This window comes from Eumetopias jubatus, unplaced genomic scaffold (assembly GCF_037043125.1).
Source record: "Eumetopias jubatus isolate StellerSeaLion01/CBP00866 unplaced genomic scaffold, mEumJub1_p1.0 scaffold_10, whole genome shotgun sequence".
NCBI classification, from domain to species: Eukaryota; Metazoa; Chordata; class Mammalia; order Carnivora; family Otariidae; genus Eumetopias; species Eumetopias jubatus.
In genome coordinates this window covers 82,105,295-82,243,487 of record NW_028274816.1, presented here as the reverse complement: position 1 = coordinate 82,243,487, position 138,193 = coordinate 82,105,295, and the positions used below count along the sequence as shown (strand labels likewise).

The following is a 138,193-nucleotide window of genomic DNA, read 5'->3' as shown; positions in this document are numbered from 1 at the left end:
TCATCTGATAGGTGACACTAGTGTCCTGGTGGATTTTTCTTTTCTTTTGTTTATTTTAATCATTATTAATATATGACTTAAATGCAGTAAAATGCACCCATTTTAAGTGTACAGCTCGATGACTTTGGACAATGTCTACAGGCATGTAACGGGCACCACAATCAAGACAGAACGTTCCGGCGTCCCAGGAAAGCTCTTCAAGCCCCTTTTCAATCGGTCTCACATAAATAAATAAAATATTTTTTAAAAGATCTTATTTATTTATTTGTCAGAGAACGAGAGAGGGAACACAAGCAGGTGGAGTGGCAGGCGGTGGGGGAGGGAGGAGCAGACCCCACTGAGCAGGGAGCCCAACGTGGGGCTCCATCCCAGGACCCCAGGATCATGACCTGAGCTGAAGGCAGACACTCCACCGACTCAGCTACCCAGGCACCCCTTAATAAAATATTTTTAACAAATGGAATTATGCAGAACGCACCGGCTCCCAAGGCTCAGCACGATGTTTCTGAGACTCGCTGGGGCTGTTGGTGGCATGTATCCTCGCATTGCGGGGTGGCAACCATGGCCAGGGTGGACCACGTCTGCGGTGGGTCCCTGTGGTTGGATGTCTGGGTTATTCCAGGGGGGGCTATTGAGGAACATTCCAGTGGAAGGCTGCACATGAACATATGTTTTCACCCGGATGGATGCCACAGAAGGGAGCGGCTGGGCCGCGGGGGACTTCCCTGGCGCCGCCACACCGCGTTCCCCGCAGGGCTGTGCCCTCCTGCCTTCCCACCAGCTGCCCCCGGTTCCCAGCTCCGCGGCTCTCTGCTGGGAGCCGTGCGGCCCTCACTGGGGTTCCGATCTGCGTTTGCCTGATTAGTCTGTTGCCTTTTGACATTTGTTAATAACGGTGCTTTCATCATGCAGAAATTTCAAGCAGTTTGTGTAATACGTTTCTCTTTCTGTTGGTGGTTTTGGGTTGTATCAGTTTCCCTTTAGACCCCAGTCGTGATGGCTTCAGGCCCCAGAAATGGGCCCCTCAGGCTGAGCCCCTCTTACTCGTAGGCGTTTCCCAAGTGCCGGAACCAGCCCCCCCCCCGGGCTCACACCCCCCCATCACTCTCCTCTCCAGCCACACCAGGGGGCCCCCCAAGGGGAAGCACTCTAGAGATGGAGGTCAGTGCCCTCCCCCTCCCCCGGGGACACCAACACCCACGCCAAGGGTCCTGCCCGCCATCTGCATAGCTCGGCCGTTTCTGTCACTCCTCTGACCTCAGGCCCCAGCCCCAGGTGGGGGCGGCTGGAAGTTACAGTTGTAAGCCGCAGGCCCCCACAGACCAAGCCCGCAGGCGGTGGCTGGGGTCGGGAGAGAGGGAGCCGGGTGCAGGCAGGTGCTCAACGGGGACACGGAGTGAGGTCCAGACCACGTCAGGCCTGACGCGTGCGTCAGGGCTGCCTGTTCCACCAGGGCTCAGGGGGCCCCACATCTGTCCCCTCTTCTTCCTGGCGACAGGTGCAGCCACGGTCACCATGGGCCCTGCCGGGTCAGGGGTCTGGACTCTGTTCCATGGCCTGCTCCCCCTTCCCAGCCAGCCCCCCAAGAAGGAGCCCCTCTCCTCTCGTTCCCTTCTTTTGTCCCCTCTGCCTTGCTGAGCCTTTCCCCCCGGCGCCGGCTCTCTCCTCCCTGACTGTGACCACAGTGTTTCCAGGGTCACTCACTGCAGTGGGTTGAATGGCGTGTCCACAGGGCGCCTGGGTGGCTCAGTCGTTAGGCGTCTGCCTTCGGCTCAGGTCACAATCCCAGGGTCCTGGGATCGAGCCCCGCATCGGGCTCCCTGCTCGGCTGGAAGCCTGCTTCTCCCTCTGCCACTCCCCCTGCTGGTGTTCCCTCTCTTCTCTGTGTCTCTCTCTGTCAAATAAATAAATAAAATATTAAAAAAAAAAAATGAATGGCGTGTCCACCCAGAGCCTCAGGACGTGGCCTGGTGCAGAGTGAGGGCCTTTGCGGATGTAACTAAGGTAAGGATCCTGAGAAGAGATTCTCCTGGAATGGGCGAGCCCTGAACCAATGACAGGCGTCCTCGCAAGGGGAGGACAGGACACGCCTCAAGCAGGGAAGAGGAGAGGCCTGCGAAGTCACAGCCACAAGCCTGCGGGGGGGGGGGGGGGGGTGCCAGGAACAGCCCAGAGCCCCAGGAACTGGGACAGAGGAGAGGCAGGGCTCTCTCTCAGAGCCACGGACGGACTAGCCCTGTGGCCTCCAGAGCTGGGAGAGAATCAGTGTCTGCTCTTCAGAGCCGCCGACTCCACGGTCCTGTGGGACGGCAGCCCCAGGAGACTAGCACCCGTGCTGGGGGGTTCCCTGTGCACCCCCCAAAGCAGGTCCCAAGACAAGAGCTCTGTGGCCCCCTGGAGGTGACCCCAGAATGTAGGCGTGAGAAGGGGACGAAGGAAAGCCCGATGCAGGTGCGCCGAGAGTGGCCGGCACGTGGGAACCTGGGGCTGCATTCCCCCCCAAACACGTGCATCAGAAATGTCCCATGAATGCTCACACCTGGGGACAATGGTGGCACGGGTGTCCCGGGAGCCCTGCTGGCCCCCAGCCCAGAGAGGACATGTGTTCAAGAAGTCCATGCTTGGCGTGCTGGGACGGTCCCGTGGACTCGGTGGGCGGGAAGGACGGGTGTCAGCAGCCTCTGCCCCTCCAGGAACCTAGCTCCTGCTCTGGGACCCCAGGGTGGCCCCCCACAGGGAGCACCCCAGTTGTCATGCTGGAGCACCCACCCGGCAGACAAAGGCAAAACCGGGGCCGCCAAAACTTCTTGGAAATAATCTGATATTCGATGCTTCCAAAGGGCATTCAAGTGTTCCACGGGGGCCCGGCTGAGACCCGTTCTGAGGGGGGTGGCTCCTGACCTTCCCAGGGCCCCAGTGCCTTGCCCAGCGCCCCTGCTGGGACTGCTCCCGATGGCCTTTCCCTGGGGGGCCCACCCCTCCCGCCTCCACATCTGCCCACCGTCCTTGGGACACCCTTGCCCTTTGTTCTCACGGTCCCTCCCACGCTGGCTCCCACGGGCGCTCCCCTCGGAAGCTCCCCCACATCCACACTCCTCCTGAGGACGCCACCTCCTAACACATCCCAGCTCAGAGGGAGGGTCGGTCCAGCCTGAAGTGTGACCAGTTTACAGGCAGGGGCGAGTCCACCCAAGTTGGGGGCTTCCACTGTGAGTGCCAGAGTCTGACTTTAGGCTTTACCAGAAGTAACCAGTGTCCACAGCCCCCACGGTGAGCCGTGCTGGGGGGGGGGGCGGTGAGGCTGCCCCCCACCCCGTGTGGGCCGTGGGCATGGGAGGTGGTTCACGTGCTGGGGGGGGGCGGTGAGGCTGCCCCCCACCCCGTGTGGGCCGTGGGCATGGGAGGTGGTTCACGTGCTGGGGGGGGCGGTGAGGCTGCCCCCCACCCCGTGTGGGCCGTGGGCATGGGAGGTGGTTCACGTGGTGGGGGCCGCACTGGGCGTCAGGAAATGGTGTCTGCCCCGCTCCCTACTCCACCCAAGCACAACCCCTGCCCAAGTCTCCCCATCCCTCCCCCCACCCCAAACAGCCCCAAGCTGGCAGGGGCGGGGTGCCAGCCCTGGGAGACCGGCCGCTATCGCGTGGAACGGGCAGGTAGAGAGCACCTTCCCAGCAAAGAAGAGCCTCCAGGACGAAGCTGGGTGAGGACAGCAAGAGGGACGTAGGTCAGGCCCTGGGAGTGAGCGAGGTGTTGGCAAAGGACACTGCCTTCTCTTCTGGCTTCAGGAGGTCCTGCTGGCCGCGCCACGCAGTGGTCCTCACCCCTCCATCCACCCCGAGCAAGCGCCAGACCCACGGCCCACCCGGCAATTCCATTTCGCAGGTCTGTGCCCCAGGGTCTGCATTTCTAATTCCAGGCGCTGCTTCTGGTCCTGGGCCCACACTGAGAAGGCAAACGTCCCCTGATTGTGGCCAGCGTGTGTGGCCGGGAGCTCTGCCTGCCGCCCAGACCCACCCCACCGCACCCTGGGGCCGAGCAGGCTGCGGGACCCCACACGTGATCCACGTGCGGCCTGCCCTGATTGGCCAGCCTGCGCCAGGCACCTGCCCCAACTCCACGAGGTCCTGTGGTTGACAGGTTGACCCGCTGACGGGAGGGGTCCCCGGGGCCTCACTTTTTCATCAGAAGGATGTGTGTGCCTCGGCCCTTTCAACCCCGACAGGCGAGCCCTGCGCTCTCTGAGAGCTACCCCTCCACCCTGCATGTGGCGGACAGAGGACCGGTGAGGGGCTGCGTGCCCCATGGAGCACGGACCTGAGCCTGTGGCCTGGGGCCCGTCCTGGGCGTGCTCTCCTTGCCCACACAGCTAGGGTTGGAGGGAAAGCCTCCACTCCCAGGCAAGGCCACTGGCTGCGAGTCCAACGTCCCGGGGTGGAGGGGACTGGGTTCCCAGGGAACCCCTGCTTGCAGCTGAAGCTGGTTGCACCACCTTTCCTGCTTCCTGTCCCACACCGGTTCGTGTGGGGTCACCCTGGGGGCCCCCAAGGTCTGTACACGCCCACATTGTGAGGACCATACAGTGACACCTACTCGAGCCAGGCCCCCAAGATGCTGAGAATGCCCTCGCAGACCCTGCCCCGGGGCCAGAGGTGGGAGGTTCCAGACACCCTGGGATGCCTAATGAGGCCTGATGCCAGGGTGAGGGCGCCAGCCAGCATCAGCCCAGAGCCACGGGGATGCGGTTGCTGCCGCCCGTGACCACGGAGGCCTGGGGACCCCCGGGATCCAGGCGGAGAGGAGACCACTGACCCGGCTGACACGGCCTGAGTCCAGTCCCCGTCCCAGCACCACGTGTCTGGTGACAAGGTGTGTCTCAGCTCCTCCTGCTTCGGGGCTGGGAGCCTGGGCTGCTTCCCCTCAGCCCAGAGGGGTGCTTCCTGCGTACTTCCCACCCCAACTCCGTGAGGCCTTCTCAAGGCCACAACCGGGGAGCAGGTGTCTCTCTGCCCTTCGGAAATTCTGCGAATGTGCTCTCCCTGCTGGGCCCTGAGGCTGCAGAGGGCCTTGGAGATCTACTCCGGGGAGACCCAGAAAGGAGGAGGCCTGGGCCAGCCTCAGGACCTTCTGGAAGGCTCTGAGAGGCTCCTGCCCACCTGGGACGGGGCCATTCCCTGGCCCTCACACCCCCTGTCCCCTCTGCCTTCCTGGGCCGGGCCAGGGGCTCTGGTAGGACACAGACACAGAGACAGAACAGTGACACAGGATAGTGTCACTCTGGAGACAGTCATGGGGCCAAAGGCCCAGAGAGCACAGTGGCCCCCATAGCGCCGAGCCTCAAGCCCCAGAGGGAGGCTAGGCCTCCCAGGATGGAGCCATGGGGACGCCGAGAAGGGACAGAAGAGTGGGGTTGGAGGGGAGAGCTGGCTGTCCCCTCTGTGTGCGGGGACCGGCCAGGTGGCCTCCCTGATGTCAGACCCGCCTGAGGTTTCGGGCCCTAGATCTGTCTGGTCCCTGGAACTGGCCCGTGGCCCAGCCCAAGCTAGAGTGGAAGGCTGGTCAGAGAGAGCCGAGGTCCCAGGGAAGGAACAGCAGGGGCTAAAATGGGCAAGGGAGCAGAACTCCAGGAAAATCCCATTCGGAAAAATTACTCTTAAGTGCTCAGGAAGCATTAGAAACACAGACTGCTAACGAGCCTCATGGAGATTAAATTGGAAGCCCGATAAACACCGTCATCTGGTTGCAAAACGCAAATTCTCTCCTTACCGCGGTTGTACCGGTGTCGCGGGTGCCCCACCCCCTCCCAACTCTGCGGGGGCCCTGGGGGCCTGCAGGTGCCTGGGCCAGGGGTCTGGCAGGCAGGAGCGGAAGGCGGTATGACCCCTGGGGGGGCATAACGCCCCACGCCCAGCAGGCTGAAAGATCCTGTCCCCAGAAGCACCCCGGCCTGAGGGGCCCCCTCACACCCCACCCCCACTGCAGGGTCCCAGCCTTGCCCCCACCCCAGAGGCTATCCCAGAATGCTTTGGGCCAGGGCTCTTGCCTGAAGCGTGACCCCTGAGCTTCTCTAGAAGGGAAGGAGGGGTCTGAGCCCCCTGATGCTGCCCCAGGAGGTACCACGCCTCCACCCCCATCACCTCCTGTCCTGCACAGGTCCCCAGACTCAAAGCGGACTTGGTTTGTCTGGGTGTAAAATCCCCACTGCTGCCCAGCCCCGACCAGGGGTGTTGCTGGCTGTTCCTGGGTGGGGGGCAGGCCTTGGGTCCCACTCTGCCCACACTGCGCTCGGACCTCATCAACTACCCCCTTCCCGAGCCTGAGCCTGGCTTTAAGGGTCCCCTTGCAGGATGGACCCTGCTCCCTCAGCCTTTTCCAAGGGCCTGCAGGGGGAGCTCAGACCCCTACCGCCTGCCGTTCTGCCCACAGCATGGGACTGGGGTGGGGGCAAAACAGAGGACCCCCCCCCAGCAGCTGGGCTGACCTGGCCTTGGCTGTGCCCCCCTCCTCTAGGGACGTCTCTCCTAGAGTGTGCGATCTAGGGGTGCAGTTGGTGGGAACGGAGAGCAGGAGGCTTCCCTGGGGACACAGGGACTGCTCCCTGGGCAGGGGCAGGGGTGTGCGGAGAAGACTTTGGGGGGAGGGGGTGGCCGCCCAGCTTGGCAATCCCACGCAGGGCCCCCCAGGTCCACCACCCGCCCTGGAAGTCTCCTAGCAGTTGCTTCCTGGAGCAACTGGAGGCTGAGGTCAGCTGGAGGCCAGTGGCAAGGGCTGGATGGGGGTGCGGATGGGAGGCCCCGGGGCCCCCAGAGGGTTGGGGGTGGCCTGGCCAGCCCAGGAGCCGCAAAGGGCACAGAGAGTGCAGTGCTGTGGCGAGCTCCCAGCAGGCCTCCAACAATGTGGTTTCAATCTAATTGTCCCAAAATATTGTTACAACACGAACCACGTGCCATCCACTCACCTGCAACTAATCAGCAGCAAAGCTACCGAATAAATCGGTTCCACACCCGTGGGGCTGGGCAGCCCGGCGCGCGAACCCAGGCACCCAGGCTAAGGCCACTGCCACCGGGGCCTGTTTCCTGTGGGGAGCGAGAACGGTCAGGACAAGTGGGGGGCACCTGCAGGCGCTCCTCCTCTCTCTGGGACCCCCACCCTACTCTGGAGGGCAGAGCCGGAGGGGCCAGCCCCTCAGGTCACTGCCCGTCCAGGCCTCAGAGGGTTGGCCAAGGAGCTGGGGTCACGCTGGGGCTGAAGCCAGGCCAGCCGAGGTCTTCCTGGGCCCAGGGAGTCGTCACTGTGCTCTCTGCACCCTGAACATCGCGTCCCGAGACCATGGCATCCTGAGACCGTGGCATCCTGAGACCGTGGCATCCTGAGAGCGTGGTCGTGGGGCCTTCCCCTCAGGGGGACAGCTGTAAGCTCTCTGCGGTGATAACACATCCACCTCCAAAGCCACCAAGGCCTTTGGGTAAACACGACTTGGGGGATTCCTCCAACGCTCAAATGAGCTAAGGATGCCCCCGTTCAGCCAACGAGGAGACAGTCAGGCCGAACACAGGCCCTCTTGGAAGGGAGCCCGAAGCCCAGGCCTTGAGCTCCAGCGGAGGCAACAAAGCAGAACACTGGAGGAGTGGGCCCTAGGGCTCCTTCCCAAGAGCCTGGACGGTCCCCATGGGGGCCTTAGGGCTCAGCCTTGACTCTGAACAGCGTGTCCCAGGCAGGAACCATGGTGTAACACTGGGTTCCACGTATGTGCCCTCAGGGGGTTGTTTGAGGGTGGTCTGACAAAGACGCTTTTTCCAAGTAAGCTCACACTCACAGGTTCCGGGTGGACATATCTTTTGGGGGGGAGGGGGCAGTGGGGTTACCGCTGAACCCACTGCATAGAGACAGCCTCCCTTAGAACCCACCTTTGAGAGGTCATATTCTGTATTAGGTATCATACAAATAAGTGTTTCTCCTACAGGAATGTTCACATCTCTGGGATGCAGATACTTTAGAGGGAGATGAGGCTCAGAGATGTTAGGCATCTGCCCTGAGGTAGCACAGCTTGAAAACAGTGGAGCTGCCTCCAGAAGGCCTGTGTTCCTCCTGCAGGACTCGGTAAGGCCTGAGAGGTGACCCTGCGGCTTTGTTCGGGCAGGTGCTCAATCCCGGACATCCAAACGCCCCGCGAGGAGGCGCACCATCCTGGAGCGCCACCAGGAGCCTGCGGCTCAGGCGCGCACGCCGAGACCGTTGCTCCCGGCACAGACCCTGTGGGGCGATTCCGTGCAGACCCAATGGCCCAGGAAGGTGGCGGTGTGCCCAACACCACCTGGCTGGCAGTGGTGGGACGGGGTTCCGAGTCAGGCTCGCATTCGCAGGCCCAGCGCAGCCCCTGACGAGTTCCCGGGTGGCGGCAGGATGACAGAGCGCCCCGAAACCGGGGCACAGGAGGGTGCAGATGCGGGGACCCTGCAGATGATGCCCAGCCCATATCTGTGCCGATGGTGTCACCCTTCCCCATCCGTCTCTGAAGAAGAACAGTGTGGACAGAATTGCTTTTTGTCCCCAGTAAGTGGGGCTGGCCTGGCAGCCCAAGAGGCGCGCTCAGGATGCTGACCCTCCGAGGGATGGGGCCAGGGGTGGGAGGTGCAAGGAGCCCTGTGTGCCTCCCACAGGGCCCTTTCCTTTAGAAATCATTGTTTTCATGTGCTAAAACATATATAACATATAATTGGCCATTTTAACCTTTTTTTTTTTTAAGTAGGCTCCATACCCAGCGTGGAGCCCAATGCAGGGTTTGTTTGGTTTTTTTGTTTGTTTGTTTGCAGCAAGAGAGGGAACACAAGCAGAGGGAGCGGGAGCGGGGGAAGCAGGCTTCCCGCAGAGCAGGGAGCCCGAGGCGGGGCTCGATCCCAGGACCCCGGGACCATGACCTGAGCCGAAGGCAGACGCCCAACGACTGAGCCCCCCAGGCGCCCCTCAATGCAGGGTTTGAACCCACAACCCTGAGATCAAGACCCGGGTGCTCCACCAAGGGAGCCACCCAGGCGCCCTCTGTATTTGACTTTTTAAGGAACTACCAAACCTCCTTCATTTTTAATCTTTGAAAAAAAAAGAGATTTTGTCTCCATTCCCTCTCCTGGGCCGGAGGGGGAGCCCGGGAAGGTGGGAAATGCCGGGAAGCTGCTGCAGGTGGGTAAGGTGACCTTAAAGGCCACACATCCACAGCCCAGGCTGGCAGTGGCCCTGAGCCGCCAGGAGTCCTGCAGGCAGCGGTGTGGGGGCCCTGTGACCCGCCGGCTGCCTGGAGTCCGGACCAGCCTGCATCCCGGTCCCAGCCCTGACACCCTCCCCTCCACCCCTGCCCAGCCTGGCCCAGGAGTGACTCCATCATGCCGTTCCTCGGTTTCCCCATCTGTCAAAAGTGGATAGAACAGGTTGCACTCTCTGGAGGTTCCTGAGTGTGGAGGCTGGGGCTCCGCGTTGGTAACGTTGGCCTCAGGACACACAGTCCCCCTCTGGGGAAGATGGTCCTAGCCCCTCCAGCACCCAACCCAGGTGTCTCAGGGACACTGTGCACACCGTGTCTGGCTCATCTCCCGCTAAGCTGCTCCCAGGGCCTCAGGGCAGGGCCGGGCTCACAGCCGGGGGGGGGGGGGGGGGGTAGTGGCCCTGGCAGCCTTGGGAGAGGGGCTCGGGGCAAGGCGGAGGCTCCTCCCTTCCTCGCTGCCTCCCCCGCCCTGGGGGAGAAGCGCGCAGGCTTTGAGGGGCTGACCCGCGGCCCAGGGGAGGCGGCTGTGCGCGGCCTGCGGTTCTGTCCAGCAGGGGGCGCCTCTGCGTCCTGCCATCACCCTCGCCTTTCCCCAGGGGCTGGGGGCTCTTTCTTGGTCCAGCATAAACCGCTGGCTCTGGGCCTGGGGCGCGCCCAGTGTGTGCGTCTTCCTTGACTTGCAGAGCCCAGTACGCACGTCTCTCCCCACCGTGGGCCCCAGGAGCGGAGGTCACAGGGGGCCAGTGCCTCACCCTGCAAAGGCCGAGGAGGAGTTTGGAAGGGGGGGGGCTTGAAGATGAGGGGAGCATCCCAAACAGGTGATCGCAGGGGAGGTGTGGGTGCATGTGGGGCCCGTGGGGAGCCTGCTTGGGATGCCCTGGCCTTGCACACTGTTCCCAGGCTGGACGGGACCCCAGCCGCCTAGAGAGGCTGCTTCTGGGGAGTCTGGCCTGTCAAAGGTGAGGCAGGGGGCTCCAGACTGGACTCAAGGCCCGGCCGCCCTGCTCTGGGGCTGCTCAGATCACCCCGACCGCTGCCCGGACCCCCTCTGGGCCCGGCATTTCCAAAGGAGGGGTTGGCCTTCCCCCAGGCCCGGCTGCCTGACAGGATCCACAGATGGCCCTGCAAAGTTTCTTTAAATGCATAACTTCTTTTAGCATGTGTTAGAAAAAACAAAACCAACACATCACGCCTCCGACTTCACAGATATTAACGCTTGGGACAAGATCAGGTAAAAAAGAAACCTGTGAAATGACAGGAGGCGCGTGGACGGAATAGTGGTTCGGGGTCCGGGGACACTCAGATTCAGGACGTGGCCCCCCTTTCCCACCGTACAGGGGCCTGGGTGAGGAGCGGGGAGGGGCCTGAGGGGAGCCCTCCAGACTCCCCCCCCCGCAGGTGTAGTGATGCTCCCAGCCAGGGCTCCCCCCCCCCCCCCCCCGCCTCCGCCCTGCCCCCCGCAGGTTTTTCCTGTCTGTCAGGAGCCCTGGCAGGCAGGCCACGGGCTGGGCGGTGACCCCCGGCTGGCCAGGGCCCATTTGCTCCGCACCCTGCCCCGGGGTGAGGTGAGAAACCTGACCGGGCTCCAGCACAGATGGGAAACCCCACCCCAGGGCCCGGGGCGGGACAGGTGTGGCTGAGCTCCCTCCCACACACACACAGGCCTCGGGCCAGGGCTGCCCTGGCTGAGCCCAGCCCCGCAGCGTCTCCACTCAGATGCTACAGCTGCTCCTCCCGCACCCAGGACACAGGACCCAGGCCGGAGTGTCCAAGGCCCTCAGTTGGGGGGTGGAGAAGGCGCTCTACCCTAGGTGGGGAGTTTGATGGCAGGGCTGGAAACGTCCAGCTCTAGTTAGTAGTGCGGCTTCAAGCAAGCTGCTTGGCGCTCTGGGCCTCTGCATCTGGTTGTGGGGGGCCCGCTGCTCAACAAGCATCACAGGTGACCCCGAGTCCCCCCCACATACATGCAGCTGGCCCTCCCGTGGATCAGAGGGGCTAGGACCAGGCCCTGGGGGCAGGGGCAGGATCAGGCAGAGCTTTCCCACATCCTCCCGGTGGAGGGGGCTGGGACCACCCAGGAGTGGGGGGTGTCCCTCCCAGGGGACCCCTCCTGTGGGGGCTGCCTTGAGCACCCATCAGCCTCACCCAGGCATAGTGGCCCTGACTCCTCCTTTGCCCCCTTCCTCATTCGTCCCAGGCCCCAGGCCGGCATTGGGCCTAGCTGGGGAGAGGCGGGCCGGGGTCCAGGCAGCAGCAGGAGAGGCCTGTCCTGCCGGGCCCAGTGGCACAAGGGCCCCAGCCTCTCCGGAGCTGGCTGAGTCCCCACAAAGGAGATGTGACCGGGAACCGGGAACAAATTCCTGGCAGAGCAAAGAGCAGAGGCTCCTGGGCAGGGCCATGCAGACACGGTCTGGGGGACTAAGAGATAGGACTTGGGACCGTTGTGGGGAACAGGGGGTGGGAGATGGCCAGTGCCTGCTGGCACTGGGGTGCAGAGGGCTGTGTCCCATGCCAAGCCTCCCTGCCGGCCTCCCTCTCTGGCCGGGGGACCCTGCTCCCATACTCCGGCCTCACGGTGACATGGTGACTTGGTGCTAGCAGTCCTGAGGGGGAGGCAGGACCCAGATGGTGGGCATGGGCTGAGTCTCCCACCACCCCCAGTCCGGGTGCTGCTGTCACACGGGGGTCTGAACGTAGAGCCAGAGTCCTGGATTCCAGGCCCAGCCCTCACCACAGAAACATGGGTTCTTGTCTTGAGCCGGCTGACCACTGCCCAGGGATGGACACACGGATGCAGGGATGCCTGCTGGCTCGAGGGGACCAAGGGGAGCCTGGTGCCATGGGTGAGGTGTGCCCAAGAGTGGAGAGGGCAGAGGGGATGTCCTGACCAGGAAGACGCCTGCGGAGGGGAAGCCAGCACAGTCAACCCAGGCCGTACGTCCTCGGCTGGGCCTGGAGGGGCCAGGGGCTGCCATGTGAGCTCGGAGGAGCAGGCTGTCTGTCCCTCCCCCTGCCTGGAGCTCCCAGGCCTCAGGGACAGCTGAGGCTGCAAAGGGTGAATGGGCCGGGGCCCAGAGCCCCATCCCAGCCCAGACCCACCCGCAGCCTCACGAGGCCTACCGTCTCCTTGCAGGATCGCACTCAAGCACAGGAAAAGCAAATTAAAACATAACAATAAAAAAAAAAATTAAAAATTAAAAAAAAAAAAAGCAAATTAAAGGAGAAAAGGCAAACTCGATGAGCTGGGCCTGTGGGTCTTGTGCAGCCCGGGAGGAGGCTGAGGGGGGCTCTGCAGGCCGATCAGGGTCTCAAGGAGTAGAGGAGAGGCTGCAGCTAGACCGAGCACCGGCCACCAGGGACCTGCCTCGTGAAAATGCAGAAGGCCAGGGCGGGGTGGGGGAGCTCAGTGGGCTGATTGCACCCTCCCCCCAGGGACAGCGACGCTTGTCTTCAGCGGCACAGGGGAGCTTTCCCAGGGCCCTGGAGCGCGCGCACACGCGTGCGTGCGTGCGTGCGTGCGTGTGTGTGTGTGTGTGTGTGTGTGTGTGTGTGTGTGTTCCCAGGGGATCCACATCAACCAGACAAGCCACAGACCCTCTCTGAGCCCCGTTTTCTCTTCTGTGGTTTGCACTTGGCCGGCATGAGACCCGCTGGTGGCAGTAACACGCTCAGGCCCGTGTAGGGCGGAGGGTAAGCCCTCTGCACGGGCGGGCACAGCCTCCACACCCCTGCAAGTGTGTAGAGCCGGGCCTGGGGCATTGATGTGGGGAGTCTATTTCTGTGTAGCCAGGGGCCTGGAGCTGGAGGCTGGGTGGGGACCTCACCCTCCTCCCTCCCCAGGGGCTGCTGCAGGGGAGAAGCAGGTGGGCTTAGGGCCCAGCTCCCAGCTCCCGGACTGGGGGCCTTCGGCTCAGTGTTTACATTCCCTGCACCTCCACCGTCTCATTGGTGGAATGGGGAGCAGGATAATGCCTTTCTCCGGGCGTTGCTGTGAGGCGGAGGCGGTGCGCCCTGTGCGTAGTGAAGCGTGGGTCAGCTTGAGCCACTATGTCACTGGCCTCTCCTGAGCTTTAGTCTTTCTTGGCCTCAGTTTCCTATTTAAAAATGAGTTAAGGGGCTCCTGGGTTGCTCAGTGGGTTAAGCGTGCAACTCTTGGTTTTGGCTCAGGTCCTGATCTCAGGGTGGTGAGATCGAGCCCCACGTCATTGGGCTCTGCGCTTAGCGGGGAGTCCGCTTGAGACTCTCTCTCCCTCTCCCTCTGCCTCCTCCCCCCCTTGCATGCTCCCTCTCTCAAAAAAATAAAAATAAAAATAGGGGCACCTGGGTGACTCAGTTGGTTAAGCGTCTGCCTCTGGCTCAAGTCATGATCTCAGGGCCTGGGGTGGAGCCCCGCATCGGGCTCCCTGCTCCGCGGGAAGTCTGCTTCTCCCTCCCCCCACCTCCTGCTTGTGTTCCCTCTCTGTCTCTCTCTCTCTCAAATAAATAAATAAAATCTTTCAAAATAATAAAATAAATTAATTAAAAATAAAATAAAATAAAAATGAGTTAATAGCAGCAAACTCCTGGTGTCCATATTTGAGACAGGACTTTGTAACTACCGTGGTTTCCCCTTCAAGTGCCTTCTGGGGAGCGTCGAGGCTGTTCTGTCCCTCAGGTGTGAGGGGGCTGTGAGTACTCCTTTCAGGTGCATTTGAGCAACAGAACCCCCCCGCCCATGAACACTGCAGACGCCAAAGCAGTAGCTGTTCGTGCCACAGAGACCAGAACACACGCTAGGATCCGCGAAGGCCATGTTTGCCGGCTGGGCCCCAGGGCCCCAGGGCCCCAGGACACATTTTTTGGTAAGTACATACAAATAAAATGTATTTGTGTATATTGACTCTGTATCCAACAGCTTTTTTTTTTTAAGTTTATTTATTTAAGTAACCTCCACACCCAATATGGGGCTTGAACCCACAACCCCAAGATCAAGAGGCACCCCCCCCAGCAGCTCTTTTTAAAAAGATGCGGTGGCATCTGCTCCTTCTCCTCCCTTTAAAGCAAATCGCTGAGCCACTTGGGAGTCAGCTGCAGACGCTGTGACATTGTCCTAAACACCTGGCCGTCCCTCGGGCTGGCGTGGAACAGTTGGGCAGCTGATGTGCAGGGAGGGCTTTCATGCATCTTGCCACCCAGGGGACGCACCGTCTACCGGGTCCCACCCTGCTCCTGCACAAAAGCCCTGGTTCTGTCCATAGTCCCAGACAGCAGACCCCCTCAACCCTGGGGGTCCAGGACCCCGCCCAGGCCTCGCACTGCAGTCACTGGTCCCATCTCTTCAACCGCTTTCCTGTAGAATAGACACCCCCCCTTTCATCTTTTTCTCCACTGACCTTGGAAAGCCTCCAGAGTGGTTGTTCTTCAGAACGTCCTTGGATTGGGGTTTCCCTTTTTCCCTGTGGCTCGATTCAGGGTAGGCATCCTGGACGAGAGCAACACACCGGTGACGCTGTGGGCCACTGGGTGGGAGCTGAGGCTCTGAGGGGCGGGGTGCGACGGTCACCACCGCTGGGCCTGGCCGGGGCCCATCTCCCCAGTGCCGCTGGCCGCCCACCTGCCGCTGCGGGGGCCCCCACGGGCGCCGTCTGCCGCACCCAGACCCCGACAGCAGGGCTCCTTGACCTGGCACCTGTTGTGTCTCTTCTGAGCTGCCCGGGGGCCAGCAGGGAGCAAACGGGACGCAGGAGGGCTAGAGGTGAAGGGTGGAGTGCCTGAGGTGTGAGGCTCAGGGCTCCTTGGAGGGCTGGGTACAGAGCAGCACCAGGAGAAATCTAGACAGGAATTGGCACACCCTTTCCCTCGGCAGAGTCTCAAGGAAGATCCGAAAGGTGTGGGCCAAGGGCCCCCGGGGCGCAGGGTGGGACCGCAGTCCGGCTATATGTAGGGGAGGAAAGCCGGACCAGCCTGATTTCTCTCTGCAGTTGCCAGGGCCCAGAAAGGAGGCTGGGGCTGGGGAGCTGGGGGAGGGACGCGTCACTGACTTCCCAAGCTCTTCTCTGACAGAATCCCAAAGGTGGTGAGCCTGGAGGAGAGGGGAGCCCCTGCCAGTTCGGTGTGGGGGCTCTGAGGGCCTCTGGGAAGGCCTTTCCGTTGCCGTCTCTGGCTCTCCAAGTACGTGGAGGTCAGCGTGTGGTTTGCATCGGCCAGGGCCCCGCAGGCCCACCCAAAGAGAGCCCTGGGGACACCTGCTGCAGGACGGAGGGCACCCTCCTGGGGAGGAAGGGCCGGGATAGAGGCACTCCTGGAGCCCAGAGAGAGCCGAGGCTTGAGAGCTGGGTGAGGGGCGCACACAGCCCTCTTCCACCCCCTGCTGTCCTCACCAGCCTGGGCCTCCCCCTGGCCCCGCCCACCCAGGGGAGGTGGCCCTGATGTGCCGGCCCCCGGCGCAGCAACATCCCCTGAGGGTTGGAGCAACACACAGCAGGGCGGGGGGGGGGGGGGGGGGGGCGGGGCAGGGCATGCAAGCCACTCCCATCGGGCCCCAGGAACTCGAATCGATAAACAAGCATAGAACAAATTCCATTTCGATGAAAGCATCACCAAACCGCAGATTCCCAAGCCCCCGGATGGGGGTCCGAGAGCCCACAGCCCCAGCCTGGCCCACTCACCCACCAGTCAGGGTCCGCCCCAGTGGGAAGGGGAGCGCATTCCGCTGTCCAGCCTGGTGCCCGGGTCTCCGCAGTGGACCAGCAGCACCCTTCTGAATGTCCAGTGTGTTGCAACGTGGGGCCAGCCATCCTGGGGCTGGGATGGGGTTGGGGAGGACAGAGGCCCACTAGGCCTGGAGCTTGGGGACAGTTTGTGGCTTAGCAAGGTCCCTGGTTACGTGTGGGCCGAGGAGAGATGAGGACGAGTTAGGAGAAAGACTGGATCAGGGAGGCCAGGGGTGGGGCAGCGACACACAAGGGACGAGGCTGAGAAGGGGACTTTGAGTGAGAGACGAGACGCCAGGGGGGAGAGCGCCGAATCCTAACCCCTAGACCACCGGGGACGGTAAGACGAGACACCAGGGGCAGGATGGGCAGGACTTGGTGTAGCCAGAGGTTAGGGGTGGGGAGAAGGGGCCCTTACAGCCCCGGGGGGAGCCGGCAACCCTGGGCTTCCATGCCCCTGCAGTACCGCCACCCCAGGGTGCCTGGGGATGTCCTCAGGTGGAGGGCTTTACCAGGACGGCTGTATATGCAAAATGCCCCGAAGCCCACAGAGACTTCTCACCAGCTTTCCTGAGGCCAGAACACTGTCACCCGCAGCGACCGGGACGGGCGCAGCCTGGGTGCATGGAGGCCCCCAGTCCTGGTAGGGGTGGGGTCAGCGCTAGAGCGGTGTGCCCTGTGCTGATCTGATCTCTGCCGGACAGAGAGTGGTCCGCGTGAGCAGTGAGATGTGCTCCTGGAGGGGTGGCAGCCCCTTTCCTAGTGCTTCCCCCCACCCCTGCACCCCCAGCCCACTCCAGGCCCCCGAGCTGGGCAGGGAGGCATGAGCCTCTCGCCCTCAGAAGCAGCCTGCCCAGCCGGCCTAGCCCAGGAAGCCAGGTCAGCTGTGTGGCTCAGGGCCATGGACACAGCCCCAGGTGGGAGGAGGGACCCATCGGGTGTCCTGCTGGGTTGACCAGTTTAATTAATCTGCAGTATGTCACGTCTTGGACAAAGGCAGGCTTCCCGGTCAGACAGACCTGGTGCAAATCCTGCTGTGTGGCCTTGGGCAAGCGACTGAACCTCTCTGTGCCCTTGTCTTCAAGTTTAACGTCATTTCCATGGCAGCACAGCCGTGGAGACCCACAGTGCCAATGCCATAAATGCAGCAAGTACAGGTGGGAGCCAGAGCCGGTCCTCTTCCCCGCCCCCCGCCCACCCCTCCCCCCCCCCCACGGCGGGGGGCCTGCAGACAGAGCAGTTTGCCAGTCCTCTGGGGGGGGGGGGCCTGGGGCTGGGAGTGTGGCGGCCCAGCAGAAGACCACCAAGACCGAGGAGGGGTCAGCTCTGCTCGGGGTAAACAGAGCGCGGCTGAGGGGGCCACGGGGGCCTCTGACCCTGCCGGGTGAGTGGGAAGCCCTGTCCGGCCGGGGCAGGCAGCTGGGAGCCTACTAGTCCATGGGGCCAAGCTGGGTTCACTCTGTTCTCACTGCCCTCCCCCCATCTCCGCCCCTCCCCCTCAATCTTAGCCCGGCTCCTCGGGCTTCATGTTGGTCCCATTTCAGCAGCTCGGAGGTGCTGGGGTGGGCTGGCCTGTGGGCTGGGTGGCCTCCCAGGCCCCCGCCCCCCGGTACTGACCCTGCAGCCCATCCACTCCTGGGTGGTGGTTGGACTGGCCGCGTCAGAGCCACCACAGAGCTTGCTGGTCACCCCAGGCTTCCCAGGCCTCTCTCCGGGGTAGGGCCTGGGTGTCTGGGTTTGCACCAGGGACCCCAGAGGGCCCCTGCACTGCCACATCCTTCGGAAGGCGCTGAAGGCCGGGCCCAGGAATGGGCAGGGCCGCAGGCTGTGCAGAGGTCCTGCCGGGGACCCAACCACTGGCGCTGTGCCCGCCGCCCTCCCGGGGCTTCGGAGACCTGAGCGGAGGCCTGCTCTGCAGGAGCCTTAACTCCCTTCATGACCCCAAAAAGGACAAGGCCTGTCCAGCCCGGAGATGAGAGAGAAGTAGACGGGCCTCTTTATAGGATGGGGGAGCCCTGCACAAGGTCTTCAGGCACCAGGTACCCTCTGCTTGAGGGGACAAGTGAGACCACGGTCACTTGCTCCCCCACCTCGGCCCCTGGCCACCCTCTGCTGTCTCTCCTCTTGGGCTCCCAAGGGCCTCTCCGCCCCCAGCCCGGAGGTCTCTGGGCACTCAGTCAGGGCGCCCCCCTTCCCGTACCTCTCTTGTGAAGGTTGTCCTTGGTGTCCTCGGCTGGAAGCACCCCAGAAGACCCCATTAGGCCCAGGTCACACAGCAAGAGAGCCAGGTTGGGAGGGGCACAGGGGTGGCTCGAACCCTTGCAAAGCGCCCTCACACCTGCTGAGGCTCCGCCTGGCCATCGGGGCCACACAGCCCCTAAATTGCGCGAGGGATTCCCAGCCCCCCAGAAGGCCTTCTTCGTGCTAATGGCTTTTCAGGGGTCCTTGTGCACCCAGGCCCCCAACTCCCAGCCGGCATGATTAGCAGTGAGTTCAACGCCAGGAAAATTATTAATTTCCATCCTCAAGTTTACTGCTGGGGAAGTTTGCCAATTAACTCTGCAAACCAAGGCGCCCAGAGTAAGAGGCAGGCAGAGACCCAGGACAGTCCTGGTGAGGGGTGTGGGGGGAAGTGGGTGTAGACTCCATCATCCTTGGGAGCTTGCAGGGCCGCAGACAGAGGAGTTAGGGGCCGCCCCCAGGCCCTACCCAGATAACCCATGGCCACTACCAAGTGGCAGGAGGGGCAAGGCTGCCGTAGTCCAGGTCTTCTGGGCCATTGCTGCAAAAGTGTGTGTGTGTGTGTGTGTGTGTGCGCGCGCGCGCGCCCACGCATGTGCATGGGCACTAGGGATGGAGTCTGGCACAAGGGGGGCACGCGTGTGCGCGTTGGGGGGGTTGGGCTGGGAACCCCAGCTCTCACAGTCTAACACGTGTGAACAACAACGCTGACAGTTTAGCACCAGGTCTGAAGGGCAGCGGCTGGTAGCCTTGGATCCTGTGACCTCCAGGGCCACAGTGTTTCAGGTTTTCCGATGTCCTGTTGGACGGTCCCCCGTCCTGGTCCTTCACGTACTTTCTTTCTCCCTTTTGTGCAAAGCCAGGCCCCTCCACTTCAATGCCGGGTCCCACCCTGGCAGGCTTGGCTCCCCCACCCCTCATGGGTCCCCTGTGCTGGCGCTTGCCTTGCCCTGCAGTCCGGGCATGGGGTGGGGAGGGGGCACAGGGGTGCAGAAGGAACCAAGGAGACACACCTGCGGGGGTTGTCTGGGCCCCCAGGCCTCGGCCTTGCAGAGAGTGTCAGCAGGAGTCAGCTGGACCCGCAGAGGCTTCGGAAACAGGAATGCGATCCACACACAGGGCCAGGAAAGGGGGCAGAGCCAAGGGAGGGCTCCTGACAATGGGGGGCAGGAGGGTTCTAAAGGCACCTGGCAGGCTCCCTCTGGACCTGAGGAACCAGCCCTGCTTCTCATGGGATGAGCAGGGGACCACTGTGCCCACGACCTAAGGGCCCTGGGGGACAGTCCTGCCCAGCAAGCTTCCAGATGTCTGGCTTAGGAATGCCTCCCCAAGCCCTCTCTGCAGCGTCCAGGAACAGAAGGGCAAGGCCTCGGAGTGACTTTTCACCGCTTTTTAAAAGGCAGCCCAGAACATTCTACTCCTGCCAGCTGAAGGCTACGGCCAGCAGCTGCAGCTTCCTCTCCATCTCCTGCTGCTCTCGGCCGATTCCAGCCAGGTCAGTACTGTCCCTCCGGTGGAGGGACTACAGCCCTCTGCTGATGCCCTAGCTGCCCCCATCAAGCTGCAGAAGTACTTAAAAATGTAAATTAAAATAAATTGCATTTTGAAATCATAAGTGGGGGCCATTTTATCGCCTTTATTGCGTAACAACCACTAATGAAGTCCAGTCCCCGTGGCCTTAATCACCTGGAGACTAAAGTTCAATTCCTGTTGTCCACGCAGGCTGGGGGGTACTGGGGTCCCATCCACGCACCTGGTGTAACGCGAGCGTAAATACATTTATGGGCAGAACCAGAGGCTCCGGGAAGGTCCTCGAGGCTACAGGTGGAGTCTCCCTCCTGAGGGATGGGTCAGGGGGTCCTGGGAAGGGAGGCCTCTGGGTCTGGGGCAGGAGGGAATGGGGGCCGAGACCTCCCCACTCTCTTTCCTGACCAAGGAGGGCGAATGCAGAGACAGCAGCCCCTCCACACTCACTCCTCACCCCCGGGGCAGGGGAGCAGAATGGGACTGGCTGGGCAAGTCTCATGCTAGAGGCCAGGACTAGCCGCACTCCACAAGAACAGGGGCTAGCCTGGCTTCCCCGGCCCCTCCTGGACATGGCCACTTTCCTGGCCTTCTTGCACCACTATGGGCAGGGGCCAGGAGGGCGAGAGTCCCCTCCTCTTTCTACACTCTGCACTAGGAGCCTGCAGGGGTGAAGCTGAAAGCCGAGTAATGGCTGCCGTTGGCACCTGAGCTCCCCAGTCTCCTCCCTGGCAGGACAGGTGAACACGCAACTGTGGTCCTCGTAAACCTTCTGTTCAGCCTTGCGGTTTGAACAAGACTATGTGCGCAAAAGAGAGAGACCAAAAGCCATCCGGTGCCACTTGTGCCAGACTCCATCCCCAGCGCCCACCAGCCCAGCCCCCAGGGCCCCCCAGCTCATGAATCTTTAACTGCCTCTGGGCTAGCGCTGACCGCCCCCCCCAAAGCAAACAGGAACACGATTCCTGGGGAAGGGACACTCCGGTTAGGGGCCACCCGAAGTAGGCTTGGGGTAGGGGTGGGCTTCAGGGGGGAAAGCTCATCCCCCGCCCAGCAACCCGCCCCACCGATGTTGGAGAAGGTTACTGTCTCCCCAGTTCTGAGCGCTGGGGGCCCCCAAAGCGGAGGTGGAGGTAAGATTTGGGAGCCAGAGCTGAAAGCCCAGCAGGGGATTTGGGGCAGGGGCAGGGGCGGAGGTACCCACTCTTTGCTGAGGTCCCCGCAGCAGCCTGAGGGCAAAGGCGTCCCAGCAGAAAACAGGGGAGGGGGCGCTTCCTCCAGAAATCCGCTGGCCTATTGTTACACTTTCCGAGGCCAGGGCATTTTTCCAGGAGGTTGTGACAACCAAAAAATAATAATAATAACACCCCTCCCCCAGCAGCAGGAATTCTGGAAAAAACAGCTGCTGCGGTGATCGGGCCCAGAAAAAACCAGGTCAGGCGCCGCGAAGATCTAATTTAAGGCGCGCACCGGCATCCGCAGCGGCCAGCCGCGCACCAGCACCACCGCCCTCGCGGCCGGGGTGCGGGGTTCGCGGCCCGGCGGCTCCAGCCCCGCAGGACCAGGGCGCGGGCCGGGCTTGCCGCGTCGTGGCCCGAGTCTCGGGCCAGATCCTGCCCTGCGGGGCTTGTCGCAGCGGCCTGGAGGCCGACCCCGGAAGGGGGGACTGCGCTCCGGGAGGCTCGGGGGCTAACTCGGTGTTCAACAAAGCACCCACTCGGTGGGGGAGGGGAAGGATGCCGCCGCCGCCGCCGCCGCCGCCGTCGGGAAAACAGAGCCCGACCTCAATCAGAAGTGACAGCGGAATGGGCCGCGGGCGCTGGCGGGCCAGCCCCGGGCTGGGCCACCAAGCCCCCATCCGCACCTCTGTCTTCCGCGGGCCACGCGGGACGCGCCTTTCTCCGCGGGGCGCAGAGACCGTGGGCTCCGGGGTGGGCTCAGAGGCGGGGGCCGGCTGGGCCTGGAAAGTTCTTCGAGGTGAAGCCCATTCCCCACCGGCCGCACTGGGTCCGGGGTGGAGGGCGCAGTGGATTCCGTGAGCCCTGGTCGTCGGGGAGGGCGCGGAGCAGGCCCTGTGGGAGCGCAGGCGTTTCGCGCGCAGTAGCCAGGCCGAGCCAGCTCGGTCCCCACTGTCCCGCCGAGGGTCCTGCGCGGGGGCCGCCGTCCCGGCAGACGCTCCGGCCCCCATGGATATGCTCCGAGGGCCCGAGACTCCGGAGCCAGTGCCGGGAATTTCGACGTTTCGAAGGACCCCGAGGAGCGGCCCCAAGCCTGCTCGGGAAAAGGGCACCGAGGGCGCGGTACGGGGAGGGCGAGCGGGCGGCGCCGAGCGGGAGAGGCCGCAGGGGACGTGAGGCCAGCAGCTCCAGGCGCCCCCCCCCCCGCCCCCGGGTGTGAGTTCCTGTCTCTGGGGCAGAAATCAACAAACAAATAATTCTCGGTATTTCCCAAACTGGGGAACCGGGGGTGAGACGGAAGGATGGAGAGAGGAGGGGACAGGGTCGAACCCGCTGTTTTTTTTACTTTAAAAATTATATATTTTATGTCACAATCGCTTTTCGTTAAGACCACAAACATCCAATTTGGCTTGGCGTAATAAAATCAGCCGGAGCTCCCTTAAACGGAGCCATTCCGGTGAATTAAGTTGTGAAATCTAATCTATTATATCCATAAAGGAGAATGCTTTCATTGTAAATTCAGGCTATCAGGCAACTATACCTGGGGCCAGCCTCCCTTTTGGATTTGCTACTTGAAGGCTTATCAAATTACTTCAAAATGTGGGGCTACCCTCTCCATATCTCATGGCAACAAAAATTAAATGTGGCAACATTTCTTTTCATAGTAGGAAAAGGTCAGGTACAACTACCACAACAGGGGGTATAATTAAAAAAATACTTTCCCCCTCAACTTCTTCTCCGTGTTGGGAAGCACGGTTACTATTTTACCAATTAATTCGAGTTTTTAAAACAATCTAAACGGGCCAAGACTTCCTTCAAGTTCTCTTCTCCGTGGCTGGAAGTCTCTAGGGCACAGCTGCCGGGTGGATGGCACGTGGTCCCGGAAGACCTCGGACGCCCGGGCACCCGGACCTCCGGTCCCGCTGCTGGGACCTCGTGGCTCAGCCCCAACGGCCGGCCCGCGTCCCCGCCCGCAGTCTGCACACCTGGGCCGGAGAAGGGCCTCGGAGCCCCGCTGGCTCCTTCCTGCGCTTGTGCGGGGCCCTGAGGCCTAGCGCGCCGTTGCCCGGGCCAGACAAAGGAGTCGCCCACGGAGGGGTTAATGTGCCCCCGACCCTTCTCTGTCCCCACCCCACACCCTCCTGGGGTTGGCGTGGGGCAGGTGACGTGCAGCACCCTGATAATATTTATCTGGTTGGCAAACGGGATGGGGGTCTGTACTGCTCCTCCTTGCACCGGGCTCCTGAGCCCCAGGCCCTCGCCGGCCAGACCACACCCTCCCCCTGCAACACCTTCGTCCATTTCTGAGAATTAACTGACTCCAGGCTTGGGCCGGGGGCATTGTGCGCTGGCCAGAAACCCGGGTCCCCAAGGATCCTCCACCCACGCTCCCGAAAAGGGGTGTTGGAGGGACGGCAAGGAGGAGGTCGAGAAGCTCGAAACTCCCAGATAACCGGAGGACGCGGCTCTGTCAGGCCCGCGGAGATTTATGAGGCGCCGGCGGAGTGTCGGCCAGGCCTCGCCGAGGCGGCCAGAGCACCCCGCCTAATCTTTGACTTCCATCTAATTATTTTGTTCCTGCCACTTTCAACTCAGTGTCCAGAGAAGCAAACAAAGGGAGGATGGGGGATGGGGCCACTAGGCAGTGGCGAGGGATCTGCGGGGGTCCCCCCCAGCACAGTGGGGGCCCCTCGACGCCCCAGGCTCATACCCTGCGTGGGTCTCCGGGGAAGGCGAAGGACGAAGGGTGACCATACCAGGATCGTGGGGGACTCACTCGCCCGTCTGGCTCACCCTCCGCCACTGTTAGGGTGGGGGCCGCGAACCCCGAGCGGATTTCAGAGCCTCGAGCAGTCCGCAGGGCATCCAACGCGTCTCGAGGCAGGGCTCCTTGGGAGGAATCCCTGTGAATGCCCTTGGGCGGCGGGAGAAAGAAAAAGAAATACTTTCCCCTAAATTGCAATGGAGGGGGTTCGGTCTGGTGCACCCAACCGGAGGTGGTAGAGAAGGCAGAGGGAGGCCGGATTTTTCTTCCCACAAGATAAAAGATCCGCCCAAGCGGGTAAGAAAGGAGTGAAACTTGCATTTTTCATGTTAAAAAAAAAATTCTAAAATGGAAAATGACTTTAGTGGTCACCACCCATAAGTCAACTAAAAACAGGGATAATTAGAGTGTGGGGAATTCGGGGACCATAAATCTTCGGCGCCTTTTCTACTGGAATCGGGAGACTTTACGATTTGTTGAGTTTTATTCCGGGGCTCTTTGGTGGATGCGGGTCTGCGCCAGGGCGAGCGGGGACGCGCGCAGCCAGGGCGCCGTGAACCCCTGGTCTCCGGCCCCGGAAGGTGGAAACCGAAACTGCGCACTTTGCCCAGAGGAGGGGCCTTTCCTGACGTCGGGGCCCCCCTCTCCCCAGCCCGGTAACCACGACTTGGGACGACCTGAAGGGAGGGTCTCGGGAGCTAGGTATTGGTACAGAACCTGACTCCGGGGAGGGCCTCCTTTTCTTTCCAGCCCAAACTCGGAGAAAAATATTCGGTGTCCACGGGGAATGGGAGGTGAGGCATTTTTTATAGCGTTCCCCATCCGAACCCCCACCCCTTTCGCCTAGGCCCTTTGTTCTCATTGATGGGGGGGGGCGGGAGAAAAGGACACAAAATCATCCCCTCCGCTTTACTCAGCAAATCTCTTAATTCTCAGTCTTCCCCTAAACGGCAAGGAATACATTTCACTCCATGGGGGATTTTCCCCCACCGGGTAGAGGCCAAATTTCCAATTTCCCACGTAGGACTCTTCCTTTTGTGAAACAGTCTCCAAACAAAAACACCCCAAATCCAAACATCGCCTAAAGCCCCATCAATCAGGTGGCAAAGTGGGCAGAAGGAGAAGGTGCATTCTCCTCCTTAAAGGGTCCCCAAATAAAAGCGCGCCCTTTCCTTCTATTCTCTCCAACCCTCCCCTTTGTTGAAAAGACTGTCCCATCCTAAGAACAGGGGCGGGGTGAGGGGGGCTACAGGTTCACAATCAGAAGAGTTCTCCCCCCAAAACGATTTTCGGAGGACTTCTTTTGTTTGACGTCGGCATGGGGGAGGGGAAGGAGCCCGCCCCAGGCCGGCTACGGGGCCTCCCCTATCAACCCCCCCAAAAAACAAAGCCCACCGCCTCCCCTAACTGGCAAGTCCGGGGCTCCTGGGGCTAGGAGGGGCTCACTACACAACTAGGGGAGCTGCCCTCCCAGCATGGGGCCAAGGTGGGGTCTCCCCATTCCGAGTTTCCTCCGACCCTCCCCCAAACTGAGCATCACAACTCTAAAAAGAATCCGGGTTTTCCAGGGGATAAGGGCGAGAGACTGCAGGGAACAAAGCGCCGTCGCCCCAGCTCTGGGGCCGAGGCAGGGCTCGTGGTCTCTTTGGCGAATTAAACGGAACCTGGAGAAAACAGGCTTTTCCAAAGGGGCACCAGCTCCCAGCCCCGAGGTGCGGAGGACGGTCCTCCCGCAGGGACTGCAGGCTCAACCCGGGACGGCGTCCACCCCGCGTTTAGCGGCCCTCCCAGAGCCCTGCAGAAAGACACGCTTGCAGCGAAAGGCTCTTACACACCAACCGGGTTTTTATTCGTTCCCTACCCGGGTGCGCTCTGGGCGCGCGGGAAACAAGGAAACGCACGTACCTGGCGGCGCTCCGAGGGCGGCCTCGCGGGCCCTCCGCTGGCTAGGGGGCCCCCAGAAGCCACTCCCCGCCCGGCCGGTCGCCCCACGGCCCGTCCCTCCCTCCCCGGCGACGCACCCCGCCGAGTCAACTCTTCAGAAGCGCGAGGAGCTTCCTGTCCGGGCGCTGCATCCAGCTGCCAGGGCCCGCGCCTCCTCCCAGGCGCCGTCCCCGTAGAAGATCCCCGCGGCCCTGTGGGCCGGGAACGCGGCGCGGAGGCCGGGGAGCGGCGCGTTCCGCCGCTGGGCAGGGGCTCTCGCCGCAGGTCCCACCCCCGGCCCGCGCGCATCCTTCTCGGCCTGGGCTCGGCCTGGGCTTCCCCGCCGAGCTGCGGAGACGGCCGCGGAACCCGCGGGGAAGACGAGGAGGCGGCAGCGGCCGCGGTCCGGGCAGGAGCCCCGGGGCGGGAGGGGTGCTGGGCGGAGGGGCCGGCGGAGGGGCGGGCGGGCTCCCCGCGCCCCGCGGCCGCCGCCCTCCAGGGCGCCCCGCCCCGCCCCCGCCCCGCCTCCGCGCGGGAGTGCTCCCCCCCGCGCGCCTCGCCCCCGCGCTCCGCCTCCTCCGCGCTGCACCCCCTCCCCCCGGCCCTCCGGCCGCCGCGCCTCGCCCCCCCTCCGCCCCGGCCCAATCACCGCCCGCCGCCGCCGCTCCCTTTGTCTGGGCCGCAGGCTCGGGCCAATGGCGTTGCGCGGACACGCGGGCTGCGCGCGTCTAGGCCAATGGGCTGGCCGGACGGGCCGCGTGGGGCGGTGCCGGGGCCCCGGGTGTCCGTGAGCTGCCGGGCGGCGTCTGGCAGGCCCGCGCCCGGGGCCGGGATGGCGGCTCGGAGGCCCGTGGTTCGTCGGCCGCAGCTCGCAGCGTTCTCGCCCCTCTTGGAGTCGCCTCCGCTATGCGGAGGGGCGGATGACACTGCGGAACGGGACGACGGCGCGCCCTGGAGCCCGAGGCCCTAGGGGATTTGGGCCAGAGCCGCTGCTGGCCTGCGGGCGGGTCCGCCCCGCGCGCCCTGTGCCGTGCGTCTCTCTGAGGACTCGCAGAGAAATGCAGCACTCCGGGAGGGAGCGAGGGTGCCCTGAGAGCCGGAGCCCCCGAGGGAGGTGCCACTTAGAGTCGTCTCCTCCGCGAACTGGGTCCCCTAGGGTGGGAGTGGAGCCCAGGGGCCAGTCCTGGCCGCACTCCCCGCCTGGCGGCTCTCAGGGTCGCCCCGGATAAGGAGTGGCCTTCTGTCCCCCTGAGCGGGGTCATAGTGAGGGGAAATGTCAGAACGCCAAGAGCCGGCACCCAGAGCCTCTCAGATCTGGAGTCCCCGGCCAGGGCTGTGCACCTGCTGCTCTTTGTCTCCTCCCGGCGGGTGCGCTTCTTCCAGGTCGAGGGAAGGGTCTCTGCCTGTGCCCTCATCCAAGCCCTGTGGGAGGGAGAAAGATTCTGAACCCTGTACCATTGTTGCCTTCTCACGGAGGAGAAGGGGAAAACCGTCTCGAGGGTACCAGATTGCTCGGTCTGGGCTCCTTTTCCCCAGCGAAACACACAAAAGCACGTTAGCTTGCTTCTACACCGAGGACTTCTGCCCACGCCACGGCTCCCGTACCTAATTTGAAAGTAGAAGACACGGTCTTAATTCCATGAGGAGAAACATTTACAACACGGCCCAGGCCTCAGAGAGGGTAGTTTCCAAATCTGGGCTCAAAGTAAAATCACAAATAAACCCAAGTAGGAGCCTGAGCACAACAATCTGTGAAAGCACTGGACGGTCGTAGAGATTGGGGATGTCCCACTCTGGGGGGTGCGGACCTGCCAGGGGTGAGTTGCACACGGGATTGAGGTGCTGCCTGCCAGAGGGACCTGCTACGTCACACCCGTCCCAGGACTTGTCGAGTTTGGCTGAGGTTTCTCAGTCCCCACATCACTGGAGCTGTTGTCACCAAAGTCACCATGCAACTCCTCATCTCTAAGGCCACAAGACAGTGACCTGTAAGGCTCTACTCGGGGGTTCCCCACTCCAGGCCCAGGGGATCGTGAGGCAGGCCCAGGAGGCCAGCCCGGGTCCAGCTGCAGCCCACAGACCCCACCAGCTTGTCCTTGGAAATTCTGCTCCCAGGGATGAAGCGGCCAAGTCCTGCGAACTGACCAGGTTTGGATGCCTCAAGGAGATTGAGTAAAGTTGGTGGTCTAGACCCTTCCTGGCAGTCTCTGTACTCCCACCCTCGAAACTGGAAAATGACAGAAAAATTTAAAATCCATTCTAACCAGGAGCACAAGAAGGGTGCCCCCAGTGGACCAGAGATCCCAAGGGGCCCCGGGGAGATGGGTGGTGGTGGGACCTGTTGCTCAGGCCCGAGGGAAGAGACCAAGCTAAAAGCAGAGGCTGGTGGGTGACAGTGGCTCAGGGGATGCAGCTGTGGGGCCACAGGGGCAACCGTCAGGACACTATCTGGGGGGGGTTCTTGTGGGTGCAGCTGTGCCCCTGGCTGTGCCGAGCAGCAGACCGTGGACAAAGAGGAGACCCTCTGGGTGACCGATACCTGGAAGGAACAGAGAGTCCCCTGAGCAGTGACCGATGCCCTCAGCAGCCTGCTGGACCCTCTGCACAGTGGCTGGAGGCCACCGGCAGCTTGCTGATGGACAAATAGGACCCTTGGCACCTGAAGACAAGCACAGACCTGGAGTCGGCGACCCGCCGGGAAGCTCCGGCCGGCACAAGTGAGCAAACACCCAAAGCACTGCAGAGGCTGCAGCTGTCCGCCGAGATCGGGTTCCCCTGCCGCCCCCCCCCCCACCCCGAGCGTGGGCTAGACTCCATTTCCCCAATTCCTTAGCGAGTAGGTGTGGCCAGGAGACCAACCCCTGTCCGGTGGAACTTGAGCGGATGTGACAGGTGCCACGTCTATGACAGGCCAACACCCCCCTCCGGTGGGCCCAAACAGTGACGACCCCGGTGACGGTGACGGGAAGCTTCAGAGACTGCGAGTCGCCATCAGCCCGGGGCTCTGAACAAAGGCCGGGGTTCAGGCCACCGCCAAGTCGGAGCCCTTCTGCGGCTTCGCCGGAGAGAAAGCAGCTTCTCTTCGTTTGTGCAGGTCACGCCAGGGGCTGTGCGGCAGAGGGGTTTGACTTGGCCCGTTCTTCCCTCCCCTGCGCTAGAATCTCCATCTGCCCGCAGGCCGTGGCCTCCGGGGGAGTGGGACACACGCCTCTCTGTGACTTGGGACTGGCCAGCGTGACCCCTTTGGCCAACAGGTGGTCGGCAGGCGTGGAGGGAGCAGGGTGAGCCTCGGGCAGCGGAAGGCTGCCCCCCGAAGAGCAGAGGGCAGGGTGCCGTGTGCTAACGGGGGGGGGGGGCGCGCCCGAGGGGCAGGCCTGGAGCAGCGACCGTCAGAGCTGCGAGCCTGAGCACCAGCGACCGTGGCTTGTTAGGCAGCATTGCTGTGGCAACAGCAGCCTGATACGCCCACCCTGAGACAGAAATGGGTGCCCAGGGAGCTGGGGTGACAAAGCCCGAAAACATGTGGAGTTGGCTTCGTGGTCAGCTCGTGGATGACAGGGAAACGGATATGGAGAGCTGGAAATAATAACACACTTGTTATGTCGTGGCAACACGTTCAGGAAAACCGGGGCGGTGACCGAGCGGGGCCCGCGTGCGAGCTCGCGTTGGCAGGCCTCTGCTGCTTCACGGTGGCATGACCGGAAAGTGAGGGCCGGCTGGCGGTGTGGCGTGGGGGCCTGGGACCCGCAGGTTGCAAGAGCCCAGTGCTTAGACCTCCAACAGTGGGAGAACGGATCGCTGCTGCTCAGGGGGCTTCAGTGAAGGGGTCTGCAGCGAAGGTCGGATGAAGGACCAGACGGGAGGGGGCAGGGGACAGGTCACTGGACAGCCAGTACGTCCGGGGCACCCGGTGGGAGGGTGCACGTGCTCGAGAGAGACAGGCTTGGGGCTGGGCCATCTTCCTGGAGATGAGGTGCTTTTTCTCCCCCGGCGGAAGCCTGGGTGCTCACGGACCTCCGGAGGCCAAAGGGCAGATGTTGTAACTGTCCACCCCTGGGCCCCTGGCTGCACTACCTTTCCCGGTTCCCTTGCAATCGGTGTGACCAGGTAACTAGTTCTGTCCAACAGCATGTGCGAGAAGCAATGCGTGTCAGCTTCAGACTAGCACGGAGACCGCCCCTGAGCTTTCTTCCATGATTCCCCTTCCCGCAGCCAGAGCGGGGACAATCGGAGCGACGGAGGAAGCCACGTGCTGAAGATAGGACCTCCTACCCCCATCTGGATCACTTGCCTGGGCCGGTGAGAGAAACAGAAGCTTCTAATGTGAACAGTTACATTCGGGGTCTACGTGTTACCTGAGTTTAGCAGTGCTAGCACATGAAGAAGCAAGACTTTCCAGAACACACTGAATGTTTAAAACGGCATCAGTAATACCTTAGAGAGAACAGAAAAGAGATTTTATCCTTTAAAAACAGCCTCTGGGGAAGCGAACTCTCAGATGAATTTTGTTTTCTTTTTTCTTTTTAATAAGTTCACGTATCATACAAATTTTTACAAGAATATATTATTTATATGTTCCGAGGAAGAAAAATACAACAAAACCATGTTTGTTGTGAAAAACATAAGAGTTTAAAAAGATACCTTCCAGAAGTCAACTATCTTGGGACATAAAAAGTTTGGACGTTGGGGCGCCTGGGTGGCTCAGTCGTTAAGCGTCTGCCTTTGGCTCAGGTCGTGGTCCCAGTGTCCTGGGATTGAGCCCCGCATCGGGCTCCCTGCTCGGTGGGAAGCCTGCTTCTCCCTCTGCCACTCCCCCTGCTTGTGTTCCCTCCCTCCCTGTGCCTCTGTCAAAGGGAGACAGAGAGAGTCTGTCTTATTTATTTATTTGACAGAGAGAGACACAGCGAGAGAGGGAACACAAGCAGGGGGAGTGGCAGAGGGAGAAGCAGGTTTCCCACCGAGCAGGGAGCCCGATGCGGGGCTCGATCCCAGGACACTGGGACCATGACCTGAGCCGAAGGCAGACAGACGCTTAACGACTGAGCCACCCAGGCACCCCCGAAATAAAAAATACTTAAAAAAAAAATACTCAGGGGCACCTACCTGGCTGGCTCAGTCAGGGAGTGTGTGACTCTTGCTCTCGGAGTGGTGAGTTCGAGCCCCACATTTGGTGTAGAGATTACTTTAAAAAAACGAGAAAAAATGGGGGGCTAAGGAGTAGAATAGAAACAGCTGAGCCACGAACTAGTGAGCTGGAGAATTCTCTAGAACACAGAGTAAAAGGTAAAAAGTTATAATGTAGGAAGAAAATTTAAGAAGCATGAAAACTAACTCCACTTTTTCCTACACTCTGTTATTTAGAAGGAATTCCAAAGGATGGAGACTGGAAGGGAAGCTATCTACTTCAACAAAGAGTCCAGGAAAACGCCCCGTCCTGAAGAAGACACATGACAACACTTGGGAACACAGACAAAGTGGACAAATAAAAGCTCCCAGTGGGGGTGGGGGTGGGGGAAGAACAAAAAATGAAAGGAGAAGCCTGATGTCAGACATCAGCAGCTTTGGATTCCAAACAGTCCAGGGGTACCTTCACAGTTTGGAGGGAAAATTATTTGAGCCTATGGTTCTCTGCCAGGCCTAACAGCCATTCAGCTGGGAGGAAAAACAAACAGTTTTTTGGGTCATGCCAAGTGTTCGGAGAGTTTATTTCCAACAAATACTATCTGACATAATTACTAGATTATATGCTCTAGCAAAACGAAAGATGAATCCAAGAGGAAGACATGGCCTACAGGAGTCAGTGAAACTATTTTTATCGGAGAACTGGTGCTGGAAAATACTCTCAACAGTCTGGGAGGAAAATCCAGATGATCTCATCCTGAGCAGGGTGGGGAGAGGAGGAGGGAAATAAAGCTGGAAAGTGCGTCTTATTCATGGGGACGATCTGGATACTGATTAATTCTTGACACAGGCAGGGAAAGGTAAGTTCGAACATGCATGCCGAAAATTTTAAGCAACCAGTAGGTGCACAGAAATATGATAAAAGCCTTCCAAACCATTAGAAGACAAAGTTGGAACAAAGACAACTTTCAAATCTAACAGAAACAGGAAATGAGGGCGGGAGGGGTATGGGGGGGGCAGGATCACAGGGCTGGATTTCAGTACACTGGTGATCACAATAAACGCGAAGAAGTTAAAGTCACGCATTCAAAGGCAGAGACACTTGGGATAAATAAATTTCAAAATCCAGACCTGGGCTGTCAGGGAGGCTGACCCCCGACACCCATCCTGGGCCCATGGAAAGAGACAGGCGGGAAGTTCCTGGAGGGAGTCCCAGGGCCCATGAGGCTGGCTGGGACAGAGTCATCACACTTCTTTTCTGTCATTTCCAACTGCAACTTGGCGTTTTGTGCAGGCATCTTGAAATACTGTTTCTGTCCATTAATACTTCCAAATTTTGGTAGCTATGTAATGTGTTGATGAAGAAGCTCAAATATCACACATCGATTTTTATGATATATTAATATACATGTGTACAAAACATGCAAAAATCATATAGACTTTGATGATTGTATTTGAATACCAATCGATTTATTTTATAATCCTATGTGTTTTCTGTATTTAAAAACCTTATTCTGGGGCGCCTGGGTGGCTCAGTCAGTTAAGCGGCTGCCTTCAGCTCAGGTCATGATCCCAGGGTCCTGGGATCGAGTCCCACGTCGGGCTCCCTACTCAGTGGAGAGTCTGCTTCTCCCTCTCCCTCTGCCTGCCTCTCTGCCTACTTGTGTGCTCTCTCTCTATCTCTCTGTCAAATAAATAAAAAATAAAATCTTTATACAAAAATAAAAATAAAAAATAAAAACCTTATTCTGAGAAGGGATCCACAGACCCCCAGATGCCAAGAAGAGCCCAGGCCGATCTCGGTGACTCTGCTGCTGAAGCCAGATCCGGGCGGGGTGGGCATGAACGCATGCAAAGAGACACATGCTCAGGATTCCAGGGCAAGCCCATTATTTCTGTAAGCGCTCCCACAGGAGATGCTCTGGTCTTCCCCTGAATCCTGTTGGGTTTGGGTGGGAAGCCTGCAACCATCAGCCACCTCGCCCAGCCTGAGGGGAGAACCGGCCCTTCCCCATGTCTCTGAGTCACAGCCCGGGAGCCCAGGTCTGGGAGACACTGCTGCACCTCGGTTGTCAACTCTGGTGCTAGTGCCCCTCTGTCGTGTGAAACGTTAAACTTCATTACCGTTGATGCCAGGGTGAGATGGAGTTTCTGCTACCTGCACACCCACCCGGAAGAAAACACTGCGCAAGCAGAGAGGATGAAGGGAGGCCAAGGGTGACAGCAGACTAATGTGCTGCTTCTCCATTGTGTGTTGGCTGCACTGAGAATTTGTGGGGCTGCACATGTACTTTTTTAAAGCTTTATTTATTTCAGACAGAGAGAGAAAGTGCAGGGGGTAGGGGGAGAGGGAGAGGGTCTTAAGCAGACTCCAAGCAACACAGAGCCCTATGCAGAGCTCAGTCTCAAGACTCTGAGAGCATGACCTGAGTTGAAACCAAGAGTTGGTCACTCAACCGACTGCGCCACCCAGGCGCCCCGGAAGGGCTGCACATTTAATATAGGTGCACGTCTGTATATGTAGATATGTACATGGTCTTCATGTATCAGTTTTTAAAATACATGGCAGTTTTAAAATGCCACACCAGTGGTGATGGTTGCACAACATGGTGAATGGTCTTCATGTCACTGAATCGTATATAAAAATGGTTAAAATGATGAATTTTGTATGTATGTTTTACCACAACAAAAAGAAAGAAAAATTCAGAGGATTAGAGAAAACATGCTAAATCAAATGCTAACAAAAAGGAACATATGTACTAATATTGGTAAGAGAAATGGAATTCAAGGCTAAAGGCATGTAAAGAGATCCCCAAAAGCCCACTGCATTTCACTTCCAGCCACCACAGAGCCGTCCGTGCCAATTGCATCAGCTGTTCCATAGCCGTTTAGTTGGAAATAACAGAAAACTTAACAAATAGTGACCTGCACAGAGTTCGTCTCATGCGGAAAGAAGTGAAGGAGTTGGAAGTCCAAGATTAACAGAGCTACCTGAGGAAATTGTCAGAGGCACAGATTCTGTCTTTTGGCAGCATGTGGTCACAAGATGGCTGCTGTGCCTCTGGTTACATCCTGTTTCCAAAAATGAGGAAGGGGGAAGGGCCAAGGTGTAAAGTTTTATCTCCACAAAACTTCTCTTTATTTTTAGGTGGAGAAGTCCTCAGAGGGTTTCTGCCCACATCTTGGTCAGGACTAGGTCACATGGACACCCCTATCTTTAAGGGAGACAGAGTCTGTCACACCAATTGTGAACTGCTATAAACCAACGAATATATCTTCAAAACACAGCGAGCAAAAATTACAGGGGGCACCTGGCTGGCTCAGTTGGTGGAGCACACGATTCTTGATCTCAGGGTTGTGAGTTTGGGCCCCACATTGGGTGGAGGGATTACTTAAAGATAAAATCTTATAAAAAAATTATAGTGTACACAAATCTGCACATAGATCTTAACACATCAGTCTCAGAAGTGGAGAGACCCAGCGGACAAAAAACAATGAAGTATTGGACAGCTTTAAAAAGCACAATTAACAAATGTGATCCAACAGATCTCTATAATAGAACTTTGTGATGGATGAACAGAGGCTCTATTATTTTACACATATGGACCAGTCACAGAGTTGTCCATTTATTGGGCCACAAAAGAAATCTAATAGATTGGGGCACCTGGCTGGCTCAGTCGGTGAAGCCTCCGACTCTTGATTTTGGCTCAGGTGATGATCTCAGTGTCATGAGATCGACCCCAGCATCAGGCTCCACACTGGGCATGGAGCCTGCTTAAGATTCTCTCTCTTGGTCTCCCTTTCCCCCCATCTAAACTAACTAACTAAATATTAAAAAAAAAAAAAAAGAATTCTAATAGATTTTTGGCACCTGGCTGGCTTAGTTAGTGGAACACTTGACCCTTGATCTCAGGGTTGTGAGTTCGAGCCTACTTAATTGAAAAAAAAAAAAAAACCTAATAGATTAACAGAGCAGAAATCATGCAGTTCACATTTCTTGACTACAATGAAATCATTTAGAAATTAAGAGGAAGAAGGTTACATAAAAATTAGTCACTTGGGTGTTTAAGGACACCCTTCTAAATAACTCTTGGCTAAAGGAAGAAATCAAAATAGCAATTGTAAACTATTTATACATGAAGAAGCAAGGAGAATACTATAAATTTATGTGCTCTCCCCAAGGAATAATTGAAAATGTATACCCTAGGTACATTATTGGAAGGCAAGAAAGACTGAAAAGGAAAAAATTCAGCTTTCAACTGGAGAAGTTTATAAAAAGCAACAAAGAAAACCCAACATTTTAGTTAAGGTTTTTGCCTTTGTGTTCATAAAAGAACACAGGATGTTGAAACAGATTTCTGTTGGTTTTTCCATTTTGGGTTGGTAGAAGAGTCAGGAAGAGTCCTATCTTCTACGCTTTGGAGGGGTCTCCAGATCTGCTCCTTATCTGTCCCGTGAAAATGTGCTCGAACCCACCTTAAGACCATTTGGGTCTGGTGACATTTTCATGGATAGATTCTTGACCATCTTGCCAATTCCCGGTGGTTATTTCTACTTCTTCTTGAGTCAATTTTAGGCTTTTTTTTTTCCTAGAGAATAATCTAGATTTCTTTTTTTATTTTGTTGGTGCTGAGGTATACCCTACATTCTCATAATCAAATAAACAAACCCACAGCTCTGCCTTTGCATTTTTGGTCCCTTTTCCTCTTCTGTGTGTGCGTGTGCGTGTGTGTGTGCGTGTGTGTGCGTGTGTGTGTGTGTGTGTGTGTGTGTCTGCACTCCCGAGGTGTCTTCCTGCAGCTCCAGAGGGGCCCTCACTCTGACAGTGACATCTCTGCTGTGTCCTGTCACCCTTCTTTCCCCACTGGCTTTTCTCTGTGTATAAATGCACGCAAGTTTCTCTTACCCTGAAAGTAAACCGCATAATGAACAACAAACCAACCCCAGCCTCTCCCTCTCCCTCTCCCCAAACACCTCCTGGTAGAGGGATTTCCCTGTAGCCCACGCTCTACCCCATTCTATCCCACTTCCTCTCTCCTCAGTAAAACATCCGGAAAGAGTAGTCCACTCCAAGGCTTCTGTCTTGTTTTGGTGTTTCTCCAAGCCTTTGGAACCAGTACCTCTGTAAAATAGAATAAAATAAGTGGCTAGAAAAATGAAATAAAGGGTCGCCTGGGTGGCTCAGTCGGTTAAGCGACTGCCTTCGGCTCAGGTCATGACCCTGGAGTTCCGGGATCGAGTCCCGCGTCGGGCTCCCTGCTCGGCGGGGAGTCTGCTTCTCCCTCTGACCCTCTCCCCTCTCATGCTGTCTCTCTATCTCATTCTCTCTCTCAAATAAATAAATAAAATCTTTTTAAAAAAATGAAATAAAAACCCCAAAGGCACCCACAGTGCGGGCCCTGATTTGTGTTGCTGGATTCCATAGACATCAATGACCCTGTCAGCTTGCTGTGGACGTTGCTAAATGCTCACTCTGGTCTCCGTGCCCCTCAGCTGGGCCTGGTGTGCTGCCCGCCGGGCAAGTACCCGGCGCACTCTCGAATCCACCACCATGGGCCCTGCTGGGACCCTTCCTCGCTGGGGCAGCGGCCTCCAGAGGCCCCCCGAAGGCTTCCCGACCCTCCCCTCCCTGGGCAGCTCCCTGGAGACCACCTCTGGGCCTTTTCTTCACTGAGAATGCTCTCCTGTCTCCCCTCCTTCGTCTGTTTCCTCGCCCTCCTCTCTTGGCTCTCAGCACGCTTTCTCTGGAGGACCACACTGTGGGCTGGATCTTCCACGCTTGCGTGCTGAGAACATCCAGATTCGCACTCCAGCCTCCTCCCTGCCTCCCAGATCCTTGGCCACCTCCTCCTTGATGTCCATAGCACCTCCTGGTCAGCACCCCTGCATTGGTAAGGGTTCTTGGAGTTAACTTGGCTCACAGATTGGAGGGAAGAGCTGCATATCCAGGTGCTCCCCAGGACAGAAGCAGGGGTCCCCTGGAATCTAGGGGGCTGAAACCCCCTGGGGGGTTCTGCTTAGGCTTTTCCATGGGATTTAGACCAGGCGAAGGAGGTCCTGGTCTCTGCTCCACAAGGTCTGAGATTTTGGCTGGGAAGACAGCTGGGGGTGACTTGAATGGCCTGGGGCCTGGAATCATCTGGAAACACCTGCATTCCTATTTCTGGCGGTCGATACCAGCTGTGCATCTCTCCCGTGGCCTCTCCTTGTGGTTTGGGCTTCCTCACGCCCCAGCAGCCTGGAGCGCCAAGCTGCTTACAGCCCAGCTTGGGCCTCTGAAGGGAGAGAATTAGGTAGAATCTGCAGGTCTTTTCCATCTGAGCCAAGCCAGTCAGCAAGACCAGCCCTGATTCGACGGGGCTGGGGGGATGCAGATCTACCCACTAATGTAAGAAGTATCAAATAATTTGTGAGCACTTTTGTTTTCAGACTACTGCAAGAAGGAAATGTCGTATAAGCCTCTGTCACTCCGCCCGAGTGGAAATTCCAGGCTGGGAGAATCTCACTGCTGAGAGTCCTGTTCACATGCAGACGGATCCCCAGGAGAGCCTGCTTCAAATTCAGATTGCTGGCCAGGAAATTTGGTCTCTTAATTCAGGGTGGGGCCTGGGAAGCTCACAGAATAGCTCTCTTAGTGATTCTGATGCAGGGTCCCCAGGGGAAACTCACTTTGAAAGACATCAGAGTGATTTTCTCCGGGTTTTTCCAAACTATGGAAAGTGTGAGTGTGAGTGGTCAAGCTCACCACACCCAGGGGCGCCTGGGTGGCTCAGTTGGTTAAGCGACTGCCTTCGGCTCAGGTCATGATCCTGGAGTCCCGGGATCGAGTCCCGCATCGGGCTCCCTGCTCGTTGGGGAGTCTGCTTCTCCCTCTGACCCTCCCCCCCTCATGCTCTCTCTCTCTCAAATAAATAAATAAAATATTAAAAAAAAAAGATCACCACACCCAGCCCCAGCCAGAGCTGGGTGGATACGGGATGGAGGGGTGGGCCCCGGGCCTGGCTGGGGGCGTGAACGAGGGGTCCCTGACAGGTGTGAGATGCACGCGAGATGGCAGATGCTCCCCGGCCTTGCTGGCTGCTTCTACGTTAGCCTCACCTCTGTCCCCTCGCAGCCTGTGAGCTGCACACAGGCAGGGCCCCCTCCTTGTTTCCTGTCCCCCAGCACTAGCCCAGCGTCTGCTCACAGCACCTTCACAAATCCTGGGAATGGACTAGATCGGGGTCTACGGCTTAGCGGAGGTTGTGGGCTTGAGAAGACTTCTGTCCCCGGAGAGCCGATGGCTCTCCGTCTGAGTGCACGTCAGAGCCAGCGTGGGATCCTGCCCACCGGCCGTCAGGGACTCCAATTTACAGGCTGTGGAGGAGACCCAGGACCGGCATATCTTCCTAAACACTTAAGATTTTATTTGCATATGCAAATGTATATAATAAATAGCATACCACAATATATATATCTAGCAACTATACAAAATCACATTAGACACACACACATATCATTCAGGTTCTGTTGTTGTTATGCATTTTATTTTATTTTATAATTATGGATTCATGTGCAGTTGTCAGAAATAACACAGAGATCCCACCTACACTTCACCCAGGTTCCGCCGGTGGTAACATCTTGCAAAACGACCCCGCCGCCTCACAACCTGGATATTGGCCCGGATACAGTGAAGATAGAGAACACCCCGGTCACCACCAGCGTCCCTCGTGCGGCCTTCTTCGGGCATCCCCACCGTACCCCCCGCAACCACCCGCCTGGCCTCTGTTTCTATAATTTTGTCATTTCACGAGTGGCACGTAAGGGGGTCACACAGTAGGTGAACTCTGGGCCTGGCTTTCCTCACTCAGCGTCATTCCCGGGAGCCCCCGAGCGCTGCTGAGCAGGGTCCCCAGTGTCGCGGCCCCACCGGTCCGAGGTCACGTGCGTTGTTTCTGGTCTTGGCCGTTACCAATAAAGCCACGGCGTCCGCTCGAGGTCAGGGTTTTGTGTGAACACAAGTCTCCACTTCTCTGAAATAATGCCCACGAACGCAACGGCCCTCAAGGTAGTTGTGGGTTCAGTTTTAAGAGACACGGCCAAGCCGCTTTCCAGAGAGGCCGCGCCAAGGCAGCCCCAGCGCTCTCCAGCCCTGGCTTCCGTGGCTGTAGGAGCCCTTCTGAGAGGTGCGTGTTGGTGACTCGCTGGGGTTTTGGCTTGCATTTCCCTGACAAATGATGGCGTTGAACCTTTTCTCATGTGCTTACTTGCCACCTGTATGGCCTCCTCAGGGAGATGCCTGTTCATGCCTTTTGCTCATTTTCCAATCCAGTTGTTGCCTGAGCTGGGGGAACCATGGGCATCCACCAGACAGGAGCCCTTGGATGGGTTTGGGGTTTGTGTGTCTTCCTCCAGCCTGCAACGTGGACAGGCCAGGCTGCTTTTTTTAACTTTGTACTCTTGAAGGATTTTGAACTTCCAGAAAAGTTGCTGGAATAGTATAGAGTCCCTATGTACTGTTCACCCAGATTGCTCAAGTATTAACGTTTTACCACATTGTCTTGTTCTAGCATTTTACAGTTTTTTTGAACCACTGAGAGTAAGTTGCAGACACGATGCCCATTATCCCTTCACACTCAGCGCGTATTTCCTGAAACAAGGACAGGCTCCCATATAGCCATGGCATAGCAATCAAAATCAGGACATTACTATTGATACGACACTACTCTTCAACCACAAACCCCGGGAGATTTCACGGATTGCCCCAAACGTGTCTTAGAGAGCTCCAGAATCCAGCCCGGGGCCACAGGTTGGTCTGTTGACCTGTTTCCTCAGTCTCCTTGATCTGGAATTCCAGTCTTTCTTTGTGGCTTCGTCCCGTAGACTTGGGAAAGCTCGCGTGCCACACTTTGGTCTGATGGTCAGGGTCAGTGCCTTGGCATTCAGGGAGGAAGGCAGGCCAAGAAAAGCATGTCGAGCAGATGGGTAAACCGAGGCTAGAAAAATGCAGGTGCTTGCTCGGTGTGGTACAGCTAGTGGACAGCGGGGTTCCAGAGCTCGCCAGCCCCTTGCCTAAGGCCGCACACACCCTGGGACTCTGGATGTTGCTGTCAGCCGATAAGACGACCCAGAAGGTCAGAGGACAAAAGGGTCACTGTTTCAAAATCTAATTTAAAAAGTGATAACTGGGGGGGACCCCACTGGCTCCCTCGGTGGAGCGTGTGACTCTTGATTGGGGCTCATGAGTTCGAGGCCCATGTTGGGCATAGCGTTTACTTAAAAAAAAAAAAATTAAAATTTAAGAAAATGTTTAAAAATACTTTTCGGAAAAGTGATACCGTGGACCACTTTTTTACACCATACCCCAAAATAAACTCAAAATGGATTCAAGACTTAAATATAAGAGTTGAAACCACAAGCCTCCTAGAAGAAAGCCTAGTAATTTCTCTGACATCGGCCTTAGTGGTATTTTTTGGATCTGTCTCCTCAGGCAAGGACAAGGAAAGCAAAAATAAGCAAGTGGGACTACACAAAAATAACAAGTTTCTGCACACTGCGGCGCCCGGCTGACTCAGCCGGAGGATCGTGCGACTCTCGATCTCGGGGTCATGGGTTCGAGTCCCAGGTTGGATGTAGAGATGACTTAGAAAAAACAAAAAACCTTCTGCACAGCAAAGGAAACCATTAGCAAAACGAAAAGGTAACTTACTGAGCAACAGAGGATATTTGCAAATGACATACCTGACAAGCAGTTAACATGCAAAATGCATAAAGAACTCATGTAACTCAACATGAAAAAAATCCAAAAAATTCAATTAAAAAATGGGCAGAGGACCTGAATGGACACTTTTCCAAAGAAGACATCCAGATGGCCAACGGGCACATGAAAAGACGCCCTTCATCCCTCATCCTCAGGGAAATGCAAATCAAAACCACAATGAGATCTCACCTCACCCCTGTCAGAGTGGCTAGAAGCGCCTGGGTGGCTCAGATGGTGAAGCGTCTGCCTTCGGCTCAGGTCATGATCCCAGGGTCCTGGGATCGAGTCCCGCATCGGGCTCCCGGCTCCTTGGGAGCCTGCTTCTCCCTCTGCTTCTCTCTCTCTCTCTCTCTCTCTCCCTCTCTTTCTCCCTCTGTCTCTCATGAATAAATAACTAAAATCTTTAAAAAAAAAAAAAAAGAACGGCTAGATGCACAAGTGTTGGTGAGGGTGCAGGGAAAAGGCCACTCGTGCACCGATGGTGGGGACGTGCACTGGTGCAGCCACTGTGGAGGACAGTATGGAGGGTCCTGAGAAAACTAAAAATAGAAGTACCGTATGATTCAGCAAGTCCACGTCCAGGGATTCATCCAAAGTAAACAAAAACACGAATCTGAAAAGACTAGTGCATTCCTTTCTTTGTTGCAGCATTATTTACAATAGCCAAGACATGGAAACACCCCAAAGATCCATGGACAGATGAATGGATAAAGAAGTGGTGCGCGCACACACACAATGCAATATTACTCAGCCACAAAAAAAGAATGAAATCCTGCCGTTTGCAACAATGTGGATGGGGCTAGAGGGCATTATGCTGAGTGAAAGAAGTCGCAGAAAGACAAATACCATATGATTTCACTTATAAGGCGGAAATCTAAAAAACAAAACAAACACACAAAACAAAACAAAACAGAAACAGACTCACAGATACAGAGCACAAACTGGTGGTTACCAGAAGGGGTGTGGACAAAACGGGTGAAAGGGACTGAGAGGGATGATCTTGCAGAGTCACAGAGAACGTGAGACGCAGGGATGTGATGTACAGGGTGAGGAACGTGGTGTTGGTACTGTAACAACGTCGCGCGCTGACCATTTCATAATGTATATACTGTGGCATCACTATGTCCTGCACCTGAAACTATTGTCTGTCAGCTATACTTCAATAAAAATTTTTTAAAATGTGATACATAGGGGGCGCCTGGGTGGCTCAGATGGTTGGGCGTCTGCCTTCGGCTCGGGTCGTGATCCCGGAGTCCTGGGATCGCGTCCCGCGTCGGGCTCCCAGCTCCTCGGGAGCCTGCTTCTCCCTCTGCCTCTCTCTCTCCTGCCCCCCCACCCCGGCCTCGCTTGTGCTTTCTCTCTCTCTCTGACAGGTGGATAAATCAAATCTTAAAAACAAAAAAACAAAAAAACTTTAACTTCAGAATTGGTCTTAATATTTCGTGACCGTGATATTTTTGAAATGCATAGGCCATTGACTTGGTAAAATATCCCTCCGTTTGGGTTTGTCTGATGTTTCCTCCTCACTGGGTCCCGCTTCTGCAGTTTTGGTGGAATATCCCAGAAAGAATGTCTTTTTCTTCCTGGTACGTCATGTTGGGAGGCACATGACGTCTGTTTGTCCCAACGCAGGTGGTATTAATGTTTGCCACCCGGTTAAGATCACGTCTGCCAGGTTTTTCCGCCATAAGGTTAATTAATTCGTATTTTGACCTCACAAAATTAATAAGCAATAATCAGTAAAAACTTTGTGAGGAGATAGGCTGAGTCTGTGTCAACATCCTGTTTCCCCCAGCCTCTCACTGACCGGCAGCAGAGACTTCACTGTGGATTCTTCCCTAGACCAGTGATTAATGTGCTGGCTGCCGAACTCATGTTCGCTAATTGTGGTATTCCTTCCGCATTTCAGGGTCTGCTTTCCGTCCCATTTCTGTATTCGTTCATTTATTTCCATCATGAACTACCTCTACCATAAATAAAGATAGCAGTGCATTACGATCTTTACTCTGTTGCTCTATTTGTCCCAGGTTTGGCCAGTGGGAACCCCTTCAAGCTTCTTCCTGCCTTCCACGCCTTTACCTCGCTTCCTCTGAACACTCCTTCCTTTGTGGCCCCACAAGCCATTCCAGGCACATCTGGAGCCTTCCTTCCCCGCCCCAGCCCTGGAACCCATCATTTCTCCAAAAGCCCTCGTTCCTTTTAGAAGAGAATGGAATTTGGAAGCCAAGGTCTGGGCACCAGGTGTGCTCACTGCTACTGGGACTTCAGTTTCTGGGCCCTTTGGGCAGAAGGAGCTAAGAAACAACCCCCCCCCCAACACACACACACCGACATCTATTTCTATATTAAAAAACAAGTTCATGCCACGATGAGGGGCAGGTGGCTGTGGGCAGGACATGGGAACCCCGCGCTGGACGATGTCAGCTGACTCCACCAGTTGCCAGGGAAGCGCTGGCTTGGGGACCCTCAGCACTGCAGCCAGCATTGAGGCCCGAGCCCCCAAAGGGAGCCTGTCCTCATTCTTCTGGCCTCAGTGCTGCGGTGGCTTTGGGTCTCAGGTCTGGACAAGCCAGAGTGGTCCTCGGTGGGCCAGGGCAGCGGTGAGCTCATGCTGGCCAAGGGGGGCTGCACCAGTGGCCTTGTGCAAGAGATGGAAACTCCCTGGCTCGGAATCCTAGCTGTGAGATGGACGGCTGCACCCGAGGGGCCCCTTCCCCACCGGTGCTGCGTCCCCCTCCCACCACTGTTCAGGCTCTGCTGTGCACTCAGGGCCACTTCAAACCCACCCTGGGGCTAAAACCTAAAAGATAGCCCGCCCCTATGAGCATAGTCCCTGAACATAAAGGTCTCGGCTGCTCAGGCCTTTGGGGACCAGGGGGGCCGTGCAGAGGTCAGGCAGGGGGTGATCCCCAGAGGTGCCACTAAGCTCGGCCGGACCCCACAGAACACAGGGTTCTGGAACTTGTTCCCTCATGTGGGGGTGGGCGGGGACCCTGTTCCAGTGTTGGCAGCACCAGGCCAAGCCTGGCATCTGGACTTCCAGAGGGAAATCAAACCGTGCCAGCCACTCTCGGGGCGGTGGGGGGGGGGGGCGGGGAGCGGGGGGGGAACTGAGGCCCGAAGAGAGATCACACACCTGCTTGTGTCGGCCCTGCCCTGTGCACAGGTCTGCCTGGAGCTCGGGGAAGGGCCCAGAAAGGGCTGGAAGGCGCCTCCGTGCTCAGAGCTGGAGCGAACCTTATCTCCTGCCGCTCATGGAGGCGCACTGCCCTCTGTGCTCACAGGTTCATTTGTTTGATGAATTTGTCATAACTTGAAAGGCCCTGGTTTATAACGCTCACTTCCTGTTCCAGTCCAGTTGCCAACATAACCACAGGCGGGTTAATTGCACGTCCGTCACCGGCCGGGGGAGGCGGCGCGGGGAGCCCTGCCTCCTGCCACATGGCCTGGACGGCCGCAGCCTCCAAAGCCGCTGTGCTGGCTCTCCGGGCGCACCTAGCCCGCGGCCCCCTGCGCGCCGGAGCCCCCCTTCTCCACCCCTTCCTGTGAAGTGGACCAGATGGGGACAGGACAGCCCCCCTCGGGGTTTGCCCAAGAGGGTGGGACTGGGGACAGCCCTCCTGGAGAGTCACGGAGAACAGTCAAGGGAAAACGGCCAAGCCGCCACGAGCCGGGCTGGGAGCGGGGCCGGTCAAGCTCCGGAGCCGGCCTCGGGGCCGGCGGGCAGCTAAGTGGGGAGGCTTGGCCGCGTGCAGCTGGCTGCGGATGGCGGGGGGCGGGGGGGGGCTGTCATGCCGCGTGTCCCCATGGCCGCAGGGAGGGCCCCAGGCCCCCGGAGCTTCCTTCACTCGGTCGTCTCTACCGCCTCTACCGTTTGGACTTCTGCTTTTAAGTATTGCGTTATTTCCCTCAGATCTCCATGACACTTTTCCACTAACTGGGTGCCTGAAAACAACAGGAATTTATGCTCTTATAGTTGTGGAGGCCGGAAGTCCTAAATCAGGGTGTCGGTGGGGCTGAGCACCCTGCCAAGGCTCCCGGGGAACGTCTTCCTCGCCTCTTCCGGGTCCCGGTGGCCCCAGGCAACCCCCCCCCCCCGTCTCTGCCTCCCCCTCACTGGACTTCTCCCTCCCTGTGAGTCCGAGTCTGAAATGTCCCTTTACCTTTTTCTTATTACAAGGATGCCTATCATTGGATTTAGGGCCCAGCTTAAGTCCGGGATGACCTTATGTGAAAATGGGATATAATTCAGAACCAGGAGGGAGCCCGGACCTGGAGCCCGGGCCCTCCTCTATGAATGCAGGTGCATGGCCCTGAAAGGGACCTGGGCTGGGCTAGAGCCCTCAGCACCCAGGCACCTTTGCAGCTGGGCTGCCTTCCCAGGGCCCCCTTTCCTTGGGCCCGGGACACCCTGGCTGGGAACATGCCAGGAAAGCCACAGTAAAAGCACTGAGGCGCTGAGACCAGATCCAGGTGCTGCAGAGACCAAGTGGGGCCAAGGGGGTGGGTGGTGCAGTTATGACCGCCTGTCCCAGCTGCCCCTCCGGGATGGCTCGCTGCCCACACACAGCCTAGGAGCCAGCAGGGTGCAGTGTTTGGGGCCAGGCAACCCTAGGCTCTGCCTGCAGCCCTGGGGCTTTGGCAAGTGACCTCAGTTCCTCACCTGCAGGTGGATGGAGGCCCCTCTCCACTGGGGGCCCTGGGGCTGCCCATGGGGACTGATTTGGTCCGGCCACCAGACTTCACCCAAGATTTGGCCTTGGGAGGAACAAGCAGGTGGCCTGTCCAGCCCCCTATGCTTCTCTAGCCGTAGAGGTGCCAGGCCCACAGTGGCACCCCCTACTTGCAGAGGCGCAGGGCCTGGCTGAGGCAGCTGGGAGAGGAGGGAAGGCCTGGGCCCCACACTCCACCAAGGCTTCAGGCACTCGCCCCTTTTGGAAGCAGGATCAGGCCCAGAGCTTGGGCAGGAGACTGAGGGCTATGTGTCACAGCCTGCTGGGCTGAGCTGAGAATCCAGGGCCCCGGGACCCAGAGGTGGTGCCCTCCCTCCACCAGGCCATCCAGGGCAGCCTCAGACAGGGGAATGGTGATACCTGGGAGCAGCGGAGGGGCCGACAGAGGGGGTTTGTGGCTCTCTCGGCCGGCCAGGCGACCATCAGCTGCTGCCCTGGGCCTGTGGGACACTGGGCTGTGCCTGGCTTCCCCAGGGCTCCCCCTCTGCCCTCCTGCAGCTGGGACAGGAGGGGCTGACCCAGGACAACACCGTCAGGACTCAGGGCCGCTCCCCGCCCCCCTACCAAGAGCAGCCAGCTTGTCCCACCCACGGGCCCCCACCTGCCCTCCCAGGGCTTCTCCTCTAGGCTGGGATGAAGGGCTGGGAGGCCTGGGGGCTCTTGAGGGAGGCTGCTGGCCCTTCCTGGGTTGTTTCTGCAAGGCTGGCCGTTCGTTCCCACAGCGCCCTTGGAGGGAGGCTGGAGAACCCAGTTTTTAGATGAGGTTCGGCAGGATCAGGATTGGAGCCGCCCAAGGCCCCTGCTGGCTGGGGGGTGGGGGGACTATAGAGCCAGAGGGGGAGAAGTGGGGTCCCAGGGGCTCCCTGCTCCTGCCGGTGGGTGGAGACGGCTGCACACGACCCTGTGAATGTGTTTAATGCCACAGAACTGCCCTTACGAGTGGGGGGAACGGCCCGTTGTATGTACGTTTCACCACAATTTAAAAAAAGAAGTAAAAACTGTAAAGAGAAAAGAAGATCGAGGCAGAGGAAGATTCGAGACACCGAAGAGACGGCCTAGACGGAGGCCGGTGCGTGGCGGGGATGGGGGCTGTTGTGGCCACCGAGGCCAAGAGGCACGACCCGAGTGTCCCTCAGAGCCACGCGCGGTCTGGGACTTCGGGCCCCTAGAGCTGCCAGAGGACGTCTCTGGTTCTGAGCCCCCCGGGCCGCCGGGCTCTGTTGCAGCGGCCCCAGGGCACTCTCCCCGCGCCTCCAAGGGCTGCTCGCTGGCTTGGGGTGGAGGCGGGGGCGAGGTGAGGCGTGAACCAGGGCACTGCTGTGGTCACGGGGACGGGAGGCAGGGGCCCTTCCCTCCCCAGCACGGGTCTGACCAGGGCCTGGGGGGGTCCGCCCCTGCCAGGAGGGCTGGCTCTAAACAAGGAGGTGAAAAAAAAATTTTTTTTTAAATAAATAAATAAACAAGGAGGTGCCTGGGCAGCTTGGGGACACGGCCGGGCTCACGGGGCAGGGAGGGGATGGTCCCCGAGGCTGGGGCCTCCCTACGGGGTTGAGAGGTTGGGGCCAGGAGGCCAGCTCAGGGAGGGGACCCTGCGGTCCACACCGCGGTGGGGTGGGGTTCAGTCTTTTGTGCTGGCACGCAGCCCGGACGGGGAGGGGAGTGAAGCAGGGGCCTGTCCAGGGGGCTGGTGGCCGCCACTGCATAAGATCCGAGGGTTGGTGCTCAGTCTTGCTCTCGGTTGACCCAGGGAACAACACCTGCTTGGTAAGACCTTTCTTTTCCAGGCTTCCAGGACACTCCCTGGCCTGGTGGCCCTCTTGCTTCTCCCCCTTCTCACTCCTGCACTGACCTCATCCACACCTCTGCTTTCCATCTGAGCTACACCGGGACTCCCCGATCTGACTCTGCAAGCCGGTGGGTGCCCCTCACGCACTCCAGACCCACCTGGCTGCCTGATAGCCTCCCTTATGCCGAGCATGTGCTCAGGGGCCCCCCGGGCCTCCCTGAAGCCTGCCAGCCCGCAGCACCCCTTCTTGGCAAAAGGCCCCCTACCCCTCCAGGCTCAGGCCCAGGACTGCAGTCATGCTTGACTCTGTTCCTCATAGGCATGCCAAATCCCCATGGTTCTGAATTTCAAAATTCATGCAAAATCCAACTCCGGCCCTCCCCAGGCTGAAAGCCACCCCCTGACCTGCAGCCTCCTCCCCTGAGCTTGGCCCGGCCCCCCAAGTGGCCTCCCGACTGCCAAGCTGTCATTTCCACACTCAAAGCTCTCCACTGGCCTCTCATACCAGTCTTTCCAGTACCTGCAAAGACCTCTGGGATCCAGCCACTGGCTCCCCCAGCCCCTGCCTCATCTCTTCTCCCCCAACCCGCCCGGCCCCCACTGAAGGCCCACTGGCCTCCTTTCATTCCTAGAAGCCTCAGGGCCTTTGCACCTGCCAGCACCGCAGCCTGAAATGATCCCCTCCTCCCCTGCCACATGCCTGCATGACTTGGTTCCTCATTTCACTTATTGCTTTGCTCAAACATTGTCTCGAGTGCCCTGTCTCAAATTGCAACACCCCTCCAGCCTCCTGGGCTCCGTGCATTGTCTCGAGTGCCCTGTCTCAAATTGCAACACCCCTCCAGCCTCCTGGGCTCCGTGCATTCCCTTTGAGCATGCTCTAGAGTTGACTAGTTGGTGCACGCTCTCGCCCCTACCCCACCCCCGCTGCAGTGTAAGCTCCAGTGGTCGGCTCCTCAAGGTTCCAACTCTCTGGGTACACACAGCGGGCCCACACCTGGTCCAGGGTGATGGTGTGAGGATTGGCAGTGAGGACTACTGCATGGCAGGTGGGCTTGACCTTGGCATGCCCCTTCCCTGAGAGCTGCCCCCACTCTCATCCATGGCATCCTCCAGAAGGCGTGCTCTGCCTTAGTAACCTGCCTGGGAGCTGCGGCTGGGTCTCAGGGCGGTGGCCGGGGAATTCTGGGTTCTGCTGAGACTGCTGTGGGGTGGGGAGAGGAGAACGCCACAGTCTGCAGGGCTGGGGAGCAAGCTGGGTGGACACTTCGAGGCCGGGAAGTCCAAGAGAAGCTCTCGGGCCAGCCGTGCGGCCTGCTCTGCTCCAGCCGGTGGGTGGATTTACTGAGCAGTGAGCAAAAGCCTCTGATAATTGGCACAAAAACAGTCAAACAGACCAATGGAACAGGAGAGAGGGTCAGAATGAGGACCTCCCCCCAGCCCATCTTCAAATCAACTGGTTTATAACAAAGGCCACTGCGGTGCGGGGCAAAAAGATGGCCTTAGGGTGGGCTTCTCGTCCAAGGCGCTCTATCAGTTGGAGATGATGGGGGAAAAATGACCCTTAATCCCTACATCACACCATATTAAAAAATTAATTAAAAATGGATCACAGACCACAATGTGAAAACTAAAACCAAAAAAAAACTTCCAGAATAAATATAAGAGAATCTCTTCAAAACATTGTCACTGGCAGATTTCTTCTATACGACACGAAAGGCGCTCTCCATGAAAGGATGGTCTTCATTAAATTTAAGAACGTCGGCTCATACACTACCTCAAAAACTAATGATGTAATGTATGGTGATTAACATAACAATAAAAAATTATTTAAAAATAAATAAATAAATAAATAAATAGACACTACATCAAAAACTAATGACGTAATGTATGGTGATTAACATAACAATAAAAAATTATTTAAAAAAATAAATAAGAACGTCGGCTCATCCAGATGCCATTTGGAGAGTGAAAAGGTCAGGAGACAATATCCACCCCATACATCTGTATAACTTTTTTTTTAAGATTTTTATTTTTAAGTAATCTCTACGGCCAACATGGGACTCGAACTCACAGCCCCGAGATCCAGAGTGGCATGCTGGGTAGACTGAGTCACATCTGTATACCGTGACAGAGAGATACCCAACCAAAGCCTCCTGTGCAGAATATGTAAAGAACATCCACAAAGCCATTAAAAACAAGGCAAACAAGCCATTTCTGAGTTGGGTAAAACACTTGAACAGGTGCTTCCCAGACATCTAGGATTTCCGAGCGGCCAACATGCGGAGGAAAAATAGCTCACCCTCCTTAATCACCAGGGAGACAACCCCGTAGAGCACAATGACAGAGCCCTCACAGCCCCCGGGAAAGCTAGAGGTCAAAGCTCCAAGGTGCGAGCGCCCAGCGAGGCTGTGGAGCATCTGGAGTGCCCACTCCCCACGCAGCGAAGGCCCGTCTGGTGGTTTCTGCCAAGCGCTACCCCCAAGCCGGACCGGTCCTTCCACTCCTAGACGTCTGCCTGTGGTGATTAATCTTATGTGTCGGTGTGGCGGGGCCGTGGGCTGCCCAGACAGCTGGTTCAACATTATTCTAGTGTGTCTGTGAGGACGACCCCAGACGTTAGCGTCTGAGGCCACTGTCCGCCCTTCCAGATGCGGGTGGGCCCGTCCAGTCCAGTGGGCTACAGGCCTGAGGAGAACAAAGACGGGGTCCCTCCAGAAAAGGAGAGGGAACGCCCTCCTGTTCAGCTGATGGAGCTGGGGCACCCCTTTTTCCCGCCTCAGGACTCAACACCGAACCATCGGGCTTTCTGGGTTTCCAGCGGCCAGCTCCAGGTCTGTGGACTTGTCAGCCCCACAATCGCATGGCCAGTTCCTTATTCGAACTCTCTATTCCCTGGAGCCCTGCGCCAGCGTCCCGTGGCTGCCGTAAGAGAGGACCATAAACTGGCCGGTCTTAAACAACACAAATAGGGGTGCCTGGGTGGCCTTCGGCTCAGGTCATGGTCCCGGGGTCCTGGGATCGAGCCCCGCATCGGGCTCCCTGCTCAGCGGGAAGCCCGCTTCTCCCTCTCCCACTCCCCCTGCTTGTGTTCCCTCTCTCGCTGTGTCTCTCTCTGTCAAATAAATAAATAAAATCTTAAAAACAAAAACAAAAAACCCCCCACAAATACCCTGTCACAGTTCGGGAGGCCCCAGGTGTCAAGCTATGGGCGGGGCCGGCCGGTCCCTCTGTCCGTGACTCCCTCCCAGCTTCTGGTGGCTGCGACAGTCCTCGGCACCCTGTGGCCTGTGGTCACATCCCTCCGGTCTCCGCTTCTGTGGCCACGTGGCCTCTCCTCTGGGTACCCACCCCCATCCTGCCCCACTTGAGTGAGGACATTTGTCATGGGGCTCACGGCCCGCCCTAATCAGGGTAGTCCCATCTCAAGATCATTAAGTAATTACATCTTTTCCTAAATAACGGCACGTTTGTACTGTTTGGTAGACACATCCCTTGGTGGGCCGCGTTGCTCCGCAAGCCCCAAACTGGAACCGGCCCAAATGCCCATCAATAGGAGAATGGATAAACAAATTGTGGTTTCTTCCCGCGATGCAATGTCACGGGGCTATAAAAAGGAACTATTGACACATGCAACCGCACGGATGAGTCTCACAGGAGCAACATGGACTGAAGGAAGCCGGGCACCAAAGGTGAAGGCAGGAGCACAGCAAACCCGCATGTGGGGTCGAGCCCGCATTTACACGTGCGCCCGCACACGTGTGCGTGTATGAACATGCGTGCTCCTCTGTGCACGTGCGTGAATATAGTAACTGGAAACTAATGTGGGGGAAGGGGAGATGGAGGCCTGGGGCCACCAGACAGCCTCCCGGTCTGTGCGCGTGGCTCACAACCGTCCGGGCGGTTGGCGCTGCCCTGGAAGACGTATCACACGGAGCAGCGGCCCTTCTCCGGAGAGAAAGTCAACTGCTGCCTAAACCCAGTTTAACTGCCCCAGATTCCAAACTGGTGACCTCCAAATTCAAGCAGGCATCACCGTGACCGAGACCTTGCTCCCCACCTGTCGGAGCAGGTCTTGGGACCCTCGTCCCCCCCTGACCGGCTGTGCGGGCTCCCTCGGGCTCGGTGCTGTCCAGGGAGCGCGGGGGAGGACAGGCGCCTCCTGGGGATGGGCTCACACCCTCACCCTCCACCCGGGGGGCGCAGGAGCTGCCCGCGGCCAGGGCCAACGTGGGGGTTGGCGTCCTGGGGCTGTCATACGAATGACCACAGACTGGGCGCTTGACGCAGTAGAAATGTAGTCTCTCAGCTCTGGAGGCCAGAGGTCAGAATCCAGGTGTGGGCAGGGGCGTGCTCCCTCCCAAGGCCCCAGGGGCACAGCCCTCCTCTTTTCTTCCTGCTTCTGATGGCCCTACGGGGTCCTCACCTCGGTCACCACCTGGCCACCCCAAATCTCCCACTACCTCTCTCTTAAAAGGACACTTGCCATTGGGTTTCGGGCCCAACCGAATGCAGAATGCCCTCCCCTCAAGATCTTTACCTCAGTTATATCTGCAGAGAAGACTTTTTCTGAACCAGTTCACACCCACAGGATCCGGGGGACTCATCTTTTGGGGTCACCATCCAGCCACTCCAGCAGGGTTCCCAAAATATCACACAGTTACCCCGGCCATGTGGTTGCAAAAGTGGGGTGTGGGGTCTGAGAGCTGTGGGCAAGCCACCAAACTCCTCAACCCAAACGCCAGATGGGAACAGGCCCGTGTGGGGAAAGGGCCCCCCGACAGTGGTTCAGGCCGGGGAGAACGCTGGCAGTGGGGACACAGGCCACCACTGTGCACCCTCACTTGCCTCCAGGCTTCTCTGTCACCTGAGACCACACTGCCATCCATCCCATACCCCTCTCGTCCCCACCGAGAGAGGGTCTTCCCCATGATTGTGGGGGGGGTGGGCACGTTGGGCTCAGGGAGGTGAGGTGACCCAGCAGTACACGGCCGACCTGGGTTTGGGCCCGGGTCTCCTGGGACCAAGGAGGCCCTTGCTTGCCTGGCGGTGGGGTGAACCTAAGCAGGCGCAGCTGGGCCAGAAAGAGCTTGCAGGAAGTGAAGGGTCTCGTCCCAAGTCCTGGGGGACCTGAGCCCTGTGGGTGCAGGCAGCCCCTTAGAGACGGTAGGGAAAGGGACCTCGGAAGTGCCCCCAGAGGCTCCGTTTCTGGGGTCCAGTTCACAAGGGGGGCCTGTGGGTGTCGTGTGGTGTGGGCCCTGGGTGTAGCTGCGCACGGTGTGTGACGGGGGTCGGGCACAGGTGCGGGCGCACAGCGGGGCTGCGTGTGGCCCAGGCAGCCAGAGACACGTGGGGTTTAGGGGGTCAACCTCCCCCCCATGCGACTGGCTGAGGCCTAATGTGGCCTCTCCCCCCCTCGTGGCCCAGAATGGACAGGGCAGCTGTGGCTGGGGGGCTCTTGTGCCGCCGACACGCCACTCAAAACTTTGAACTTTGTATCCCGGGTTTACTAATGATGCAAATCACCCAACAGGAGGAAGAAATAGGCTGCGCCTGGCCCCCCACTCGTCCTGTCACCCTTGGGGCGGGGCCTCACTCTTGTTCTGCCCCAGGTGCCCTGGCCTCTGGCTCAGCCGCTTCCCCACAGACCCCACAGCCCGGCCTGGCCGCCTCCGCGCTCCAAAGGGCCTTTCCAGGTGAGGAAACAGCTGAGCACCTGAGCCCAGCTAGCCCGCATTTGAGGGCAAGGAGAGCTTCATGGCCACGGGAGAGGACGTGAGCGCTGGGCTCAGCGAGGCCTCTGCGGAGCCCCACCTTGGCCATTCAGGGGTCTGGGTCAAGTCTGGCTGTCCTGAGCCAGAGGCCAGCGACGGCCCCTGTGAGGCTGCCCATCAGAACCCAAATCCTGCCTTTGTCTGCATTTTCAGGGCTGGGTGGGCCCGCCGCTAGAGCTCAGACTGAGGTCAATGGCCTGGGTCCAAATCCTGGCTGCTCCCCTTCCTACCTGTGTGGCCTTGGCCAGTGGCGAGGGGTCACCTGGTGACTGAGGCTTAGTGCTCAGGAAACCGCCCTTCTCCCTCTTGGTCGGTGAGGATGGCTGGCGGCCGCTGTGGCCCCAGGCCATTTCTCATCCTTTCCCACTTCCGCCCCGCCTCTCGCCCCCTGCCCAGTCCCCACAGATCTCTTTTTTTCGACTTTGTGCTGGGGACTCTCTCCTGCCCCCTCCCCAGGGTTCTGAGGGCCCTAGGCCCGGCTCTGCCCACCCCCAGGACTCCCAGCACCCTGTCATCCCAGTGCATGCTAAGCCAGCAATTCCCTGGGGCCAACTTCTCACCCCGCAGCCTCTGCTGGAAATCCTCTAGCACCCTCAAACCCATCACCCTCACGGGGTTTCCAACCCAGGGCTCTTGATCCTGCGGTGGGGGGCAGGGAAGGGCCACCACCAGCCCCCAGAGCAATCACTGTGGTGAAAATAGGGCAGCCCCCTGCTGGGCAGGCTTGGTGAGGGGATTCCAGCCCCTCTGCCTGCCTCGGCCAGGAGCCCTGTGCAGGCAGGATGGGGCCACAGCATTGGCAGGGGTGCAGGGACACAGGGCTCCAACTGGGGATCCAGAAGGAAGTGAGCTCACTCGTGCCCACAACAGAGACATCAGGAGGCTTCTCCCACGGGCCCCCACACAAGGGTGCACCTGCCGCAGAGGACCCTGACCCCTGGGTGGGCCCTTGACACGGTGAAGGAGGCTGGCCTCAGCCCCAGAGGACTGGGCCCCCCATCTGGCCTTCCCTCACTGGGTAGCTGGCACCCTCGGCCATGGCATGGAATGTTCAGGGCTGTGGGCCTCTCGTGAGCAGGGGCCTGACTGCCCAGGGCTCACTTTACTGTGGGGGTTCAGGAGACAAGTGCCTAGCTTTGGGGAAGGGCTTCTGGGGGCTGGTGGACCGGACGGGACTCTGAGGACCGAGGGACCAGAGCCAGAGCAGGTGGCGTCCGCCCTGAGTCCAGCTGGTGGTCTCCACAGGGCCTGGGGAAGGGAAGGGAGTGTAGGGCAAACTGAGGCGCCCCAGGGCCTATAAACCATCAAGGGGCCTGTGGGGCAGGGATGGGGCTGGGGCTCCCGGGGAGGACGGTGAGCACTGAGCCGGGGCAGCCAGGAGGGGGGGCAGGGAGTCCCAGGGCCCCCTAACAGTGTGGCCAGGGAATAGGGATCTCTGGGCCCGGAGATGTGTTTGGGGGCACTGTTTACTGTTTCGGATTTCTCTGATTACAAAAAGAATACATTTCAAAAGAGAAATTTGAGAAATACGGGAAATTACAAAGAAGAGAATGATCCTGCTCCTACCTAGGGGCACTTCCTTTGGGCCCTGAGGCTGCTTGCCCAGGAGAAGATCCGTGGGCCAGACAGGAACGGCCTGGGCCAGAGATGCTGCAGCCCTGAGTTTGGCTGGGGCCCCTTGTACCCCTCGCTGCCCATTTGCCACCGCTGCCACTTACTAAGAGAGAAGAATGCATACTCACAGGGAAGACCCCACTTCCTAGCCCAGATCCACCGTGGCAGCTCAAGCCCAGGCCCCCAATTCAAAGCCTGCAAATCACCCTCATCTGCCCTTCCTGACCTCCATCTGCCTTTCCTGCCTCCAGGAAGCCCTTCCTGACTGCCCCCCCCCCCCCAACCCTAACTTGCTCTGAAGTCACAGCAAGGTCCTCCGGCTTCCAGCCAAGGATGTCCGGGCTCTTCTCCCCGCCATAGTTGGGTGTCCCCGGCTGAGATCTGGCAAGGCTGATGGATGCCCAGTGTGGGACCTGCTCCGCATGACCAAGAACTCCCCAGCAGTGAGGTGCACGCCAGAGCCAGACCAGGAATGGGTGCCATCGGATTGAGCTTCTAGTCCCAGATGAGCCTGGTACAGGGAGGAAGGGCATTCCTTGGGGAAGCCTGAGTACCCCTGTGAGCTACCTCCACTTGGACCCCCCCGCCAAGGCCCACCCTCTCATCTTCCCCCCATAGCTGCAGCCATTTAAATCTAGAAAACTTCAGTTTAACAACACTGTTTCAAACCTTGGGCCCTGACACTGATTTTTACCCTTCTCTTGCATGCCCCCAGCCCCCAAGCACAGAGCCAGGGAAAAACTATGCCTGCAATACCCACTCAAGGGTTAACTGAGGCCAAAAAGCAGAGCCACTGTTGTTCTGAGGGCCCCCAGCCCCAGGCGCTGATCCCTGGTCCCGTGGTGACCACGGGAGTGTGGGTGCAGACAAAGCTGTGTTCATCCAGCCCCGGGTTTGATGATAGCAGCACAAGGACCCCATTCTCTCTTGTGCCCAGCTGTGTCCCCTCCCCCAGTGAGCCTGACACCCCGAGAGGGCCCCCAAGGGCACAGGCTCAGCTGCTGGGGCTCCGGGAAATTCACAAGGGGCCTCTGCCTGGGAAGCCAGTTCTGCCTGAAAGGTACAGACAGCTGCAAGTCGGCACATGGTGTCTTCAGGGGGAAACCGCCTGCATTGTTACAACTGATTTTTGAACCTAAAAGTGGAGGTTCATATCCAGCCTGTTAAACATAATCTTACTGGTTTCAGTCCAATGTGACCTTTTAGAATCTGGCTTCCAGATTCTTCCCATATATTAGCAGTTCTTCCCAGCTGTAGAGATGGTGACCTGCCTCACTGTGCCTTCATCCAAGTGACTCAGAAAAGCAGGCCCAGCTGGCAGAGCCTGCAGAGGGCACTTTCCAGGGAGAATGGGGCCCTGGTGGCCTTCTTGTGGGTGTTCTAGCCCACAGGGGTCATAAGGCCCAACTTTTTCTGCTCTCCGTCTACAAACATAAGGGCTTGGAGAAGTCAGGACACAGTCCACCCTGCCCATGAGTCTTGGGGCTATCAGGGACCCACACGCCAGTCAAACCATGTCCTGGTTTTGCAGAATCTGGGACCCAGTTACCCAGCCCCTGGGTAAGAACGCAGGCCAGTCACTAACTGTCCCAGTCTCAGTTTGCTGATCTATAAAATGGGCATGAGCATCCTGCCATCTGTATTCCAGGCTGTCCAGCAGATTAAATAAGTGTCTAGTTCGCCATCTGGCACCCAGATGTCCATGTAGGCATTTAGGAAAGGGAGGTGGACCAGTGGAATTGGCCAAAGACTTGCCCTGTGGATCCTGGTCTGGACCCCCAGCCAGGAGTGTGTCAGCCCCCTGGGACTGCCCCTCATTGGCCAGAGCCTAGCTCAGCTAGGTTGCCAGGTTGTCAGCTTGGTTGGTGGGGGTGTGTTTTCTCTTGAGCATGTGGCCCTTCCTTTCTGCAAGCAGCCCCCAATGGGGTCCCTCATTCGTTCTCTCTCCCAGAAGCACACCCCCTCACCCTCAGTTGTTGAAAGCCAGGCCCTTGGCCCCAACTGTATACCCCACACACAATGCATCAGGCCCAAGACCAGAGGTCTCAGGAAGCCTCTGGCCTGGAGGCTACTGGGCCCGGGCCTCCTCCAGGCCACCAGCAGGACAGGGGGAGGCCGCCGCGGAATTCTGCCCCTGGGCTGGCGGAGGGGATGGGGGGGGGGACAGCGTCCAGCACGCGGGCCGCGCCGCCGGGCCCACGCTCCCCGGTGTGACCTTCTCCGCGGCACGGACAAAGGCCGGCGGGGCGGGCGGCGCCTTTAAGGACGCGGCGCGGCGGGGTCGGTGCCAGGAGGCGCCGGGCGCGCCCCAGGGAAACCGCGCCGCGGGGCGGAGGAGAGCGGGCGCCCGCGGCCAGCCCTGCAGCCACCGCAGGCGCGCCCCGCGTGGTCGCTCGCTCTTCTCCCACTTGCTCTGGTGGGGGCTGGGCTCTGCGCGGTGGGGGCAGGGCGCTCCTCGCCGTATGGGGGGCCTCGGGGTTGGGGAGCGGGCTGGGGGGCGCGTCGGAGTTGGTGGGACTGGGGTGCGAAATGCGGCGGAGAGTCGGCTGGCCGGGGGTGGGGGGATGGGGAGCGGGACGAGGGTCTCGGTCCCCCCTCCCCCCGCAAGCCCGCGGACCGGGCCGAGCTGGGAGGAAGCATAGGCCGCGGGGCCCCGAACCGCACCACCTCGCGGCGACCGCTCCCCGCGTCCCGTCCAGCAGCCCCCGCCTCGAAAAGCGAGTAGAGCCAGCGTGGAGGGTAGAGATTAGATTTCGCTCCTCGCTCATCAATTTTCCGTTTAGTGTCACCGGGCCCCGTTGTGGGAGAGGGAAGCGCGTCACCCGGGCCATAAATTTGCGATTATGGCGCCTCCAGCCGCCTCCCCACTCTGGGGACCGGGCGGGCTTCGGAGAGCGGGTCGGGACGGTGGAGCCCGGCGCCGCGGCTGCCTCCCGAGCGGGACCCGGAGCGGGACCCGGAGCCGCCGAGCGGTAGGTGCCGCTTCTCCCGACGCGGGCCGTTCCGTCTTGCGCCCACCGCCAGCCCTGCGGCCGAGTCCAGAGGGCTTTTGTTTCTAGCTCGGATGTCGGGGCTCTGCTCTCCCACCAGCCTCGGGTGGTGGCTTTTTGCCTCAAAAATGCCCGCTATGAAAAAATACAAGTGCAAACCCAAGAAAATGCATTCTGGTGGAAAGAAAATTCCCCAATTTGCGTCTGCGCTTCCCCGGGGCTCGGAGCCCGCTCGTGGAGACGGACCGACTCCGCGCCCGCGCGCGCGCGCGGCCCAGCGCCGGCCAGAGGCCAGGCCCCAGAGCAGTGTGTTCGTGCGCTCGGGAAGGCCCCGGCGGAAGTGGCTCTCCGGGGCTGAGGGCACCGGGCTGGCCTCTGCACTGGCTCCAGGTCAGGCCCCTCTGCCCATCCTGGCTTGCCCTGTTGGAAGGGGGGAGTTTTCTGGGGATTCTCCCTTTGGGACACTTTCCCGGCATCTTCCCACCCCCGGTTGCCATCTGCAGCCAGCATTGATGCATCATGAATTGGGATGCAGTATATATTTCTGCAGGTCAAAAACAAACAAACATTAAAAAAACAACGGATCTATTGAATGATTTTTAATTGAATGGATCTACTGTCCTGTTAACAAAAGAGACGGTGGGTGTGCTCAGATCAGGCTGGAGTGGTGGTCCTGTGGTGGTGCCTGGGCCAGCCCCTTTGCTTGGAGGAATGGGAGGAGAAAGGGCTTTGCCACAGGCCCCAGCTGCTCTATGGGAACTTTGATGGGAATAATTTATTTTTGGTTCATGTATGCTGCAGGTAAACAGGCTGAGCGCGCTCAAGCCCCCAGCAATAAGAAGGAGGAGAGCAGGCTTATCTGGTCCCTTCCCAGCCCCAGTTTCTTTCCAAAGGCAGCCCGGAAAGGGAGCCTCTAGCCTTGGCCATCAGACAGAGAAAAGTCCTAGGGACCGCAGGACAGGGTGAGGGTGTGGCTCAGCGGCCGGGGCAAGCGGAGGTTGTGAGGTGGGCCCACCCCATGAAGCGGGGTCTGGGATGTTAGTGGGAAGCATGGCCAGCAACAACTTTACAGCAGGAAGAGAACAGGAGGGTTGCCAAACTGAACTGTCCAGGCCTCTGGTTTTGTGTGTCAGAAGCTGGTCTGAATAGGCAGCCCCTTACCATCTGGAGCCCTCTGCTGGGACAGAGGTAGGAAGGGGAGTCTAGCAGGGACTGCGGGTTTTTCTATCTTCGGGAATGTGAAAAAATCCAGCCGGGAAGTTTGCTTTGAGGTTCTTGCCCACCCTGGAGGCTGGGGCGGGAAGGGGCAGGTGCCATTTTCCCTTGCACCTGGGGGGCCCTGTGCCCTCCTGCTGCTGAACCCTGTAGCTGGTGCTCAGAAGAACTCTGTTGGCTGTGGGTTAGGGGCGGGGTCTGATGAGCTGTGGCCCGCTCCGTCCCCTGAAAATCGGGCCAGCCTGGTCCCAGACGCGGCCTTTAGGTTTTGTTCCTGGCCTTGCCTGTCTGCTGAGGCTCTGCCTGGGCCAGCTGGATTTTATCAGAGGAAACCCTGACACCCAGCCATACCCCCTCTCTCGGGGCCCTCCCCCCGCCCCCCTTGTGAGATCAGGCCCGGGAAGTGCGGCCCCAGAGACCCTGTCCAGACATACCCTGACAGCGACATGTGTAAACACACCCAAACACAGCGCCGAAAGAGTGGCCCGCGGCAACTGCCTACTTGGCCCTCCCTCTGGCTAGTGTGCGAGGCCTGGTCTGGGAGGAGGCAGGTGTCCTGCCAGAGAGGGCGTGCAGCCCATCTCTGTGGGGGGGTGTGCCTGGAAGCACCATGTAGCTGGCCCCTCGTGAGGCCCAGCAGAGTTTCTGTCGCCCTGCAGGGCAGTTCCGGCCACTAGGCCACCCACCTCCATCCCCATGGCCTGGGGTCTTTCCTCACAGGCAGGAAGAGGAGGGCCTACTTTGGGCCAGCCGACTGCAAGACCTCCGAAATGCACCCCCGCCCCAGGTTTGGATTTAGAGGGTGATTATCATCAGTAGGGAGGGAGCAGTTGGCCTTCGGGGAGGGCGGCCTAGCGCATGCTATTGATTCCCTCCCAGACTTCCCCGAGGGTCCCTTGCCTTCTAGCCTATGGGAGAAAGTGTCCAGGCGGCTGGAGGGGGGGAAGGACAGTGAGCAGTGAGGAGGCGAGGGGGGGGCTCCCGCGTCTCCCGTCCCCCTCCATCCTTCTTGGCGGTACTTACAGTCTCACTGCCACTAATCAAATGTCTGGGAGGGGAAGCTGGGCCACGGGACGCTCCTGCCCTTTTATGAAAATCACTTCAATTTAACCCAGATGGGTCTCCTGTTGATAACCTCGCGCAACCAGCACCCTGAATTATACTTTACGTGTGAACACACTGGGTTATATTTAGCCACAAATTACAACTCTGTGTTTAACAAGCAACTTCCCTGAGCTGAGGGGGCTGGGCAGCCTCCTGACCTGGTTGGACCAACCAGCAACAGAATTTACCCCCTCAGGAGGGAGGGGCCCGGGAAAGCTGTTCATCCAACTTCAAAGTCTGGCTCCCCAGCAGCTCTTGCTGCCTTTTGAAACTTCCAGCCACATCCCTAAGTCTGTCTTGGAGCCTGTCTGTGGCCTGCAGGGACCAGCTGTGCCTGGGGGGGGGGGGGGGGCAGAGGTTTCTGAGCGAGCAGGGCTCTGGCCTCAGCATGCAGGCCCCTTGCTCAGGCCAGAGCTGGGACCTGGGAGGCATTCGGCCACTGCAGGGCCTGGCGATGCTGGAGGGAGACCTCCTGGAGGAGGTGTGGCAAGGAGCCTCCCAGCCTGGCCTGGCCCCAGGACAACTCTTCCTCTGCAGCCTCTCCCCTGTCCCCTGGCCCTCTGTGACTGGAGGTGCTGTTTTCACCGGCGGGGCAGCCCCCTTCTCTGGGGGAGGGTGTCCAGGGGATCTTCACCTTCCTCTCCCCTCCAAAGTAGGCCTGCCCTAACAAAGCTTAAGCCCCCAAAGAGGAAGAAATGGCAAAGACCACCCTCCAGTCTAGGCACAAAGTCCCCGTTGCAGCACCTTGGGGAGGACCGCACCTTGGGGAGGACCTCTGGGGGTCTGAGGGGGCTTCCCAGCCCCAGCCACAGCCAAGGCTGAGGGCACCTGGGAAGACAGGGGTCGAGGCTTTGCCCTGGTGAGGGCCTAGTGAGGGAGCCACGTGGGGGGCAGGGCTTCTCGGGTCTGGGCTGGGGCTGGCCCACACTGACCTTCCCCCAACACCTCTGCTCCCTCCAGTGTACCAGCCAGAGGCCCTGATGAAAAGAATCATCCCCCCCCCAATCTGGAGGCAGAAGACCTCCTTCAGGGAGATGGGGGTGGGGTCCCCAGCTTCGGTGGTGCTGGGGCCGATCTCCTCCAGCTAGGGCATTTCTGGAACTGTGTCTGATTTTTTCTTCTTTTTTTACCTCTCTTACGTGGGCGGGGGGTGCAAACTCCTGATCTTTGTACTGGGAAAGAGTGGATGTGCACCACTCTCCTGTTGAGCAAGGGTAGGGGGTGCTGGCTCAGGTCACCCCTCTTCCTCTCCCGCACAAGCTCTAGATGCTGGGCAAGTGCAAACCTGTGGATACAGGGCCCCCCCCTTCAGGCAGGCCTGCCTGCCTGCCCTCTGGACCTGGCCCCCTGAGCCTGGAAGGGGGGCGTGGAGAATTAAGAGTCAATTTTTGTCAAGAAATTGTTCCTAATTTGCCCTTTGACTAATGGCCCAGGGAACAATGGAGAGACACCCGACACACAATTACCGAGCACGCAGCTCTGCTGCTCTCTGGCCCAAGCAGGTGTTTACTTGGAGCAGGGACTAATTCACAATTTTATGTAACTCACCCAACACACCCACCCTCTTGTGTTAAAACATGATTATTTCATGATTTCAGACAGAGCAGTATCGTGGTCTTTTGGGAGCTGGGAGACCTAGATCTGTTGCCACCTCTCCGGGAGCACGGCAGATGGGGCTCCAGGGCTGGGGGAAGGCTCTGGGGTGGCAGGGGCCCCTCGGCCATTTGGGGGAAGGCAGGTTCTCCAGAATGCTGCTACACATGCAGGCTAGAAACACGGGTCGGTGTGTGATAACGGAAGTGTGTGCGTGTACGTTTGTGCACATGGGAGTGTCACGTGCTCTGTGATGCTCCAGTGTATGTGTGCCTGAGTGTGAAGTATGTGTATGCTGGGGATGTGAGCACACGTGTGTGTGACGTACGCGTGTGCACACGTGAGGCGGCACGTGGGTGGCATGTGCGCGTGGATCTCAGTGGTCTGTGGGAGCGCGTGCCCAGGTGTCCGAGAACAGCTGGCTTCTCGGGCATCTGTTTATCTTCTTCGAGGCCAGAGGGCAAGCCAGGAGTGGTGTCTGCCAGGAGAGGCGCGGAAGCGGGGTTCCTGCAGGAAGCTCGCTCGCTGGGGGCTCCAGGACGCCTCTGGCAGCATTCCTGGCTGGGGCCGGGCCCGCGGGCTGCTGGGGTGTGCGAGCCCGCTCCCCTGTGAAACTGCGGGCGACCGCAGGGCCCCAGACACCCCAGCTCAACCCAGCTTCCCATCGGGACCCCTTCTTTTCTCCTCTCTGACCTCTCCCTGGTTTTCTCTCCCGCCCTGGTGGAAGGCGAGTCTACAGATCCCTACACCATGTTTCTCTAAAATTAAAAACATTTGTTAGCTCTGGACAGCAGGGAGAGTGAAAAGGAAACCGGAGGTTTCCTCAGAGCTGATAGCGCTCCCAGCCAAACATGCCCGGCCCCAGCCTCAAGGGGGAACACTGGGAGCTTATTTTGGTGGTACTTTGGGAGCTGCCTAGCGGCCGGTGCCCGAGCTGGGAGGCTGCCAGACCTGACGCAGCCAGCAGGCCCATCTGCAGTTATTTGCTGTAACAACTGTTTTGAAACAGCACTGGGGGCGGGGGAGCCCACTAGATTTGTTTTAAGTGATGGTGGGGGAAGAAGGAGGGGCTGGGGGGGGAGAGGGGGCAGGGAGCAGCACATCCAAGGCTGGCTGGCCCTCTGCAGGCCTGCAGCCTGAGTCCAGGTGCAAGTCACCAGGGGCAGGCACAGCACTGCGGAGGTTCTGAAAGCTAGTTCTCAGCCCCCGGATTAGTAATCTGGTGAAGGTGAGCTGCAAGGAATCAGTGAAGGCGATCTGCAACCTGTGGAGGGCAGGGAGGGGTCTCGGACCCATTGGGGTCCGTTCCCTCAGCGTCCAGCTTGTCTCCAGTGTGGCGGGGGTGGAGCCCATCAGCCAGGCTGCAGGACCTTCAGACAATCTTCTGCCCGCGGGGGTGGAAGCAGGGTTTGGGGATTTCCCAGCCGGCACCCTTCCACGCACCAGCTGGGGGATCCTGGAGACTAGAAGCCCCTGCGTCTCCGCCCCCAGGCGGTGAGAGGCCAGGAGTCCCCTCCTGGCTCATGGGCACCTGGGCGCAGCGGCGCACTTGGGGAGCTAGGAGAAATTCCAGGGTTCTGCGGGTCGCCAAGGTGTTCTCTCTCTTGGATGGAAGATGTGTTTTTTAGATGTATTTTGCTCACGTATATACTTAATTTCAAATGGAGCTTTAATACTTAATATTATATTAAAAAAAGAAAGAAAGAAAGAAAGGTTCCTGGGCCAGAAAACAAGCTTATTGGAGCAAGTCAGAAATGGGGAACTCCGTTTCCCAGCCAGAGTAGGCAATGTGCTGTCAGCGAGCGGCGCTTTGCTGGGGGTCGGGGCTCCGAGGCTGGAGAGCTGTGCGGAGGGGCTGCGGGAAGTTGGTGAGGGCCCCGAGGCGCACGGACCGGGCAGCCACCGCGCACCAGGCCACCAGAGCCCGGGCGCAGTGTGAGCCCGGCGCGCTCCGGGACCGCGCGGCAGGCCGCTCCCAGCCCGAGCTCCGGCCCCGCCTGGCCCTGCAAGCAGTCCCGGAGCCCAGGCCGCTGGCGCTCCCCGCCCACCCACCCCTGGGTGAGATTGATTTCTCCCGAGCCGGGCCGGCTTTCCTGGATGTGCGCGGGAAGCGGGGGCCTCCGCACGTACCCGCGGCGGCGTGACCCAGAGGAACCCAGTCCCCCCCCACACGCCGGGGCCGCCACTGAGACTCCATCCTCCGGAAGCCCGGCCCGAGCCCGGTGGTCCGTCGTCAGCCACCCCCCGCCCCGATGGCCGCGCCAAGCCGGAGCCGCCCCCCTCACCCCCCCCCCGGGTCCGCAACGGGGACCTAATTCAATCGCCCACGGCCTAATGAATAGCCGCGCGCTAATCGGATCTCCAGGCGCTTTATGGATTTATGCATGCCGCCTCTCCTCCCGCGGTCGCCGCGCGCCGCGCGGCGTCGTTTCCGAAGGCGTCGACCTCGGGACTGGCCAGGGGCTCCGGCCGCGGGGGTTTTGTCCCCGCCGCCGCGTCGGGGCCTCGTCGGAGACTCACCTCGGGACCGCGCGCCCTGTCCCGCGATCGCGGTGTCCCGGTGCTTACCTGCCAGCCCCCGGTTCTCCGGAGCTGCCCCGCTGGCCGCGCCGCCCGAAACGGGCGCCCAATCCCGGAGCCCCCGCCCGCCGCCCAAATCCCCCACCACAGGTCAGAGATGCCCGCGGGGTAAGGCCGGCCCGGGCCGTGCGCCTGCTTCCCCTTTCTCTCCGGATTCCTTTGATCCGCGGGCTCTGCAGCGCACCTCGGCTCCCGGGCTGCCGGGGTCGGCCCGTGGGGGTCCTGGAAACTGTCCCCAGCTTATCTCCTTTCATCAAACGGCCTTGGGCGCCTTGAAACCGCGGAGCCAGTAATTGCTTTTTTCAGGAGGCCCTGTGCGGACTGGACAACAGCCAATCAGCGCCTTGTTTACACTCGGTGATTGACAGCCTGCTGGCAGCGTGCCAGCCAATCCCGGCGGTCCCGCGGGAAAGGGCGGGGGGGGGGCGGGAAAAGGAAGGAGACAACAGAAGGCCTCGGGTTTAACCCCTTCGTGTCTCTATTGGAATGAGCCAGTGGAGAATTTCTAAGGCGTGTGCCTGCGTTTGTTAGCATCTATTTTAAATATCCTTTTTTTTGTCCCCCAGAGGGGGAGGCAGAGATTCACAATGAGAAAGAGCAGTAAAAATAATGTACCCATCACTACTGAGAGACATCCCTAACCCTAACCTTGACTCCCCTAGAATAAATAGCATTTTGTTGGGAAACAAAATTCCAACAGAAATATTTATTTGGAGAATATTTTTTAAAGTGCGTTGCATCTGATAACGATGGAGATAATCGTTCAGTGGCTCTTTTTAACCGGAGAGAGAATTTAGCGGGTATGCAGAAGAGTGGCATTGAGAAATACTGTGCATTGTGCATATCAAGGTGAACATATTTTTAAAATCGAGTTGCAGATGAAAAGGGCAATCTTTGTCTTAGCCATAAATTCCCCGATTTTCAGTTTGATCGGTGCTCCGTTGCAAAGTATGGCCGTGAGAGATTAAAATGAGAGTTTGGCAGACGGATGGCCAGAGAGGCAGGACCCTCTGATCCGCAGGCAGGGAAAGGAGACAACCGGCAGGTGACTCTGGGATCCCGCGCTGCCCAGGCGTGGGGCGTGCGGGCATTCCTGAGCTCGGTCTGAGCAGGCGAAGGTCTCGGAGCGGTAGAAGGGCCGGCAACCCGAGGAGGCCTCTACGCCTGGAGCTCGGGCCTACTTGCGCAGGGTTCAGCCACCTGCCAGACAGATCGCAGGTATTTAAAAAACATCTGCCTTCACGGGTGTTTCTGTTTCTTCTCCCGGCCTCTGTGCACCAGAAGCCAAACGTTAGACCTGCTGGATTAAAGTTAAAAAAAAAAAAAAGAAAGAAAAAGAAAAAGCCTCCCCCTATGCGCGGAGACGCGCACCCACTCGCCTCGCTCCCTCTCCCGCCCTGAGCCACCACATTCCCATTCAGCAGCAACGATCTGCGCAGAGGAGCTGCGCAGTCGCCGGGCTTGAATTAGGCGCCATCGGGCTCAGTAGTAGCCCTGCTGCTCCCTGATTGGCAGCTCTCTGGCCCGGCGCCAGCCTATTGGGAGGCCTGTTTACGCCGAATGAGTGGCACGAGCTCCCGGCCGCGGAGGGCTGCGCGACCAATCAGCGCGCCCGCTGCTCGGGGCTGAGTGGCACGAGCTTATTAGTATGCAGGGCCCGTGGCTCGCCGCGCCGGGCTGCAGGTTTGAGAGCCGCTCTGGATGGGCTCGCTAGAGTCGTTGTTGTGGAAGCGGTGCATTTACAGTGCAACAGTCAGCACATTGAAAATACCAATAGGAATACAAAACAAAGTCACATTTACTGATTTAATTGTATTGCATTCAATTGTATCCAGGAAACAACCTCCAGTAAGTAACTGAAATTGCTTTCATTTTTTTGTTTTTGTATTTTTATTATTTTATTTTTTATTTTGGCTTTGGGGATTTACATTTTTTTTCTTTTTAGCAAGATAAATTCAGGGTTGTGATGTTAAGAAATATATATCTTCCCTTTTAAAAATTCCGTTATAATGTCGAGTAGGCTTTTTTTAAAGATGGACTATATATAAGAGCGATTTTTTTTTCTCTGAAAAATCTTATCGATCGGTTTAAAATTCCCCCCGTAACGCGTCCTTGCTTTGCTCTGAGCGCTTGTTGTCTCGATCGACACCCAGCATTAAAAATAAATAATCGCGACAGGACAGGGACCGCCAGGCTGCGTCCAGCGCGAACCGCGCGGGTGGCTCCGGGAGGACAGTCGGCGAGGACCCGGACGCCGCCAACGCGAGCCGGGCTCTGGCGGCACCAAGAACGAACCCCGATTGTTCGCCCCCCCACCTCGCACCCTCCCCCGAGCAGCCCGGGGTCGGCCCCGCCCGATCGCTCGGCGGCCCTGGGAACGGGCCGGCTCGGGGTGGCTTAGGCGGCCCGGGCCGCTGACCAGAGGGGCTTTCCGGCCGCCGGCTAGGTGCGGGCGAAGGGCCGGGGTGGGCAGGGGTAATGCGAGTTCTTCGGGTTTCGGTTTCCATAGCCTAATTCATTGCAGAACATTTCAGAAATTCTTTTCCTGGGGGGTGGGGGGTGTTGAGGAAGGAGAAGAAGGCCAGCGAGGCCAGCGCAGCGGGGCGTTTTCACCGCGCGCGTCCCGGTTAGCGCGCGGGGCTCGGACCACGGCCAGCCAGGCGGGGTCTGCGGGCGAGTGAGCCCTGGGGGCGCGGGTTCCGGTGCGGCCCCGGCCCTCAGTCCTCTCCCGCGGGGGTGGGCGCGGCTGTTTCGCAGGGAGCGGGTTCTGCGGCGGCGCCCGAGCAGCCAGCGCCCCGGTGCGCCCCTGGCTCCAGCCCAGCCTGCAGGCCCCACGGCGCCCGCGCGCTGGGAGACGGCGCCGGAGGAGGCCACACAGAAAGGGGTGCTCGTAACCCTAGGGCGGCGGAAGCGGCGGCGGTTTTTTTAGTCCTTTAGCTAAAACCCAAGCAAATCTAAAGGAGCCCCAGATTCAGGAGCGCGCGAGCCACGTAAAGTGGGGGCGGCGGTTCTGGGGACCGAGCCCCGCTAGCCCGGGGTGGAGCCCAGCGTTCTGAAGTTTGGTTCTTTCCAAAATGCCCTTGTCATCATTTCTCCGTCCGGCGCGAGGCCCCCTGCCTTCCGCAGCTTTTCGCTCCATTTCCTCCCCTAGACCAGCCAGGCCTGTGGCCACCGCGTTGTCCTCTGCCGCGGCCTCTCCCGGAGCTGGGGGTAGGGGGCTTAGAGCCCCGGGACTGGCGGGTGACGGCTCCGCGGCTTCGGGCCCAGGCCGTGGCGGCCGCGCGTCCCCGCCCCGCGCCTTCCTCCGCCTGGGTTCCGCAGGCCCCTGGAGCCGTTCGCTGGCCGACGTGGAGGCGCTGCGCGGCCTCTCTTCGGGAGCAAAGAACACAAAGAAAAGTCCTTCCAACCCTGTAAGAATCGCAGTTGCACGGACGGGCGACAGCAATTCACCCCCAGTCTGCGTAAAAAGTCTGGCGGGTTGGTGAGCCCGCGATCCGCCCGCGGGGGGTGGAAGATTAAAATTGCTCCTGGCAGCCGAGCCCGCGTCCCGAGAATCGCGAGCAGCTCGCGCTTTCTCGACAATTCTGAAATCTCTTACAGGAAGAAAGAAACTCCACAAAACAAAAGCCTAGCACACACGACTCCCCGGAGGCCGCCGGGAAGCCTCGCACCCCCGCGGGCTCAGCCCCGGGCCCTCGGCGCCTTTGAAGCCGCAGGTTCCAGACCTCCCTACCCTCCTTCTCTCTCTTTTGTCCCTCCCCGAGGCCCCCGGCCTCCGCAGCCCCTCCCCTGACCCCGGCGCGGGCAGCCCCCTCGCCGGCGCTGCCCTGGCCCTGGCGGCTTGGCGCTCGCTTTGCAGGCCCGAGCGGCGGCGACCCGAGTTATTTGTTAGACCGGGGGAGAGAGCTGGCGATCCCTAGAGGCGAGGGAACCCCAAACCCCTTTGTATGAAGTTGAGAGACAAAGAGAACTCTTTGTCTAGGTCCCATTTATTTACAATGCAAAAGTTCTCCGAATAAATATTAAAAAAGCTTATCAGCTGAGCAAATATGTATTCACTTAATACATTATGTTTTCGGTTATAGATTAAATCAAACACAAAATAGTCTGCAAATAAGACATTGTAGAACTCGTAGCATTAAATATAGCAATTTAAAATGGTATTCACGAAATGGAAAACATCTTAGTCGCTCCGTTGTCACGGTGGGACGGCTAAAAAAAAAAATCAGGTTTTCTGCACGGTTCACAATCAAGAATATTGAGCCTACCCATCTCCCTTTTGTTGAAGATGATACCAAACATTAAAATAATGCGGATTTAGGAAATGAGGGGAAATATGCAAAGTGAAAGAGGTTCACGCGGGCGCACGGTCGTGCATTTTCTGTCGCCTGCTTCGTGGCTCCACACTCAGCCTCGAAGTGCACTCCCCTAGTTGGGTGGGGGTGGAAAGAAGGGAGGTGGGGGTGTTTTTAAGTGGCTCTGCCGGGAGGTGGAAACCCATGGCTGAGTCCGGGGGTCCGCTGGGACCTGAGCTAGGGCGAAGGTTGCGCAGGGCGCGGCGGGCTCTCCGCGGCCCGAGGGCTGAGCGGGCCGCCGCAGACCCCCGCGTACCCGGGCTGCGCGGCCGCGCGGAGACCGACTTGGCTCGGCGACCCGGGGCAGGCGCTGCAGGGAGAAATTCTGTGGCCGATTTGGGGCGCTAAGAGAGAACAATTTCTGACTCTGAAAGCACTCCCCCACCCCCCCCACCCCCCCGCCCAAAAGTCCCCAGTCCGCAGAGGAAGATCCTGGGCGAATTTGATTGGGGGGCGGGGTAATTGTTCCAGCCTCGCCGGGAAGCTCCCGGCTCGGGGACGGCAGGCCGGGCACTGCGGCGTGGCCGCCCAGGTGACACCGGCGGCGGACGCAGACTCTTGGGACTCTGGGGAACTGGCCCGGGGGTCCCGGCTTCGGTGCTGGGGGTGGGGGCCTCGTCCCGTTGGAGATGGGGGGGCGGCGCGTTCTAAAGAATGGGCCGAAAGACGCATGGGGGGATGGGAGAAGTGGAGAAAAGGAAGGTTATAAAAAAACAACAACTCTTGAGTTACAATCAATAAAATTACTCGCTTAATTAGCATGGTTATTCGGTTAAGCGGAATGTAGTAAAAGCTGGACCTCGGAATGAGGGGGGAGAGGAAAAAGGCGAGCGTGGACCTCAGGCCTTTTCCTCCGAGACACCTCTGGGCAGCGGGGGAGGGGAGAGGGTGTGCGTGTGAGTGTGTGTGTCTGTGTGTGTGTGTGTGTGCGTGATGGCTTCGCAGATTTGGGTTTTTATCACCCAGCGGAGCCAGCAGCCTTTTGCCGCGGCGCCCTCGCCGCAGGGACCCGCGGGAACGCGAAGGGGAAGAGGCGAGCGCTGCAGCGGGGTTACCCCAGGCTCCTCGGGGCCGAGCGCGGCCGGGACGGTGCGTGTGCGCGCGGGGACCGGGCGGCCCGGGTGGCCCGGCGCGCGCGCGAGCGGTGGGAGGCGCGCCGAGCGTCCCGGGCCGGGCCGGCCCGTCGGCCGGCCGGCCCGGCCGTGACTCCGGCCGGCGGGCGGGGCGCGGACCCCCCAGGCGAGCCGAGCCCCCGAATCACCGAGTCTCTTCTGCTTGCCTCCGCAGACTATGGACCCGCACGGTGGCCGCCGGCTCGGCGCGCGGCCGCCCGCCGAGGAGCCCAGTCCGCCGGCGTGCTGACCGGCCAGCTACCCCGCCGGTGACTCCGGACGCCGCCTCCTCCGCGCCACCCGCGCGCCCCTCGCGCGCGCCGAGCCGCCCCCGGGCCCCGGCCGCGCTGCTCCGCGGAGGCGGCGGCGGGCCGGGGCCGGGGCCGGGGCCCGGCATGGATGGCCGCGACTTCGCGCCGCCGCCGCATCTGCTGTCGGAGCGCGGGAGCCTGGGCCACCGCAGCGCCGCCGCCGCCGCCGCCGCCGCGCGCCTTGCCCCCGCCGGGCCCGCCGCGCAGCCCCCGGCTCACTTCCAGCCCGGAAAGTACTTCCCGTCGCCGCTGCCCATGGCTTCGCACACAGGTCAGTGCCGGCCGGGGCGGGCGCGGGAGAGGAGGCCCAGCCGAGAGGTGGGCACGGTCCAGGGGGAATGGGCGCGCGCCCGTCCTCGCCTTGGAGCGTTTGCCGAGCAGCCTTCGGTTTCATTTCCCTGCCGGGGCTCCGGTGGCGGGGCCGCCAGCCGGATCATCGCGGTTTAGAGCGGCCTTCCCCGGGGTCCCCGGGGTCTCGGAGGGGCAGCCCGGGAGCCGGCTAAAAATAAAGGCTTTCCCCTCCTGCCCCCCTCCCCCACCCCTTCCTACAGAAAAACTAAATTCCCCGGAAACCTCATTTCTGCATTCTGCATTCACATCCTTAAGACATTCCGGGGCTGGGACAACGAGGCACTTTCTGCGGGAACAAAACGGCTGTTGTGACTGGGGGCGGGGGGCGCCGCGGCCTGGCGGATTAGGGCGGTGTGTGCGCGGGGTGAGCGTTAATAGGGACTGCTGGTGTAAGACGAGCAAATCCTGTTTCTATATAAAGCCTTGAAGTGTCAGGGTGAGAATGCGTTTGCAGGGGCTGTATGTGCTTTAACAAGTGCCTCTGGTATCCTGCTAAAGCCGGACGAAGCGTGGCCAGAGCGCGGCCCAGGCTCGCGGCCCGCGGCCCTGGGGGAGGGCAGCGCCGGGCGCCGGCTTGGGTTGGCTTGGGCTGGGGGCGGCGCGGGGCCGCCTCGGGATTTCGGTGCAGGCGAGTGCGCAGCGAATTTGCTCCAAGGGGAGAGAACGGGGCCGCCCGGCGTTCCTGTCCTCTCGGATCCTCTTCCGGAGAGGGTTGGTCCTTGGCAGGGCTGACTCAGGCCTGCCGAGCAACCCTAACCCCTCTGGGCAGCTCTGATACTCTATTGTAGACCAAGGTTCGAGGAGAAGCAGAGCCAGGCAGCTACCTCGGGGAGACCCTGGGGGTCACTGGCCTTATTAGCCCGCAGAGTTTGCAGGAATAAGGTTTGGGGCTTGGCGAGGGTGCCTGCTGGTCAACCTTGAAGGCTGGGTTGCTCTTGTTTACAGTTTGTTCTAAACACCAGAAATGTTGTTTGCCGCTTTTGGGGGTTTGTTTGTTAATTTGGCAGTTACAGTTATTATTGCTAGCTTGATGAACTGTGAATACTAATAAAATTATATCTGCTTTAATGGGATTACAATTAGTGTGTGGATTAAAACGGATGGAAGACTCGGCTAGAAGGGAAAATGTCAGAAGGGAGGGCAGTCAGACAGAAAAACATAAATTTCCTAAAAAGAAAAAAATATGTAAAATTGTTTAATTACTAATGGGCTTTTAGCATTTACAACGCGGAGAGGTTCAGAAAGTTAGAAGGAGGAAGGAGTGGAGGGGCTGGGCTCCCAGGCTCTGCTGGGCGCAGCGCTGGGCAAGGGGCCTCAGCAAGGCTGCCCTTCTTTCCTTGCTGTTCCCTCTTTCTGCCCTTTTCTTTTCTCCCATCTAGATTTATAACTCGAAAGAGGAAACGTACTTGCTTGGGAGATTGGTGATTTAAAAATATCTGTCCTGGCTGTCCCTGAAGTTAAGTGTCTCTCCTGCCCCTGCGTTGACGATGCTGCCCACCCAGCTCAGCCCACACTGGGGGGCTGCGGCTCAGGGCTCATGTTGGCCGCAGGGGCAGTGCAGCCTCCCTACCAGCCCCTTCTGCTGGCTGTGGGCTTGCAGCCCCTGCTGAGGGAGGGGAAGGCTGAGCCTGCAGGTTGGGCGAGGGGGAGGGAGCAGCTGCAACCCCCCTCACACACATGCTGTGCCCACTAGCCTGGCAGGTAGTAGCATCCCCGAGACAAGGGTCTGGAAGGGCCCCTGACGCTGAGGCTTCCCCAGGGCCATCCCACTCTGCGGAGGCCCAGCCAGGTGGGATTCCCCGTCAGTTCAGGTCACAGCTGCCTTCCCCTGTCCCCACTCATCAACCCACAGCCTGGTCAGGTCTTGGTCAGCCGCCGCCATGTCCCTTTTCTGTTTTTGCCAGGTGCAGGCGCCACCAAGTCAGGTGGGAATGTGGACGGGGTGGCCCGGACCATTGTCTTGCTCATTCCAAGTTTGAGCACGTGGTTCTTGGAACGGAGGCCATGCTGGGTTTGGAGATACTGGGTGGGCGCTGGCCTGGTCTGTGTCCTTGACCTAGACCCAGCCCTCCTCCCCATACGCAGGGTGCTCTAGAGGGCGCTGGAGGTCCCCAGGGCACTCTCAGAGGGGGGCTGAAGGGCCACGTGTTCCCTGTTCCTGGAGGCCATAGCCACCCCACCAGAGAGACCTATTGTGCTTGGAGGTGCCCAACCCATTAGTGACAGAAAGGCTGGCCGAATGGGCATCCAGCTAGAAACATCTGCCGTTGAAAGCCTTCTGAAATTGCTGAAAGCCAGAATATTGTATTGGTTTTTAAAATTTAGCTACATCAATTTTTTTAAAGGAATTATACCCCAGATCACTTTGCTTTGGTCTGTATCTATATATGATCTAGTTTCGAAAGGAAAAAAAAAAGTATAATCAAGTTAAAAACATTTTTCTTCCCATTTGTGTGCGGATTTCCAAATGGCTAGTTTGGCGGACTTTCTTCCCATTTCCGCGGACGGTCTCTGAGCTGCCGGCCAGGCCAAGCCGCCCCTCCCAGCTCCGACTGTTCCGACCGCCCCCGTCGAAAGGAATATTGCTCCGAAGCTCCTTCCTGTGTGTCCAGGTCCAACGGGGAGTAAGGCCCAGCCACCAGGGATGGAGCCCCCAGCTTCCCAGGACTCCTCATCCCTGGCTCTGCCACCCAGGCTGAGCCCAGGGGCTCCCCGCCCCCGCCCGCCCGCCTGCGCTGCCCCACCCAATGCTTTCAAGACGTCAGCTTGAGGACCCTGATGGGACGTTGGGCTCCAGGGTTTCTGCCATTGTTTTTCTAAAAATGAAAGTGCTGGTAGCTTTATAATCGGGCTGTAGGGTTTTACGGTAAAGTGCTGCTCCAGTAACCTTGTCACCAAAAGGTGCAATTAAAATGTTTGGAATCATTATTTTTAGTGCAGTGTTAGATTTTGTCTCTAATACAGATGGTCCGGAGGCAAAGCTGTGAAATCTAGGGGGAAAAAAAAAAAAAATCAACAACGCATCAACCCAAGATTTTTCACCGGCACTACTGCCTGGAGCGGTTGGGGACCGCGCCTCTCCCGGCATGTTGAAAAAAGAGGCGGCCGGGCCTGGGAGAAGCCGGTCCCCACCCCCTCTTCCGGCCGGGTCAGCGCCTGTCCTCCATCCTTCTCTGTCCGTCCAGCCCTCAGGCCAAGCCTTCGAGAACCACCGGGCCTCTACCCAAGGCAGGCGGAGGTGCCGATTTCCACGGTCTGGCTGTGGGTTGGGTTCTTCTCTCTGCCTCTTCTCTTGTCTCTTTTGGGGTGTAAATGTCCCGGCCTGGAAGCCAGGTGCCTGGGCGGAGGGGAGCTTGGGAACAAACAGGGCGGCAGGTCCCTTCTGTTGGGAGTACGGGAAACTTCCTTGCAAAACGCGCTTCTGATTGCCAACCTCGAAAAGAAAGAAAGCAAAACACACTGGAGGAAGAAAGATAATTTCCTAGTGTGAAAAGACCCCATGAAAGGTTCCCCTCCCTCATCATGTGATATTTTTTTGTGAAGAAAAAAATACATTTTCGTAAATACCTCATTAACTCAATGACACGATGGTGTTTCTGCAACAGTTACCAACATTAAGTAGGTGTGAAAAGAGTTACTTTCTGAAGACTCTACCCATCCTGCTCGGGAAGTGACAGAACCAGACATCAAAGCGGGCCGCCCCGCTGCAGAGCCCCGGGGATCCGGCGGCCGCATAGACCGGCCCGGCCACAGCCGCCCTGCCCGCCCCTCCGAAGCCATTTTTGGAATGTGGGTTTTTTCTCAGTGGGGCTTGTGCTGCCCCTGTCTGATTATCGCCTATAAGGATATTCCTATAGGAATATTCAGGTCACGTGAGTAATAAAACAAATTAGCCAGCGAGGCAGGGAGCGGCCTCATACAGATAGCACATCGCCCCTGGAAAACACACTCACCCCCAAACGCTCCCGGGTTATTCTTAGAAATCTCCCTCCTCTGCCTTGAGACTGGGTTCAACAGCCCGCACAGACAGGACCGAACGCATAGGAGTCTGTTAGAATAACACGGATGAGGCTAAAAATACCCCTCAGAAACACACATAAAAAAGCCAAATCCAACAACAGAACGAGCTAAAAATATTCCAGGCTTTGGCAAAGAGCACAGAGTTAAATAAATTATACAAGAGCCATTCATGGGAGCAAGTTGACTTTCTCTCTTACGGGAACTTGGTTCAAGCTAATAAAAATAATAATTTACTGGCCACTGAGCTTTGCATGAGTTTAAAATTTAATTGGTGGGGCTTCTGGCGTTTGTCACTTCTTGGCGATTAGTGGGCTTGCCCTGGCCTGGGGCAGGGTGGGGAGGGGGCGCCGGGCCTGGGGTCCCTGGAAGCACAGGACAGTGTCTCCTCAGGAGGAGGGCCTGGATGAAAGGGCAGGATGCCCAGGAGGCCGAAGGAGGAGGGAGGCTGGGGGGGGGCGGTCAGGGGAGGCAGAAAAGAGACAGGCTAGGTGCAGCTATTTTAATTTGATAAATGATCGTACACCTTTAAGAGTGTGTTTTAACAATCAAGATACACTCCAGCAAGTTGATAGGATGTTCGCTGTCAACTTACATATGTCATCAGAGTGGGCTGCGAGCATAAATAACGTGCTGGAGGGCGCGGGATGCGCAGAAGCCTCGGCGGGAGCTGGGCAGGTAGCACCCCTGTCCCCTGGCTGGCGCTTCTCTCTCCCGGTGTCTGGGGTCAGTGGTCAGAGGAGGGTAGGAGTGTGTGTGTGGGGGGGGGTGCACTTTGGTGGAGGTCTTTCATCTCTAGGGAGTTCCCAGGTCTCCCCGCCAAAATAAGAGTTGGGTCGGCTTTGGTTGAGAAGCCACCGCGGGGAGGACCCGAGGCAGGAACTGCAGCATTGGCTGTGTCTTCAGGCAGCAGATGTCTACATTCAGCCACTTCCAGGAATGTTAAATTTCCACCCAGGGATTAGGGTCAGGGTAATCCCCTTTGGTCTCTTCTCTTCCTTGTTGTTCCTTAGTGGACCGCCCCCGGAAATCCCTGGGGGCCCTCCTAACTCCTAAAAGACTACACTTCCCAGGACGCCCCTGGTCTGGCTCCAGGGGGTCGGGGGGGGGGGTTCCCAAGCCCCAGAGAGTTCAGCCAGTACCACTGGGAATGAGTGCTTTCCAGGAGGGCAGAGAGATGCGGTGGTCACCACCCCCCTGCAGCCCCCCTTGCTTGCCTCCGGGGAGAGGCCTCTGGGCCGCAGCCGTGGGGAGCTGCCCTGCACGCTGCACCCTGAGTGGCCGCTGTCTGGATTGGCGTGACCAGGGTCTCTGGGGATTCCCACCAGCCCCGCTCCCCCATTTCTGCCCCCGGCTCGTGCCTTCCCTCAGTGTGTGGGCTTCTCGCAGGGGCCCTGGTCTCCTCCTTGAGGGCCAGCCTGGAAGGGACACCAGGGCCCTGCCTGGCCCCTGGGCTGGTCTCTGTCACGGAGTGCCACAAGAAGACCCTTCACAGCCTTTGGCGTGGCGCGTTCTCCCGCATTCTCCTGGCCTCATGTCTCCGGTCCTTGCCCGAGCCAGGTCGATCTGCATGCAGCCTGGGAGTGACTTCTGGCAGTTTCTGAGAAGAAACAGGCCCCCCGGGACAGATGGCCTAGGCCCCTCCGCAGGACAGCCTGGCGCATCATCACCTGTCCAGAGAAGGTTCTCAAACCGGCCTCTGCCTGCAGCCTCCTGGAGAGTTGGCCTCTCGGGGGTGCCCCTTGGAGACAGCCTCCCCCCACCCCCCAGGTCCTCCTGCAGCATCACGTTACTTTCTCCACGTGTGACTTCGGGGTGTCAGGGTGCACAGCACGCGCCCTGTTTGGCAGATGGGTGACATGCTCTGATGTCCCCCCACCCCTGCTCGTCCACCAGGGAACAGCGCCCGGTTTCCCGGTCCCCATTAACCTCTGGGGCCTCCTTCTCACACCAAAGACGGGATCAGGACACAATCAAAGCCCGTGTGGGGCATCTAGGAAATGTCCCGCAGCCCCCCACCCCCAGCCCCGAGAGAAGGTGGGGCCTCAGGAGCCCAGAGCTGGGGGCTGCCGCTCCACCTTGGCTCTGACGTTTTTATGGGATAATATACCGTTTAGATCACACAGGTCTGTTTGACAGTGGGCCGCCCCTGTTTGTTGTAATATATACTATCCGTGCGTCCTGTGGCCCCATGAGCAGCCGCCCCCGGAGGACAGGCGACCAGAGCCCCCCCCCCCACCCCGGGCCGTGCTGGAGGAGCTCGGGGGCGCTGCGATTGCCCCGGGGCCGCACAGGCCTGGCCGGGAGGCGTCAGCGCCCGAGCTGGGAGCCAGGGGCTGCTGGGAGCCAGGAGCTGGCCTCCGAGGGCCGCAGCAGCTGTCTGGGCGATTAGGTTCCAGATGGGATCAGCCAGGAAGCGGGTTTTTTTCATTCTGACCTGGGGTGGGGGGAGGAGGAGAAGGGAATGAACAGGTGGGTTGGGTTCCCTCCCCTCCCTGCTCCCGGGCCCCCCAACAAAGAGTCCAGTGTCTTTAGATGCAAATGCTTTTGAGGCTCGGTGGGGGGGGGACCCACTGTGTGCCTGGAACCGGAAGGAAAGATGAAGCAGCCCCTCCCCCTCCGCAGGGCAGGAACTTGGTTTTCCACTGGAAATTTCCAGAAATGGGGGAGGGGCGAGAGGACTGGCGTGCTGTCCGCAGAAGCCTCTAAGCAGCTGGCTGGTGTCCCCCAGGGTGGCCTGGGGGCAGTGCCTTCTTGGGGCACCCCGCCAAGAAAGAGAGAGTCCTGACGTAAATTACATAAGGACTGAACCGCTCGTGCCATCTTCCCGGGACGGGACGGCAGGTCTTGGGTGGGTCCCTCGGCCTGTCCCTCGGGGAAGCCAGGGGCTTTCCTCCTCGGGACTTCCACAGGCGGCTCCAGGGCCGGGCACTGGGGTGGCCCCTCCGTCTCGGAGGTGGGCATGCTGAGCTCAGCTGGACAGGGGAGAGAAGAAGGCCCGCCGCGGATAGCTGGACGAGAGACCCGAGGAGCTGAGCCCAGGGTGGGGACACGGTGGTAGGAGTGGGCTGGGCCTGCGCTGCCGCCCGGCGTCCACCCAGCAGCACCGTGGGATGGGCTCTGCCTCAGGGGCCGACAGGCACTGCCTCCGGGCACAGCCCCCGTCCCCTCTGTGGGCAGAGGCGGAGGCCCACCCCGCAGACCCCGACAGGGCAGCCAGCACGTCCATGGACTGAGCTCACGCGTGCCCCCAGTGCATGGACGCAGGTCGCATCCTGCTCACCTGTGCTCACGCCACCGGCCAGGTCTTCACGCTCACCCACAACCAGCCTTCAAGGAATCCCATTCCAGCGCCCCTGGGAGAGCCAGGTGTCCGGTGACCTGAATGTGCATGCTGGTGCGTCGCCACTTCCTGCCACCTGCTCTGTCCTTCAGCTCCTGGGCCCCTGCCAGGGTGGAGCCCACTCGGGGCCCTCACTTGCACGGCTTGGCCCCGGCCAGCCGCGCGCCTTGCTTTAGCTCCTTTGTGCTCTCTCTCACGGTGGACCCCTGGAGACCCCAGCCTCCCCTTGCAGGAAGGGCTCCCCATACGAAGTTCCCACCATTCCCAGGACTCAGCGTCTGCACCCAGCCACCCACAGGCTCTGGTCACTGTGCCGGCCCAGGCCCCTTCTCAGCTCCCCTTCCCTGCCCCTCCTGGAGCCAGCCCCAGCCCGTTCTCCAGGGGGCCGCGGACACAGCCGCTGTGCCCAGGCTTGTCACACGTTCTATCTGCAGCTGGTCCCACCGGGGCCTGGCCTCACCTACTCTCAGAGCCCCCCAGTGATTCTGCGGTGCAGCTCTACCCAGGCCCCCCCCAGCCCTGAACGTGCCCCCACATTCTGCTCAGATTCCACCTCTCCTTCCCTGGAGGACCTCCCTGGGCCTCCAGCCCATCTCCTGTCCCATGTGCTGCGTGGCCTCCAGGCCCCGACCCTCCTGGGTGCCCTGAGCCCCCAGGCTGCACAGCAGCCCCTGCCCACCTCCCCAGACCAGTGCTGGTGGGGTTGATGCCCTTTCCCGTGGGGCTGCAGGGTCCTGAGTCTGGCGTGTCCTCCGTCCCTTCATTCCTGCTGGAGCTGGGCCACCCAGGACGGTGGGGGCCCCTAGGTGTGCGCCACGCTTGGGTGGCACACACGCGCCTGTGGGTATGAGAAGAGCCTTGCTCAGGTTTTCTCCTGCAGTTTCACTCCCACATTGGAGAAAAGGGAGGATAAGGACCCGCTCTGGGAGAACCGAGTTAGGGAGAGAGGTGGGAGACGTGCCAGGGTCTGCACTGACCCTTCACTAAAAACCAAGGTGCCCTGCCCCCATACCTGAGCGCAACATGGGGCCATGCATGCTGGCAGTGCCCTCTGCGTGTCCCCAGCTTGTGGGGACACCTCCCGGGGGCCGGGTCAGCATCTCCTCACCTTCCAGAAACATCTTCTGTCATTGACAGAGGCTCCCAAGCTGTGTGTGCCACATTTTAAAAGGTGTCAGCGCTAAACAGATTGGCAGAGTGAGCTGTCCCCCTGTTAGTGTCACACCTGGCGGCAGGGGTTGGGGGCAGAAGCCAGAGGCTTCACTTGAGTCCTAGGGCAGTGGTGGGTGAGGAGGGATGCTGGGGAGGGCTGCCCCTCTCCTCCTGGTCGGTGGCTGTGCGGGCAGTGGACTCAGGGGTGGGATGGGGGCCACCAACCAAAGGAAAATGAGGGACACGGGAGCAGGGAGAAGGCAGGGGCTGTGGGTCTCCCCCCTTGCCCTCCGTGGCATCTCCATTCCGGGCAGGCAGGCTCTTCACGCGGTGCCACTTTGCTGTTTGGACCTCGAGCCCTGGGAGCCGGCTCCTGGTTCTCTGGCTCGACACCTGGCCAGGGAGGTGTGCGTGGTGGGACTGGTCGTGTCCAGGCCTTCTGATAGCCGGCGGCCCCTGCTCTGCGTCTTCGGAGCCCGTTAGAGCTGGATGGACACACACACACTTGTACACACCCCGGCCCCAGGATGTGCCCCGAGGCCGGGAAAGAAAGTGACTGGTGCCTGCGTCTGGCAGGAGGGGCTGCTTCCCTGGGGACAGGCAGGGAGGCACATGGGCACCTCCTGGAGGCCCCCCTTCACAGGTCACAGTCCCTCCAGGCCCTCCCCGTGGTCTGTCTAGAGGTCCAGTGGTCTTGAGCACAGAGGTAGAAAACGGGTTCTGCCTCCTGCACTGGCCCTGGGGGCCTGCCATCCTCCTGGCTGGCTTTTGCTTCTGGGGGCCATAGGCATGGGGGCTCGTCAGATGTGTCTGGGGCTTCTCACAGGGTTTGACATCATGGGGATGAAGATGGAGACCCTGGGTCTGGGCAGGGCAGTCTGCAAGTCTGGGAGCCCCACAGATGGAGTGGGGGTGCTGAGCATCTCTCTCCGGAGACCATGGGGGCCGTCCAAGGCCAGAGGCAGGATGGCTCCAGGGTCCTTGGGCAGATGACCCGGGGCAGGTCCCCGGGGGGTGGGTCAGCGGGGGGGGGGGGGCTGGGGGGGATGTTTCTCTGAGCGTCTCTCTTCCCTCTCATTTCTCTGTGCGAGCGTGAAGAGATGCTAGTGATGGGGGGCCGGGACTCCGGCCTTGAGCCGTGAGTGGGCCTGGGGTCTCTCCTCTCCCTGCGCATCTGTCCCCAGCCCACCCTCCTTGTCCTCAGCCCTCCAGCCCTCCCCCACTGTGGGTGTGCGCTGCACCCTCCTCTCTGCTCCCCCTTTTCTGTACCCTCAAACCCCGACCCCAGACAGGCACCTGTGCCCAGACCTGAGGTGGAGTTCAGCGAAGGAGCGTGAGGCTTAGGGAGGACAGAGGGCTGGGGAGACCCCCGGGGGGGAGTCGGGTGGTGACGGCCGACTTGCAGATGGGGAGGGTCGCCCACCCACAGCAGGCTGGCTCTGTCCTCTGCCGCTCACACCCTCACTGAGCACGGGAGGCCCGGAAACTTTGAGGTCAGCGCCGGCCTCCCTGTCTCCTTCCTCCCTTCCTTCCTTCCCTTCGTGCCTCCCTCCTCTGGCTCTCCGTGGGCAGCCCCTGACCCCTGCACAACTGCCGGGAGGCCCCGGTGGGCTGACGGCCAAGCCCGCCTGGGTGTGTGGTGGCCCCAAGCGGTGGCGGGTGGGAGATGTGTGTCCTCTGGAGGCATCTCCGACTCCCTTTCCCCTCCCCTGCCCTCCTGCCCCGGGGGAGCCCTGAGCTTCCGGTGGTTTCTAGCCTTCCTACTCCCCCTCCGCCTCATAGCTCCACCCCAGCCCGCGCATCTCCGTGGGGTCCCTCCCCACAAACCCTCCCCGTCCTGCTTCCCTCCCAGCCCCCTGCTCAGGTTCCCGTCCGTCCCCGTCCCCGCAGGCAGGCGCCTCGCACTCAGCAGGGCACCAGCCCAGATGCCTCCTCCCCAGCACTCCCCGGGGCCCTGGCGGCCCCCAGGCGGCGGGTTCGGGGCCCGGGCGTGGACAGGAATATGGTGAGGGCGGAACTGGGGCTCCCACCTGCCTTCTGGCCTCAGCAGTGGCACCTTGTAGAACGGTGACAGCAGACCCCTTTGTCCCTGGCCGGGATGCACGGCAGGGAGCGGAGCTGGACTCTGGCACCCACAGGACACGCCGGGTGTGCCCAGTGGGGCAGTTGTCCTGCCCACCCAGCCTGCCGTGTGCCCCAGCCACCCCAGCCAGCGGGTCACTCATGGGCACTTTGCCTGAAGCCAGTCCCCTTTTCGAGACTTTTTGCATCCCTTTGGGTCTCCTAAAAATAAGCTTTTAATTTATTTTAAATTAACACTAGAATTAAATCTAAATTAAGTTGTAATGCATCTTTAGGCCAGCTCTTAAAAAGTCCTCAACGTGTGTGAATACAGATGAGATTGAGAAAAGTTGGGAAGATGTACATGAGACTATCCCATCCTTCATGACCTGTTGTAGATTCGGTGACAAATACCTAGTAGAAATCCAGAACGATTAAGAAAGAAGGGCCCTTGCGTGGGAGAGGAGTAAACGGTCCTTGGAATGCCAGATGCAAGGGGAGGGGGCCAGGACGAGACGCCGTACAGGGACCTCCATGGTTGCTGGTGCCTTTAGTGGTCAAAGGCTGAGGTGACCTTGGGCTTGGCTTGAAGGGAAGCCGGGCCATGGGGGAGCTGGGGGTGCATCTGTGTGTCTGTGTCGCTGGAGTCAGGAGGCTGCCGTTGGCCAGGGTGGGGCTGGGGGGAACTTCCCACATAAACTCGGATTTCTGGTTTTTCTGCGGAAGCAGATCTGTGCCCTGAGTTGCTGATTCCCCTCCTGGTCCTTCCTGAAGGTTCCTTCTTTGCTCTGGGCTCCACTGTACATGCAGCAAAACCCCTCCCCACCCAGGTTCCGAGGCTTCTCTATGTATTAGTTAGCTATTGCTGTGTAACAAATCATCCCAAACTTGGCAGCTTAAAGCAGCAAACATTATCACCTCATACTCTCTGTGGCTCAGGAGTCCGAGTCAAGGTGTCGGCCGGGGCTGTGGGCATCTCAAGGCTCAGCGGTGGGGGGGCCCCATTCCCAGCTCCCCCTGGGGCTGCCACAGGCCTCGGTTCCTTACGGGGGTCTGGCGGGGGACAACGGTTCTGCAGAAGTGAGTCTAATCCCACCCACACTTGGGAGGGGACTACATAAAGGCATGAATACCAGGGGTCAGGGGTCGTTGGGAGCCCCACTCGATCTGGACCCCTCTTGAGGCTGTAACTGCCCTGATAGGCCCAGCTGCAGGCCCCGGGGGTGGTCCTCCGCGTCCCCCCACACTCCCGGGCTCCCTGCATGGGGCCTGGCCAAGCCCCCGGAGAATGCCCTCCTTCCCAGCCTCTCTCCCCTCTGGTCTAGCTCAGCCCCCTCCCTGCCCCACAACCCTGTCATCACTTCCTCACAGTGACCGCACCCTGGCTTGTCCCCTCCGAAAGCCTGCTGCCTGCTCCGTGGAGGGCCCCAGATAAACGTGGACCTGCTCCCCTGTGGGCCGGGCACGTTGTCCACGGCAGCGCGGCAGTTGTCCGCTCCAAGACTTGCCACCAGCAGGCCAGTGACTTGGCCCCAAAATGGCCTCGAGGACAGTAAGGGTCACCGAGAGATCCAAGGACCATTGTTGGAGGCCAGGGTGCCTGGCTTGTGGTTTCCTCAGATTCCAGGCTGGGCCGCGCTGAGGGGGGGTGACCCCACACGTGGCGGTCGTTCTCCGTAATCATTTGTCTAATGAATGAGCCGGGTTAGAGTTTCACTGTGTGGACGGAGCCCAGGGCTCCGGCTGTGGCTTGGGTGACAGGGTTTGGGCACTGTGAGATCCGCGCAGCGCTTTTTCCTGCTGTTCCTGAACCAGGAGCCTGTCCCGGTGAGATCAGCAGGTGGCCTGGGCTTACCTGCCCGCCGCCCCCCCCCCCCCAGCCCCCTGGAGCCAGTGCAGGTCAGGGCAGACCCTGGGCAGCCTCGCCAGGCCCTGGGTCCCCCCGAGGAGTAGGGAGCTGGCCCTGGGCCTGGCCACTGGACAGGGAGCCAGAGGTCAATGTGCATTTGTGGCCTCTAGCCCCTGAGGCTGCGTGCGAGGTGCCCTTTGGGGACCTTGTCCTGTCTGGGCAGCCCAGCACAAAGTCCCCTTCCCTCCTTTGGCGGCAGAGCCTTTTCTGCATGCAATACTTGCTTGGAGCCCAGGCTGTGAATTGGGGCGAGGGGATCAGTTCTTAGGCTCGGGGACAAGTCCCCTGGGGCAGACGGGGTCCTGGTGGCAGAGCTCAGTGGGACCACTTGCTTGCCCTGTGGTCACATTGGGAGCAACGTGGAAGCACAGGCCTCGGGGCTGGAAGCCCAGGGCTGGTTCTCTGCCCCAGTGCCTCTCACCCCGGCCCCTTGCAGGCCCTAGGCCTTGGGGAGCTGGGGAGCATAGGGCTGGACGCTGAGGTGCAAGCTGCAGGGGACGCTGCTGCATTTTCCCTCCGGTGGAAATTTCTGCTGGGTTGCCCCAGGCCTGACCCCCCCCATGGGCTCCCCTGGGCTGGCTTCCAATCCAGCCCCGTTCTGGAGGCCGCCGTCCGCCTCAGGACTGCTCCTCTCCCTGGGGGTCTCAGCTCCGTGGGCTGCGGGCCGCCCGCCCCAGAGCCCCTTGTCTTACCCTGCGCCTCAAGGGTCCCCAGAAGCACCATGGTTTTACCTCTGAGAAGTGAGGTCTTCCCTCTCCTGAGGCTTACTGTTTCTGGGGACGAGAACTCCCCATCTCTGTACTTGTGAGGGAGTAGGTGGTTTGTCGCAGCAGCCGCTAGAAGAAACCACAAGGGCGCAGACAGCGCACGGGGCACACCCCACCCCGCGCCTGCCGCGCTGTCCTGCGAGCACTGTGGGCCGAGCACTGTGCGCCGGGTGGGGTCTGCGCCTCCCGCCAGGAGCCAGTGACGGCCCCCGGGGGAGCCAGGCCTTTCCCTGCTCCTGGCCCCGGGGCCTGAGAGGCAGTGGGGGAGGCCGGGATGGGGTGCGGAGGGCTGGCCCGTCAGAAGGTCGGGCTCCCTGGACGTCTCGGCCAGGAGAGGCCCAGGTCCCTGTCTGCTGGGAGCGGAGCGTTGGGTGTGGGTGCTGGGCAGGCCCCGATCCAGTCTCCCTCCCCGGGCCCCTTGAGGATTTGGTCTCACTCAGCGGCTCTCTGGCGAGTCACCTCAGCTCTCTTGGTAGGACACCTCTAGGCCCCCACGTGGCCCAGGGCATAGCTTGGCAGGCGGCCCCGGGGCGGGGGGGCGCCCTCCTCTGCCGGCACCTCCCCCCACACCACTCCTGCAGGGCGATGCAATCTCGCTGAGAAATAAACAGCATTTTTCGTTAATTAGACCCCAGCCTTTTCTCCATCTCCCTCCCCGTGGCCGCCCTAGCTCACATCCCACAGAGCATTTGCCAGCTCTCACATGCTCATCGAGGCTTCTCCTCTCCGTGTCCCCAGGCTCTCCCGTGTGTGCGCGTTTGCCCTCGGGTGCTCCCCGGCTCTCTGCCCTTCCTGCTGGTCTCCCCTCCTTCAGGCCCCCCCCACCCGGCCATGAGCAAACCCCTGCAGCTGAGAGGCCCCCCTCCTGAGCTGGGCCCTTCTCAGGGCCCACAGGTGGCCGCGTGCTTTCGAGGGGGGTTGGGGTCAGGCGGCTTCATCCTAGGGTCCCTCTGGCCACCCCACCTTGCCCACACCCCCCTGCTCTCCGGGGCATCTGGGTCAGTCCGTTGCTGTTACTTTGTTCTCCGTAGTTGAGTTGCTGGGACCCTGGACTCACCTGGGGCCCACGCCTGGCCCTGCGCCTCTTCTGCAGGGGCTAGATGGGTGGTTAGCCGCTTGGAGGCATGGCCGGGTGCTGAATGGAGAGCCCTGCGTGGAGTCAGGCTGGGTTTCACAGAGGAGGCTGGGTGCCAACTGAGCCTTGAGAAATAAAGAGTCAGGAAGGGGTAGCCCTGGAGTGTGAGCGCTGGTGTGGCTAGATCGAACCACACCTGCAGGAGTGGGCGGGGAAGCAAGGACAGAAAGTTGGCCCTGTCATCAGGGACCCACAGAACTTCTTGAGAAAGAACTGGTCTCTCTTTCTCAGAGACCAGAGGCTGGTCCATGCAGTGACCTGTGGCGATCTCGGGTCTCCCTCCTGGCCCCACACCAGGACACTGCGGCCCAAGTCAGGCCCTTGGTCCCCGGTCCTTCTCGGGCACGAGGGAGCAGAAGCTGGCCTGAGTGCTTGCAGTAGCCAGGGGAAGCTCTCCCAGCCCAACATGGTAGCTGACCCCACGGCTGGAGGTCATGACCCCAGGGCACACAGCTGTCCCTGTCCCCTGGCCTGCCCCCATGGAGCTCACCAACACACACCAGGGCCTGTCCCACCTGGGTGTGGGCGCAGGGTGCCTGGCTCAGCCTGTAGCCTTGTTAGGATGGGTCTTCAGATCCCTCCACACCCACCTAAGCCAGCCCAGCCTCTGGGCCTTGTGGCTGGACCTGGTGCAGGATGCAGGGTGTTCTCTGAAGAGTCTTGCCAACCCTTCCTCACCCTGGGAAGATGCGGTGCCTCTAAGTGCCCCACCCCGAAACCGCCAGCCTCCAGGCAGGGCGAGAGTCCTGCATTTACTTAGGACAGCAAAGGGGTTTATGAACCTGCCGGAAGCAAGAGGCTGGACTTGGTGAGGCTCTAGTCTGGCTCCAAGGGCCAAGGAAACTGCCTCTGCGGCCGACAGCCTGGGGTGAGGGGGTGAGGAAGCTGGGGCCCGCTCCACGGCTGGCACCCAGGTGGGCATGCAACAGGGGTGGCCTCCAGGTAAGGCTGAGGTGTGGCAGGAGAGGGACTAACTGTGTAACTTGGTCTGGGGGTTGTAAGTGCCCATAAGGGAGGGGTAATCAGATGGGGGGAGGGAAGGAGGGATGGATGGAGGGATGGATGGATGGATGGATGGATCCACAGAATAGGCGGGTGTACAAGATGGTAATGAGCCTGACCCCAAGTGGCCCTCATCCAGCACCTGTCTCCTACCCCTTAATTTCTCCCGCTGTGCTGACCTTGGAGCCTCTGCCCGATGCAGGCAGCGATGTCTCCTTCGTGGGGTGGAAGAGGGAGGAGGAAGATCGCACTCACTGGACAGCAGTCTAGTGCCAGCCTATGCAGGACACTATGGCCGGGTCCACTTGGCGATGGGGAGGGCTGGCCCGCGGGGCACACTCCCCACCCACAGGCATAGGGCCTTCCACTGGAGTCCATCCTGTGCTGATGTGACCTTGTCAGACCAAACCCTATGAGCAGACCTGCCTGAGCCTCCGTCTGCCCACAGCTAACATGGGGCATATCCAGCCGAAGCTCGAGGGGCTGGGGGCCGGGGCCCAGGGCACGCGGGCAGAAGAGCAGCGTCTAGGCCAGAGCGTCCACCTCCTTGCGGCTGGCTTCTTTCAAGATGGTGGGAAGGGAGGTGCCTTGCTTTGGCCGAGGATGCTCTTCTAGCCGGGGGCGTTCGGGCGGTGGTGCTGATGAGCCCTGGCCACCTCCCCACACGCCCCCCAACTTGCCTGCCCTCAGGAGTGTCCTGGAGGGGGAGGTGCTGGCTGCCCGCCAGGGAGAGTGTGCAGGGAAGGAAGGCTGCATGGAGAGCAGGAGAGAGCCGAGGGGGTGGCTCTCAGCCGCTGCTGCCCAGACCCCCCGGCCGAGGGGCCCCGTGAGTCACTCTCAGCCTCGAGTCCGAGGGCGGCCCCTTTGCCCAGCCAAAGGGCTAAATTTACCCTTTTAATAAGAACCAGACTTATATCCGATTTTCCTTTTCTTTTCTTAGTTCTGGGTTGTTGGTGGCTGGGCCTCGCCGTCATCTTGCCTCCACGTTTGTCAGCTGGGTGGCTCAGCAACCACAGGATTTTCCTATTATGGCCTGAGAACTGCTGCCTTTGGGCCAACCCGGGCTTCTGGAAGGTTCTCCTGGGCCATTGGAGAGGGGCTTCCCATGTGACACATTCATGTTTCTGGGCGGGTGCCCCTCAGCCTGGGCTGCCTCCACCTCCTAGGGCTGGGCCCGCCAGAAGGCTCCCCCACGGCGTCACATTCCCGCCTCCTCCGTTCTCTGTCCCTCCTCTCTGCCCGTGCCTGCCTCAGGGTCCTCGTCTTGTCCAGCCACTGTCTCGGTTTGTGGACGGCAGCCGTTGGGAGGAGTGCTCACGGACTCCCGGAGCCGTGGTGGCAGAGGGCTGGCTTGAGGCGGGGCAGGGCCCGTGTCTGGCCAGACCGAGTGAGTGAATGGTGCTGGACAGGCCGACATCTGGGGGCTGCCCAGTAAGGCTGGCCCTGCAGGGGGGCATCCCTGATCAGAGAGGGCTTCGGGCCAGTCTAAGCCACTTCTCTGCTGCAGAGGGGGTGGGCTGATTGTCGGGAGGCGGGCCTGGCCACGTGGCCTGCCACCTGTCCCCCAGCATCCACACGACTCCTAGAGCCACGTTCAGGTCCAGGAAGCTGGGGGCTGAACAGCTGGCCTGGGGAGGGGCCTACTCCCAAGCAGCATGGAGTTCAGGAGTTGGGGGTGTTTGAGCGATAGTTTGGTGAAGACTAGAGACTAGGATTCCCTTCCACCACTAGTGAGCCTGGAGGCACCCCCACCTCCCAGGTGGGCAGGATCCAGTCAGCCGGTCAGCCTGCTGCCCCCTCCCACGTCAGCCCCGGGGGGCAGACAGAACCAAAGGCCAGGAGCCTCGTCCACGGTCTGGGCCAGCGCGGGGACCAGGTTGGTGGGAGTCTGACCCTGGGAAGCGGGTCTTAGAGGCGGCTTACACAAGAACACCGCCGCGCACTCGCTCAGAGTCACGTGTCCACACCCATATCCAGAGCTCGTACTGAGCCCGCACCAGCACGTGCACCCATAGCCACGTGTGCCACGCCCAGACACCCCGCACACATGCCCACACACGGGCCCTCACTCTGCTGCCCCTCTGCCCCCACGCTTGTGCGTGCATGTGTGTGCGCACCATCATCTCGTGCCTGGGCCAGTGGTGGGTTCCAGCCCAGCCGGGACCGTTCCTGGGGGGGGATCTGGGAATGGAGCCTCCAGATTCGAGTACACCCAGAGCAGGCCCTGTGGGCCGCAGTGTGGCACAGCCTCCGACGTCCGTGTTGTGGCACTTTGGGCTTCCTGGTGGGGGCAGTCCCAGAGCGACCCCTCCCTCCAGGGCCTGGTCTCCCCATCCCTGTCCCCCTCCCTCCCTGCTTTCCAGCAGGCTGGACCGAGGCCTCTGCTTCGTCATCCACGCAGGACTAAGGCTGGACACCAGCTGGACGCTCTCCTTCCTTGCTCCCTGTCCTGGAACGAGAGGGCTGTGGTCTGGTCCAGGCAGTGGGCTGTGCATCCTTCCTGCCGCCTCTTTTCCGCAGCCCCCTCTAGGCCTGACTCGGCGCAGGAGGGGCACTTTGGTCCTCTAAGCAGGCCTCGCGTCCCTCCAGTGTCTCAGCTGCCTCTGGTGTGCTGGGGGAGACCCAGGGGCGCCCCCAGGGGAGTCGGGTGTCCCCGACGCCCAGGTGAGCCCTGCAGGGCCTGGGGGACGTGGGGAGCCCAAGCAGGTATGCGCGGGAGAACTGGCGCTGGTGGGTGCGGAGCCAGCGAGTCCCGGGCCAATAGCTGGTCACCCGGGCTTCGGGAAGCCACAGGAGCCCTGAGAGCCCCAGAGGGGCTTGCCCCTCAGGAACGGCCGCAACCCTCTTGGCCTTTTCCTCACAACACATCCTGGTTTCCGGGAAGGGAGGACGCTGTCCCTGTGGCTCACTCAAGGCAAAGCAAATGCTCACTCTTCCCGGCTCTCTGAGGCCCTCCGTCTGCCCATCTTTCCCCACCTTCTGCTCCCTCCACCCTCAGCCTGGGGCCACAATGAGGAGACAGGCTTCCTGGTGCCCCCACCACAGGATGGCCTGGTGTGGAGGTGGGGGCTGGATAGAGAGGGGGTGCAGGGGCACTGTGGGCACCTGGCCACCTGGGGTGTACTGGCACCCCAAACTCGGGGTGCATGGCCCAGGGCCACCCGTGTTGCTGCCGGTCAGTCTCAGTGGCCCCTAGACTGGGGGCTCCTCCCGGCCCCCCCTGTGCTCTGGGCCGTGGCAGGTAGGCCTGGCAGACAGGTCGGCAGCGGAAGACCCAGCTGTCCTCAGTTTTGCCTGGCCACATGGGGCCACCTCTGCCAGGGCCGACGCAGCTTGGTGCTGCCTGCTTGTCACTAGCCTCTCTGCACAGAAGCCTGTGGGCGAAGGCTGGGCTCAGCAGTCACTCGAGAGTCTCAGGGAGCTCAGGGCATTCCAGCCCGGCTCCATCTGGCTGGGGCAGTTGGGAGGGAAGCGGCCACCACAGCCAGGGGCCAGGGACGGCCTGTTTCCCAGTCCGGGTTGTCTGGGCCTTGGGGCGTGGGGTCAGATGGGGTTCGGGGTCGAGGCTGGGCCTGAGGAGCCAGGCCGCTGGGGGTTTGTCAGGCAGCCCTCCCGGGCATGCTGGCCCCTGGAGCAGTTTTCTCAGCCAGCCCGGTGCCCAGGCCAGGCGTCCATGGGGTACTAGTAGGCAGAGCTCGGGCAGTGCTGGAGCTGGGACGGGAGCCCTGTGTCTAGGGCTGCAAACCCCAGCTTGGGATGGTCAGGCCCGGGTGCCGTACAGAATGTGCAGCACAGAATGGCCCGCCTCTGGCCCTGCGAACACCTCACACCACGTCCAGGCCCCTTTCCTGAGGCCATCCTACATATGTGCCATATCTGTGCTGAGAATGGACTGAGAGCCCCGGGGGAGTGGCCAGCTGGACCGTGCACGCTGGAGGGGCTGGGGCAGCCTCGGAGCGGACGGGCCTCATTCAAACCCCAGTCGAGGTACCTGGGACCGTGGAGTCCAGACGAACAATGCCCCATGGTGGGGTGGGCCTGCCGTCCGGGACTGCGTGAAAGCAATTAGTGTGAGGTCTGTAGAGCCCCTGGTCTGAGAGGGGCTGGTGCGGATGGCTCCAGGATCGGGGCTCCCAGCTGGGGGCAGGGGCATCCTAAGCAAGCACCTCTCTGGCCTTCCCTGCTGCTCCGGGCTCCCACTGTCCCTTCCCGGGCTGGTGACCGCAGCAGTCCGTGGGCAAGGACCCTGCCAAGAGGAAAGGAGCCTTCAGCCCAGTTCCCGGCCAGACTTGGCCACGAGGCTCCAGCCCTGGCCGGGGCCCAGGCCACCTCTGCTCACGCTCTGTCTGGGGCTGGCTACTGGTTGGCGGGAGGGGCTGGGAGGTGGCAGCCAGATCTGCCCATGCCCCTGCTGGCCAGGCACGCTGCCATCTCCAGACTCCTTGGAGGTGGAGGTGACAGTGAGAGCCAGGTAGGGTAGGGGAGGCTCCAGGGGCCATCAGCCCACTCCCCGCCACCCACCACTGCAGCCCGCCTGACAAGGCCTGCAGGACCTTCAGCTGCTTCCAAGCTGCTAGGCCAGGGTGGCAGTGAAGAGACTGAACCCTTCCAAGCAAGGAGTGTGGAGCCCCACGGCGCAGGTTCCAGGCCGGGGGGACTGGCCTGTGGGTCAGGGGGTGTGGGAGCCCCCCTGGGACCTGGCGCTGCAGACTGGGGTTTTAGGAGGGAGTCTCTCCCAGTGGTTCAGGGCATGGGGTGTCTGTGTGTGCAGTGGGGGGCGGCGGAAGTCCCTGTGGTGCTGCATCAGGGCGAGGGCACGTGCACCTAGGGCACTGTGGTGTGCTCTTGGGGCCTGGGGTTTCCAGGGACCCCTGCTTCCTTCCTTGCGTGCATTTTACAGTGAAGATGCAGACATCATATTTGCATGATGAGGCTCTTTTGTTTTCAACATGAAAGGGAAAGAGTGGAGAGAGACCCCCAGGTGGACGGTCTGAGCCAGCCCACCAGGCCCAGGGACCACCGGGGGCAGCTGGGTTAGAGCAGGGGGGCAGGGGTGGCCCTGAGGCCCGGAGGGTGGGGGAGGGGCTGGGTTGGCACGCTGTCCCACCCCATTCATTCCCCACGCTCTGGGGGCATGGGTCCCTTGCTTGGACTCTGAGAAGCCAGCTCTCTGAGGGTCCCCAAGAAGGTCCCCTCGGTCGGGAGACAAGCTGTGTGGGGGAGGTCGGCCCCAGGCTCGGGAGCTCTGGCTCAGCAGGAAGCACCGCCTGCCCCTGGTGTGTCTCCTGCTCTGTGGAGCCAAGACCAGGGGCTGGCTGAGCTGAGCTGCTCCCCCCGCCACCCCGTGCGGTGGGACCCCCTTCTGGGATGGTGTCAGAACAGGGCACCCATGAGAGTCTCCACCCAAGGCCGGGACAAGTCTCCCAGGGGAGGGCCATGATGTCCTGGGACCTCCCCAACCCAGGTTTCAGCTTAGGACAGCCCCCCGGGCCTCAGGCCCGCTCCCCGTCTGTCCTGGCCCCACGTGGGTGACCCTTGGGGTGGGTCTTCAGAGGTTGCCTGCTGCCTCTGCAGGAGCACCAGGATTGGGCAGCCCTCTGCGGGACCCACCTCCAAGCCTCAGCTTCCCTGGGCCCGAGGGCCAGACGGCCCGGTGGGACTCTGAGCTTCCTTTCCCGCCCCGCCTGGGGCCTGGCCCGCCGCCTCGCCCCCGCGGTGTGGGAGAGCTCAAGGTGCGGGCTTCTCAGGCTGAGCTCCTGGAGAAATCCTTTATCCAGGCCCGACTCTTGGACTCGGTTGCTTCCCACTGTCCCGGGAGGAGCAGGGCGGGAGGGACTTCCCTGGGAGGGTGAGGGGGTGGGCAGCCCTGGGGGACTCGGGCCTGGCCTGGGCGAGGCAGGAAAAGGCCTGCTCATCCCCCAGGCATGGCCCCCCCAGGGTCCCCCGAGCCCAGCAGGGGCCGCCCTCCCACTCCTGCCCCTCCACCCGCGGCCCCTGGAGGCCAACACTTCCCTTCCCAGCCCAGAGTCCCGTCCCCCCCCCCCCCCCCCCCCCCGGCTGGACGCCTGTGGTCTGGCTGCGGCCCATGGCAGTCCCAGCCCTGCAGTCCGGGAAGTCCCTGGCTCCTGGGCACCTTCGTCCCCTGCCCCTGGGTCCGCTCAGGGTCTCCGTGCAGCCTGACACCCACCACAGAGGTCAGCGTGTAGTCCGGTGCCCCTGCCGGCGCTCACAGACCTGCCTCCATGGCCTACACCCAGGAAAGGCCCCTTTCCTCCGTAATGTCCCATTCACTCGCTGGCAGGGCCGGAGGCCGGCAGGGTTCCCCCCGGGGCAGCCCCTCCCTCTCCCCTGCCCTGGGCCCTGCCTCCTCCGTGCTGAGTCACCCCGTGTCTGGGAAGCTCCCAGGGCCACGCCAGGCTGGGTGAGGAATCACAAATTCACAAATTTCCCCTGCCTCCCAGGCTGGGAAACAGCTGCCCTGACTCACCTTGGACAGGACCCCCAGAGCCCCCGCGAACCCCCCGGGCCCCGACACCCAGCCCCACGGAGTGTTGAGCCCCCAGGTCCCTGCTCCCCGTCCCCTGGGATGGTCCCAAGCCAGGCTCACTGCCCGTGGAACAGAGGTGACAAGGTGCGGCCAGAGCGGGGCCGTGCAGTGCAGCCCTAAACCACACGCCAGGCGCCGGGGGCCGCTCCTCGAAGAGCGGTCTGTGAACGCAAATGCCCGGTCGGCATGGAGAGCCAGGGAGGCTCGCTCAGCCTGGCGGTGGCCGCTGGACTTGGGCAGAGAGGGGACACAGTGGCGAGGGTGCAGGTGGACCTGGAGGGCCGCGAGGCCGGTACCAGCGGAAGCACGGAGGGTCCTGGGAGGCAGATGACGGGGCGCCCGCCTGCCAGCCTGGCCGGAACCTCAAGAGACCCCGGGGCTGTGAAAAGCGGGCCTAGCTTCCTCCTCAGGCTTCTCTCATCCTTCATTTCGGTCTCGCTCACCTGGGACGGGGCTGAGGAGTCAGTCGGTTGGACCGGGGGGAGAAGGTTGAGGACCCCACTGTGGGGAGGGGCCGGTCCCCCCCGTGCTGCCCGGGCGGGTGGGCAGAGGCTGCGGGGCCCGCAGGGCTGGGGCAGGGCCTCCACTGACACTGGAGCTCTCCGGGAGGTGTGGGCAAAGCAGTCTGGCAGGTCGGCTGCTGGTGGAGGGACCGTGGCCTGGGAGAGGCGGGGGCTCTGCCTCTGCAGAGAAGGCCCACCCGCAGAGCAGCTTGCTCCCCACAGGCCCAGGGCTTGGCATCTGGCTGCCAGGGTGGGGGAGGGGGCGGCAGGAGTGCAGACAGTCACCGGAGGGCACTGGACCCCGAGTGCACCTGTCGGGGGGCGTCTGGGCTATTTGAAGACAGAAACCCCGGGAGTTGGGGGCCCGAGAGAGTCAGCCCTGGGGCAGGGCTTCCCGGTGGGGCTGCCCTGCTCAGACTCACTCTTGCCCCCCGTGTCCACAGCCGGCAGCCGCCTGATGGGGAACTCTCCAGCCTCCTCTTTCATGGGCAGCTTTCTCACCGGCAGCCTGGGCTCAGCGGCCCCTGCGCACCCCAGCGGCCCCGCCCCAGCCCCTTCGGAGCAGGCCTACCGTGCCTCCCACCCCGCCACCTCCCAGATCTGGTTCTCCCACTCCCATGAAGGTAAGTCCACAGCGGGGGCCAGAAGAGGGGCTCCCCTGCTGTGGCCTGCCGAGGAAGCCCCCACGGGGGAGGTGGTAATTGGTTGGAAAGGGGGGGGGGGGCCGGGCAGTGGTCCTAGCCAGATGTGCACCACAGATGGGCAGAGAGGGAGGGAAGGAGGTGGGGCCAGGAGGGCTCTGGGGGAGCCGAGGAAATGTGGAACACAGCTGGGCGGGCCGGGGCCGGGCTGCACCCTCTGCCTGGGGCTGCACCCACCTCCCCAGACCCAGAGAGGTATGGGCTCCAGATGTGCCAGCTGGAGGGCGGGGTGGGGAGGAGAGAGCTGTCAGCATGCTCATGCTGCCACCTTGGGGGCCTGGCCAAGAGCAGAGTCCCTCCCAGGCCCCTGGCCTCGCTGAGCGGCCGGCTAGAAGGCCCCCAGAGGCCCCTCTGGGACTGGGGCTCCCTGCAGTTTCCCCAGCTCTCTGCTGTCTGTTCAGGCCCGCGGTTGCTGGCGTCCACGTGGCTCGGGAAGGGTTAAGGCCGGCAGCGCTGGCTGGCGCGCCGAGAGGTAATGGCACTTGGCAGCAGGCACGGAGGGCTCTCCGCTCCTGGCACTGGCACCGCCGTAACTCAGTGACTGCTGGGCGGCAAGCACTGTGTTTGCGGAGCTCGCACCCACACACCGCGCCCGCCGCCGGGTTCCAGGCAGGGAGATTAGCGCCCGGCGCTGCGGGAGGGCCAAAGAAGCCTCTTTGTGCAACAAGAAAGGGGCTGTTTTCCAAACAGGACAGGTGACAAGTGAGGGACAGTTGTTAAAATAATCTGGGCTTTAAGCGCTGTGCAGAGTGCACATGTTGGGCAGGCGATAAGGAGCGGCTCTCTTTCCTGGTGGAGGGGAGGCCGGGCCGGCCCCGAGGCCCCGGGCAGGCAGGGCCGGCGCCCTGGCCCGCGCTCACCTCCGCTGCCCCTGGCTCCCTGCCCCCGCACTCTCAGGGGCCTCCCCAGGGGAGAGCCGGGGCAGAGGGGGCTGGGCCCTGGCGCGAGGCCTGGCGGCTGTGGGTGGGCCCAGCACTCTGCACCCCCGCCCCCAAGGCCTCCAGCCCTTCCGCCTTCTGTGTCCTCCAGGCAAGCTCCCGGCCCTGGCAGGAGCATCTGGGAAGGATGTCTGTGGGAGGGAGGAGCGCAGCCGAGTGTTGGGGAGCAGGCAGGGGGAGGCCTGCAGCAGCCATGGGGACCACCTCAAAATAACGAAGTAACGGAATAACGGCCACTGCCCCACCCGGGCCCAGCCACAGGTGCACGGCGCGCCCCAGCTGGCTGACTCAGTTTCCCCTCCGTGCCAGGGTGGCCCAGGGTTGGGGCAGCAGCTCTGCTTCAGGAGACACGTATTCCCTTCCCCTCCTTCCCACCCCTGGGGACCTTACCGGCATGAAGGGCGGTTTGTGGGCAGCGCCACCTGCCCTGGGGCCCGGGGAGAAGGTGTCCCTGTTCTGCTGCGGGGAGGGTGGGGTGGGAGGCAGCCTGCAGACAGCGCCCTCAACGGCCTCCCACTCACTTCCCCTGAGCCAACGGCTGCACCAGCAGAGTCTACCTGGCTGGGGGCGGGGCACCCTAGCCCCTGCGTGCGGGCATGCGGGTGTGCCTGCGGGCTTCCTACCTGCCTCCACCGTGGCCTGAGTGGGAAGAGGGTCAGGGCTGGGCCACACTGAGGACGTCTCTCCCCCTCAGGCCAGCCCGGACACTGGCTCTGTCTGTGATCTGTCCCTCCACCAGCCCCCAAACACCGCCTGCACCTCCTCGGGCTCCACGTGCCCGCAGCCTGGTGGGGGAGGGCCTGCCTGCCGGGGCGAGGGGCTCAGTGGGCCAGGGCAGGTGGACAGAGGACAGAGGAAAAGAGGGTGTGGCCTCCTGAGCACCCAGGCAGCCTCCAGGGCACCGGGCGTGTAAGGAGCAGGGCCTGCCCGAGGCCAAAGATGAGCCTGGGAAGGGGCAGCAGCTCTGAAGGGGAGAGCAACGCCCCCCCCCCCCACAACCTGCCAGGTCCTACCTGAGGGTAGCTGGTGTTTGTGTGTGTCCCGGGGACCCTGCAACCGCATGCACCCTCCCGGCCTGTGCCTTGGTTTACCCCCTCGCCATCTCCCTTTTCTCTGCCTTCCGTTGAGCGGCCCGCCTCGGGATCTCCTTCCTGCGGGGTTCCCCGCCCCCTGACAGGCCACGTGGTGCCGGCAGCCTCGCGGTGAGCTTGGAGCGTGGAGGCCAGAGCGAGTGGCAGTGCCTGCTGGCTGGCTGCCCTGGCCGCGTGCCCGGCTGCTAGTTTGACGGGGTGCCAACTGGCTCCCCGCGTGCCGGGGCCTGTTTCTCTGCCGCGTGTGCTCGGAGGGAAGGGGGGTGAGGCGGGTGGGGGGCACGCGACACGGCCGGAGAGTGGGGCCCAGCAGGCACGGTGGGCTGCCTGGGCGGGCTCCTTAGAGATCTGGCTCTCACCCCGTCCTGCTTCCTTCCGCCGCCCCCGGGATGGGCAGGGTGGCAGGTGCCCAGCAAGGCCTGCTCACCGCCCCCTCCCCGACCTGGGGCTGGCCGGCGCTGGGCTCCTGAAGGGCCAGGAGACCAGGACAGGCCAGCAGGTGGGGGCCGGGTCAGGGGAGGGGCCCAGGTGAGCCTACCGCCCCCCCCCAACTCCAGGCAGGACTGCCCACCTCTCCGTTGCTGGACCTAGCTCGCCATCTGGGGGGCAGCCGCCAGAGCAAGGGCCCAGGCTTCCTGCTTCCCTGGTGGAGCAGCTGGGGTGCAGGGGAGGCACCCTGGAGCTGGAGGAGCCGCCCCGGAACATCTGGCCTCCTAGGCTCGCCCAAATGAAGAGTCCTGCCAGAAGCTGGACGTTCTCCTCTGAGGCTTAGGGTGGGAGTGGGCGGCAGAACGGGTCCAGGGCAGCGGTGAGCCAGTGTCCGGCCGCCTGCCCTGGGTGGGTCGGCGCAGGGGCTGGGGGACGGGGGGGGGGGGTGGGGGGGCACAGCACAGCTGGTCCCATTGTCATGGAGCCTGGCCCCTCTCTCCCCACCCCCACCCCCAGCTGCTGGGCTGGGACCACCCACAGGGCCGGTGAAAGGGGATTCTGTTCTTGGGGGCTCAGCTGGGGGGTGCCTAGCTGCTGCTCACCACAGCCTGGGCCACTCGTGGTGGAGGGGGAGCCTTGGGGGGCAGCAGGCACAGGGGGCCTCTCTGCCAGAGGCGGCTACTGCCCCCCCCAGCCTGGGCCAGCCTCCCGGGGCTGCTCCCAGCCCCCCAGTTTCCCCACACCCTGCCAGGCGCCTCTCGGCCCCCTCCATCGCCTCCCCCAGAAGACTTTGGGGAGGGAGTGGGAGCCTGGAGCGTGTCTCTGTGAGGCACAGAGGTGCCACCCCGCATCCACCACCTCTGCGGGAGCTTAGAGGCCAGCCTGCCGCCTGGGGCTTAGTGTTCCAGAACCATCTAGAGGAGCTGCCTGAGGCGGGTCTCTGCTCTGGGCCCCGGCCCCTCCCCCCAGGCCCTGTCAGCTCCTTGGCCCTCTCTCCTGGCCTTAGTTTCCCTGATGGCTCACATCTCCGGGACTCTGCCCCCACAGAACCACTGATGACCCCCCGCGTCTGCGGCGCCCCCGCCCGGCCTCCCTGACCCTGGCCCGTGCTGGAAGGAAGAAGGTGGCTCGTGGGGAGAGCTAGCTGCTCTGAGATCTGAGGACAGAGTGTGGGGAGGGGCCCAACACGGAAAGGAGGGAGGCCCGTCTCCTGTGGACCTCGGACCCCCTCCAGAGCCTCCTTGGGGCCTTTGTGCGGCCAGCCTTCCGTGACCCCTGCCGGTGCCCTCCGCCCCTGGCTGCCCCCTGCCCTGGTCCACGTCCCCATCGGGGTCCCAGCGTGCAGTCTGCCCCCCAGCTGTGGGCCTGACCCTGGTGCCCGGGCAGGCTTCCTCCATGTGTCAGGACCTGTGTAATTGGTTGCTGAGGACACAGGTCCCAACCTGATCCCTGTGAGGCCAGTCCCGGACACCGGCCACTCTGCGGGTCCAGTCTGCCCGGCGCTCCTCCAGGTCCTATGGCCACAGGGGACCCCGAAGTCGGGAGGCCAGGGCCAGTCCCTGGCTCTAGCTCAGGTCAGGCCAGGAGCACACCTGTGGCGCTCAGGATAATGACATTCTGTGTTGACCCTGGCCCAGGGATGGCACTTGCCTTGTTTACTTCTCTGAGCAACACCGTGGTATGTGGGCGGCTGTTCACCCGTTTTACAGGGGAGGAAACAGGCTCGGGAAAGTGTGTGGCGGGCTTTGAGTCCAGAGAGCCTGACTGGGAGGCTGTCCACTCCTCCCTTTCTCTCGGCAGCCCCAGGTGCCCCCGAACCCTGGCTCTGTCCGCCTTCCTCGTGTTGGGAGTAGGTGCCAACCCTTTCCTAGCTCCTGCAGGGACCCAAGCCGGGGTGCCTGCAGCGTGGGCCTCTGCCCGTGCCCAGGCAGCTACGGGGGGCGGGGGGAGGGGTCAGGACCGTGCTGGACCAGACCCAAGGCCCCTGCCCCTTGCAAGGGTCATCTTCACTGCTCAAGAGCAGTGCCTGAGGGGCTGGGAGAGCCACAGCACCTCCGAGCCTCCGTTGCCCCATCTGCACACTGCCCTGCCAGAAGAGCCCTTCTGACCCAGCGTGACAGTCAAAGCATGGCCTACTGGCCAGCCGGTGACAGGCGGAGGGCTCCCTGCAGGTTCGCTGGCGACCACCCTGTCCTGGCGTGTCCCCCATAGCCGCTGTCCACTGCTGGGCCAGGGGCCTTGGCACCTTCCTGGGCTGACACTTGCCGTGGGAGCACGTGTGAGGACAGCGCTATCTGGGCTGGAGAGAGGTCCCCGTGTCACTGCCCGGACAGGTGGCCTATCTCCGGCACAACTGTATGTGGGGCTGGGTTGGGGTGTCCTCGTGTCCGCACACACCCAGGGTCCTCCAGGCACGATGGCCGGCAGGTGGCCGCCCCTGGAGCGGGGCTCCCTAGCACCCGGAGTGGTACTGTGGGATGTCAGTGAAGGTTTTGGGGGTCATGCCGGTCTGCCCCCAGCCCTCCCAAGCCCTCGGGCCCGGCCCCTCCTCTGAGGGAGCTCTGCATCTGTGTCCTGGGCAGTCAGAGCCTTGCTCCTCCCTGCAGAGCACGTGCCAGGAGCCCGGGACTGTCCACGAACTGCCTGGATCCCGGGCAGACTGCCCGCCGCTTTTGTTCCAGAGGCACCTGCAGGAGCCTGGCACCTTCCCCCGGCTCTTAGCACCCCTCTGGGCCTGGGAAGAGACCAGGGCTGCCAGGCCCTGCACCTTGGGCAGTGGGGGGCAGTGTGTATGCGTGGAGCACCTGAACCGGGAATTTGACAGATGGAATGAAACCGGAATCCCCTCGAGCCCACACTTGGGGCCCCGACCTACAGCTGTGGGAGGCTGAGGCGTGGGCACTCCTGAGGGCTGAGCTTCCAAAGCCCGCTCCATCCCGGAGAAGGGGTGTCACTCTGAAAGCCCAGGCTGGACACCCTCGGGTCCGACCACTGAGTGTGAGGGAGCCTCTGGACAGACGCGGGGAGGACCTGGGGAGGGGGCTCTTGCAAGGTTTATTCCCTTCAGATACTAGAGCAGGGATGGCCCGCGTGCTGCCGACTGGCTGCCAATGCCAGTTAATCAGTCAGTCCCAGCACTAGGCTGCATGTGGATGCAGCCTCAGAGGCCTTCTTAACCCAGCATTCTGGGGAGTCACTGTCATTTAGTAGACTTGCGTGCCACGCTTGAAACCCATTGACATCCTGAAAGGGGTGTCACGTGGGAGAGAGCATCCAGTTAGTGTCAGGCATGGGGCCAGGACCCCTAGCTGGGCACGTGTAGCAGGGTTCTGATGACAGGAGTGTGCCAGGGCCGGGTGGGATCTGTCAGGGCGGGCCGGCAGGCGGGTGGGGGTGGGAGGTCTGCTGGGGCTCCATCTGATGGAGCTGACCCTTGCTGAACGCCCCCCCAACCTGAGAGTGGGCCTGACCCAAAGGAGATGGGGCCTCTGATTGGCCAGATGGGCACTTGGGTTCCTCAGAGCGCGCCCCCAGTGGTCATGTCGTGGGGAGCTGCCTTAGGGTCTGATGCCAGGACCCTCCTGGCGGCTCGGCTCGATGGTAGGTGAGAACTTACCAGCAACTGGAGCCTCAGGATAGGAGAGGGTGTCACCCTCCAGGGAGACAGCAGTGCTGTTGGTCAAGGTGGCCAGGGGGGCAGGGGCGTCTGTTGCAGAAAGGCAGGACCCTGGTGGGGGGAAGGCGGCTGGGGATCCCCCAGCCTCCCCCAGAGAGTCCTGGTCCTCCGATTGGCTGGCCACACACCCCCACGCCCCCAGACCTGGCCTCCCGGGAGACTAGGAGGGTGGCCCCTGGGAGGCAGGGTCAGGAGGGTTGCCACCTCCCAGCCTTGGTGGAGCAGAGCTTCCAGGTCTGGCCTGGGGCGGGTGGGGAAGTGGAGCAGGGAGACCTGGCAGCGGGGAGGTGCTGCAGGGTGGTCCGAGGACCCCACTGGAAGAGGAGGGCTGACACAGGGTGCAGGGGCTGCCCCTCTCTGGTTCAGAGGCTTGCCGCAGGCCTTGGGTCCTCCCAGGCACCCACCTCTTCCCTGCGGGGTCGGGAGAAACCCCCCGCTCCATGGCCCCTGTCTTCCTGCCCGTGGCCCCTATAAAGTATTCCCATCCCCTCTGTGCTTCAGACCCTGCCTTTGGAGCAGCCCCTACTTGGGGAGGGTCCCCCGCTGCCCGCTCTCCCCCTGCCCACTCCCCACACTTCCCACCAGCACCCCCGACCTTCCCGGACAGCCAGCGAAGACCCAGGGGATCCCGGGAGGGGTCACGGTACGTGGTCAACTTTGCTCCCCAGCAGCCCGGGGACCTGGTATGTGCCGCTCTTACCCGGCGCCTGACCCTTTTTGCTTCATTACACCCGTCAGGCGATGGCCTTGACCCTTTGTACCCCCCTGTTCTCCCTTCTGTCATGGGATTATGTTGAGTCTCCGGGCCGCTCACAGCAGCAGGGGCAGGATGGAGGGGGTCCACCGTGAGATGCCCACGGAGGCCTAGGGGCCCCCCCCAGAGCTCATCAAGGCCCTCCGGGGCCTCGAGGGTGGTGGGGGCCCAGGGATGGGTCTGGGGCTGCCCCCCCTCCGCCGTGGGCCGTTGCTTTACACAGATTTGGCATCTGTCCCTTAAGGCGGTCACAGTAGCCCCAACCCCTAGGGGTACGAGGGTGGGGGGGGGGGCCCGCAGACTGCGCTGTCCCCTGCAGGAGTGTGGGGCTGAGGAGCTCTGGTCCTCGGTTCCTGGGTGTCCAGCCCCACCCCGCTCCCTGCGCCTCGAGCCCTCCTGACAACCACAGCCCCCACGTTCGCCCCACCATAGCCCCTTCAAGGACCCGGCTGATGCCCTCTCAGAACAGCTGCTCTGGTTTGTAAAATCATGCTTTATTTTCTTCAGTTCAGAGAGGATGATCATGTTGGGGGACTTTTCTATGTCGGGGCTGAGAGGCCCCTCCCCGGACCCCTTCCAGCCCCCTCGGCCCGGCCCATGCCCCTTCTGCTGCTTCTTCCTTCTCTGCCTCCCCAGCCCAAATTCCCCCCCCCCGGGGTCTCCGAGGGGAAGGCTGGAGGTGGGAGGGGGGCCCCTGCGCCCTGGCCCGGGCGGCCACCCACTCAGGCTCTGAAGGAGAGGGACACGCCCAGCCGGCACCCTCACGCTGCCCCCACAGGGCGCCGCGGGAAATTGCTCACCACTCCGCCAGCTGAGCGCCTGCTCCCCAAGAGGGCGGGTGGGCGGCAGGCCCAGACCTCCCGAGGGGTCACGGGGGGGCCCACGCCCGGGAAACGGGTTCTGGGAAGGAGGAATTTACAGACTTCTGTTTACCAAAACGAGGCCCGTAAAACATTTAACAGCAGGCGATTAAAAGGGCACAGCTGTGGAGGTTCAGCTACCCCCCCCCGTCCCACCACCGCCCCACCCCCCGTACAGCGCACACAGGCCTCAGCCCCCCTGCCCCACTGCTCCTGTCCCCAGCCCGCGCTCAGCTTTTGTCAAGGCTTCCAGGAGCTGAGTTTAATCTAGGGAGCAGCTGTTCCAGATGCGTCTCCACACACAAACCAGGCCAGTTGGCCAGGCCTCTGGACCCAGCCCTGCCCTCAGCAGGAGGGGCTAGAAGGGGACAGGCCAGGGCGGCGGTTGGCACCTTTCCCGAGCCCCCAGAGGAGGCTGGGGATGTGAGCCCTAAGCAGGGAGACCTCTAGGGACTTCTGGAGCCTGCAGATGGGGCTGGTGGAGTGGGGTGCTTCGAGCTTGTGGGGCCCGAGACACGTTCTGCCTAGAAGGTTCCTTGGGGAAGGGACTCGACAGCTTCACCTCGGACCCCCTGGGCCAGAGAACATCAAACGGCATCATTAGGATCTGGGGGGGGTGGCCTGCCTCTGCCTCAGGGCCCACTGGGATCGGAATGCAAGGCCACCCCATGTGGACTGGGACCCTGCTCCCGGGGGATCCCGGAGTGCCCCCGGAGTTCGATGCTGGCCGTGTTCCAGTCCAAACTCTGCTCCTGCAGCTCCATTCTCAGGCTCTGAGCTGAGTGGGACTGCCTGCGCCATGGTAGCACAGCTCCCCCTTAGCCTCAGGCCTGGCGAGGGGCCTCCCGGGCCCCTGATGCTCACGGTGGGCTCCGGGCTGCCCCCCCACCATGCACCTGCAGCTGCAGCCGCCCCCAGCACTGAGATAGAGCCCAGACCCCACCAGCCTCCCCCCCGCCCCCTGCCGCCGCCCCGGCAGCCTCGGCATCCCGGCACGCCCACCTCAGGCCATGAGCCGATGCCCCAGGCCCGAGGACATGGGGACCTGGAGGTCGGTCCTGTGGCTCTGACCCTGCCCCTTCTGGAGAGGTGTTTCCCACAGGATACTCCGTGGAGGGCTCAGCCACCAGCTGTTAACAAGGAATGTTCCACTGGGGCAGCAGAGGGGTTTGGTCATAAATGGAACCGCCTGGAAAACAGTTAATGAGCGAGATGGAAGGGACTCCACTGTGACGCACTCAGTGGGGGTGCTGTTGCCCTTGGTCCCCAGGCGTGGGGCTCCCGGCGTGGCTACTACAGGTTCTCGCCTGGGGCCCTGGCCTGGCCTGCCCTCTCGGGACGGCTGTCTGCAGGCCCTGCCACAGCTCCTCCCTGGGGAAGCCCCTGGATGGTTGCTCCCTCCCAGGAGCCATTCGCTCTCGGGACAATCGTGGGGTCCCCAAGAGAAACTCCTATAGAGCACGCTTTCCGTGGAGAAAAAGTTCAGAGTGCTGGGTCGAAGCGCAAGTGTTAGAGCAAGACTGTGTCCTGCCCGCCCCAGCCCACCGGCGACCCCTCCCTGCTGGGCCAGGTTGGGAGTTAGGGCGGGGAAGGGCCGCCTTCAAGGCGGCTGGTGGCTCTGGGCATCCAGCAGACACGCCTGTGCCTGCCCAGGGCACCGGGGCTGGGCTGGGCCTCCCAGGCCGTGCTAACTTCTGTCTGTCTTCATCTCTCTGGGGGCAGTGAATGTGTGCGTCCCAGGTGGCTGAAGCCCCCAAGGTCCAAGGCAGGGCGGGCAGGGTGTGGCTGGCATTCTTGTGCTGGGCAGGGCCAGGCCCTGAGGACAGTTTAGGCCCCAGGGGGACAGAGAAGGGCCTGCCTGGCATGACTCAGAAGTGCCAGGGAGGGTCTCCGGGCTGGGGGCCAGCTCCCTCTGTAGATCTCCGAGCACGGAGGAGGCCCTGCCAGTGGAGAGCCCGCGGGGCCGGCGGCCTCCAGCAAGACGGGGCTCAGCCACAGCCCTCCTGCCCAGCCCCAGGGCGTGGGCTGCCCGAGCCCGGGGGCTGCCCAGTAGCTTGGACGGTGCAGGCCAAGGTGGAGTCTGGCCCTGGCCGTCCTGGCTGGGAGTTGAGCCCGGGTCCAGCGTGTGTGTCCTCCCAGGATACCTCCCAGGATGCCTCTCCAGAGCCTCTTAGTTGCCCTGCCTTGGAGCATCCCCCGCCGCCGAGCGCTGCCGGGGAGGAACCACAGGCACCCCCCTCCATCCTCCTCTCCCAGCCCATCAGCAATTCAATTTGTGCCGCACCAGAGGGATGGTGTTAGTCGAGTCAGAGTTAATATGATGTATTGATGGGTTGATTTCCCACCGGCCGACTATACACCAGGCTCCGCAGGGCGTCGCCCCTGGGCCGCCCACCGCCTCTCACCTCCCTGGGGCCAGGGCGGGTGCGGGCCTGGGCCTTGGAGGTGCCTCTGCAGCCAGTCTCCTTGCTTCTCTAGCTCCAGGGTACCCCAGATTTTCGGGGAGTCTGGCATCCACCTTCCTACCCATGAGCCACTTGGATCACCATGGAAACAGCAATGTTCTCTATGGGCAGCATCGTTTCTATGGAGCCCAAAAAGGCAAGTGCCGGCTTGGGGCCGTGCTGGGGTCTGGGGTGCAGGGCATCCTGGAGGGTGAGGCAGGGAGGAGCCGGGGGCTTCTGGGGCGCTGGGTAAAGGTGGCCAGCCTGGGCACACCTACGCCCCAGGTCTCAGGCCACGGCGGCGTGGGGCTGGGGGGGAGTGAGCCTGCTTCTCAGGCTCCCGGAGGACTGAAACTCCCAGGAGCATGGCCAAGAGGCAGGTTACGTGCTGGGCCCGGGTGAGCACTCTGAAGACCCAGCCACGCGGCCAGGACCTTTCTGGCTGCCGTGGAAGGATCTGCAGGAACCGCTGTCCCGAGGGGTGGCGCTCAGCTCCCGCACACCTCTTTCCTGTCCTCCACTGCCTGGGCAGCTTAGGGGGAAGATGCTGTCGGGTAGGGGTGGCGGAGGCCCGCAGGGGCCTGCGCTGGCGGCCTCTCAGAGCTGCGTGAGGCCCAGGCCCGACCGGCACACCAGGGCCTCGGGTCAGGCAGAGGCCGCAGGCGATGTCTCCCTGCAGACGAGGAGGGGCTGTCCCTCCATCGGCGGAAGGGGGCCTCCAGAGGTGCCTCTGGAGAGGGGGCGCTGAGGTCAGGGCCCTGCTGAAGAGAGGACAGGGCTGGTGGGGCCGTGGGGAGGGGTACGTGCGAGCATGCTCCCCCGTGCACATGCACACACTCGTGCAAAGGCCTGACCTCCAGGGCGTGGATCCCCTCAAGGAGCCCGCGGGAGGTGTGGCCGCCTGGGGAAGGGACAGGTGTGGGGAGTGGCTGGAGGCCCTCGTGCCCTGTCTCGAAGATTTTTCCTGGGTGGAGTGACATCTTATTTGGGTTTTAGAAAGGGCTCTCTGGGGTGGTGCCCAGGAGATGGGCAGGGGGACCGTTGGGTTGGTTATGTGTTTCAGATGACAGGTGGTATAGACTTAAATTGGGGCCCCCATCGTGGCCAGGCTGTGGGAGGGGTGCTGCTGTGGAGGAGCGGCTCAGAGGGGAGGGGGGAATCCATCCTCCACACAGGGGGACTTCCCCAGCGGTATCCAGGAGGTGGCCAGATACTCGTGGTGAGGGTCGGTGCCGTGGGACCCCCCCCCCGGGTGAGGACAGACATAGCTCGGGGGAGCCCAAGGAGCCCCGAGACGGGGGGCTCTCAGTGGAGGCAGAGGAGGGCCCCACCAAGCACCCAGCAGGGTGGACAGGACACCGGGCAGGGCAGGGCTTAGCAGGTAGCGGTTAGATCAGAAGTGTGCCAGAGCGGGTCTCAGGGAAGGAAGGGGACCCCAGCGAGGCAGTTTTGGGGGTGAGCCCACGGCTAACTCTCATGTCCTCCTACCCCCCCGCCCCGGCCCTTTCTCCCAAGAAGCCTCCCACTCCAGGACATTGGTGTGTCTTGCGACGCTGGGCCTGGCCGGGTGGCTGAGGTCCGGAAAGCCTCGGCCTTGACCTGGGCCTGGACTGGCTGGCTGGGATTGATGCAGATAAGACCCTGCCTGGGCCGGGCCAGGAAAGCACCCCCAGCCCCAGCCCCAGGGGAGGGAGAGATGCTGGATGCTCCCAGCAAACCAAGTTTCCTTCAGCTTGGTCCAGGTGCTCTGCTCCACAGAGGACAGCCCCCCACAGGCCCCGGGCTGGGTCCCCCAAACTCCCACGTGTGCAGCTACTTTGACAGCGTTTGCCAGGGCTGAACCAGAGCCCCAGAACCCCCTCTGGCAGTGGGTCGCTGGCATCCTGGAGCGCCGGTGGCCTCTCGGCGTTCAGCGTTTTGTGGTGGAGTCCCATCCAAGAACATTTGGGTTTCGGAAATCAAGCTAATTAGGGTTCACCCAGGCTACCCTCTTCCCCCTTGTTTTAATTAGCAGGAAACTGACGAGGAACTTGTGACTGAGGACAGTTTTACAAGTTCCAAATGTTTCTTTGTTCCCCTTGCTGCCCCCTCTGGGCTCCAGGCCCTCCACGCAGCCTGTCTGCCACCCCAGCCGGTTGTAGGGGGGGTGGCCCCCCAGGTCCCCGGAGACAGGAACCCAGCCCTCGTTCTGGGAGCAGTGGGCGTCTCCAGGGCCGGCTGGGGACCCCCAGGGAGAGCACGGCCCCGGGCAGGAAGGGCTCCACCCACCACCCACCTGCCTGGAGGGGCTCCCCCGAGCTGCAGGGGTGTTGAAAGCCGAGAGCGGGTAGGAGTAGGGATGGCCGGCAGGGCCCACTTCCTCGTCTTCCTTCTCTGAACCATCACCGGAGCCCCAGCTGGAGGCGCCCACAGTGACCATGCAGAGGAGCCGGGGGCCTTGCCGGGGCCCATCCTCAGGCCTCACTTCCTGCTGGGGGTCTTAGCTCTCACGGGGGCCTGGTCAGAGCCGGGCATTTTGCGGTCCTCCATGCACGGTCCCACAGGCCGCGAACTCTCTTCTGCCCGCGCTCCAGGTGGCTGGGCATCTGGGCCCAGCCAGCTATGCGGTGGTCCCATCACGCCACACGCCGTGCGCGCCACCATCCACTTAGCCAACCCGCAACTGTGAGTCAGCACCCTCCCCAGTGTCTAAGGCTCTGGTGGCTGTTTGTGAAGCGCAGCCCAGTTCCCGACCCCCCCGACTTTGTGCGGGGTGAAGCGCAGCCCAGTTCCCGCCCCCCCCGACTTTGTGCGGGGTGGGGGAAGGTGCCTGATCCGCGCACACTGCCACCTGCCTCTGCCCTCCCCCCACTCTTCCCCATGGGCGCTGGGGGCCCTGGCCCTTTGCAGCTCCCGTCTCCTGGGAGCTGCACGCAAGTCAAAACCTTCAGGGCGGGGGGGGGGGGGTGGCGGGGGAGTTCCGTTTCCCGGGCACAGAGCTTTGGTTTGGAACGATGCCGGAGTCCTAGACGGACAGGCCCTCCTCATGAATGTGCTCAGTGCTCTGAGGGTGTGCACGCGCACATGGTTAACGTGGTGACCGAACACAATGTCTGTTTTACGACTAAACCTTCTCGGCGGTAGCCGCAGGTTGCTGCCCGCTGGTGCCGGTGGAGAGGCTCCTGGGGCGTGTGTCTCGGGGAGTCTGACCTCTCCAGCCCCTGCCCCGGCCCTCCCAGTGACCTTGGTTCTCTTGGCACGCAGATAACTTCTACCTGCCCCCCCAGCCCACCCTCCTGCCTGCCAACCACAACTTCCCCGGCGTGGCCCGGGCCGCCCCCGGCCACCCCATCGGCTCCTGCAGCCGTGACCGAGGCGAGGCCGGCCCCCTGCAGAAGGGTGCCAAGGAGTTCGACCGCTTCCTCCTGGGCAGAGAGAAGGCCGGCAAGGCGGCAGAGGGCAAGGAGCGGCCGGCAGCCGAGGAGGAGGGCGGCAGGGATCGGCACAAGCTGGTGCTGCCCGGGCCGGCGGACGGCCCCTGCCAGGAGAGCGGCGTCGCGCCCCGCGGCGCCTGCGAGGGCCGCCCCAAGCACCTCGCCTCCTGCCTCCTCAACACCAAGGTGCTCAACGGCGAGATGGGCAAGGCCGCTCTGGCCAGCTGTGCAGGTGGCATGCTGGTGCGGCCCGGCACGGGAGTCGCGGCCTCGGGGCGCTGCACCAAGGAGCCGGCGGGCCCCGCAGAGCCCGGGCCGGCCTTCAGCGAGTGCCTGGAGAGGCGGCAGATGCTGCACCATGCTGTGGCCTACACCGTGCCGTCCGGCCTGCCCGCTGGGCCGCCCCCGCCCCTCAGCACGGCCGCCGGCTCCTTCCCCTGCTTGCAGCTGCACGCCGGCCCGGACGGGCTCTGCCCGCTGCAGGACAAAGTCCCCCGAGACCTGAAGGCCAGCGGGCCCACCTTCGTGCCTTCCGTGGGACACCTGGCTGAGAAGAGCCGTCCCTTCCAGGCCGCCGAGGCCTGTGCCGTGGCAGGTGAGGGCAAAGACCGGCACCTCGATGGTGCCTCGGCCCCTGAACATGCTGTGCCCTACGGGGTCTCCTATGCCCACCTGAAGGCCGAGGGCAAAGGCGAGCGGCGGCCTGGGGGCTTCGAGGCTGCGCTCAACCCCCGGCTCAAGGGCCTCGAGTATCTCAACAGCACAGGCCCCGAGACCCCCTTTTCTGGGCTCCCCAAAGGTGGTCTGGACAAAAGTGGCTACTTCGAGCTGCCCGCGCACTCACAGGACTGTGCCCGGCCAAGTCACCAGGACCCACTGGGTGGGAAGGTCACCCAGGCCTGCTGCACTTTAGATAAGACCGCCGGGAAGGAGACCCCTTCAGGTCCCCCTGGGGCCCAGAAGGTGGCCCGGATCCGGCATCAGCAGCACTTGGTGACCCCCGAGGTGGACCCAGGGGGCAGCGGGGTCGAAGCCAAGCGCAAGTCCCTGGAGCTGGCCTCTCTGGGCTATGGCGGGCCCCACCTGCCCCCGTGGAGCATCCAGTCGGGCCAGGGCACCGCCATGGCCATTGGCGAGGAGCGCAAGGGTGGCACCTATCTGGACCCCTTTAGCGGCAGCCTGCAGCAGGCCGCCCTCCTGCCCCAGGACCTGCCCACCCCGCCTGACGAGGTCTCAGCCATGAAGAACCTGCTCAAGTACAGCAACCAAGCCCTGGTCGTTGGCCAGAAGGCGCCCTTCGTGGGTCTGGGCGGCCTCAAGGCCAGCTGTGCCCAGCAGGATATGAAGTTCCCAGCCTCCAAGGGCCCAGCCCAGGCCCCCAGCGAGGCCGAGAGGCCCGACTGTGCCCGAAGCCGGGAGCACGACACCCTGCACAGTGACGTGGAAGTGAGGCAGCCACCCGTGGGCATCGCGGTGGCCCTGTCCCGGCAGAAGGACACGGTGAGCCGGCCAGAGATGGCCTACGGCGCCAGCGCTGGGCGGCAGGGCCGGGCAGCCCCTGCCTTCAAAGGTAGGCCCCTTGGTGGGGAGGGAGGCAGGGAGTGGGCTGACCTGCCCTCATGTACCCGTCCGAAGCTTACCCGGGACGGGCCCTGGGCTCTCCCACTGTCCCCTCCCCGTGTCTGCAGTCTCGTCCCTCACGGGGCTGAGCAGCCCGCCCCCATCCCTCGAGGCCACCAGCTCCCCACACCTGCCTTTGGCAGGACCCCTGGGGCCCACAAGGCAGGAGGCCCTCCTTTGGTTTGACGGGCCTCTTGGCTCGGAGCGGGGTCCCTGCTTGCTTTAGCCGCTGGCTCCCCAGCCACCCCGACCCTTGACCTTTCTGCCGTCTCCTACCCATGCAGCAGGTGGCGCGCCCCGCGCCAGCCACGCACTGGACCTGGAGGCCGAGGAGGAAAGGGCACGGCTGTCTGAGGACCGCCTGGGCCTCGCCGGCCGGGAGCTGCTGCTGCAGTAAGAACAGGGCTTCGGCCACTGGGGCGGGAGCCAGGCCACGGCTCTGGGATAGAGTGGCCTGACGTGGGCCGGGCGACACACTCCCCCCGCCCCCGGGCTTTGCATGGGTTGCTGCCTGTGTCGGGGGTGGGGGGAGCTCTGCTCACTTTCCCGCCACTGTCAGGGCCACGGCCGGGATGGACGCCCCGATCCTGAGGCCCACCTGATCCTGGGGTGTCCCCGTGCCCCTCCAAGGTTGATGTCGACAGGATGGGGTGGAAGAGCTGGGTGGGTGGCCGGCGGCTGTGCTGAGCCCCCACTACCCCCGGTGACCCTTAGGGACAAGGACCGCCTGGAGTTCTCCCGGATCCACCCGGCAGGTGGCTGCCCCGGAGACCTGGCCCCTCATCTTGTGATCGGCAGCGGTTCCTCCCTGCCGAGCAGTCAGCTGGGCGGGGACCCGGCCTCCCACCCGCACCCTGCCCACCCGCCCTGGCTGCCCCGCACCCGCAGCCCCTCCCTGTGGATGGGGGGACATTCCTACGGTCAGTGCTCCGAGGGCAGGCAGGGGGGCAGCCAGCGGGCTTGACGGGCAGGGCTGGCCTGGGGCTGAGCGGCCCTCGGCCCGGTGCGGGAGGCCCCAGAGGGCGGGGCCCGGCCGGCCTGGGCTCCCCGCTCCACTCTGCCTTACTGCCTTACTTGTGTCCCCAGGCCTTGGGCACCCCGCCCTGCACCAGAACCTGCCCCCAGGCTTCCCCACCTCCGTGCCCGGCTCTGTGCCCTCTGTGTTCCCCCTCTCCCAGGACAGCCCTGCCCAGCTCGTCATCCTGCCCTCTGAGCCCGCACCCCACACCGCCCCCCACGCGCTCGGTAAGAGCCTCTTGGGCAGGCTGCTTATACGTGGGGGTGTCGGAAGTGGGTCCGAGGAAGGGAGCAGCCCATGGAGGGGATGGGGCAGCAGGGAGCAGGCGAGAGGTAGATGAGCTGTTGGTGAGGGGGGCTCAGGGGGCTGGGGCACAGCCCGCATCCCGTCCTCGCCGGGTCTCATGGCTCCTCTGGCCCTGCCCACAGCTGACGTCATGGACCAGGCCTCCCTGTGGCCCCCCATGTATGGGGGCCGGGGCCCCGCCCCCCACGTGCAGCACCCAGGCCAGCTACCTGTGTACTCCCGGTCCCAGCTCCTACGGCAGCAAGAGCTCTATGCCTTGCAGCAGAAGCAGCAACCACGGGCGGCCCCCGTCCAGGTACCTGCCCCAGGCCTCACCCCGCGGGGACCCAGTGCTGCGCTCCTTCCCTCCCTCTGCTCCAGCCTGGCCTGGCCCCTGGAACCCCCCCGTGGGATGGTGCCCTGAGCCTCTCCCTCGCCCTGACAGCGGAAGCCCGAGGACCATCACCTGGAGCTGGAGGAGCCTGCCCAGGAGAAGACCCTGAAGTCCACCCACAAGCCAGTTGCCTTAACCCCCACAGCCAAGGGCACCCCCTCACCGGCCACCGTAGGCCCTGTCAAGCTGTCACCTTGCTGCCACTCGCCTACCCCAAAGCCCCCCACCAGCTGCCCCACCACACCACCACGTCCCAGCGCCCCGTGCACTTTATCCGTCTGCCCCTCGGGCAGCCCCGGGCCTGGCTCCAAGCTGCCCAGCTCCGAGGACAAGAGTGGGGAGGGCCGGCGGTCCGGAGCCGATCTTAGCACGTTGGAACCAGGTGAGAGTGGGCAGTGCTGGGCTGGCCATGGCCCGCCCCTTCCACGCAGAGGCCTTTTCCCACTTCTGGGCGTGCAGAGCTGAACTGCGGGGGCTGCCCTCGTTGGGCACCTGCAGGGGTGCCCTCACATACCCAGGCCCCCTGGTAGGGCCCAGGGCTCTGTTACTTGGCTTGTGGTCTTTCCTTCTCTGTCCACTGTCCCTCCATGGGGGAAGCACTCAGGGTCCCCACCGCCTCCTCCCCAGTCCCTGGCAGACGAGGCAGGACAAGGGTTGAGCTCTGTTGGCCGGCAATGGGGGCCACCAGTGACAGAGCGCCTGGCCTGTGGGACCGGTTCCCGGCCCTGAATCTGGGTCTCAGTCCCCCTCCGTGTGGCGTGTCCCCCGTTCCTGTCTCACCTGCTTCGAAGGCAGAGGCAGAGGCCTGGCGGGGGACCCTTCCTCCTAGGTGTGAGTCAGGGATCTAAGGCCACCCTGTCCCCGTCCAGAGCAGGGTCCCCCATACCCCCGTTGCCCCTCCTGACGACACCTGTTCTTTCACAGACCTGCCTCCTGGATACACCTGCCGGGCGGCCAGCCCCGCCTTCTCCCTGTCCCCCAGCGTGCACCCTCCTGACCTCTCGGACCCCAAAACTATGCAAACTGCAGCCCCCAGGGTCCAGCCTGAGCCAGCGAGGACGTTCCCGCCCGGGGAGCTGCCCCCGCGAAGCCCCCAGAGCCCACAGGAGCCGGGGTTGCCCTCAGGGGCCAGGGAGGCCACCCAGGACCTTGCTGCCACCCCCCACCCTGCCGAGCGGGGACCCCTGGGGAAGGCAGCAGACCCCAGCCCACTGGAGGGGCTTCGAGAACTGCGATGTGGGGCCCTCCTCGAGGGAGGGGGCCCCGAGGCCACTGGCCAGGCTCATTCTACTCAGGGAGGGGCTGCAGAGGAGGGGGCCACGGCGGAGGGGGGTGGGGAAGCAGGGCCAGGGCGCTCATCAGGGGCGGGCCCCCAGGCCCTGCAGCAGCAGAGAGGCCCAGATGCCCTCGATGAGGCCAGACCAGGCAAGCAGCAGGCCCCCAGGGAAGCAAGGCCGGAGGAGGGGGCTGAGTATCAGGAGGACAAGCTGGAGGAGGAAGAGGGCCAGGGGTCAACTTTCAAGAACAGCCACCTGCCCAGGGCGCTCCTGGGCCTGGATGCCCTGGTGGCAGCCACCATCGACCTGGGGGACCTGCCAGGCATCAGCCCGCTGGACCCGCAGCTTGCCGCTGCCCCGGGGCCCCCATGCACAGCCCCTTCACCCTGTAGCTCAGGGATTCATGGAATTGCCCTGCTCAGCGAGCTGGCTGACCTGGAGATCCAGCAGCAGAGGAGGGAGCCGGCCTTGCAAGGTGAGCACCGCCCCACCCTCCGTGAGCCCTCTGGGGCCCCAGGGCAGCTGGCCAGACTGTGGGCTTCGGCTCGGCTGTCCCACAGTGGGGCCCCCGCAGCTGCCTCCCCCCCCGCCCCGGCCCTGTCCGTGGCCCTGTTGGCTGGGGGCAGGGCCCTCGGCTTCAGAGGGGTGGCCTCTAGGGCAGCGTTGTCGCGATGCTCACAGGGCCCTGTGGGGACTCACAGGTGTCCTTCAAGGATGTCAAGGCCGTCAGGGGCGAGGTGGCAAACGGGGAAAGGTTGGGCTCCCCTCTGTAGGCACCCAGCCCTGACCTGCTCCCACCTAGGCCCAGGGGAGGTGGCCTGAGGCCAATCGGACAGTCCTCGGACCTCAAACCCACATGTCCCCTGCAGTTTCACCAGGGCTGGGGGCTGGGGTGCCGGTCCTTCCTGCCCCGGGGCTGACCTGCCGGTGGAATTGCTCCTGGGCTCCCAGCACCCAGAAGAGCCCCCGGGCTCAGGCATGGGGTCTGGCGCTAGCCCACGGTGAGCCCTGGACCAGGGCCTGTGGGGACCCCACACAGGCCAGAAGACCCTCCTCCCTGCCCAAGCAATAACCCTAGAGCGGCCCCCGAGGAGACCCCCGCCCGGGGGGAGCACCCCCAGCCAGGCACTGTGCTCATGATACTTATAGAAAGAACCCAACAAAGTTCTCTCGGCTTGCCCACTTGTTTTCCCGGTGCGTGAAGCCCTCCGCTGCCCGCCTCCGGCACCCCGTGTGCTGTTTGGAGGTGAAGCAAGTGTCCTCGCGGAGCTTCTTTCCCCAGAGCCTCTGTGTCACTCTCCCGTCCTCCTAGATGGGCCTGGCGCTGTGCCGAGGGCAGCGTGCTGGGGAACCCCTCCACGTGGGCTCTCCGCTGGACCCGGAGGAGGGCCTCACTTAGGGCTGGGGGCTGCAGGGTGAGGCCCCCCACCCTGGTCAGGGCCAGGGCCGCCTGGAGCCACCACGTGAGCGTGGCTGGCACAGAGTGTGACGAGCGGATGCCGGGCGCCGTGTGTGGCCACCCAGTCTGTGCATGAGAATGCCTGCTGGACCGGTGCCCATTCACTGAAGGAACGCTCCATGTAGACCACGTGTGTCCCCGTGTGGGCGCTGCAGCTGCGGCCCAGGCCAGGCGCCATGGTGTGTGGACCAAGGGAGATGCCGTGGCCAGGTCTCCACTCCAGCCTCCCCTCCTGGAGCCCCCAGGCCCCCACCCTCCCCGCCTGGAGCCCCCAGGCCCCCACCTCCACTCTTGGAGCCCCCAGGCCCCCACCCTCCCCGCCTGGAGCCCCCAGGCCCCCACCCTCCCCTCCTGGAGACCCCAGACCCCCGCCTTCCCCTCCTGGAGCCCCCAGACCCCCACCCTCCCCTCCTGGAGACCCCAGACCCCCACCTTCCCCTCCTGGAGCCCCCAGACCCCCACCCTCCCCTCCTAGAGCCCCCAGGCCTCCACCCTCCCCTCCTGCTGCTCCCAGACCCTCACCCTCTCCTCCTGGAGTCCCCAGATCCCCACCCTCCCCTCCTGGAGACCCCAGACCCTCAGCCTCCCCTCCTGGAGCCCCCAGGTCCCCACCCACCCCTCTGTCCCAGTTAATTGGCTTGTCTGCACACTCTCGGATCCAGAGCTGTTCCCTATGAGCTCAGTGACTACCTTGCCTGAAACGTATTAGGAGATCAGCTGTGTTCTCAGATGAGCAGGAAGATTCACAGAGGTTGAAAATGGAAGAAGTATGTCCCAGGAAGCAGGGACCAAGAGGGACAGCAGAGCCTCCTGCCCCCTCTTCCCCAGAAGGGACCCCCTGAACTCCCCTAGGCCAGGCATGGTGTTTGGTGAAAGGCCCCAGGAGCCCCCTGGAAAGTGGGGGTAAGGAGGTAGCCAGGTTGGCAGCTGGGCTGTGGTGGGGCAGGGGCTCAAAACCCAAGCCATTGGCTCATGGTCACCCTCACTAGCCCCACCCAGCAGGCCTCAGCTGCAGGACACTTGGCCTGCCCCCACCTGGGCTCAGGTCGAGGGAACCCGGCGGGTAGGCTCTCTGGCCCCCAGACCTCTAGACCAGATGCAGGGACTTGGGCCCCAGGCAGAGCCTGGGGGCAGGAAAGGGGATTGGTAGTCAGACCCTGTGTCTGTCTGGCCTTGGATGGTGAGGTCTGCACGCAGGGGCCCAGCCCTGAGGCACCCAGAACATTCCCACCCTTGGAGGAGCCACCTGAGCCTCCCATCCACCCTGGAATTTTGGGAAGTCCAGGCCCTGTCCCTCCTGGAGTGTGGCTGCCGCCTTCTTCCTGAGTGGCCTGAAACCAGGCAATGGGCGGAGCCAAGATCCCACCCTGCCCCTAGACCCCACTTTGAACGGGTCTGCTGACCTCCACGCCCCCCACCCCTGCTGGCTGACCCTCACCCCTGCCCTGTCTGACAGCTCCCACCTGTCTGAAGGACTGTGGCGGGAAGCCTGAGCCTCCACCCTCATCTGTGTCCACAGAGCTGTGGCTGCTCTGGATAGCCTGGCCCGGGCCTTTCCAGGGCCCGGAGTTGGAGACACCCCCGAGGCATGGGCTGGGGCTGTTCCCGTCTCTCTCCACAGCCCCTGGGACTAGAGAAGCACGCGGTGTGTTGCTGGAAGCCGAGAAGAGCCCTCCCCAGCCCATCTCCCCGCGCCCACCACCCTCCCCCAGGCTCAGCCGTGGGACGCGTCTCAGCACGCCTAGTCTGAGGGGTGGGGGGGGCGGCGCGGAGGAGCTGCTTGGCCACCACAGTGACCCCGGCAGATGGGACACCGTGTGGAACTTCTAGCTGAAACAGGGCTTCGGGATAGCCCTGCCCTGGCTGCTGGGGGTGGGGGGGCGCCCTCAGCCTCCCACTTGCTCCCGCGGCCCGGCCGTCGCTCGACCTGGTGTCCAGAGGTTTACGCTCCTGGCACCTGCCTTGCTGATCTGTCCCGTTGCTGAGGCTCGCTCTCCCTGCGGCGCCGTGGCTGTGGCCGTGGCCGTGGCCAGGCACTTCCCTGTGCACGTAATAAGTATCTCACAAGGGGTGCGTGAAGCAGGGTGATGTCCCTGCCCTACGTGCATCCTCCCCCGCATTTATCTGTTGGTGTCTGTGTGACTCGTGGGGTCTTGCTCTCTTTCACTGGCTGTCATTGGCCACTCTTCACGGTTTACTTTGATGGTGGAAATGTGTCAGATTGGGCGCCCTCAGCTGGCCCCTGTGGGCACCGACGTGTCCCCGTCCCTGTTGGACACCTCCTGGCTCACTACACTCCTCCCCTGCCCCTGGAACCAGCCGTTTCTCCGAGGAGCCCGGTTCCTGTCCTGGGAGGATGGCATTAGAAGCCAAGTTCAGGGTGTTAGGGGTGCTCATTGCAACTGGGGTATTGCTGCTCCCCAGCCCTCTCGGAGGGCAGAGCGGGATGTTCTGAAAATCACCACTGCCCACTGACCGCTGCCGTCCCAGGCATCCCGTCTGGCTGCACGGGGCTCCTCCTGGCCGGTCCTCCTGGGATCAGCCTGCCCCTGCTGGCCTGACTCCCTGTCTCTGCCACCACCCTGCCCTGTCCTGAGTCTCGGCTCCAGGCCTCTCCCCTGGATGGATGCTGCCCTCCTCTGGCTCAGCTCTGACCCTGCACTGAGCCATTCGACTCACCCCACTTTTCATGGGGCACAAACACATGGGCACTTTCTGTGTGAAGCATAATAAGCCACGTCCTTTAGCACCTAAATTGTTTAGGCTCTCCCTGTAGGTCTGTGCCATTCCAACTGGCCTGGCCCACAGTAGCCAAGAGAGATGTCCCCAGCCACGTCCCTGGAGCTGAGGCAGGGTGCTGTGTGCCTGCCCCCGCGCCCATCTCACCGTTCCCAGCCACCTCACCCTGGTGCTTGGTCCTTGTGTTTTGGGGAGCTGGGCAGCCTGGAGGGTCTGGGCCATACTGAGAGGCAGGCTGACATCAAGAGCCTTTCCGAGGGGCAGGGTGTGCCCAGCATCTGCACACACCGACCCTCGTGTCCCCTGCAGAGGGAGAGGACGTGCTGGCTTTCGACCTGCGGCGCCTGGCCACGCTGGCCTCAGCCTGGTCCCTGGTGGAGGCCGCCGGCCTGGACAGCCCCTCCGCCACCGCCCAGCCCCCAGCTGCCGACCCCTGCAGGGCTCCCACGCTGACACCCCGCATGCAGATCCTGCAGCGCAAGGACACCTGGACCCCCAAGACCAAGCCTGTGAGTGGGGGGCCCTGGTCACCCCCCAGGGCTATAACCCCAGGGGACCTCCGAGCACCCCCCCGGCCGCCCCCACCGTGGGGCCCGAGCCAGGCTCACGGGCTCCTGTGCCCCTGCCCCCCAGGTCTGCCCCCTGAAGGCCGCCATCGACCGGCTGGACACGCAGGAGGTGGAGATGCGCGTGCGGCTGGCGGACCTGCAGCGGCGCTATAAGGAGAAGCAGCGGGAGCTGGTGCGCCTGCAGCGCAGGCATGACCACGAGTACGGCCCGGGCCGACGGCGGGGCGGGCCGTGCTGCCGCAAGGGCCAGGGAGCCACCTGTGGCCCAGGCGCCAGGGCAGGGGGTACAGCCCAGGGCCACTGCCTCAAGGTCAGGGAGCCGCCCGTGGGTGCCACACTGGGCTGGGGCTGGGGTCTGGGATGGCCTCCAGACACCGTGGGAGGATGAGGTGCTGGCCCAGAGAAACCAGCCCTCGCCTGAGGGCCAAGCTCCCCAGGCCGGGCCTTGGGAGGGGCTGCCCTGCCCCCACAGCCCTCCAGGAGCCCGTGCCCTCTGCTGGACCCCCGTCAGGGAGTCAGGGTGGGCGCCAGCCTCTGACAGTACCCCCCTGCGGCCTCCAGGAGAGAGGAGAGCTCGCGCAGCCCCGCACGGCGAGGGCCTGGCCGGCCGAGGAAGCGCAAGTACTCCAGCCTGCTGCCCACTCTGCGTCCTGGGGGCCAGCTCCCCAGGGGCGACAGCAAGAAAGTCAAGTAAGTCCTGGGTGTGCGGGCCGCCACAGGACGCCTCGGGCCGGGGTGGGGCTGGGGTGCCCTCGACACCCCTCTCTGCGCCCCTCGCCCCCCCGGCGCCCCCTTCACAACTGCCCCAAAGACCCAGCACTTCCCTCCCAGAACTCCAGGCATGATGAGCGTCCAGGGGACAGAGCCTCCTGCAGACGTCCCCTTCCCGATGCTCACAGTTTCCTCTCGGAAGCCACGGCAGGCCTGGAGCGTGGCCACACCAGGTCCACACCCCTGGCCGTGGCCTCGCCCCCTCAGAACAGCCTCTCGATCCGCACTGTCTGACTTGGTCGGTCACGCTGCCGGCGCCGTGTTATTATCCATTACCCGCCCGGCGCACTCGTTGGCACGCTCCCGGCCCAGGCATAATTGTCCTTCTCGGCTACAAATTGCCTCTCCCGGCAGACCTATTTGCATAAATCCAACGAGCTCCTGCAAACGTGATTGGCGAGCGCGTGTGCGCACTGCATCAATCCTGATGATTTGGTAATAATAGTTAAATCGGCACTAAATGGTTTCTTCAATTAAGACAGAGGCAAAAAATTAATCTCAGGGCTTTATGTCACAAAACATTAGCAAATGCAGACAAGGTTACAGGGAGGGGGAGCCCGCCCCGCCTGTGGGCGGTGGTCAGACGCGGCCACCTGGGTGGGGACCTCCCCAAGCCCTCCTGCCCCCTGCCCGGGTGCCACCCAGCAGGGGACCCCCAGGGTTTCCCTTTGCAAACCAGCCAAGGCCGTCGGGGCCACTGGCCCTGGCGGAGCCCACTGGGGCCAGGGCCTGGCCAGTGGCCCTGTCAGGGAGTCCTGGCGAGGCCACCCCCTGCTTCCCTGGGGCCCACATGGCCCCAAGCGCCCCCAGCCTGGAAGCCCCATCCTGCTACTTGCACGCAGCCACTTTCTCGGCTGGCCCACGAAGCCGGGCCCTGGTTAGAGGGTAGCAGCGTCAGGACAAAGAGGGCACGGAGTCCAGGACCCTCCCTTCCCAAGGACTGGGGCTCCTGCCTGAATCTTGGGCTTCCGCCCTCTCTCCACCCCACTGTGGGGCCTTGCCCGGCCTTGGGGACTGGGCAGGAAGCAGAAGGTCAGGCTGAGAGTGGAGGGAGGGCGTCGTGCCTGCATAGCCAGCTTCCCGCCTGGCCGCCTCGCTGGGCTGCCCCAAAGCCGGGGCCCTCAGCCTCCATCTGTGACTCGTTTTCGTGAACACCATGTGAGTGGGGGGCGGGGCGGGTGACAGGCCCAGCCCCACAGGCATCCAAGCTCTTGGCCCCACACCTATGAGGCACAGGGATGCTGAGACTTGGTGTCAGCAGCTTTCCGGACTGTCTGGGACCTGGGCCGTGGAGTGCAGGGTCCCCTCCCTCCAGACCTGGAATTAAGGACAGGGTGTAAGCCCAGCAGTTGGGGTCCCTGGAGGCTGGGAGGCTGAGCCTGGACATGAGTTCCTCTGGCCACTGGACCCTGTCCTCTTCCTGGCAGTGGCAGAGCAAGAGGGAGGGGACCTGGCCCTCAGGAGCCTCTCTAGCACCTCTCTGTTCCTAACTCTGGGGCAGCTGGCCTTGGCACTCACCAAGGGCCAGGCCTGGGACCCGTGTGGCCCCACCCCAGCTTTGCAGGGAGCCACAGTAGTTACTGTACCCATATTCCAGGTGTGAAGACTGAGGCCACAGCTTGGTCACATAGTGGTCCAGCTGGCCACAGAGCCCTGGCTCCTGAGCTTCGGGCTGCCCCTCCCCAGTTAGCAAGCAGAGGCCCTGTCTGGGAAGCAGGTGCCGGGCGGGGAGGGGGGTGGGGGGGCTCAGCACTGGCTTGGCCGCCCCGGGCCACCCAGCAGCCATGCATGTGCTGTGAGGGGCCTGGCACAGGAAGACAGCCTTGTCCAGGAAGAAGCAGAGCCTGCAGGGGCTCAGGGGGCGGGGTCTCTTGGCTGCCACCACAGGGCCCATGGCGGGGAATGGGGCCAGGGTGCTGAGGTATGCTTGCATCTGGCCCCTGCCCACCTGCACCCCATGCCCCCAGGGCGGTGCGGTCCAGCCTGAGCCTGCTGTGTGCTGAGCTGCGGGGCGGGGATGAGCCCCCGAAGAAGCGGAACCGGCTGGAGTCCGGCGTCTATGTGGGCCTGCAGCCAGCCTCTGTGGTGAGCACTGCAGCAGCCTCGCCCCAGGCTCGGGGGCTCGGGGGTGCAGGGTGTCGGGCAGACTGCAGCAGGCCACACGCCTGCCCCGTGCCAACCCCCAGCTGGGATCCCCCTGCTCAGATGAGGAAACCGAGGCCCGGGGAGCTCCAGGTAGCTCACAGCAGAGGCTGGCCCCCAAACCTCCAGGTGTGGCTGGGGCTGGTGCTGCGCCCCCTGCCTCAGCGTGCTCCAGCAAAAAGAAAAAGAACACATGCTACTGTGGGTTCCAGAAAGACTCCAGCAGTGAGGGCCCGTGCTGTCCATGGTGCCAGGTGCACCCCCTTGCGTAGTGGGCAGCCTCCCTGGGGGCGGGCTTTCTCACACTGCCACAGCCCATTCCTTCTGGGTGCAGGGGGCACCTCCTCCCCACCACCCCGCATTCCAGGGTTCTGGGAGGGACAGGTGAGAGGCAGGGCTGAACGTCTTGCCACTTTGCCCATCCCTCCCAGAGCAGACCCCTGGGCCTGTGGTCTCCCCCCCCGAGCCTGAGTCAGGTGGGCAGTCTGGGGGTGCTGAGGACTGGGGGATGGGATGGGCCACAGGCTGGGCTCCAGTGGGCAAGCCCCGTGTCCCAGGGCCAGGCGCCCCCTTGGCCCCTTCGGAGGACAGGACCCGAGGAGGTGCCACTGTGAGCCGATGTTGGCAGAGGGCAGGCTGAGGGCGGCAGGGCCGTGGCTCGGGGTGGGGGCCCTGATGACTGCCGCTCCTGCCTGCTCGTTCGCAGGACAAGGTTCGGTGCAAGAAGAGCAGTGGGCAGGGCGAGCTGGCGTCCGCCGTGGCCCACAAGGTGGCCCAGCTGAAACCGAAGGTCAAGAGCAAGGGGCTGCCTGCTGGCCTCAGCCCCTTCAGGCGGAAGGAGCCTGCTCCGGGGGGACGCATCCGGAAGAAGCTGTCCCGAGCCAAGGGCACCAAGGTGCCAGGGGCAGCCCGGCACGCACAGTCGGAGGACGGTGGCGCCAGCAGGGAGACCCCCAAGTTCCCGGGCCAGGCAGCGGTGGCCACGGCACAGGAGGCAGGCAAGTGGTTGGTGTGAGCGCCCCAGCCAGAACCTCAGCCGCAGTCCCTCGGGGTCTGGGGGAGAGGGCTGACGGGCTGAGAGGGCCATCAGAGCCAGGTCAGGGCTCCTGGAGGGCACCAGACCCACTGCAGCCGCTGGGGAAGGAGCCCCTGCCCCACGGCTGAGCCCAGTGGCTCTCTGCAGGGCCACGGGGAAAGAAGACCCTGGACGCATCCTGGAAGGGGGGCTAAAAATGGCCCTTCTGCCCGCTGTAGGCTGCTTTCCTGCAGTGTACGGCCGGCCTGACCTGGAGGGTTATCAGGCCCCCAGCAAACCCTTACGTCCAGAAACAGGCGCCTGGGAAAATAGATGCTTCCTCCCCGCCAGGCCTTGCCCACCCGCACCAAGTTCTCGCCTGAGAAAGAACAAAGGGAGGGGAAGAGGAAGCAGGAAGCAGGAGGGCAGTAAGGGGAAGGGGCTGTCCTGGGGAGGGGGATCCCCAGGCCCAAAGGCGGACGCCCCGCTGCCCAGGGCACAAGAAAGGAAAACAGGCAAGAAGAGGAAGGTCAGAGAGGGGCCCCTCCCCTCCCCATCCTGGACGCCTGGCCCAGGTGCCTGACCCCTAAAGTAGCCCCAAGGGCGACAGTGACGGGCCCCCCCCACGGCCCCCCAACGTAGCCACGTGCGCACAGACGATCGGCTCCCCCAGCCCCACCCCGGCGTGGTGCTGCTCCAGCGCCGAGTCATCTGGACCCTCTGCCTCCCCCAGGCAGTGGCTATGACAGTGAGAACTGCGAGAGGTTCTTGGGTTCAGAGGCACCCCCCAAGGAGCCCGGGCTGGTGCTACACACGGGGGCCAGCGTGGCCGTGCTGGGGCCCTCACCCTCTTCCGTGGTCAAGATGGAGGCCAACCAGAAGGCCAAGAAGAAGAAGGAGAGGCAGGGCTTGCTAGGTAACCCGGAGGCAAGGGCGGGCCAGGGGTCAGCCTGCTGGTGGGGGTCGCAGCATCAGGGACCCCTGTGACAGCCGCCTTCCCCCCACAGGGGCCTGCCGCCTGTCCAGCCCAGAGAGCGAGGTCAAGGTCAAGAGGCGCACGGTGAAGGCCAAGGTGGGCACCAAGCTGGAGCGGGCCCCAGGGCGCAGGCCCCCGGGCGCACCAGGCAAAAAGAAAGCCAAGGGCAAGGCCAAAGGCAGCCTGCGGGCAGACCCGGGGGCCACCCCCAGCAGGGACACCCTCTTCAGCCCCGCCCGGTCCTTCACCTGCCGTGAGGAGGGCAGCAAGCTGGCCAGCGAGCGTCTCAAAAGAGCCACACGCAAGAGCACAATCCTCCAGCCGGGACTGCGGGTGAGGGTCAGCGGGCGCCGCGGGCTCCTGGGCACCCTGATGGAGCCCTCCTGGGCTCGGCGGGTGGGCACCAGATGCCAAAGGAGCCCTCACCCCACCCTCTCTCCCTGCTCATTATGGCCTCCCCTGGGTCAGTGCACACCACACCCCTGGACTCACACTTGAGGTCAGCGTGCCCCATCCCTGGACTCACACTCGGGGTCAGCATGCATCACACCCCTGGACTCACACTCAGGGTCAGCCTGACTCACACCCCTGGACTCATACTTGGGGTCAGCCTGACTCACACCCCTAGACTCACACTCGGGGTCAGCGTGCATCACACCCCTGGACTCACACTTGAGGTCATCGTGCCCCACGCCTGGACTCACGTTCGTGTCACACTCGGGGTCAGCCTGACTCACACCCCTGGACTCACACTCGGGGTCAGCGTGCATCACACCCCTGGGCTCACACTCAGGTCACACTCGGGGTCAGCCTGAATCACACACTCGGGGTCAGTGTGCATCACATTCCTGGACTCACACTTGGGGTCAGTGTGCACCACAACCCTGGACTCACACTTGAGGTCAGCGTGCCCCACCCCTGGACTCCCGTTCGTGTCACACTCGGGGTCAGCGTGCATCACACCCCTGGACTCACACTCAGGTCACACTTGAGGTCAGCGTGCACCACACCCCTGGACTCACGTTCGTGTCACACTCGGGGTCAGCCTGACTCACACCCCCAGACTAACACTCGGGGTCCGTGTGCATCACACCCCTGGACTCACACTCAGGTCACACTTGAGGTCAGCGTGCACCACACCCCTGGACTCACACTCGGGGTCAGCGTGCACCACAACCCTGGACTCACCCCTGGACTCACACTCGGGGTCCTACTTGGGGTCAGCCTGCACCACACCCTGGGCTGGCTGTGAGCTGGGAGGCTGGTGCCACCCTGACCTCGGTTCCTTCCCACCCGCCCCTAACAGCGGAAGAACGGGGCCCTGTCCATCGCCCTGTCACCACGCAATGCCAAGGCCATCCTGGGGAAGGGCAGGAAGGTGGGCAAGGTGAAAAGCAAGGCTGTCGGCAAGCAGGTAGCGTCCCCACCCCCCGGGCGCCCGGCCAGGGCGCAGACCTCTCCCACCCCCACCTCCAGAGGGAGTTGACCCCTCTGGCCCCCCAGGGCAAGGGCCGGGCCGTGAGTCGGCTGCTGGAGAGCTTTGCTGTGGAGGACGATTTTGCGTTTGACGACAACGGCAGCTTTGAGGAGGAGGAAGAAGAAGAGGAGGAGCCGGGAGCGGCCAGAGGGCCTCTGAGCGCCGAGCAGAGCGCAGCCCTGGGTGAGTGGCCCGGAGGCGTGGCCCCGGGCGCCCGGGGGCGGGGCAGGGGGCGGGGCAGGCGCTGACACCCTGTTCCCTCAGCGCGCTCGTGCACCATCCACAAGGAGGACCTGCAGGACGGGCTGCCCGTGCTCATCCCCAAGGAGGACAGTCTGCTGTACGCGGGCAGCGTCAGGACCCTGCAGCCCCCCGACATGTGAGGCCCGGGATGGGCAGGGGGGTGTGGGCCGAGGCCGGGATTGGGGGGGACAGCCGGGGACACCAGGCCCCTCATGCTCCGCCTTGCCCCCAGCTACAGCATTGTCATTGAGGGCGAGAGAGGCAACCGGCAGAGGATCTACTCTCTGGAGCAGCTGCTGCAGGAGGCTGTGAGTGGGCAGGGGCGCCCGTGCGGCCCACCGCCCTGGGGAGGAGGGCCGGGCTGCACCTGGCCCCGCTCCTGGACATCCCTTGGGCCCCCCTGCCCACTCACAGCCCACCTCCCGTCCCTCCCGGTCCCGCAGGTTCTGGATGTCCGGCCGCAGTCCAGCCGCTACCTCCCACCAGGCACGAGGGTCTGCGCCTACTGGAGCCAGAAGTCCCGTTGTCTGTATCCAGGCAACGTGGTCCGAGGTGAGCGCCGCTCCCCGTCAAGGCCGCCTGCAGCTCCCTCGGGCAAAGCTGCAGATGGGAGGGCCCCCCGCAGACAGAGCCGGCAATGGGGGCAGCTCCCCAGGCACCGGGAGAAGATGAGGGGGTGCACCGGGTGGGGACAGTGTGGGTGGCTCTGGCTGTCCACGTGGCCCGGCAGGGAAGGGGCCCAGAGCCCCAGCGCTGGGGCTCATGAACTGGTGACGTGGGGCCCCCTGGGGTGAATCCTTCTGACCGCCCCCCAGGCAGGGGGGTGAGTGGAGGGGAGGCCAGGGCCCTGAGTCCCTGTGTGTGGGCCCCAGGCGGGGGGGTGACAGATGGCGGAGATGGGGCGGCTGTTCCAGCCGAGCCGCAGGAGGCGGGGGGGGAGGCCATCCGTTTCCCCGGCGGCTGTGGCAGCTCCGAGGTCGGACGTGATCGGGGGCAGAGTTGTCCCGATGTCATTTGTGAGGTGCCAGGAGCCCGTCCTGTCACCCTCCTGTCCCGGCCACCTGGCAGTCGCGGAGAACCACACAGACCCGGAGCGGGGGCCCCGTGCTCAGGTGAGCCTCATCCCCAGGTACCTGCAGCGACGACGAGGAGGACCTGGACTCTGTGGTCGTGGAGTTTGATGACGGCGACACCGGCCATATCGCCATCTCCAACATCAGGCTGCTGCCTCCGGACTTCAAAATCCAGTGTGAGCCCCGGGGCCGGGTGGGGAGGGCGGGGAGCCCTGGGGCCCCCCAGGACTGGAGGCAGGCTGGGCCTCCCTGGGCTGCAGTGCTGAGGCCGCGCGTCAACTCTGCAGGCACCGAGCCCTCGCCCGCCCTGCTGGTGTCCAGCAGCTGCCGGAGGACCAAGAAAGCTTCCTTCGAGGCCCCGCCACCCGGCGAGGCCCCCGCCCCCAGCCTGTCGCCCAAGGCGCACGACGGCCCTGAAGCCTCGAAGACCCCCGGGAAGAAGTCCGTCAGCAAAGACAAAGCCGGTACTCACGGGAGTGCAGAGAACACCGGTGGGGGAGCCCCTCGGGGGGTGGGGTGGGGGACCCAGGGTCCGGCAGGGGAGCGGCGGGGCAGGTGGGACCTCTGACTCCACCTGGCCTCCCCCCCCAGGCAAAGCGGAGCTCCTCACCTCAGCTGCCAAGCCCCCCGCGGGGGCCTCCGACCACTTCCTGGGCCGCCGGGGCAGCCCGCTGCTGAGCTGGTCGGCGGTGGCTCAGACGAAGCGGAAGGTGGCGGCGGCGGCGGGTGGCAAGGGGCCGGCCATGCTGCAGAACCTCTTCCAGCTCAACGGCAGCACCAAGAAGCTGCGGGCCCGCGAGGCGCTCTTCCCCGTGCACAGCGTGGCGGCGCCCGTGTTCGGCAACGGCTTCCGCGCCGACTCCTTCAGCAGCCTGGCCAGCGCCTACGCCCCCTTCGTCGGCGGGGCTGGGCCGGGCCTGCCCGGGGGCGCCCACAGGCTGCTGCGGGCCAAGAAGGCCGAGCGCGCAGAGGCCGAGAAGGGTGCACGGCGGCGGGCGGGCGGCGAGTTCCTGGTCAAGCTGGACCACGAGGGCGTGACCTCCCCCAAGAACAAGAACTGCAAGGCGCTGCTCTTGGGCGACAAGGACCCCGGGCCCAAGCTGGGGCGGCCCCTGCCCAGCCCCAGCTACGCACACCCGGCCCTCGTGGGCAAGGACAGGAAGGGGCGGGCGCCCGTGCACCCTCTGCCCATGGGGCTGGCGCTGCGCAAGTTCGCGGGCCAGGCCGAGTTCCCACTGCCCTGCGACAGCGACTGCCCCAGCTCCTACTCGGACGACGAGGAGGACGGGCCCGGGCTGGCCCCCGGCGCGCCCTCCCGCTTCCTCGCCCGCCTCTCCGTGTCGTCGTCCTCCTCAGGCTCCTCCACCTCGTCGTCCTCGGGCTCCTTGTCCACCTCCAGTCTCTGCACCTCGGACGACGAGGGCTCTTCCTACAGCTCGGACGAGGAGGACCCCGCCTTGCTGCTGCAGACCTGCCTCTCCCACCCGGTGCCCGCCCTCCTGGCCCAGCCAGAGGCCTTGCGCTCCAAGGCGGGCGGGCCCCACGCGCACGCCCAGCGCTGCTTCCTGTCCAGGGCCGCGGGGGCCGGCGGGGGCGCAGGCACGGGCCCCAGCGGCAGCAAGTCCAAGCTCAAGCGCAAGGAGGCTCTGAGCTTCTCCAAAGCCAAAGAGCTCCCGCGGAGGCAGCGGCTCCCCTCCGTGGAAAACCGGCCAAAGATCTCAGCCTTCCTGCCCGCCCGGCAGCTCTGGAAGTGGTCGGGGAACCCCACACAGGTAGGTGGGCCCGCCTCCCGGCCCGGAGCCCCTGCTGCCAGCAAGCCGGCCTGCTCCCTCTCCCTCTTCTTGCCTTAGGTTTTTCTATTTCATTTCAACTAAAAAAAAAAAAAAAAAAAGAAAGAAACTTTGGGAAGAACAGAAGCTCCCGCCTGAGGAGACCAGGCAGATCGCCACGGCCGCCGCGTCCCCTCCGAGGCCTCCACCTGGGCGGGGCCGCGGGGCGGGTACCCGGGGTGTTTGTCTCCCGTGCGGTGACGGCACATCTTTCCAGCACCGCGGCGGCTCGGGGGTGGGGGCGGTTGCTGCGGGGTGGCTGCCCGCTGCGCTCTGGGACAGACACGCAGTTGTTCGTGGCTTTCTGCCCCCGGGAGCCACACCGCGCTGGACGGCTCGTGGCTGCTTCCCCTCCCAGCCTCCAGCTCCCAGGTTCCTTCTCAGTCGTTGGTGCTGTTGAGGTCGCGACCCCGCGTGCAGGGCAGATTCCGGTGTGGCCCCCCTCCCGCACTGGGGCGCCCTGTCCAGCCCACACGCTAGCACACGAGAGGTGTCGTCTGTCCCTCCTCCGTCCCTCTGTCCCGCCCTCTCTGTCATTCTCCTGCACCTCCCGGCTGCCACCTGCCCCCGAGACCCCCGGGCCCCCTCATTGTCCTCTGCCTCTGGCTGTCTCCCTGCAGAGGCGGGGCATGAAGGGGAAAGCCAGGAAGCTGTTCTACAAGGCCATCGTCCGGGGCAAGGAGACGCTGCGCATCGGGGACTGTGCCGTCTTCCTGTCGGCTGGGCGGCCCAACCTGCCCTACATCGGCCGCATTGAGAGCATGTGGGAGTCATGGGGCAGCAACATGGTGGTGAAGGTCAAGTGGTTCTACCACCCGGAGGAGACCAAGCTGGGGAAGCGGCAGAGCGACGGGAAGGTGAGGGCTGAGGTAGCGTGGGCGGCGGCGGGGGGGGCCTGCGGCCGGTGGGGGGCCTGGGACGGGTGGGGGGACCTGGGGTAGGCGGAGGGGCCTGGGGAAAGTGGGGGGCCTGGGGCAGGTGGGGGGAAGTGGGGGACCTGGGGCAGGTGGGGGACGTGGGGGTGGTGGGGGGAAGTAGGGGACCTAGGGCAGGCGGGGAGCCTGGGATGGATGGGGGGCCTGGGGAGGTGGGGGGACCTGGGGCAGGTGGGGGACCTGGGGAGGTGGGGGGGCCTGGGGGTGGTGGGGGGAAGTAGGGGACCTGGGGCAGGTGGGGAGCCGTGGACGGATGGGGGGCCTGGGGAGGTGGGGGGCCTGGGGCAGGTGGGGGGCCTGGGGAGGTGGGGGCAGGACACCAGGGTAGCAGGGACGGCAGCCAAAACAAGACGAGTAGTCCCATGCGTGGAGACCCCCTCCCCATCCCCCACACCTGGAGGCCTCCCAGCCGAGGGCTGAGGCCCTGGAGACAGGTCACCGGGTCCCTCGCCGGCTGCGCCCCCATGGCTCCGTGTGAAAGCGGGGTGGTTTCACCGGCACCGAGGCTGCCCCATCCGCAGCAGCCCCGCCCTGCCCCCCGATGCACACCCCACACAGAGAAGGCCTCCAGCACCCTGTCTGCCCTTCCGTGGGGAGAACCCGAGTTTGCAGATGGTGCAGAAAGGAGCATTCTCAGACCCTGTCAGGACCCGGGGGCGGCGGGGGGGGGGGGCGGTCCACGACTCCAAGACAGATCCAAGTGACCCTCCCAGAACGGAGAGGCCCGTCCCAGACTGGCTGGGGCTTCCCTGTCAAGGCCCCGGCCCAGCTCCTGCCCGCACCCCCCCCCCCCAGAACGCGCTGTACCAGTCCTGCCATGAGGACGAGAACGACGTGCAGACCATCTCCCACAAGTGCCAGGTGGTGGGGCGAGAGCAGTACGAGCAGATGACTCGGAGCCGGAAGAGCCAGGACCGGCGGGACCTCTACTACCTGGCAGGCACCTACGACCCCGCCACGGGGCGCCTGGTGGCGGCCGACGGAGCGCCCATCCTGTGCTGAGCCCGGCCGAGCCGAGGGAACAGCTGGGAGCAAGCATCGAGTCAGCAAATACGCAAACCCAGGCGGGCAAGGCCCAGGCTTCGCATTCCTTTCCCCGGGGAGCGGGCGCTGCCCCTTCAGAGGGTCCTGCAGCCTCTGCCGCCTGGCCCGCGCTCCGCGCCCCCATCGGCAGTTCCCGAGAGATTAGAATCCAAGCCATATTTTCCCTAGTACCTCCGACTGTCTCCCACCAGGGAAAGCAGAAATCAGGTGTGCTGTCTATTTATTTCTCTCTGTAAATATTGTATTTCTGCGGGAAGTTTTATGGAAAAAAATAGTGGAAAAGGATTTTTTCCCCACACGCGTGACGAGGGTGTATGTGCATGTGCGTGCGTGTGTGCGTGTGTGTGTGTGTGTGCGTGTGTGCGTGTAGGTTTCGTTCTGGGGGTTTTCGTTGAAAATGCACTGTTTTGCTCAGCTTAGCTGAGTTCTGACAGGGGCGTCTGTGGCAACAGAAGCAGCTGGGGGTGGGGGCGGTCACGGGGGGTGGACGGGACCCTCGGCCCCTGCGCTGATAGTGGGACCGCGTGACATGGAGTCACACTGCTGTTTCCTCCCTTTTGATCCACCGATGAGGAAACAGGAAGGAGGAAACGTGTAGGGGGGTGGGGGAGGTCACGGTGAGGGTCGCCGGGGCGAGAAGGGTTTCCAGAGGCTAAAATGAAAACCAGGATCGGCCGGTCCCCCCAGCCTGGGATTGTGACAGCCATATATGTATCTTACCTCGGTTTAAAACAAAACAAATATGAACAAATTGTTTTAAAGTATCGATGCGAAAAAGTGATGTTTTGATTTTATTTCCTGAATATGCCAAGGTATTTCTGATTTCCGTTGTGATGGCCAGTTTGCCCAGCCTCCACTCAGAGCAGGGAAGGGACCAGCCCCCACCACCTCACGTGGAGGTTCCGGGGCCTTTTCTGTGGCCAGCGGGCAGGGCAGGTGGCCTGGCGGGCAGGCCAGTGCTTGGGGTGTGGGGCCAGCTCGGGTCCCTCCTGCCTGCCCGAACCCACGCCCTCGGGGGGCTGTTCACCCCTGCACCCAGACCCTCAGCACCACCCTGGGAGCCTCAGAGTATTTGTCACCCCCTCACTTCTCCTGCGGCGAGAGAGACAGACAGGGCGAGCCAGACCCCATGGCCCAGTGGCCCTTGTCCCAGAAACATGGAGGACCATGTGTCCCCACATGCCACCACACCCCCTGGGAGCCCCAGGAAAACCCCCAAGTTAGTCACTGTTCCTTAGGACGAGTTTTTGTGTGACCACAGACCTGCAGCCCAGGTCCCCGGGAAACGTGGGATGTCGGCGGGTGCCCGGCACCCCAACCCAGCCCCTCTCTGCCCTTCCTTTGCGGCCGGGAAACCACCCCGGCCCCACCTCCCGCTCCTGGCTCCATGGGAAGTACAGGGGCAGGGAGGGGGTCCCCTGCACCCCAGCTTACCTCTCCCACCCCGTTCTCCCCTTTGTCTCGGCACGAGTGCAATATTTCAGTCCTGGCGGTCACCCGGGAGGCGGCGCCCAAGGGCCTGCTCGCGGCTGGACAAGCAGAGTGGAGAAGACGCGCCGGGTGCCAAGGCGCTGAGTGGGGACAGCCCAGCCGCAAAAGTTAGAGTGTAAGGCTCTTTTCAAGCCCAGGCACTGAGTGAAGGAAAAGACCCTTCTCTTGGCCCTCACACTGACTCTCTCCCCTCCAGCCCTCGACCCATGCGTGTGGGCGGTGCGGCCCGCCCTCTGACCGCGGTTAGACCTGGTGGAGCTCGGCTCTTGTAAATGTGTAAACTAAGAGGATGGTTGGATTTTTTTTTCAATGTAAACACTAAAAACAAACAAACAAACAAAAAAAAAACACAAAGGTTTTATGAACAGCAAACTCTATGTAAAGGCATTTTAGTATTAAATTTTTTATTGATAACTTGCTTAAGAATAAATATATGAACTATTGTACAGGTGGTCAGTGGTCCGGAATCCTACTGTGCCTTGGTGTCCGTGTGCACGTCAGCAGTGACTCCCTGGAGGCCGTGGCGTCTTGGGGGAGGTCTCAGCCGACGTGCCCACGTCCGGGCCAGGTCTGCCCCCCAAGTCAGCCAGAGGGGAGCCCCTCAGGGCACGGGGCCTCACACGCGTGAGGGGACTGTGCGACCAGAATGGGCTTGGGGTGGCTTTGGCCTTGAGAGGCAAGACCTCTCAAGATGAGGGTCCCTTTCTGTACACATCTCACCAGAGGTGAGTCAGACATCCACGTGGCCAGGGCAGGTGCTCCCGGAGGAGAGGAGGGGAGGTTTAGCCCCCGCAAGGCACAGGCACAAGGGGGAGGGGAAGGTGGTCCCCAAAGTGCCAGCTAGGGAAGGGGTCTGGGCAGACCAGACGGCAGACACCCTCCTCAAGGAGAGCAGGAATTTATTCATCCAACAAACATCTTCTCAGCTGATAGCCTGTGTAGGGGTAATAAATAAACAATGCTCCAGATTGTTGATGGAGAGCTGAACCCCCAAGGTTGGAGGGTGTCAGGAAGCGGGTACATCGGGGGAGTGGGAAGCCACCCCAACAAGCCCTTAGCTAGAGAGAGCCGTGCCCAGTGAGGCTGCAGGCCCGAGCTCTTTCCAGAACCCTACCACCTAGCCAGGGAGGAGGTGCTCCGTTTTCCCTCCACCTCCAGGGTCCCTGGGAGGGAGGTCCCGGCTGGGACCACAGACTCCAGTAAGGGGACTCAGATTGGGGCAGGTGTGCAGGGCAAGGGAAGTGTGGGGGGTGGGGCTGTGACACAAACACATACCCGCCCCCCGCGGGCGTGTAAGGAGCTGTGGGCTGTGTGCACGTGTGCATATACACGCACAAAACCCCCCACCCACCCTGGGGCTGCCCTCAGCCAGCTCTCCTGACACCCCACTCCCCTTTCTCATTTCCTCCACGGGACCGACCTGGCCGGAGGGAGCAGAGGGGACAGGGCCCCGAGCTCGCAGACAGGAGGGAAGGGCAAGCAGCTCTTCCTGCAGCGGTTCTGAGCCCACCAAGCGAGGATGATTAGAATGGGGTGCCTGAGCAGGAGGCCTGGGGCTGTGTACAGTCAGGGCACGCCAGCGGCCCAGCCAGCGCATCTGCTTTGAACGCACCCTGACTGAATAGTCTTGAGCGCCTGGATTCAGCCATGCCTGAAGGTGGAAAACTTTGCCCTTGGACTCAGTCCATGAATCAGCAGAGGTGAATTGGTGGGGTTCCAGCCTTGGTGGCCCACGGTCCAAACAACCCAAGGGCTGAGGCAGGGAGGGACAGAGTGGGCCCAGAGGAGGCCTTGGGGACCAGGCTGAGCTGTGGGACTTGATATGACAGGAGTAGCAGCTCTGAGGGAAGGAGAGCCTGCTAACCTAGGTTTCTGGCTTAGGGACCTTCGGTGGGCCGGGGAGGAGGGGCCGGGGCAAGGCCAGAGGCTCCGGAGACCCCAGCCTCGGGGGCTTCCACACGTCAGTTGTGTGCAGGGGCAGAATCCAGGGGACCAGGGCCAAGGAGGGGACGAAGGTCTGGGGCCACTGCCTTGGGCTTCTGGGGTCCTTGAGCCAGGATTTGCAACTGCGCCGCCTCCTGCCCACACCAAGATCTGCCTGGCAGCGTGGGGCACAGTGGGCACCAGCAGTCACAGCGGAAGTTCTGGGGCGGGCCCGGGGTGCGGTGGGTGACAAGGCACAGGAAGGGCAGCAACGACCGCCCAGCGACCGGGTGGGAAAGCTCCTGCCGCCGGTCATGGGTTCGAGGCCCGCAATCCCCTGACACTGGCGCTAGCCGCAGCCAGCCAAGGGAGGGGCACCAGAGCAGCCTTCTAGACACTGGGGCACCCCAAGAGGCAGCCCAGAAAGGACGTCAGAACAGTCCCCCGTGGAACTCCGCTGGTGCTAGGGCTGAGCGAGGCCTGCTAGCTCCAGCCCTGGGCCCCCTGCTGCAGCCAGACTGACAGGGACGTCAGGGACACCGCAAGGAACAGCCCATGAGGGCCTCCCGGAGGAGGCGACACCTGGGCTGTCCTGCAGGAAGAACAGGGCAGGGCGGGCAGAAAGGAGGTGAGGACAACGCCGGTGGCCAGGAGGCACAAGGGCCCGATGCTGGAGCTAGAGTGTGGCAGAGGCCCGATCGGGGTGGCGTCTGCACTGTCACACTGTCTGAACAGAAGGATGCAGCCAAGGCTCCAGGCATAGGGTCCACACACCCACTGAGACCACTCCCGCTGCAGCCCCTGGGCCAGGGTGAGGGTTCCGAACGGCCGGCACCTGGGGAAGGCGCTGGCGCCCGAAGAGCAGCTTTAAGGGCCTGGGGTGGGGGCCAGAGAGCCAGGGGGGCTGAGGGCGGGAAAGCAGGGGAGGGGAAGGGGGTGGCCAGGGGCCCAGGAACGTGGGCAGGTGAGGTGAGCCGGGAGGCTGGTGACTACAGGACACGGCAAGGCGGGGTCAAAGCAGGACTGGGTGAGCCCCCAGGAGCCACACCTGCTCCCATCCCCTCCCCCTCCAGGTGCCTCCCTGCCCCCTCCTCCCTCCCATCTTCACTCAGACAGGGTGGCCCCTGCCTTCTAGAACCTCCCACCCCCAGAACAGAGCCCAGGTGAGGGAAGGGGGTGGGCACGAGCGGAGCCCCAAGGGTTAAACATGCAGGACTACACTTTGATCAAGACAAACGAGCCATTATGTGAAACGCGAAGCAAGATAAATGATGGCATTGGGTGAGCGAGATCGATACAAGTGATGTTTTATCAGGTAGAAATGACAACCCGGCTGATCGCCATTCGTTTTTAATACCACAAACCAATCGGGGGATGAGGGACTTTAATTGTTTATGCCCCAGCCTGGGGCTGGGTGGGAGCCTGCCTCAGACCCAGGCCGGGGACATGTGAGAGGTCAGCTCCGCGGCCCAGCCAGCGAACGGGCATCTGGGCACTCGGCCAGCCAAATGCCACTGGCCGGAAGGGCCCCTAATGGCCTCCTGAATCTGTGCAGCTGCGAGAAGCAAAAAGAGACCTGCCTCGGGGGCCCCTGGGTGCCAGCTAAGGAAGTGGACAGAGGTGGCACCAAGGAGAGTGACCCCGAAAGGCTCTCTTGCCTCCTGCCAGGACCTCAGGGGTCCCAACCTTCACTCTCCACATCCCCAGCCCCCTGGCCGCCACCCCGTCCCATTTCCCAGGGGTCCCGGTGAAAGGCAGCACCCTCCAAAGCTGTTTCTCCTCTAAAAGCCAGCTTCCTGCGCCTTTCTCTAGGCACCTGACTCAGGCCACCCGCTCAAACCCGGGACAGTGATGGAGGCAGGGCTGCCCCAGGCAGACGGGCCAGGAGGTCACTAAAGGAATCCTCTCGGTGCCCACCTGGGGCCTGAGTGCCATCGGCGGGGGTGACGGAGGCCTCCGGAGAGGACAGGTGGAGGCAGGTGGGGCAAGGCGGCAGGTGGGGTGCGGCCTGGCTCTTCCCTGCTGCAGCCCAGGCCTCAGAGTCCGCCGCTGTAAAGCAGGGTCCCTGGCTCTTGCTGCCGATGAGAATGTGACGAGATGAAGGTGAAGTTCACAAGAAGTGGCAAAAGGGACTTCTGGAGGCACACGCACACAGGGCCCTTTCCCTGGGCCCCACGCCACTGCCCCAGGCGGGAGTGTGGGGACACACGCCTGGCCCCAGGCTGGATGCACTGGAGCCAGATTCCACCCCCGCCCGGTTCAGGTGCCCCGCTCTCCCTGACCTGGCGATCCCTCGGGGCCCAGGGAGGTGCCCCAGCAACTCCACCAAGGGTCCTCACAGCCACCCCAGCTGCTCGGTCCAGGGATTGACAGGGGCTTCCCTGGGGAGCACGTAGGGGGCTACACCCGGTTCTCTGACAAATGATCACAGAGCCTCCTAAGTGTCAGGTATGCACCCACCTGCCGCCCCTGTGTGAAGGGGGAGGCCTGGGGGGCTCCCAAAGCCACGAGACATGCCTCCCCCTCTCCACACTAGCCTGGGATGCCATGGCTCCCGTGCAGCTCCCCGCCCAGCCCTGAAATGACAGGAGCTTGGGGGTCGCTGGGGCAAACGCTCTGAGGCCAACAGGACCGGAGCAAGAGAACTGAGAGCAAGGCCCAGGTTTCTAGGCCAGGTGAGCAGAGACGCCTCTGGCGAGGAGGGTTCTGGGTAGAAGCTGGGGTAGGAGGTGTCAACACCCCTCCTCCCATACTGGCTGCCCGGTCCCTAGGCCTCAGCTGCCGGGATTTGCCCCGTCAGGAGCACTGACACACTGCTCCTGTGTCCAGCCCCCGGGAGAGAGTCTCCATCAGATCTACTAGGGACCAGGGGCTCCTGGGTGGCTCAGCCGGTTGAGCGTCTGCCTTCGGCTCAGGTCATGATCCCAGAGTCCTGGGATCGAGCCCCGCGTCGGGCTCCCTGCTCAGCGGGAAGCCTGCTTCTCCCTCTCCCACTCCCCCTGCTCGTGTTCCCTCTCTCGCTGTGTCTCTTTCTGTCAAATAAATAAATAAAATCTTAAAAAAAAAAAAAAGATCTACTAGGGACCAGAGCCCCGGGGAGGATTCGGATGGATGGGGTGACCGTGGGCCCTATGGACAGCCCTGGGACGCCCCTCCTTGGCCCTCCTTCCCTCCAGTCTGGACAGGACATGGGAACCATAGAGGCTGCAACTGGGTTGTGGGGGAGGGGCCGGCCCTCTGCACTGTGCGGATCCCTGACCCACTCACTGCTCTGCAGTCTTGACACCCATCTCTGCAGAGCCTCCCATCCTCAGTGCACAGCTTGGGAGTCCTGCGAGGGCGCCAGTCAGGCAAGAAGGGGACAGGGTGGCCTGCAAGCTCCCCACTCTGTGTTTGGTGCGGTCCTGAGGGGATGGAGTCTGTGGCCCGAGCTCTCCGGCACTTACAGCCGTTCGGGGGCTCAGACGCCCTTCGACTCCAGTCCTGAGGGCTGGGGAGAGGCCCTCCCAACCAAAGCAGCAGTCATCGCTGCACCGCACCCGAAGGCTTGCCCCATTCCTGCCTCGGAGGAGGTGAGCTGACCGACACAGCCTGGAGCCCCGGGAAGGGCTTGTAATGAGCACGCCCCAAAGCCACCTGGCGCCACTGCCAACTTGGAAAATTGTGTCTTCTTAGGTTCCGCATTCCCCTGACATCGTCCCCCTTCTCTGGCCTAGACTGAGTTTTCAGGTGCTCTCCGTCACGGGCTGCCCTAACTTCAGTCGTGGCGGGGGGGGGGGGGGCGATCCCCTCCCATGGGCAGGGCTGTCTGATTTTGCAGGGCTCACAAGGCAGACTGCACCTGTCCACAGAGAGAAAAGGCCCAGGACTGACCCGGCACCCTTAGGCGTCCCGGGCCAACGCCTACGGTTCAGAGAAAACCTTCACCAGTCCTGTCTCGCTCAATGGAGAGGGCCGGCCGCCGCTGCAGATAGCCAGGGCTGGCGGGGAAGCTGCCAACGCCTCCCATATACTGCAAACATCGTGGAAGCAGCCGTCCCGCCCACCAGGAAAGGGATTTCTTAGTCCTTGCAGATGTGATCTGCTCCCAGCAAGAGCACAACTTGTTTGCATCTCAGCCACATCCGTCCGTCTGTCATTTCCACAAGCACATGCTGCAGACCCACTGTGTGCTGGACCCTCTGCCAGGTACTGGGATGCAGAGCTGAGGGGATTCCAGGGAGTTCCCACCTTCCAGGCGCTCAGAGCCCAGCAGGAAGGAAGGCGGCCAGCACAGAAGCTGTGCTGCAGGCCGCCAGACAGAGCCCCTTGTCAGTACAGAGCAGCTGCAGGCCGAGAAATCCAGGTCAAGGAGCGCAAGGAAGGGAGCAGTCTTGCTCCTCTCCCAGGAAACCCAGCCCGTGGCAGAAAGTACTTCTAGGGGCATCTCAGCTGCTTCCTTTAACTGGTTTAAACCAAAGAAGAAAATTCAAGCTGAAGCAGCTTTCGGAGGAAAGCAGGAGAGTTTGGCGGGTGGGCACCACCTTCCATCCGCATCACCTTAGAAAACAATGCCACAGAAAACCACCTCTAGGCCTGGGTCCTTGACCCTGGGGCAGGCTGGCCCCGAGGCCTGGAGGAAAGCTGCTCTGGCCCAGCCTGGGGGTGGGGGCTGGGGCTCGGGCTCCACTGAGAAGAAGCGCTCCAGATGGCGGTGGGGGTGGGCTAAACCTGAACCCTTCCCGCAGCGACGGAATGGTTTAGGGGCCTCCTCACAATTTGGTTTGCTGAGAGGGGAAAGTTAAAACCACCCTTTTTATTTGGGAGCCTTTGAACAAGTTTAAGATCTTGCCCCTTGTCAGGAAATCTGTTTTCACTTATAGGAAACAGACTTGGGGGCCGACAGCGAGCAGGCCGAGTGTCGGGAGACTCTGCACTGACAGGGTAATTATATTTTTCACCACCGAGCCCTTCGGCCACCCCCTCTGATCCCGGGGGAGGCACCCCGGGCTCTGCGGCTCCCCTCTTCGGGCGACCCAGTTAGGAGACACGAGCCCCCCGCCACGCAGCGGTCCGCGCAGGGATCACGTCTGCCCGGGGCCTCCGCACCAGCCCCTGGACACAAAGGGAAACGACGCCCCCCCAGCCCCGCGGGCCTACGGACACCCAAAGCCCTCTGAGGCTGCCCAAGGCCACCATTCCGCAGGCCCGGAAGGCCCTCCGGCCGCGGGAGGGACCTCCCCTGTGGCCTGGGCCCCAGCATCACCCGCCCCGCCGACCCGAACAGGCCCGCACTGGGCCACGCGGGCTGCCATGCGGCCCGCCGAGCACATGACCCGGGCTGGCCCAATCAGGGCGCCTCGCCCCCTCTGGCAAGGCGATTGGCTCTAGGGCGTGGGCACGTGGCCCAAGCTGAGCCAATCAGGGTCTGCCCCTGGGGTCCCGGGCGCGCGCTCCCGTGCGTGGGTGACCCGGTGGGAGCGGTAAGCGTGCGCGGCGGGCCGTCCCCCGCGGGGCCGCCGGGGAGATCAGGGTCTCCCCGCTTCTTGCTGTCCTCAGGCAGGACTGCTCACCCAACCCGTGGCGGGGCGCCGGAGGAAATACAGGACACCCGGTTTAATTCGACTTTCAGATAAACAGCAAATAACTTTTCGTATAAGTACGGTCCATGCAGTATTAGGGATACACTTACACTAAAAATTACTTCTTTTTTTTTTAAAGATTTTATTTATTTATTTGAGAGAGAGAGAATGAGAGAGAGCACGAGAGGGAAGAGGGTCAGAGGGAGAAGCAGACTCCCCGCCGAGCAGGGAGCCCGATGTGGGACTCGATCCCGGGACCCCGGGATCATGAGCTGAGCCGAAGGCAGTCGCTTAACCGACTGAGCCACCCAGGCGCCCTAAAAATTACTTCTTGTTGGGGCGCCTGGGTGGCTCAGATGGTTGAGCGTCTGCCTTCGGCTAAGGTGATCCCGGGGTCCTGGGATCGAGCCCCACACCGGGCTCCTGGCTCAGCGTGGAGCCCGCTTCTCCCTCTCCCTCTGCCCCTCCCCCTGCTCATGCTCTCTCTCTCTGTATCTCTGTGTCTGAAATGAATAAATAAAATCTTAAAAAAAAAAAAATTACTCGTCGTTCGTCTAAATCTCTTTTAAGTGAACTCTACCCCCAGCGAGGAGCTCGAACTCACAGCTCGAGATCAAGAGTCGAAGTTCCAACTGAGCCAGCCAGGCGCCCCTTATCTAAAATTTTTAATTTATGGGGCGTCTGGGCGGCTCAGTTGGTTAAGCGACTGCCTTCGGCTCAGGTCATGATCCTGGTGTCCCGGGATCGAGCCCGCATCAGGCTCCCTGCTCAGCGGGGAGTCTGCTTCTCCCTCTGACCCTGCCCCCTCTCATGTGCTCTCTCTTTCTCTCTCCCAAATAAATAAATAAATAAAATCTTTAAAAAATAATAATAAATAAATAAAATTTTAAATTACATGATATCCTATATTTATTTGCTACCATGGGACAGTGGGTTGACCTTGAAACCCAGCTGTTTGTCAAACTGGGTGCTCCTTAGCCCACCTGACCATAAGCAGGTGCACCTAGCAAGTGTCCAGCATGGAGCTGAAAGGGTGGACATAGAGGAGGCCAAGCAGACCCCACGGCACTGGAGGCCACTCCTGCCACAAACTCATGGCCTCTGCGAAACCCCATGATCTGCTGACCAAGGAAGAAGCAGTGTGGGTGTACAGATGCACCAGCCCCAGCTCCAAGTGGACCTCAGTGCCATCACAGCCTTGCCTTGCAGAACAATCCTCCCTGTGGGGGGTGGTGTGTGTGTGCAGAATGTTGAGCAGAGGCCTAGGCAGGGTCCAGCCATCTGGCCAGACATGAAGGACTTGGAAGGAGCAAATGACATGACTCAGGGAGGTTGGAGAAGGAGAGTGGACAGACATCATGGACTGTGCCCAGAGGCTGAACATCTGCCTGCTCATGTGAACATCATCGGAGGTCCATTACAGAAGAGCCCTGCATGGTCCAGTAGGCATGTGACCCACCCCGGGACTGCCTGTCAGCTCCCATGCCCCCAGTCAGCCTCAAGTTTGCTTCATGGGCTCATGCTGAGAACACAGTGGGCAGGAAGGATGTGCACAAGGACACCACCATGAAACTTTCTTCCCAGTAGCTGACCTAGATCCCCACTGACAAATACCCAAGTGTCAGCAACAACAACAGACCTCAAATCCCAACTGTAA

At 62.0% G+C, this 138,193-nt stretch overlaps 1 protein-coding gene across 1 annotated transcript; it reads left to right on the top strand.

The window, feature by feature from the left end:
- Positions 1-69,686: 69,686 nt before the first annotated feature.
- On the top strand, positions 69,687-129,459 carry BAHCC1 (BAH domain and coiled-coil containing 1). The gene is made up of 27 exons (XM_088028104.1): positions 69,687-69,873; positions 92,833-93,012; positions 103,317-103,439; positions 106,526-108,265; positions 108,600-108,708; positions 109,030-109,235; positions 109,402-109,560; positions 109,762-109,934; positions 110,064-110,394; positions 110,937-111,764; positions 115,797-115,996; positions 116,121-116,257; positions 116,618-116,746; positions 118,795-118,912; positions 119,676-119,971; positions 120,722-120,900; positions 120,992-121,293; positions 122,267-122,374; positions 122,464-122,620; positions 122,702-122,816; positions 122,913-122,988; positions 123,124-123,232; positions 123,810-123,929; positions 124,041-124,217; positions 124,345-125,525; positions 126,203-126,439; positions 127,313-129,459. The coding sequence occupies exons 1-27, from the start codon at positions 69,687-69,689 to the stop codon at positions 127,517-127,519; spliced, it is 7,884 nt and encodes a 2,627-aa protein (XP_087884230.1). The 3' UTR covers positions 127,520-129,459.
- The last annotated feature ends 8,734 nt before the right edge of the window (positions 129,460-138,193 follow it).

Excerpts from the sequence above, each read along its gene's own strand:
- BAHCC1 (XM_088028104.1), top strand. The coding sequence starts at position 69,687 with ATGGATGGCCGCGACTTCGCGCCGCCGCCGCATCTGCTGTCGGAGCGC. Across the intron at positions 109,561-109,761 it reads CACCGCCCCCCACGCGCTCG|CTGACGTCATGGACCAGGCC; the intron begins GTAAGAGCCTCT and ends CCCTGCCCACAG. Across the intron at positions 109,935-110,063 it reads CACGGGCGGCCCCCGTCCAG|CGGAAGCCCGAGGACCATCA; the intron begins GTACCTGCCCCA and ends TCGCCCTGACAG.